Genomic DNA, 144,179 nt, shown 5'->3' on the forward strand with positions numbered 1-144,179 from the left:
AGTTCACCCAAAAATGAAAATTATCCCATGATTTACTCACCCTCAAGCCATCCTAGGTGTATATGACTATCTTTCAGACTAACACAATTGGAGATATATTTTATAATATCCTGGCTCTTCCATGTTTTATAATGCTTGTGAATGTGGGGTGTGATTTTTAAGCCCCAAAAAATGCATCCGTCCGTCATAAAAATAATCCATACGGCTCCAGGGGGTTAATAAAGGCCTTCTGAAGTGAAGCAATGGGTTTTTGTAAGAAAAATATCCATATTTAAAACTTTATAAACTAAAATAACTAGCAGATGACCGTACTTTTGTTGACTTGAGCCACAAGAGTAACCCCTGACCCGATGTATGACGTAGGATGTAGGAGTATCGTAAGCTTAGACGCCTCTCTCGGTTCAAACAAATATGGCTGTGCAACAAACTCAAGCTCCTCTTCTCTTATATCGAAATCCTCCGACATTTCTCTCTCGTTTTAAACTTCTAATTCATGGCCGGTGTTTTGTTTTGCTCTATCCTCTGCTCTTCAGCGTTCATCATTGTATCATGCGTCAGGTCAGAGGTTACTCTTCCGTCGCAAATCGATGCGTACGGCTGTTTTAAATATGGATATTTTTCTTACAAAAATTCACCGCTTCACTTCAGAAGGCCTTTATTAACCCACTGGAGCCGTATGGATACTTTTATGATGGATGCATGCCCTCCATTCACTCCCATTATAAAGCTTGGAGGAGCAAGGGTATTTTGAAATATATCTCCGATTGTGTTTGTCTGAAAGAAGATAGTCATATACACCTAGGATGGCTTGAGGGTGAGTAAACAATGGCATAATTTTCATTTTTGGGTGAACTATCCCTTTAATGTCCAAGATGGATAAATTCTTAAATCTTGAATTGGGCCTGTTCGGTATGAAATGAGGTCTTGATGAACCTGTGGATTCACAAAGTTTGACCTTTGCATGATTTACACCCTACAGCTTTAGGCCCTTCATTACAAAACACTGTAGCAGTTGTGCACAGACAATTGAGTGAACACTGAACTTTAATTTGGCACATTTGCATTTTAAACAGTCATTTGTTTAAGTCCACTAGCAAAACACCACAATAAATTAAGGCAGTATCAATCTTTCAATGACAGTTAAAGGCATGACTTGTTTCCTTGGATCCCTTTATGTCAAGTCAAGGTTGGTTTATGGAGTAATTCAGGTTTTTGCTGGTATTTAAATAGAGACCATGACTTTACAAAGAATGATACATTGCCCATGAATGATAATGACTTCCAGGACTTGAAGTCAATGATACACAAGACGTATTATTAATTTGTTTTAATAAAAAACTTATTAAATAGATTGTTGCTTATAGCAAATAATGCGTATGACTTTTGGCTTTCATTTTCAGCCACTGGCTGAGATGATCTAAAGCTACAACAACTATTTAGGAGTCAAAAAAGCAGGCAACAAAAGCAGAAAATATAGGTGAGAGTGTCGCCTGGAGCGTGTGACTCATTCGAGTCATTCAATGGAACTAAGTTGGTCATTAACGTTCACACTTCAATAGAGAAATACCCCCTCAGCCACCTGGCACAGGTGATTATATCACTATGATCACAGAAGGGTGAAGAGAAACTTTACTTTGCCACCTCGACTAAGCGGGCAATGCTTCTGTGAAATGTTTGAATGAGGGAAAAGTTCAGAAAGTCAGGCATTTTTTCCAGTTTAGAGTTTAGAGTCCTTTCAGTGCTTATTGGTAACATTTTATATGCTGGGAGGTTTTCATAAAAGCATGTTCTGTTCAGTCCTGATGGCGGATTTTCACGCATGAAAAGAAATGAATTTCAAAATAATTTGTGAAGTAAAACATCCAGGCATGGCCATAGAGACTAAATAGAATGACAGGCATTTTGTCGTATAAAATGGATTTGAAATGTACGACTGTTGCCGTTTACACAAATACACTCATAAGTTCATATCGCAGCAGTAAAGTCTGTGTGGAAAAAACTTGTTTCTTGGATCAGTGATCTTGAATGGCAGCCTAAGGCAACATTTTGTGGTTTGGTATTATTGAAAAGTTTATTATGGATTTTCCATTGAAAGCTTTGCTGAGGTAAATTTGGTCTTCGCCATGTCAAAGCACACAAAGGTATTGAACTGAATGAAGATTATAGCCGAATGACTGACAGGAGAACCAAGGTACCGCATATCTACTTGACCTGAAAGGTCAAAATCAGTTTCTTACTATTCAGAATAGTGATTTAAACAACAGCTGTGAACATCCAATGAAGAATCTTTTAGACTAAATAATATTTTGTCATTTGATCACAGCCGGAAGTGAAAATACTTGTAACAAGACAGAATACTGACGCAAAACAACCCAAACTGTGGTAATACTTGAGAAACGTTTATCTGTGTTTATGCTCAAGGCTCTTTGAATTCTAAATCACCATTGCTTTAAATTGATTCAGTTAACCAGACAACACAAGGCCAATTTGAAATCTAATCATGAAAGAAAACTGCGCTGTTATGACAAATGGATACTCACATTATACATGATAATCAAATCCTTTTTGCATTGCTTTGAATATCTTTCTTTGCTAGTTTTATGTTTAAAGAGTTAGTTCACCCAAAAAAAAGGAAAATTCACTCATCATTTACTTACCCTCATGTCATTACAAACCTGTATGACATTTCTTTTGTGGTAGAGGATATTTTGAGAAATATCGAAAACATTTTTTTTTTTTTTTTTTTTTTAAATCTTTCTTTTTGTTTTCCACAGAAGAAAGAAGGTGTTTTTTTGAGTGAAGTATCCTTAACATCACATTTTGAACTGTTAATCACAGTTATTAACTGCAGTGTGTGAGTTAACTGTGAGTATGATATTTCTGTAATATAACAGTTAATTTCTTAGAAATGTACATGGTTACACTTTATTTTAAGGTGCTTTGTTACACTGTAATTATACATTTAAGTACTGAGTAATATCAAAAACTGGCGGAATTAGTCCCGCCTTCTAAATAAGAGCCAATCACTGATTGGTAAAGTCATCTGCAGCGGCCGTTAGAAGCTCCAGTTCCATTCAGATATGCGCTTAGATCTGCGCATGCGCATTAGCTTGATCCAGCCTAAAAAAATGCAGTTTTAGTCATGATTCAAGCATTTAGAAACAAAATTTATGAGACAGATGTTGTCAGATTTCATTGGTGATTTCAAATATGAAATTTAATCGAAAGCTTGGCGAACAGCTTTGGAGAATTTGATGTTTCCCCATTCAAAGAGATGAGAGGCGTTTCTAAGATGGCCGCCGAGTGAAATTACTTGTTTCAAAGGGACTTTAGTAATATTAAGTAACTACATGTACTTACTATAGGGTTAGGATTGGGGTTCACTTTGGTTTTGGGTTAGTTGCATGTAATTATACATAATTTATAGTTATTATATGTAACATATATATAACAAAAATGACTGTAAAATAAAGTGTGACCACATACATTTTAGAAAAAAAAAATAGCAAGTTATTTTGTCTATTTAGTTATGAACGATAGAGGAACAACTTATGCATGTCTCTCAGTTAGAATCAGATTTGATGACTGGAACTAACTTTTGTATAATATAATGTGTAACACAGAAACTTTTAATAAAGTCTTAATTCTATGATTTGATTGTTAAAACAACAAGTGAGGATTTCAACATCAGTCCCTCATTTCAATGACAAAGGACCGTATCAATGTCAGCAGACTTGTAGAATCAGTCTCTGTGGAAAGGGAAAAGCTTTGAGTTCTCAGGTTGAAACCACTGTCATTTTTAACTCACTGTCCAAAGAACAAAAGATCAGAGAATGAAAGATGAGAGATTCCTTCGGAAAAGCTCGTCTCAAACGCCAGTCAGTCTGTGAACTTCCACAGTCCTGGATCTCATCATCTTCTGTATCATATCACTGATATGTCTTTTCACATTTCTGATTTGATTTGCTTTGCTAGAAGAAAGATGATTCTGAATATCTGAGAGACCTGATTGAACTCGAATGAAATGATTCGTATTTGTTCTAGACTTTGAATCAGATCAGAATTATGTACAATACAAACGTGAAGTGAAGTGTGTTTCTAGCACACATATAAATATGCATGTTCGGATAGACACTGAAATCCACATTACAAACAATGTTTCTACATCATTTATTAACAAATGAGAGTCTCACTACTGGTCTGCGGCAATGGTTTCGTAAATTTCACACACCGAATAGAGCCACGAAATCAAATCCTCTTTAGTTGCAGCAAAGCGTGACCTGTGACCTTTGTGATTTGCAGCTTGCTAGTGACCTGAAACATTCACAGAACCCTGATTTATCACTGCATCATTTAATATAACATGACCATCGCTGCTGACGAATATTTATGGTAAAGCAAAAAGTAATGTGATTTTGTCGGGGTACCAGCGTGTCCTGATCAAGCATGCAGGAGTTTGTGCGTGTGTTGATACGTACTTCCGTCTGGAGTATGCGAAAGTAAAGGCACTCTGCATGCTCCTCTTGTGTAAAACATTTGTGTGTATGTATTTGTCGATTTGTGTACACATAAACACGGGATGAGTGTGAGTAGGAGGGAAGCCTACAAAAGGGAAGAGTCGGGCATGAGTTGTCACAGACACCTGGAAGGAAGGAAAGAGAGAGAAGGAGAGAGTAGCAGAGTGTGAAACAGTTGAGGAGGGACACAACTCATTAATGAGTAACACACACATGTTCATTTCCAATTTCCTGCTTTAGCTCACATTTAAAAGACGGGAAAGAGCAGACAACAAGCAAGTGAACCGGTGAGCGACTGAAGAAGCTTGTGATTCGCACCTCGTCAGACTTCTCTAGCAGGTAAGCTGAACATCTTTCCTACGTGTGTCTGGTCTGCAATGTAAATCTCTGCTCATCTGATGTGCAGTCTGGTTCGCTCATCAGCACCGATATTCCTCATGGTATTTTGGGAACATTAAATTCATAAATCTGCACAGCAGATGATTGGTGGTGGATGGGAACTGCGGGTTCCTCTGGCTGGGCTGAACAGTTGCTATTCTGTGCTGTAATTGAGCTTCGGAACAGAGTTGATGTGTATTCTAATAGACTCTGCATTAAACATTAAGCACACTCCAGAGATGGAACAAATGGATCTCGAGCAGCACTCAGTCGCTCATAAACGACAGATAAGCGGAGATTACCCGCAGCTAACTGCCTTGAACACGCTGCCATGCGATGCCTGCATTTATCAACGCTTTTATTTACTGTTGTAATTAAGTACAAAGAAACATTCAGAATGTGTCAAGTGAAGTAAAATGATCGTGAATCAAAGCCTGCAGCGGAAACTGAGGCCCGGCGAAAACAGTCAGGTGTAAGACAGTATTCGCTTAAGACTTACTGATTCAACTAATTTAAAATTAAATTAAAATTAAATCTTTTTTTTTTTTTTTTTTTCTTTTAAATTGCAGTCATATTTTAAGATGATCTTATCGAACACCGACTTAAATACGTTTGCAAGTGTGTCTTATCATTTGCCTTTTGGAAAAACTTAGGTTTCACTGCAGTTTCCAGCTGAAATGAACACTTAAATCAATTTACACTCTAAAAAATGTTGGGTTAAAAACAACCCAAGTTGGGTTGAAAATAGACAAACCCAGTAGTTGGGTTGTTTTGACCCAGCTGTTGGCTTAAATGTTTGCCCAACCTGCTGGGTACTTTTATATAACTCAACTATTGTTTAAAAATGACTCTATTGCTTCCTTAAAATGAACCCAAAATATGTTGGAAATTAACATTTATTAATATGTTTAATAAATGAACATTTATTAATAAGTTTAATTAATAATAATTAAAAATAAATATTTATTAAATTGGTTATTAATAAATGTTCATCTTTTGATTATTACTGTCGCCTCTAGAAATTATGTCTGATTTTTAATTTCCAACCTATTTTGGGTTCATTTTAAGCCAGACATTTAGTCATTTTTAAACAATAGTTGAGTTAAATAAAACTGCCCGGTGCATTGGGCAAACATTTAACCCAACCACTGGGTTTGTCGATATTTAACCCAACTTGTGTTTTTTTTTTTTAACCCAGCATTTCTTTTAGAGCGTATGATTGCAGTGTCAGATAATTGATTTAATAAATATTTACTTTGGTACAGTTCCTAGCTAATTACTATGTTATGAACTCAAAAAACTTTATGTTATATCAGCAGTGCTGATGTCATTTTGCATAGAATTCAGAGATTGGCTTTTGGCTAATTAATATTTACACACTCGCTCATGCATGGCTTCTTGCACTAAGCACAGCCTGGGAAATTATAGCTAGTTTCAAACGAACTCTCATAAAGTCCCAAAATGGGAAAAGAGCATCAGCAGCTAATAACATTGCAACTGAAATGTGTCATTGGGAATGTTATTTGAAATAACCCAAATTCAAAAGAATTGTTTACTGTTTGTAAAATGTGAAATCACCTCAGGTGTTCACATGCACGTACAGTATGTGGACAGATTTGGCTATCTTATCTCATGCATAACAATAGCCGGTGTTTATCCCTAAATACTCCAGTCTGTTGGACAACACGTTCTGTGTCCTCATTTGAAACGCTGTAGCAACCGAATGACTGGAGCCACAGTTTTGCTGTTTTGCATTAGGTCCTGGTTTGATTCTAGTAACAAATATTGCTTTATTCTCTTCCCAGACAGACCCTAAAAATGACTCGCTCTGTGAGAGAGGTGTTGAAAGAGTACATGTCAGAGAGGAGGGTCCGCAAATATCGCCTGGTGACCAAAGATGGCCGCTGCAACATCGAGTTTGGCAATGTGATGCACAGAAACCGCTTCGCATATGTCCTCGACATATGGACCACCTTCGTAGAGACCCGATGGCGTTTCGTCATCTTGCACTTCGTGGCGTCCTTTACCCTCAGCTGGTTCATCTTCGGCCTCATCTGGTACTGGATCGCCAGAGACAACGGTGATCTAGATTGGCAGAATCCACCCAATAATCACACGCCATGCGTCTACAGTGTCACCGACCTGACTTACGCCTTCCTCTTCTCACTGGAGACCCAGACCACCATTGGCTATGGCAATCTGTACGTGACCAACGCCTGCACGGGAGCTGTGGCTCTGATTATAATTCAGAGTCTTATGGGTGCCATAATCAACTGCTTCTGGTGTGGCGTGGTTATGACAAAAATCGCCCTGCCCAAGAAGAGAGCCAAGACCATAACGTTCAGCGAATCCGCAGTTATCTGCCCTAAAAAAGGCACTCTTTGCCTTCAGATCCGTGTGGCCAACCTGCGCAAGACCCTGATGATTGGCAGTCAGATTTACGGCAAGCTGTTGAGGACCACAATCACCCCTGAAGGTGAGACCATCATCATGGACCAGGTCAGCATTGACTTCATGGTAGACGCCGGCAAGGACAACCTGTTTTTCGTGTGCCCTTTAACTCTCTACCACGTCATCGATAAAACCAGCCCGTTCTTCGACATGGCCGTAGACACTCTGCATCAGCAGGAGTTCGAGCTTGTGGTGTTTCTCGATGGCACGGCCGAGTCCACCAGCTCCTCCTGCCAGGTCAGGACTTCCTACATCCCTCAGGAGATCATGTGGGGATACGACTTCCTCCCTATCATCTCCCGCAGCAAAGAGGGAAAATATCGCGTGGACTTTTCCAACTTCACCAAAGTGGTGCCCGTACCGACCGCTCATTGCGCCTACTGCTACCACAATGAGGCAGGACACCATCACCACTCCATAACTGGCATTGATAACCAGGCCTTTGAGGTGATTGACATTGAGCCACCCAACAGCACCAAAATGTAAAGCTGACATGTACTGTATCTATTGCTTGAAGCAACATTACGAGGTCAACATCTTGCACTATACCAGATGCACTGGACACAAATGCTTTCACAGTGAGCACAAGAAGCAAGACGAGTGTTATTATGTCTTGAAATACCCCTTATTTTAGAAAAACTGCAAAATGGTGTCTTGAGAGAGTAAAAGTGGAGCGCCCATATTGCAGTTCATTTCTTTTATGAAATGTTATTATTATTTTATAGCGACTAGCATTCAAAACTGTGTCAACTGTCTCTTTGTTCTGGCAATATCAGAAATATAAAAGTGTGAATGGTCCTAGAACTGTCTTCTGTTACAGGGTCATTGTGTTAGGAGTTGTGAGTATTAACTGGAAGTTCATTAACACGAGATTGACTTTTATTGCTCCTCTCTGTATATAAAAGTCTAAGATGAACTGATTTCAAATACCAATGAACCAGCAGATGCTTTTATGCTCTGAATCACTCTGGGATGGTATGTTCCTTTGTAAATTAATAGATATTGTTAATATTGTGTTATTGAATTTGTAAATGTTACTTGTACTTTGTAAATATCAGTTTTTTATAATTAAAAAATATTTAATTGGAATTGGTGTGTTAATTCATTAAAGTGTCTTTATTAAAATCAACCTACATTTTCCAGCATTCACAGCTAAGAATGACCACATGGGGGCGTAAAAGACAAAGCTATAAATGACAAACTGTCAGCTTGACAAACTTGGTTTTATATCTGGGTTAAAAACAACCCAAGTTGGGTTGAAAATGGACAAACCCAGTGACTGGGTTGTTTTAACCCAGTGGTTGGGGTAAATGTTTGATCAATGTGCTGGACAGTTTTATTTAACTCAACTATTGTTTAAAAATTACTGTATGGCTAGTTTAAAATGAACCCAAAATAGGTTGGAAATTAAAAATCAGACACATAATTAGTAGAGGCAACAATAATCAAAAGGTGATCATTTATTACTAAGCAATTTAATAAATGTTTATTGTTTAAAAATTATTCATTAAACTTAATAAATGTTCATTTATTAATATTAAACAATGTTAATTTCCAACATATTTTGGGTTAATTTTAAGCAAGCAATATAGTCATACAGTCATTTTTAAACAATAGTTGAGTTAAATAAAACTACCCAGCAGGTTGGGCAAACATTTAACCCAACCGCTGGGTTAAAACAACCCAATTGCTGGGTTTGTCCATTTTCAATCCAACCCGTTTTTTTTTTTTTTTTTTTTTTAACCCAGCATTCATTGATTGATTGATTGGTCGGTTGATTGGTCGATCAATCGATAATTAAAAAAAAAAAAAAATCCATTCCCAGTCCCAGGCTCCAAGACAGCAGGGCCCTAATGTGGATCCTGCTTAAAAGTCTCATCGTAGACATAAACAAAGCAGTCAGTGTCACGGCTTTCCCCTTAGCAGCGATGATTACTTGGAAATTTGTATAGCTCATAAAACATAAACAATAGTCTTGTGTGTAAGAAAGGGTGGTGCGTGATAGAGTACCGTTGTCTCAGGCTGTGGCCCGCTGACTCACTACATGACACATCAAATAATAAAAAGCCTTTAAAATATATTAGACGTGGGATGAAGATAATACCCTGTAGAGCATACACTGCCAAACACTTAGAATTAAAACATCTTACCTTAGACTATCCATATGTTTACAATCATTTAGCACTGATATTACATCATTGAGTATCAGATAGAGTAAAAGATATGCGCATTTGGTGTGTTGTCTGAGGGGAGGGCTCCAAGCTCGGAATTTGGTCTGATCCCAGAGTACTCTCCCCGTATCCCTGGCTGGGATAGGAACCAGCCGAGAATGAGGAGTCAGGGTGGAGGAGGGATGCTGAAAACCATATATATATATATATGTATATAGGCCTCCTCTCGTTCTGATTGGGCAGATCATTTGAATGTGTTCCTCCCGTTAATAAAACATTAATACTCAACAGATTTAATGTCATCATGGTCCTCAGATGTGCTCATGATGGTTTATGATCACTCAGTACTGGAATAAATGAAATATCATGTAGTCTAGACCATAAGATTGATTCATGAACAGCAGTTATGTTAATGTCAGATACAGATTTTCATATTGGTCTGTTTGCAAGGGTGATTTCATATTTGATTAAATACAGTTGAGATAAAGATGACTGTTTTTATGTGATCATATAAATTCAGTGTAAGCCAATACGTTTAGTATAGACCACACTTTTAATAAATTCAATCAAAATATCACTATATCACTATATTGGCCAAAGGACACACACACACACACACAAAAAAAATTATATGGAGAGATTTTTAATGTAAAAACATTTATTTTTGTCACATTTTACTTATTCAACAGACCCTTTTACAAAAGGTAATACTTAATTTGCAGAAACAACAAAATTAACAAAAAAGATTAATTGCAATATTTCATATATATATATATATATTTATATAGCAATAAATTTAATATCCGAATACTTGCATATATAAAATAGCACAATTCCTTCATATCTGAGAGTGATCCAGAGATGAACAGTTAGGAATTTTTGATCATCTTTTGTCTTAATGCTACAAAATACACAAAGGGAAATGCTTGTGTAAAACTAACACTGTTTTTTAGGCACATACGATTGCCAGTAATACGTTTTGGCATTGAGGGTTTATTATGGCACTTTAGAAAACCGATTGTCTCCAAGCATGTTTGGTAAGGCATTTGCTTTTAGTGAATAAAAAATATCAACTACATATCAAAATAACTTTCTTATTGTCATGGCAACTCGCCAAGAACTTTAGAAAATGCATTTTCTGAAAAATACAAGAAAACATTCATAAACTTATTGCCCATATGTACAGATACAAAACACCTAGTACAAACTACTACCTTTAGGAACTGATAAAAAAGTTTGCATTTTGACCGAGGTCAACTCGTATTAACGTATGATTCTTAACACTGTCACATATGAAAATAGCTCTGCATAATTTATACAGTAAGATGCTTTTAATGCCTAGTTGACCTTTGATCAAAAAAAAAAAAAAAAAATACTAGCAAATAGGTCTGACAAACGCACAGCGTTCGCGAATCTCTGGTTTCAATGTCTCGTGCTGCTGTTTTAACTGTTATATCGTTTCGAAGAGGTATTTTGCATGATGCCCACATTCAGCGATCCAAGAATCTAGGATTTTTAAGACATGTAGGAATGCAAATACATCTAATGTGAATTTAACACTTTGGCTGTTTTGAGATGAAATCGAGTGGATTTACACTGGCCAATGAGGGGACAGTGAGATTCACACGGGACATCGTGCATCAGGAAATGTAAAGCAGGTTTCGATCCATTCGACAAAGCTTTCACATCAACACTGTCTTGGTCATCAGCATAGAGGAGTGCTAAAGATGAGTAAGAGAGTTTAGCTTGAGCCAGCTAGCCTGAGAAGCTCCTAATAAACAACCAGACGCCACGTCCCCTAGCAAGGAGGATTCAAGGCGGCTGAATGCCAACATTTTTTTCCAGTTGCCAGATTTGCTTTAGAAAAGAGAGTTTCAGTCACAACTTAAAAAGATAAATTCAGGTAACCAAGGTGGGTTTAGATAAAATCCAAAAGGGAAGCAGGGACTACGTCCAAAAATATAAACACTCGGTTCACAATTGCATTAACACACAGGGTGAGTTTACAGTGATTCATTTTTTCGGTCATCCGGCCGACTTATACATAATAGATGTGGTCTTTATTTGGTAGAAAGGGACTCTGGCCCATCGGTGCAGCTTTCGGGTGTGGAAAGGCACGAGAAACATGCTCAAACTCTCCAAAACAAACACCAACCCAAGTCCTTTGAATAAGTAGTACTCCATTTTGAAGAGGATCAGCCATTTTTGGTCCATTTTGTCTTTACTTTCTCTTTCTTTTCCAACTTCTGCTTCTTTAAACAAACATTTCGGCCAAAATCCCTCCCTTTCCAGCTTCCTGGTTTGTCTTCGCTCCGAGTACAGTTCAAGTTTTGGCATACGGGGAGCTGGTGAGAGGTGAGGGGCTTTAGTAGTAACTGCCTAGGTGAGAAGGCACATGCGAATTGGTATGACGTGGCACACTGGGATTGGGATAAATCCCACCTGCCGGAGAGCTCCAGTATGGGGGGGTGGGCCCGAAGAAATTGGAGGAGGTGACGGGCATGGATGGAGGATGGGCCGAAACGAAGTTGACCTTCTGCTGGTGGGCGTGGTAACTCGGTACATACGGCAGGTCGGTCGGGTACTTGTACATGGTGGACTCGGTCGGATGGGGCTGCAAGGCCTGAGCGATGCCGTGGAAGTCAAACTTATAGGCGTAGCGTTTGCCGTGCACTTTGGTCATGATGTTTTTGTCGTAGTAGTAGCGCAGGGCACGGCTTAGTTTGTCGTAGTTCATGTTGGGCTTGCTCTTGCGCTCACCCCAGCGACGCGCTACTTCGTCGGGGTCCGTCATCTTGAACTCGCCGTTGGTTCCCTCCCAGGTGATGCAGCCGGCGTTGGCACTGTCAGAGAGAAGCTCTAGCAAGAACTGCCACAGCTGGATCTGTCCGGAACCTGGACAAAGACACACAGAGAGATTTTTACCACAGATGCACATGATACATTATTATGATTTTGGGTGTTTATATATATATATATATACACATACAGTCAAACCAAAATGTATTCAGACACCTTGAACATTTCATTCATTAATAGAGTTTATTCACTATAGCTTAAAAAACAAATGGTAATAAAATATGACAAGATCTCAGAGTTAAACTGTGAAAGAAAAAATGTATCTTAATTATAGATAACACTTAAGCAAAACATGGCCAGGTCAAAGTGTCTGAATAATTTTTGGTCCCAAATTTTTACTGTATGAAGAATTTTTTGGTATAATATGTCACAGTTTACTTTATTTTGCTATCCTCACTATAATGAATAAATGAACTATAGTGTCCTGCACCGACTAGTGAAAATATATCAAAAATAATATCTAGTGTCTGAATAATTTTTGGTTTTACTGTATATAAATATAGTACACTGTAAAAAAAAAAATCCAAGTTGTCAATAAAATGAAGATTATTCGAGTATGTTTTAGTAGAAAATACTATTTCAATCTTTCTACTTCAAGATTTCACATTTAATTAATTATTAATATAATGTAATTATGTGTGAAATTTACTAGCAATTTTTGAAGAATGTAGTTTTAGTATCACTGATAGCTTTTAATATTATGAAATATTTTTTATATATTTTTAGTAAATTTGTTGTATGTTTTTATCATTTTTTATTACTTATATATACTAAAACTAAAATAAAAATTAATAAGAACTACATGTGTGTATATATATATATATATATATATATATATATACACACACACATGTAGTTCTTATTAATTTTTACTTTTAGTTATTTTAGTACTTCAAGTTAAACTAAAAAAAATGGGAAATTATGCCTTGGCAATTAGCTGAAATAATATACGTTTATTTTTTATATTTCCTTTTTATTTCAGTTAATGTATATTATATAAGTAATGAAAATGATGGTAATTTTTTAACATTAGTTAATGCATTGTGAACTAGCATGAACTTGAACATTTTTATTATTATATTAATATTATATTATATTATATTATAATATTATTATATCATATTATATTATATTATATATTGCTCACTGTTAGATCATGTTAGTAAATGCATTTATTAATGAAGCTTTTTGTAAAGTGTTACCAAATGATTTTATGATTTTAGCTTTAGTTTTTTTATTATTTTTTTTTAATTTTTTTTTTAGACCAACTAGTATTTAGAATGGCAGAGAAATAATATAGAATCAACCGCTTCTTAACTACCGGCAATAACAAGAAAATAATTTTGATAAAATATTAATATTTTAATACAATAAGTTTATTAATTGAACTGGTTTTCTTAAAATACAACATAAAAACAGTCAGTTTTCCTGTTGTTACCTGGGTTGGCAAGTCGACTGCTAGTGGGTCCTAATATCTGGTAAGGGTCTGAAAGGAAAGAGAAATGAACCTGGATGAAACTTTGAACTGGATAGTTGACAAATGCCACAATTTAATTGGCGATCCAGTTTCTGAACTGAAGAACAGTACTAGCAACAAAAGCGACATGAGTTCAATTCCCAGAAAAATAATTTATTCTCTAAGTGCACATTTAGGCTGCCACCTGCCAAATGCATAAATATAAATATGAAAATAAATATTAAAATTTATTTGAACGTGCTGCATTCCTGCTTACCTGGCTGAGGCCGAGCCTGCTCAGTGTTCTTGGACACGTTCGGAGAGACCACTGTAGGAGAGCCTGAGAAATGGAAAGAAAGAAAGCGCAACAGCAAGAGAGAGAGAGAGAAAGAGAAAAGTTCAGCACATTCGTCTGGACGAGCAGACGCACGAGTCTTGGTCCAAAGAAAACAAGGGCAATAGCTGGCCGAACTGCTAAGCACTTAATGGGCCTCTTCAGCTCCCTGTGTCCCTAAACTAAAGCCTGGACATCTGCTGACTCTCCAGCATTACTGTCCAGGTTAAAGCACAGATCAAGAACATCGCCCACCATGGATGATGCTTATAAGAGTCTGACCCCTCAAAAAAGCACAAGTCAGTGAATCAAGGTCGACTTTTGACTCACCTTTGCCGCTGTGCATGTTGTTTGACCAGCCTGCCCTCCGTACAGCATCATAAGACGCATCTGGAGAAAAGAGAAAAGAATTTGAAGGGATTTTTAACCTGCTATTGCTATTCCAAAAGCTGAATGCAGCTTTGGAAAATGTTTTAATGTTCCTGCTAAATTTTATTTGGATTAATTGTAGCAGTTTATATCCCACTCGATATCCTTGCCTGAGAAGACTTTTTGTTCATATTTGCTTTTGTCTTTTAAGAAACTTAGGATTGTGCTAGAGCTCTTTGCTTTTATCTGACAATCTCACTACACACATGCTCATGCAAGCTCACTGAGAAGCCAATAATTACGCTGTCAGGATTGCAGTTAGAATCTGTTTGGATGTAAGAACATCATGATCATCAGCTTGTCTCTGTTTTTCAGAGATCTCACAGAACCACAGATTGCACACAAATTTTGAGCACTTAGGGTTTTGAGCCAACAAGTTAAGTTATATCAGTCTCCCAGGCTTCAGTGGTATGCGTTATGTTCCAACAATGAAATATTTCCTGCCATCAAATGTTTTATTAGCACAACATAAAAACATGAAATAGTTCCTTTTCCAATAACTTTCCAAGTAAATTGTGAACATTTGAAATGTGAAAGTCTGTAAATGCATGTAGGTGGTTAAGAAAATGCATCTTTTTAATAAATTGATTCATTTAAACACTTGGAACTCCTAAAAACTCAGTGAATCATGTACATTTATCCATCAATATCTATCAATTCATCTCACACTTTTGAATCATTGCACTCTTTTCCCTGGCCTTTCCTTACAGAGTGCATTTATTCTGAATGCATGAATTATAAATCATATTTGTGCCGATAGTGATGGACTGGCTATAGAGAGCATTGAGACTTCAAATAGACAGAAAGTTCCCAGACTGACACATTCAAGCCGCAGTGGAAGATCCTTGATCTCCATAGGCCCCACACACTTCTGCATTACCATCTACAGTGTCTATAATGTGCTTATTTCTTTTTAAGCAATTCCATTGCAGTGCAGAGCAGGGTTATTATCATTTGCTAAAACTAAATCTAAAACCATTAAAAAAAAAAAAAAAAAAAAATCGAAATTTTATGTAGACCTATCTAAGGATTAGTTGATTTATTAAGATGTATGTATATATGTATATATGTAATGATAGAATAATGGATGGATGGATGGATGGATGGATGGAATGATCGAATTATGGATGGATGGATGGATGGATGGATGGATGGATGGATGGATGGATGGATGATGGATGGAACGATAGAACAATGGATGGATGGATGGATGGATGGATGGATGGATGAATGGATGGATGGATGGATGGAATGATCGAATTATGGATGGATGGATGGATGGATGGATGGATGGATGGATGATGGAATGATCGAATTATGGATGGATGGATGTAACGATAGAATTTTGGATGGATGGATGTAACGATAGAATGATGGATGGATGGATAAATGGATGGATGGATGGATGGATGGATGGATGGATGGATGGATAAAATGATGGATGGATGGATGGATGGATGGAACGATAGAATGATGGATGGATGGAACGATAGAATGATGGATGGATGGATAAATGGATGGATGGATGGATGGATGGATAAAATGATGGATGGATGGATGGATGGATGGATGGATGGATGGATGGATAAAATGATGGATGGATGGATGGATGGATGGATGGATGGATGGAACGATAGAATGATGGATGGATGGATAAATGGATGGATAAATGGATAGATGGATGGATGGATGGATGGATAAAATGATGGATGTATGAATGGATCCTATTGAACACATTTACAAAAATGTTTAATAACTCAGTCTGAGAAGCATGTGTTTTCACTGTAATTGTGACCCCAGGAAACACAGGTTTTTATTCTCTTATGGCAACACCGCATCAATCTCTTAGGAAAATGGCCAGATTCTCCTTCATTCTCAAACATACTCTTAAAACATTCCCATCATGCCTTGTAGCACTGTAGTGATACCTCTTTCCTGAACGGAAATGAACCAATGACTGGCACTAATCAAGTTTCTATATGCCCTACAGGGACTTTTTGGCCTTGGTTACAGATCGAGTGCTTCCTCTAGGGCTCAGAGCGGCTCTGTGTATGACCATATGGATGAAACTGCCAGAGACAGCCAAAAAATGTTGGCCCAATGTTAGTACACTAGAATTATGTCTTTGAACGTAACCGTTGTGGTATGACCGTCCCGATGTCTAAAGTTTTAGTACACAGCTCCACCTGAAAAGGGCTCAAACATTTGCAGTTGTGATAAAACACTGCCCTCTTCTGGTCACTGTGTTCGAAATCTCTTCCAAACTTTGGGTGGAACTACGAGACATTAACCTCTGAAGACAAAGAAAAATGTTTAGTTTGGAAAGTGCTGATAAAAGTACATGGCCTACGTTTCAAAAGCAAAACAGTATCTCCAGCCAGCGTTTCTCAGCAAAAGCAGAATCTAAGAAAAAAGAAGATGCTAATCTCTAAAAGCATCTGCTTCAGTGAGAAAGAGCAAGACTTTCATTGCTCCTGGTTATCGTGAAATCCACAGAACTTGACTGGGAGGACATAAGCATTACATTGCAATACAAAGCAATTGTATTACATAAGCAATACATTAAGCAAGACATTACTAATATAGTTTCACCTGTGATCTGTTCTGAGCCTTTTTAACTTGATCTAGATTAAACACTCTAAAAATGCTGGGTTAAAAACAACCCAAGTTGGGTTGAAAATAGACAAACCCAGCGATTGGATTAAATGTTTGATCAATGTGCTGGGCAGTTTTATTTAACTCAAATATTGTTTAAAAATGACTATATGTCTGGCGTAAAATGAACCCAAAAAAGGTTGGAAATTAAAAGTCAGACACATAATTACAAGAGGCAACAATAATCAAAAGGTGAACATTTATTAATAAGCAATTTAATAAATGTTTATTGTTTAACTATTATTCATTAAAATTTAGGTTCATTTTAAGCAAGCAATACAGTAATTTTTAAACAATAGTTGAGTTAAATAAAACTACCCAGCAGGCTGGTCGAACATTTAACCCAACCGCTGGGTTTGTCCATTTTCAGCCCAACTTGGGTTGTTTTTTAACCCAGCATTTTTTACAGTGAAGGATAAATCACCCCAAAATTGATATTTCTCTTTAAACTTTTAAGAAAATTCCAAACAGAAGTTTCCACAAACTGACAGTTTTATAATGACATTATCTGAAGTAAAAATAAATGGAAACACTTTACAATAATATTTCATTTGTTAACATTAGTTAATTACATTTATTAACATGAACAATCCTTCTACAGCGTACATAAATCTTAGTTATTAACGTCAACATTTAGTAATACACTATTAAAATCAAAGGTAACATTAGTGATGAGATGTTTTACTAACATTAGCAAAGATTAATAAATACTTAAAATATATTCCTCATTCCCAGTTCATGTTAGCTAATTCATTAATTAATTAATGTTAATAAATGAGAGCTTGTTGTAAAGTGTTACCAAATAAATAAACAAACAAACATCTTAAAAACCATCATAAAAGTGGTTTAAAAAACTCTTGCACTATATTTTATGTCTTTAGAAGTCATGCAATTAAAAATGCTGGGTTAAAAACAACCTAAGTTGGGTTGAAAACGGACAAACCCAGGAATTGGGTTGTTTTAACCCAGCGGTTGGGTTAAATGTTACCTGGGTTAAATGCCTAACCTGCTGGGTAGTTTTATTTAACTCAACTATTGTTTAAAAATTACTGTATTGCTTGCTTTAAATTAACCCAAAATATGTTGGAAATTATGTATTAAAATGTTTAATGAATAAAAATTAAACAATAAACATTTATTAAATTGCTTATTAATAAATGTTCTCCTTTCAATTATTGTTGCCTCTATTAATAATGTGTCTGATTTTTAATTTCCAACCTATTTTGGGTTAATTTTAAGCCAGCCATATAGTCATTTTTAAACAATAGTTTTGTTAAATAAAACTGTCCAGCAGGTTGGGCAAACATTTAACCCAACCGCTGGGTTTGTCCGTTTTCAACCCAACTTGGGTTGTTTTTAACCTAGCATTTTTTAACCCATCCTTCAAGGCATGCATAATTCTCACTATAAATATTGAAACTGCATGAACCGCGCTGCACATCTAGGCACTGAATCCGGGTAATATCTGGGAAAAGTTGCTTTTCATTTAACGTTCCTCTATTTTAGGCCTTCTATCATTCTTTGTCCTCAAACACTCATTCTTTCCTTCTAACGATCTTCCATCCTTCACTCTCTCAGTGTCTGTCAGATCTGATCTGGAGCAGGGCCGGAGAGAAGAGAAAAAGAGAAAGAGAGAAAAAGAGAGAGAGAGTCCTGAGAGAGTTACGTTTCCTGCCTGCCGAGTCTGCTCACACAACCTCTCTTTGTTTTACTGGGCTTTTTTTCCCTCGTTTTTTCATCCCCCTCCACCATGAAAAAACACACAGCAGCCAGGAGGAGAAGAGGGGTCACAAACCGATGGGGAGAACAGAGAAAGACAGAGAGAGAGATGGAGAGCAGACGGTACACATCATCGGAATTTGCAAAGAAAACAGCGGTGGTGGCCGTCGCTACTGTCTGATAGAGCCGAGGAACTCAAGCACTGATGGATACGACCACCAGATCTTCTCAAATACGGAAGAGCAGCGAGGCCCGTATTCCTAATTCAATCACAACAGAACTCGACTGCGAAACAAGAGACAGACGTGCATCTGGGATATGGATAGAACGGATCGGATGCTTTTTAAAATGTCTCCTGTCCTGATTCTGGGGCCATAAATTTTGATTTGCTTCACTGTCACTAATGTGTGCGTTAGGATGGTCTGCTATTCTCCCCTTTAAATAAAAGGGAATGCATTATATATCACGAGGCCTACTAGCCAGTCTCAAGCAAGTTGTGTTGTTAGTGTGCTGTGCTGTGTTTGGGTGTGGCGTCTCCTCAAGAGACCAGGCTGCTGCTCTCCTAGTCAAAACAAGATTCTCGCCCAGCCAGCCGTCTAGACTGGCTCAGTTTATATTGAAATAAAAAAAAAAATAATAAAAAAAGTTCAAGGTATATGGGCATTTTTAACCAAAACCAATGTCTATAGTGAGATTGTACTTTTTGTCCAAGAGGCTGTTTATACAGGACGCACTCGTGCATTCAAAACAGTGCAAAAGAATGTGGTGTGACTTATAGGCTCTGTTCTGAAATCTGGTGAGTTGCCCTGCTGAAGTGGAACCTCATAAGTGAGCGATTAAAGCAGCTATTTAGGGAGCAACTCTGAGTCGTGGAGCTAACACTGCAATAAGAAAAATGAATATAAAACAAACAATAGCACAAAACACGAAATAACACAAAAAATAAAACAAAATATAGGGCAAAATAATCCATCCATCCATCCATCCATCCAAACACCCATCCATCCATCCATCCATCCATCCATCCATCCATCCATCCATCCATCCATCCAAACACCCATTCATCCATCCATCCATCCATCCATCCATCCATCCATCCAAACACCCATCCATCCATTTATCCATCCATCCAAACACCCATCCACCCATCCATCCATCCATACACCCATCCATCCATCCATCCATCCATCCATCCAAACACCCATCCATCCATTTATCCATCCATCCAAACACCCATCCACCCATCCATCCATCCATACACCCATCCATCCATCCATCCATCCATCCATCTAAACACCCATCCATCCATCCATCCATCCATACACCCATCCATACACCCACCCATTCACCCACCCATTCACCCATCCATCCATCCATCCAAACACCCACCCACCCAAACATCCATCCATCCATCCATCCATCCATCCAAACACCCACCCATCCATCCATCCATCCATCCAAACACCCATCCATCCATTTATCCATCCATCCAAACACCCATCCATCCATCCATCCGTCCATCCATCCAAACACCCACCCATCCATCCATCCATCCAAACACCCATCCACCCATCCATCCATCCAAACACCCATCCATCCATCCATCCATCCATCCAAACACCCACCCACCCAAACATCCATCCATCCATCCATCCATCCATCCATCCATCCATCCATCCAAACACCCATCCACCCATCCATCCATCCAAACACCCATCCATCCATCCATCCAAACACCCACCCATCCATCCATCCAAACACCCATCCATCCATTTATCCATCCATCCAAACACCCATCCATCCATCCATCCATCCATACACCCACCCATTCACCCACCCATTCACCCATCCATCCATCCATCCATCCATCCATCCATCCATCCAAACACCCACCCACCCAAACACCCATCCATCCATCCATCCAAACACCCACCCACCCATCCGTCTATCCATCCGTCCATCCATCCACCCACCCATCCATCCATCCACCCATCCATCCACCCATCCATCCACCCACCCACCCATCCATCCATCCATCCATCCATCCATCCATCCATCCATCCAAAAGGTGAACATTTATAAAAATTAAAATTATTAAAATTATTAATAAATGTTCCTTTATTAGACATATTAATAAATGTTAATTTCCAACATATGTTGGGTTCATTTTAAGCAAGCAATAGAGTAATTTCTAATCAATAGTTGAGTTAAAATAAAACTACCCAGCAGGTTAGGTCAAACATTTAACCCATATTATATATAGAGCCATTTAGGATACTAAACAGAAGATCAGTTGTTACGATCAGTATAATATGGTATTTATTGTTCTAAATGGAGTATTAATCTGTATTAATCTTTAACTACCCATGAGAAACTGACCTGGAATAAATGGCCTAAGATGAAAGGGAATGTGAAAATAAATCCAGCTCATAAGTCTTGTTATCAAAAGTTCAATCTCCTGCTGATAAACGGCCACCTGTTAAATGACCACTTTTTTTGTTATTTTTTTTTTTTTTTTTATGAGTTTTAGCATTTTTATGCCATTGATTAGATCACTAACTAAAGTAAATTTCAGTATTTAAGCATTATACCAAGGATGCTCAAGAAGTTTTCTCATGAAACAGTCTGTCCATCACACCATATGCACTTAGTGCTCTAATATGATTGACAGCTGTGAGAAGAGGGTCAAAGGTCTTACAGCCTTCTCAGCATTATCTTATCTTCAAGCTCACTGTACTAATGACCCTAATATGTGTCTGTTGGCTTGTAGTACAGAACAGGTGGTCTGACTTCTGGCTTTTATCAGGACAGCCGGTCCTCTGGTCTTGCCCAGATAGCACTATACTCTCAGGAGCTCATGACTATCATTGTTATTGCAGCCTTGTGCTTTCTCAAGTGGGAATGGCCAAAGTGGTCCGTTCTCCAGAGAGACTGTCAAACATTTACTTAAATGGTTTATGGAAACCGATTTCCTTGATGAGTTTGAGAGGCTGATTTAATTTGGATGTGTATCTTGTGTTATCATCGGAAAGTACACAAGTAAATTACGTAAATGAGTCACAGCAATCGTTGTCTATCATCTCTGTGGTCATGTGAGTCTGACAATCAACCGCACATGAACCATCTAAAATCCAACAACGTGGATTTATATATATATATATATATACATACACAGGTGCTGGTCATATAATTAGAATATCATCAAAAAGTTGATTTATTTCACTAATTCCATTCAAAAAGTGAAACTTGTATATTATATTCATTCATTACACACAGACTGATATATTTCAAATGTTTATTTCTTTTAATTTTGATGATTATAACTGACAACTAAGGAAAATCCCAAATTCAGTATCTCAGAAAATTAGAATATTACTTAAGACCAATACAAAGAAAGGATTTTTAGAAATCTTGGCCAACTGAAAAGTATGAACATGAAAAGTATGAGCATGTACAGCACTCAATACTTAGTTGGGGCTCCTTTTGCCTGAATTACTGCAGCAATGCGGCGTGGCATGGATTCGATCAGTCTGTGGCACTGCTCAGGTGTTATAAGAGCCCAGGTTGCTCTGATAGTGGCCTTCAGCTCTTCTGCATTGTTGGGTCTGGCATATCGCATCTTCCTCTTCACAATACCCCATAGATTTTCTATGGGGTTAAGGTCAGGTGAGTTTGCTGGCCAATTAAGAACTGGGATACCATGGTCCTTAAACCAGGTACTGGTAGCTTTGGCACTGTGTGCAGGTGCCAAGTCCTGTTGGAAAATGAAATCTGCATCTCCATAAAGTTGGTCAGCAGCAGGAAGCATGAAGTGCTCTAAAACTTCCTGGTATACGACTGCGTTGACCTTGGACCTCAGAAAACACAGTGGACCAACACCAGCAGATGACATGGCACCCCAAACCATCACTGACTGTGGAAACTTTACACTGGACCTCAAGCAACGTGGATTGTGTGCCTCTTCTCTCTTCCTCCAGACTCTGGGACCCTGATTTCCAAAGGAAATGCAAAATTTACTTTCATCAGAGAACATAACTTTGGACCACTCAGCAGCAGTCCAGTTCTTTTTGTCTTTAGCCCAGGCGAGACGCTTCTGACGCTCTCTGTTGTTCAAGAGTGGCTTGACACAAGGAATGCGACAGCTGAAACCCATGTCTTGCATACGTCTGTGCGTAGTGGTTCTTGAAGCACTGACTCCAGCTGCAGTCCACTCTTTGTGAATCTCCCCCACATTCTTGAATGGGTTTTGTTTCACAATCCTCTCCAGGGTGCGGTTATCCCTATTGCTTGTACACTTTTTTCTACCACATCTTTTCCTTCCCTTCGCCTCTCTATTAATGTTCTTGGACACAGAGCTCTGTGAACAGCCAGCCTCTTTTGCAATGACCTTTTGTGTCTTGCCCTCCTTGTGCAAGGTGTCAATGGTCGTCTTTTGGACAACTGTCAAGTCAGCAGTCTTCCCCATGATTGTGTAGCCTACAGAACTAGACTGAGAGACCATTTAAAGGCCTTTGCAGGTGTTTTGAGTTAATTAGCTGATTAGAGTGTGGCACCAGGTGTCTTCAATATTGAACCTTTTCACAATATTCTAATTTTCTGAGATACTGAATTTGGGATTTTCCTTAGTTGTCAGTTATAATCATCAAAATTAAAAGAAATAAACATTTGAAATATATCAGTCTGTGTGTAATGAATGAATATAATATACAAGTTTCTGTATATTGGAATGGAATTAGTGAAATAAATCAACTTTTTGATGATATTGTAATTATATGACCAGCACCTGTGTATATATATATATATATATATATATATATATATATATATATATTATATATACACATTATATATTATATATTACAATTTTCAAAAACATCTGACTGTCTGATTTTAAATCAATGCAACTTCAATTACCACAGGCAACAAGTCATTTTGAAGCTGATTTTGATAATATAGTAGACTAAAAAATGTCATTGCACTGTATTTATGATGTAAAACACCTTTTCAATGCTATAAATCAGTTTAGCTCACGTCCTCATGTACAATACGCCCCTAAATCACTGTTATTGTGGCACACGTGTCTTCCATTAACACAATTTGTAGACGTTTCCGTCCAGTTCTGCTGTATTGTTCACAGGGACACCTGTCTCTACCCTTTCTCTGTCTCTCTCTCTTTCCTGCAGGTTTAGTCCAGCGTGGCACGTGGCTTTTGTCTTGCTAATTGTCTCTCTGCTCTGAGAGCCCTCTGCTGTCCATGTTCAGGTGGAAATTGAATGCTTGATGCTTTTTATTTGCACCACACAAAGACAGCACCTGCCGGGCGCCTCGCCTCGGCCTGGAGCCCTGCTCTGATCCACATGGAGAGAGGGGACAGGGGCCAACTAAACACTCTGTAATGCCATTGTTTTGATGAAATGATAAGACTCACTTCCTCATGTCATATCCATATGCATTGTTCACCTAATGTGCCTTTTGTGCCTCAGAATTAGTAACCCGTGGATGGTACCATAAGGATTTCAAGTGAAAATAGTATTATTGCAAATGTATACGCAGAACACATGAAAATTATTGTTGGAGCAGGACAAAGAGTTATTTTAAGGATAATCAGTGAGACATACCATCTTTGGCAGCCAAGCGAGGAGACTGGTCAGTATGAGATGGTGTGTTGTATGATATTGATGAGCTGCCTAAAACACACAAAACAAAAATAGATGTTAGAATGATAAAGATTTTGTAGTAATAAATTCAGTGAGGTTAAAAATCAATATAGATTCTCTGACAAGACCTAAAAAAAAATTGCTTTATGTAATTACATCTGTAATATGTTTAACATAAATTATGTAATAGTATAATATTAGTGCTGTCAAACTTATTACAAAATAATCGTGATTAATTGCAAACTAATTGCAAAAGTTCGTAAATACATGTGTGTAATCGTGATTAATTGCATCTAAAATAAAAGTGTGTGTGTGTGTATATATATATATATATTAGACGCAAGTAATCGTGATTACTGATTACTGATTTTTGACCTCACTGAATTTAATAATAATTCAATATTTAAGAATATAATAGGCCTATATGTTTATTTGTATTATTATATTATGTTATTATATGATAATATTATATAATATATGTTATATATAGTGCTGTGAAATCAATTAATCACGTTTCATGAAAGTTTGTAAATACATAATATGTGTGTAATATGTGTGTAATTGTGATTAATTGCATCTAAAATAAAAGTTTATACACACACACACACACACAAACTTTTATTTAAGACAATTAATTGCGATTTCACACATATTACACACATTATGTTGATTTGACAGCACTAAATATAATATATATTATATAATATTATCATATAATAACATAATATAATAATATAAAAAAAAACTTCTATGCCTATTATATTCTTAAATATTGAATTATTATTAAATTTAGTGAGGTTAAAAATCAGGCAATAGAACAAAATCAAATACACTTACATTCAATATAAATTCTTTGAAAAGATTTTAAATGTAGCTTTATATAATTTATCTTATTTTAATGTTTAATATAAAATTAAATATATAGGATATGTTACATCATGAAAATATATTATAAACAATTTAATAAGATAAATTATTATATAATAATAAATTATTAATCAATTCAGTCAGGTTAAAAATCAGCCAACAGAACAAAATCAAATGTACTTCAACATACATTCTCTGAAAAGACTTATATAATATTACAAAATGATAATACAATTTTATAAAATTTTATTTATGTTATGCTTTTGCATACATTTTTGGCCATGAATATTGTACCTATTGGGCTTATATCTTAGTTTTTATATAAAATTAATGTTATTTTCAATTGAGGTGTATAAACATGTAATAACTATGTAATTACATTGTAACAAGCAATCTAAGTGCATATTATATAACAAAGCACTTAATCAAGCATCAAGCATTCATTTCTCTTCACACAAGCTCCTCGGTTTTGTCATTACAATCCAAACACAATCTACACTTTGCACAGAGAGAGGCATTCATGTGCCGTCTGAGAGTGTTTCCAGTGAGCCGTCCCTGAAGCGCTCTCTTAATTTTAGCTGCTTTAACTCATAAATCAGCGCAAAGGAAAACAGAAGGAAAATTGCACTGGCAAAACATGACTCTTCCTATGGATGGAGGGCTGATGGTTATAGCGGTGGGATTTCAGCAGATGCAAAAGGAGGGATTCTTTGTTTTTCTGAATGAAGAACAGGAAGGGGTGATATTTGTCATTTTTCTTTGTTCTTTGATCAGCTCAGAGAAGATAGCAGGGTCTTTTAATATACGTGTGAGTCTGTGTAAGTATGTTTTATGGGGGAGGAGAGCACATTGAACACATATTTTAACCTCCAGGCCCCTGGACCCCCCTAAGCAGTGCTGTTGGGGCCACAGAACAGGGCAGTCTTTGTGTGGGGTGCGATCCCCACATGGCAATCAAACACTGCTGTTCCTATACAAAAATAACCCCCCGAAACCATGAAAGAATCAGACAGAAACTTTTATAAGAAAACGAGCATGAAAAATAAAAACAAACGTTCTGTACTACAACATCTCTGTTCAGCAGCAGCTGAGTTTTACGAGTGCTAATTTTTTTGTGATTCACGTTGTTCCCCTGATGAAAGTCTTTGAGTTCCATCTGTTGCAGTATCCATCCATCCATCCATCCATCCATCTATCCGTCTATCTATCTATCTATCTATCTATATGTGACAGCAGCAGTGCTCAGATCACTGATGTTTGCGTAATCCCGGACTTTTGAGCTGCTTTATAAGTTATGACTCAATGTTCCAGAAACTGCACAGTAGAAATGTAGATCAAGTTCCAGAGATACACAAAATCCCACAACAGTATTTAGGAAGGTGCTGAAACATCCAACATAAGCGATAATCCACCACAAATGGAGGACAGATCAATAAAAGCTTGCGGGAAAGGGAGGAGAGAGAGAGCTAGAGAGAAGTAGAGAGAGAGAATAGGCTGTTCATATGTTTATGGTCTGTGTAAACCATCAACGGTCTCTGAATGTCCCACTCTGAATTATCACTGTGACCACTCTGTCTCGTAACTACAGCCAGACCTGCAGCACTGAATGAAACGACTGCTGCGACACATACATGTGTGTGTGTGTGTGTGTGTGTGTGTGTGTGTGTGTGTGTGTGTGTGTGTGTGTGTGTGTGTGTGTGTGTGAGAGAGAGAGAACCACATATAAGTTCTCTCAAAATAAAAAAAAAAAAAAAAAATGTGTAGTGTGTTCCAAGTACCCAAGTATCTATAAAAAAGACAAATGAAAAAAGTGCCATAAGTGTTAAACAATGATTGAACATTACAATGATGTACAAATTAACCATGTCATATCCTGTCCTCTTTTCAAGTGTCTTTCTCAAACGTATTGCTCATCGTTAGTTCATGTTAGTTAATAACTAATGTTAATTAACTAATGTTAACAAATGAACCTTATTATAAAGTGTTACTACAAATTCAACACATATAAGATGTAAGATCCAGACAGGTGAAACAATACTTTTGTAAGTTGGATTCATAAAGACTTCACTTGTTTCTGAAAGAATGATTCAGTGATAGAGACATTTTTAACTGTAATTTGTGGCATAAGAATGCAATCGATACAGTCGTTATTTAAAGCAACCAGTTACTTTCAAAAGGTGATTTATTTTATTTTGATTTTAATATACATGGGTGAATTGTTGTCATTCAGGAATTAGATCATGTGGGTGATGAAATCAAGAACGCAATCTTTTAAAGATTAATCGTGCAGCTTTGTGCATCTCTCTCTCTCTCTCTCTCTCTCTCTCTGCATTGATATCTGATGTATATGCGTAGCGCGAGGGCTTTTCATTGCTGTAATATTCATAAGATGAGATGTCTCTATTAAAGGATACGCTCCTCGAACTTCACCCACCCATCTATCTATCTATCTATCTATCTATCTATCTATCTATCTATCTATCTATCTATCTATCTATCTATCTGTCTGTCTGTCTGTCTGTCTATCTATCTATCTATCTATCTATCTGTCTATCTATCTATCTATCTGTATGTCTGTCTGTCTGTCAAATTTTGCTTCGGTGTATGAATTTCTTTGAATTCCAATTAATTTTAGATCTACTTCTTTACAATCAAATTCAAATTGCAATTCTGCATCCTGTTTTCTAAATTCAAAGTTTTAAGTAAAATTTAGGAATTGAATTAGAGTTTGAATTAAGAATTCTCAATTCAGTTCTAAATGACACACAAGTCTGCGAGAATATCATGAAATTTTTGAGATATTAAAAAGCAAAACTGATTGCTTCTTTTTAAAAGAAATAATAAAAGATTGTGCTAAACTACTACAATTTCAGCCTTATAATGAGATGATAAGCCTTCTTTTTTAATACAACTACCGGAAGGTTACACTTTTTTACTTTAAGCCCCTAAAATTAAACTAAATAAACTGAATTCAGGAACTGAAAACACATTCATCACAGAAGAGCAGCAATTGATTCAACAAGAGTGTCACTTCAGCCTCGTTCAGACTGTCAGTCCAAATCCGATTATTTGTGTATCCGATTGGAATCTGATCTAAAAATTTTAATGTCCACAATGTGTATCGCAAGTGTTCAGATCCAATTTGTGTGTCCATGGTGCTTTTTCGTTTTCCAGAATATCTGCATTGGTTTCTATGGCAATGACGTTGCGTTCGTAGGTATACGCCAAAAACAACAACAACAACAACCGCAACATGGAGGGGTTTGCAATACAGATGTTGTCTCATTTACATCATGACAATGTGTAGCCGCCGGCGCTGGACTACTGCGTTATGATGAGGCAACGGCAGAAACATATGAGGCTTGTATAAGCGACTTTATTCCATGCTGTCGTCTTCCCCAGTTTCAAAACATGTCTTGGTTATAGCCTATTGCTAATTTCTGCACGTCCAGCACTTTGCAACAACACAGCCTTGTTTCTGCAGTGACTTTCAGCATGTTTCCTATAACAACGTCTGACGTGTACGTTTTACGTTGCGTGAGAAAGTCACATAAACCACGTGAAATCCGATCAGAGCGGTCAGACTGAAACGGATTTCCAGAAATGCGATTTGAATAGGATTCCAAACCACATATGAATGTAGCTCGAAACGGATTTGTAAAAATCGCATTTCATGTGGTTTTTGGCCGTTCAGACTTGCTAACTCTGATCGGATTTCAATCGGATATGCACAAAAATCGGATTTGGACTGACAGTCTGAACGAGGCTTTCTTTTCACATTTTTGTGAGCATAAGTGTTTATTTCTATGCATATATAATCTTACTTCTGGAACCTTTCTAACACACACACACACACACACACACACACACACACACACACACACACACACGCACTCACGCACACACCTTTCCAGTCTGTACGGTGTGTAAGTTGAGATAAAGGCAGCAGTTCAGCACCGCTCCCCTCCTGCAATGAAATTCCAACAAATTCTCAAATTGCAGCCAAATTGAAAGCACATTGGTGAGTGGGCGGCAATCGCTAATAAAATCTGAATAACTGACCAACTGCAAAGCCAAAACAAAACCTCCTACAGACATCAGCACCATTGAGCTTCAGCATCACCAAACATATTCACCAGCTCTGCATCTTCATCTAGTTATGATGCATGTGCGTGTGTGTGTTTGTGTACTGTATGAGTCAGCGTTTGCTTGCAGTTTGGCCAGAGGCGGTGCCCGTCCCTGCCCTGCTCCGCTGTGTATAGGCTTAATGACACGGAGGAATGTTAATCAGACTCTATGTAAACACCACAACATGTACACATATGTGTATGAAATGACTACACTACAGACTGTCGCATACGCGGACAGTGGAGACCGGAAAGGATGGGAGGTGTGCGTGTGTTTGCGGATCCAGGCCGAGTGTGTGAGCAGAACCAGAGGGCTTTATTGTGGAGGGCTGTGATTGTGTTTATTTGTGTTACAAGAGGAAAAAGATCATCTTTGGTTTCAAAGGCCCCGGGGCTCAAAAGAAAGCTAAACATATGGTCCTACATACATGTACACACATTCCCACATGTAAACTACATAACACATGCTCCTCTTAAAGGGATAGTTCACCCAAAAATGAACATTCTGTCATCATTTACTCTGTGATGACATGTTGTTATAAATCTGTATATATTTTGAAGAATGTTTCAGCCTTTTATTTATAAAGATGTTTGTAATTTTAATAGTAAAAGACTGTAGAAATGATGTGGTAACAACTTGTTTATTTGTGAACGGTAAGTTCCCTTACTCTACTCATTGACATCTGTAATATATCCAATGAGACATACTGTTAAATGCTTTCGGAAGTGAAAAAGAACAAGCCATCATATAAATTACAGTGAAAAAAAATAAATAAATTGACATTACTTTTTGTGTATTTTTAAAGTAAACTTCTGACAACCACAGCTTACCACGACTATCAGATATTGTTTGAGTTTTTGTTATTTTTCTCTGGAACACAAAATGGGATATTTTTGATATGATTATGTAATAATAATAATAATAATAATTATATATATATATATATATATATATAAATGTATATATATATATATATATATATATATATTCTTTTGTGTGAATATAAATATAAATATCTCCTTTTGTTTATTTATTTATTTTTTTAAAAACAGTTAAAGTCAGTGGGGTCCAATGGGTTGTGTTTTGGACCACTGACTTTGTAAAAATATCACATTTTTTGATCCAGATAGAAGAAAAAAAAAAAAAGTCAAACACGTTTGGAATTAAATGAGGGTTAGTAAATGATGACATAATTTTCATTTTTGGGGTGAACCAACCCTTTAAAGTCACAAACAGGTAAAATGAACCCAAATGTCTTTTGGCGTAGAGTGAGTAGCCTCTGGAAGATGGGACAAGACCATCTCTCTTATTATTATTATTTGATTTTCACTCGGGATGCCTTCCAAGGCAATACAAATGGTGGAGCGGAGGATTACAAACTTTTTCTTCTGTTTCCAAAACACACAGGCTAAATCAAAGAAAGAGCAGAAGGCAGATCCACAATGCCCGGCGCGTAAGCTCTGGCTCAGTCCCGGGGCAATCGTCCCTAATGAAAACTCCAAAACCGAGTTCTCTTAAAAAAACCACCTGACAGCTCGCAGACAGGCCGGGCTCTGCCCTACAACTCACAATGGCTCTCTGTTATACTCCGAGTCTGTATGCAGGCCCACAGCCTGGCCACCAGCACAAAACCGTTGACACCCACGGAATAAAGTTCCCATTACCTCACAGCAGAATCCATTACTATTTTTTAAGGAGGACCGTTTTTAACCACTCAGCCCTGTTGGGACTCCACCCACCTCAGAAGCGAGCTGCTGTCATAATGTTTGGATGGGCCAGCTGCTCTCACCATCCCAACAAATTGCATCTAAATGCAACCCTTCAGAGAAAGCAAAGCTTCTGTTTACCGACACAGTTCTCGTGCAAACAAAGCGACGATCCACGCACAGATGCGGCGTGTCCTCCCGACATTTCGCTTATAGATGGCACTGAAGTATTCAAGTGGATGAGTGGGCTTAGTTTTCGCCAAAGCCACGGGATTCTTGCCAAAACATGCAGGGAAATAACATAAGAAATCCCTTGGAAGAGAAATGGGGCAAGATGCCTCTGTTGTAAATTAGGGATAAACTTTCCCGTGCAACAGTGTGCATGCAAGGGCCTCGCTGGCCAGTCTCCTGAGGCCATGCACCTGGGCTTCATCTCTCTAAGTCTGAGGCCGAAAGCTCTCAGGGGGAGATGCTCTGGATGGGATGGTTGCTGAAATTCATAATCATTGCGCCTCTGCCAAACCAAATGCGTCCAGTAAAAGTCAAGCAGGTGGAGCGAGACAGGAGCTCTCCCTACTAAACCGTTCATGTGGAATAAAAGCAAGCGTAATGTGCAAACTATTAAAACGTAACTTATAAAATATTGTTGTAAACTTGATCTCAGTGTGGTTCGAGGGACGGTGCCACGGCGTGGCAAAAACAATGACAGCAACCATGTGGAATAAACTAGACCACTTTGGCTCCGTCTCTCGCATGGATAGTCATGCATTAAACAGTTACAATTACTTCCAAACATTTTACTGTTGCGGTACAATTAATACAAGCTTTTCGAACTAGTTTGGGAACAATTTATTGGTCAGTTGCTTGGCACCTCATAAATAATCATAAACAAAATATAAACACTGCTCTAAAAAGTCTTTCTCAATGAAATTGCAATTAAGCTGGTTTTGTTTTGAAGTCATTAATGCAATCTGTCATCAAAGATAATCAGACCTAGTGTGAGATTAGTTATTTATCTATGTCTTATGAAACACTCTCAGAAAAAAAAGGTATATATGCTGTCACTGGGGCAGTATTCTTTCAAAAGTACCTTATTTACCCCTAAAGGGTGCATATTAGTACCTTAAAGGTATGTTAGGGACTTTCGCACTGGAGGAACATTTTCATAGTTCCTATAACTATTGGCAGACGTACCTGCTTTCTGGCGTGTTCGCAAGTAGGAACTTGATTGGCCGAAAGCATGCAAAACAACGACACCCGCCATTTTTAAAAAGCTGTGTAAACACACAGTTTATAGTCTACAGTATACATTTACTCCACAAACATGGAAAACAGCAATAGATGGGCCAACGCCGAAGTCTAGGCACTTCTCAACCTTTACACTAAGGAGGAAATCCAACCCGACTTTGAAGGGACCAAGCAAAACATGATTACGTATTTCTGCTCAGCTAGCGTCATTAGGCATCAACCACATGGCAAATGTTATAATACATTTTTCATTTACCATTTACTTCCTTTGATATATTAGATAGGACTATTAAACAGATCGTAAACTAATTAAGACATTCTCAGTGCCATCAAAATAAAAATCAGTGACGGCTTATGTCACTTCAGAGTTCCTACTGCCGGTGCGAATGCAACCAGGAAAATGACCCTGGGGGAATGTTCTTAAGGGAACGCCCCTGGTGGCTAGTTCCTATAACTAAGTTCCTACATCTACCTAGTGAGAAAGCCCCTTTTATTACCTAAAGTGTACATATTAGTACCTTTTGAAACGGTACAACCCTAGTGTACAACATTAAAATTTTATGGTTGAGATATGTTCATCATAAAGCAAGCCATAGAAAACACATTTGTGGGCACAAACCCACTAAGAGAATGGCAGCAAAAGTGAAAGACCCAAACTAGCCAGTCTAAATCGAATACAATAAAGGGGGTGGACTTACTTTCCCTGAGGTAATTGAGATGTGAGAGCAGGACCTCCGTGTTATAACCGCTGGTAAGTCTCAGGAAGTCCTCTTTGCTCATCTTGCAAAGCTCTTTTCCATCTGTGTTGTGGAACATGGCTGTGTCGATCTCCTGAAGACCATACTCTTTAATGGCCCAGTCTAACCATTGCCGCACATGATCTGGAGACCAGAGAGAAGGGTCTGAAATGGCAAACACAAAATAAAGACACAAATTAGCTGGAGACTCAGGGTTTAGATAGCTTACAAGCAGCTTTAATTGGTTTAAGTGTGAAAAAAACAGTCTGATATCACCTCAAACATTTTAAAGTGAATACTAAAGCAGAGAAGAGATCTTTTGTTGTTGAGATCTTTTGTCATTTTCAGAGAATTTAAGTAATAATTTATGCAACATTAGTGGCACCAAACAGAAATGCAAAAATGATGACTGTTCCAAACCTCCAAAGGTCATGCATTATTATTATTTTTTTCTTATTTTCTTCAGATACAGCAATCATTGAGATCATGAGGAAAATCAATCTGAAGAAAACAAGATGATAATAATGGCCACTGCTTGCTTCCTATTACCTAATACTGTTAGAAATGCTAGAACTGAACATTTAATATTCAACTATTTTATTTTAATATCTTATTGGTATTAATGTTGTGCCCCTAATGTAGCATTTTATATGTTGTGTAAACGCTAAAAAATGCTGGGTTAAAAACAACCCAAGTTGGGTTGAAAATGGACAAATCCAGCGATTGGGTTGTTTTGACCCTGCAGTTGGGTTAAATGTTTGCCCAACGTGCTGGGTAGTTTTATTTAACTCAACTATTGTTTAAAAATTACTATATGGCTGGCTTAAAATGAACCCAAAGTATGTTGGAAATTAAAATGTATTAATATGTTTAATGAATAATAATTAAACAATAAACATTCATTAAATTGTTTATTAATAAATGTTCACCTTTTGATTATTATTGTTGCCTTTAGTGATTGTGTGTCTGATTTTTAATTTCCAACCTATTTTGGGTTCATTTTAAGCCAGACATATAGTATTTATAAACAATAGTTGAGTTAAATAAAACTGTCTAGCAGGTTGGTCAAACATTTAACCCAACCGCTGGGTTAAAACAACCCAATCACTGGGTTTGTCCATTTTCAACCCAACTTTGAATTTTTAGAGAGTATGTATGTTGTCATCATGAGACGAACTATGAATACCTGCTGGGACGATGACTCTCCTCTCATTGGTTGTCATGTTTGGGGGCGGAGCACACTTCTCATCCATGTAGCCAGTATAGTTCATCTGAGATGTGTCGGTCCCACCCACCATTTTATTGCATTTACCCACACTACAGTCCACCGGGGACTCTCTGCCAGGGGGAAAGAGAAAGATAAAGGCTACTGCTTACTAATGTTCATCTCAGACAGAACAACTCTCACTAACACAGAATAATGAGGTTTTTGTGCCGCACCTGGATCCATTGATGTGATCATATTCTCGTTTGACATTGACTCGCACAGGCTGGTTGATCCACTCCTGCTGAGGAGGAATAGGGTTGATCTTGTGGGTCTGACCGTAATCCTGTGCGCCGGACGCAGTCATGTCCGTCTTGGGTAAGGGAGCAGCAGCAGCGTATGGAGGCTCAAACAGAGATTGGTCTTCACTCACCACTGACAGCGCCTCCTGGAGGATTGTAGGGCGGAAACTATATCACTGTTTCTCATTAAAGCACACAGCAAATGACAAATGACTTTCAGTTCATCATGTGTAATCAGAATTAAGCAACACAAATTTTTAAATTGTTTCTTGCTGAAGGGCATTGGAACCGCAGATGCTGAGTGCAAATGAAGCAGTGCAATTGATTGCTTACATGTAACCAAATGGCTTGAAGACAGCATTAAACACAGTTTGTAACTATTTTACTTTATTTGACATAAATGTGAAACAGGATGCAGACAAGGACCACTGGGCATTGATGGGATTGTGAAAAGTAGGAATTACATACCAGAATGAAGTCAGGTGTTTGAAGGGGAGGGGTTAAAAAAGAGGGATTTGTGATGTCATGTTTTAGAGGCGGAGCAATCTATTGTGTTTTGATAAGAGATTTTTCTTTCAATAATGTGAACCAATGAATTGTGGACACTAAGATCAGGAATGAGCATTATGAACGTAAACAAGGTAGAAAATTTTGATTTCATGTTGACTTCACAGTTTTATGTATCAGGCGGCATAGAAAAAAAAATTAATAACAACAACAATAATAATAATAATAAAATTCAGCCATTTACTTCAGTTATCACTGTCAAAACTAGTGCTGTTAGATTAATCACATCTAACATAAATTTTGTGTTTACTCTTTACATAATATGTGTATATATTTTATTATATTTATACATAAATATATATATATATATATATATATATATATATAATTAATCATGATATTTTGTACATATTATATTCTGAAAGAGATGCAAATAAAAACTTTATTCACTCCATGTCATCAACTTGTTTCAGAGTAACTGATATCAGTTATAAACAAACACATTACTCAGATTAATATTAACACACATTAACTAAATTCTGAATGTTACTATTAATGCTGAACATCAAACTGGTTTCTTAGCATTTTCTTTACACAAAGCACAAATTCAGTGCATTTTCCTGCCCTCTTTTGATTGACAGGATACATCATCCCTGACTATCGACTGTTTTTAAATTTTATCAGCAATTTTGAAAATTTGCTTTTACTGGCCAATACCAATTATTGGCCAATATATCGGTGCATCCCTAATATACTGTATATATTATATTATTTAAACACAAACTTTTATGTTAGATGCGATTAATCGTGATTAATCGATTTGACAGCACTAGTCAAAACACAATCGTTAAAATGTCATTAAACTTAACATCAACTTTTAAACCTTTTGTTCGAGAAGAATTTCAAAATGTGGCTTTCAATAAGTAAAAGATTTCTTGTTCATGACTCATACGTGAGACAGAACAGAGGCAAGGTCACTTCTACATTTGCTCTCATTGCCGGCGCTCAGCTGGGGTGATGTAGTTTTATTAAAGAAAACAAACGCAGCAGACAGGCTCCTCTGGAGAGAGCCGCGTCTACACGTGCATGTGATCGTCTCCATTCACATTTCAGTCAAACCTTTCTTTCAGTTTTATGAAAACTATCTTGAATCAGTCGCCTAGGTTTCTGGCTGTTACATCAACTACAATCACCTATAAAACTCTTAACATTCACTGAACCTTATACTCAATAAATGTGAAAATTCACCATTAAAAAATCCATTTATACAGACACAAGGCCAAAGACTCTGAAAGATGGGAATCATTGTAGACTTTGAGGGTGATTTTGGAGATTAATGCTTCGATACTGTTTGATAACAAAAGAATGCTTCCTCTTTGGCATGTTTTAATTGAAACAAACATGATCCAAATGTGTGTGTTTCACAATTAATACTCTAATACTTTCATTTACTAGTTAAAAATGAAACATTCACTCTATGGCTAAGGGGATATTGGGACATTCTATCAGCATCTAGTTATTATTTTTTTCCCTCTTTAGTTTTTTGAACTTTGGTGACAGTCGTCATCAATTTGATCAGTGTCCCGCGGACAGTATCGGGGCGACCCACAGCAGCAGGCCAGTGGCATGATAAGTATGACAGAGTTAAGGAATGCCCTCTTGGTGCCAGATAAGGCCAGAGCTGCTATTATGACTGTTACACGTTACTTACACGCAGACATATCAGCCTCCACCATATAATTCATGATTGGCAGTCAGTCTTTCCCAAGATTACAGAGGGTTGTAAAAATAGGAAAATCTAATTCCACACTCACGCTCGTATATACGTACAGACAGGCCTGTCAAAAGGCGAAATTCCTTCATCTCTATGAAATAGAGTGCTAAGCAATGGTCAAGTGCAAGCTTCTTGTGACAGTGAGGTTAAAATACTCACAAAGGTGCCAATTTCCTTGAGCTATAAATTGGCCGTGCCTTCATGGCTCACTTAAACCATCCAGAACCACAGGGTTACACTGGTTCGGTGTTGTAGATTTATGGTGAGGTACACCAACAGCCAATCTCTGAGCATGCATACCGTATATTAGAAATTCTCGCTAAAATTTTCATATGAGAAATTTAACAGCCACAGTCATCATTGCTCGTCCCACAGAAGATGCGTCATTAAGTCGGATGTACAGAGCCCATTAAAAGCGCAGTGCTATTTTATACAGAGGCCATTCCTGTCTTTTGTTTAAGAAGGAAAAGGAAACCTGAGAGGAAACCAGATTGTGTGGAACAGGAAATACCCGTGGATTGAGACCCCCTCCTCATTGTCCACTAAAGTGTACAGTTAAAAATCAATCAAGAGAGATATCAGAGTCAATTTCCAAAGGAATAATACAGTATATATATTCAGGCTACAGTATATGCAATTTTAAAATACTATTAATTGATGATTGTATGTCATGATAATTATGGGTAAAACTTTATATTAGTTGTATTTTATACACTATGTACTTAATTTAAAATCGAAAGGTTATGGTTAGTGTTATGGTTTATCATTGTGGGACTCAAATAAACATGTATGGATATCATATGTGAATCTCTCAAAACAGAAGAGAAGGGTTAACAGAAGTATATATATATAGATAGATAGATAGATAGATAGATAGATAGATAGATACAGTCAAACCAAAATGTATTCAGACACCTTGAACATTATTCATTAATAGAGTTTATTCACTATAGTTTAAAAAAAATGGTAATAAAATATGACAAGATCTCAGAGTTAAACTGTGTCAGAAAACATTAATCTTAATTATGTCAGATAACACTTAAGCAAAACATGGTCAGGTCAAAGTGTCGGAATAATTTTTGGTTCCAAACTAATTTTTATCAATTTTTTGCTATCCTCACTTACATAAATGAACTATAGTGTCCTGCACCCACTAGTAAAAATATATAAAAAATATCAAAAATGTCTGAATAATTGTTGGTTTGACTGTATATATATATATATATATATATATATATATATATATATATATATATATATATGCATGATGTTAAGTACATATAAATTATATGTTTGCAATGTTATAATAATAATAAGCTATTTTAACAGGTAGGGACAACACTGATCATACAATAACAGACACTTTTTTCTTAATGCTATACATTCAAGAATTTTATTCTCTTTGTGAACGAGTGAACGAAGGCTGCATTAAAATCATCCTTCTTCTGTCCTCAGTCACCCCACTGCAATCGAAACAGTCTATTTAACATGATAAAATCTAACACAAGCATGATGTGTACGGCCCCAAACATATACCACACCCAAAACCACTTATATGACCGCAAAAAAAGGAGTGTTTGAATCTGCAGCCCTCCCCTCCAGACAAGAGTCAACAATCAATCAGTGATCATTAGCTTATTTGATGCTCAGAAATATTTAATTCTAATATTGGTAGCTGTTTTAATCAGAGATTGAATATGGGGATTATCCTTTTTTTTTCTCTCTCTCTCTCTCTCTCTCTCTCTCTAAAATATCGAAAATGCAGAGTGGCGGCGTGGACCACACATAACTAATTCTTCTAAGTAGAGTTTTTTTTAAGTACTTTGTGTAAACACAACCCATTCAAGAGTACAGTATAGCAATCATTATTAGTTATCAGAAGAAGGGAAAGAGCGTGGAGTAATATTTTATTGTGGGTGGGCTCGGCTTTTGAACTATATGAATGGTTGGAAAACCTCGGCACGGTGCCACTCCAATTGCGCAGCCACATCTCCAGCCTAAAGCTTTATGATTTATATAAACCACTGCACTGCATTCACACACACACGCGCGCGCCACGATATACTAAAAACCCAAAGCAGCCTCGTCGAGCACCGGACATTCGCTATTCTAATCTTTAAAACGAAACGTAGGCTATGATTTTTTTTCTTCTTCTTCTTGACGAAACATCTTTACTCCATCACAAACAGCCCGTGCGTTTTTACGAGCGTCCAAGTGTGCGTCTGAACGCCCGTATCCTCCGCTATAGTTTTCAACTTTCAACAAAGTTTCGACGAAAAGGAAAAGGAAACTTGGAGAGAGAGAGAGAGAGAAGAGGAAAAGCGCAACTCGGAGCGGCTGAAAAGTCCCAGACAGGCAGAACTACAGGCGTCTAAGCTCTCAAACTCTGTCCATCTCAGAAAGATCCCTCTCCTCCACTCTTACCTTAATAGTTCCGTCCATTTTGCGCAATTTTCAGTGGAGCCCGACAATATTCCAAACATGACACGCGTCTGAATTAATTCCAGCCCCCGATATGTGGCGGAGAGACAGAGACAGTTTCGCCGGATGGTTTTTTTCCTCTAAATTTGGGAAGTGAAGTCACTGCGCTTGAGAAGGAAGCCGTGTATGTGTGTGTGTGTGTGTGTGTGCGTGCGTGCGTGTGTGTGTGTGTGTGTGTGAGTGTCACTGGCCCTGCCTTCATTACGGCACCCAAAAGCAGGATATTTGTCCCGAGAAGATAAGACACCAAAACAATAGTCTTTCTTTCCTTTGTAGATGTTTTTGCCTGGAAATATTTACAGAATGCCTGCCAGCTCTTTACATTTGTTGCGCTTTTTTCAACATTAAAATAGACGATTTGGTAGTTAAACATAATTATTAATAATAAAACTCTCAAATAACAAATTAGACTAAGTTCATAAAATTATTATAATAAAAATAATAACTTCATAAATCTTTTTTTGCATTAATGCAGATGGTTAAAATCGAATGCATAATAACGTCATAATATTACGATCGGTATTCCGTTATGAAGGAAAACGCGAACAGAATCTACCTATGGTGAAGCGAAGAATGCGACAAGTCTGTCCGAACTTCTTTCGCTGCTAAAATAGGTTTCCATTAATAAAACCGAAGCCCGCAGCGTCGAGTCTGTCTGCTCCACACGTGTGCGCACCTCTGAATGCACATGAATAGCATTTCTCCGTATGGACCATATAGAGAGGCTGATACCTCTTGTGTGCTTGCTGTTCAACATTTCTCAAAATCAATAGCATATGGTCTCACATTTTTTCAAATCTTCATGTTCAATGAGGGGAACATTCTCTATTCTAGACAATATAAATATTTACTTTCGTTCAGGACAAAATACTACATTATTTATCAAGATATAAACACTGATTTTGCAGCGTCAAAAAAAATCTATTTTGCATAATGTTATTTAGTAATACTATTGACCATTATATTCCTTGTGATTCCCTCTCTAAATGCCAGAGTGAATCTCCACCCCCTTTCTTTTTTTTTTTTTTTTTACGGTGAGTTCTATTACCGATCACGCTCTAGACGCACAGCCAGCCCAGAACGTGACCAGACCCCCGGATCCTGAGACCCCCTGACCGAGAGGGCCATGCCTAGGGGAGCGAGACTGAGTCTGCGCCGGCTGGCTTGCACTGTTTGCGACATGGGGGTCTAGAGGGGGGAGAGGCCCCCTCGAGAGCGCCACATCTGGATCCTGCTAGGGGTCAAGGCTTCTCCTGCCTGAGGCCTGCTCAGTAATTAACGGAGACACCTTGTTTAACCATTTCGAGTCTGGGCCTCTCTCTCGAGCACAAAACAACGCTGACTTTTCTTTTATTCAAATAAACGGGGTTGGCATATATTTATCAATTTCTGTGTTCTGCATTCTTGATTGAGTGGGGAATATAAGACAAGTAGAGGAATCTGACAAAGCAGAAGGAGGGGAATTGGGTTTTAGTCGGAACTAACAACGACAACATTTACCATTACTTATGGTTGAGTAATGCAGATTTGGATCATCCAACCCCGGCAATTCGTACGTATTTTAAGAATTCGTACGTTTTTCGCTAAATCGTACGTATTTTACGAGTTGCCAAATTCGTATGAATTCGTACGAATGACCTACCCCTAACCCCGCCCCTAAACCTACCCGTCACTGGGGTTTAGACAAATCGTACGAATTCGTACGAATTAGCCACCTCGTAAAATACGTACGAATTGGTCGTGAGATAGCGTTGGATCATCATATCTGGTTATGGGACATGTGTGGAAGGGTGGACATCGTTTTCACAGAGCGTGGGACTTGATCGCTGAAACATATGTTTCCCTAGAGGGGCTGCTTAGACTCCACAATTCTTTTAATTAAAACACCATTATCTCTGAGCGCATGACGAGACTGAGATCTGGCGGAGAGGGGTCACTAATGACAGTATAATTATGTTTTATGGTCTCCATTTCGATTATTATAAATGAGACGTCTCTTTAGTCGAAGCAGAACTATTTATCAGATAAATGGTGAACGCAATCGTTTCATTCAAAATTACCAACTGCGTTTGTGGTGGGCAGACATTTTATATAGGCTAGTAGATCGTTTGATGACTATAGTCTTATCTTGCTCTGTCAACTGAAATCCACCATTTAGACATAATCTGCTTATCTAAATCATGGTTGTTTCCAGATACAGTGTGTTTTCAACTTTCAAGATGTAATGATAGAGTCCAAAATAAATTATTTTTTTATTTATAGACCTAACGCATCCATGAGGTGCATCATTAAACCAAGAAAATCAGTCTCTTTTCCCGCGTGGCACTTGCCCAGGTCATTAGGAGTCCAGCGGTAACAAACATTTTGGAAGGCCAATAAACAAATGCATGTTGGTTTATGTAGTGAGCCACAGAACATCTGGCTCAACGCTGGAGCTTGACAGCCAGGCATTTCTCCAACCACGACCTGTGGGAAGCCAGTGGCCCAACGCTACTGGAAAAACCCTGAAGTGCCGGAGCAAGACTAACCCAGAGTGAGACCAGAGGCTTCCTCATCTTAAAAGGAAGAAAGAAGAAAAAAAAAAACGGTGTGGGAACAACGTGGTAAACGGACTTTCGACCATACAATTACATAACTAAAGATTGATCTATAGCCAATATACCTAATTCATAGATTCTATCTATCTATCTATCTATCGGAAATATTAATCGCGAGGCATGGTGCTTCTCAGGTTGCTCGAGACCGTCACGAGCCCCTTTTCCCTCTCACGCGCAGAGAATGACACGCACGTCGAAAAAATAGAGACTGCAGCACACAACACCAAACTGTCTGGCCTCCTGCTCCGGGCCATAATTAATTTGAGATTTATTTTTATTGGAAAGCTCCAGTCTCGCCCGGCCTTAACCAAACAAAAACCTTAACCCGTGGCTTCGCCTGAATGAAGCTGAATATTTCTCTGAAACTTTTCTTTCTTGAGGCGTGCTGAGGTAAATCCCTTTCCCGCTCAAATTCTGCCCGGCAGCAACAACATTCAAATATGACCGTTTATCTGCAGCGCGCGAATTAAAAAGGGGGAGGGGAAATATTCATTGAATAGGCTGTATTTGTTAAATATTTGTAAAATTTGTCCAAAACAAGAACTTGGTTTTGGTTGTAGAAGAAGAATGTCTAAACAGGCACTTATTTACTTGTTGAAAAATAAGAATAAGTGCAAAATTAAATAATAATAATAATAATAATAATAATAATCTTCTCAAAGACTCTTTCTATTGCTCCATTTTATTGTTGTGTGTACGTAGCCCAACTCCACTGCACGCAGTGCACTATTTATTATTCAGTCTGTGGAGAGAAAGCTGGATTTCAAAGAGAAGGTTTTCCCTCAACATTCCTGCGCTGCTAATGTCTCGAAACAAATCGAGGACTGTTCGTGGGACTGTGAAACGCAGCCCCTCTGTGGAGGAACACAAACTATAGCGTCTGCATGAAAAGCTCCCTTATGCAGGGGGGCAATAAGTCTCCATAACATAACAACTCGGCTCTGGAAAGTATGCTGATTGTAAAGATATAATGAATGACTTTAGCAGGCACAATACTTCATTTTCATGGCTCTGTCTGTACGCTGTGCACTAAGCCTTCTGATACATTAAAGTTATTGCTGTGGCACTTTGCCATAAATAACCATCCAAATATGCCAATGTACCTTTCAGCCTGTAAAACAATGAACAGTGATAATACAACATACCTTTCATAGAGAAGTATATAACCATGTTTGCACCAAGAAAGTGAGCAATTCAGTAGTAGAAGTGGCATAATCAATGTGGGCTGGACTTGAATGTGTTCAATGGCTTACACAGTGGACCCAAACCCATCTGCAGCTCGAGTTTGAATTCTAAATGGAAACTTCCTTGGTTGGTCGAACCTAGTTCATGCAAAAACAGATGTCTGCCATTTGCAATGTTTACATTCTTTAAGAGCATGTCGGGAAAAAGGGCACCACGTCAAATACAATAATGTACAATTTGTGAAGGTCAAAAATGGACTGTCTTTTCGCTCAATGGCCAGATCAAATTTAAGACTAAGCTGGAGAGACAGTGCACACTCTCCCAGATGTGTTGTATACAAATTAACCCAGTCGTCCTTCCTATTATATCATTCATTTTACGTCAAATATGACTAGAGGTGAATCCGGAACCGCGTTTTTACAAGCCATTTACATCAGTCATCAATGTATCTTGGAAGAGGAAAAAGGCAATTTAGAAGTTCCAGTCTGTTTCCTCCAACATTACCTGCTCGTAGTGACGATGTTGTCTTACCTTGACGTAAGACGAAGTGTCTGGGACGGTCTGAAACATTTTCATTGGACAGAGAGTCCGGAAATGTGAGATGTTCACTTCACGGCCCCTTCAAAAAACAAGTCCACAGGTCATCTTAGAGGAAACTAGAGTTTGTCCAGTGCAAAACCAACAAATTAGCAAATACAAAAAGTCTAGAATACTAATAATAATTAGCTAGATAAAGAGCAAATTGTTCCTTAATTCTGATCCCCACCCCAAGAAAATTGTCTTACGCTCTAAAATTTATCTTGATTTCAGTCTAATGAATTCCAAACATTTTAAAGAGCAAATGATTTCTTTTCATTATACCCATTCATTAATTCCAATCTCTCACAAATCTGCACAAAAATATTTTATTTATTTCTTTGAATTAAACGAATTCTCCTCCATGAACATATTTCCCATAGCTATGCCATTTCCTCTCAAAATTGATTTGCGTCTCAGATTCCGAGGAATACATTTCTGCATGCCTTACAGTGATATCTTTATAAAGCTCGTTTATCTGCATTTTCTGAATACCTGCATCGTGAATAAATGGTAAAATCATTTTCAGTTATTGTGAATAGTATGAACACCTTGCTTTCCACCCCGTTAAACCACATCCAGCCATCTAAACACAGAGGTCAGATCTGGTTCATGAGCTTATATGAGGGACATGAGTGGAGCACAGTTAGACAGAGCTGCATTTATTCGTTTCAGAATTGTAGCCTATACCTTTCATCCCTCCAGAGGTTCATTTTTTTTTTTTTTTTTTTAATTAACCGCACAAGCCTCTATTTCATGAAATATTTTGGCTAAGGTGGCAGTAAAGGCAACATTAATAATAACAATAATGAATTATTCTTTGCATCGTTGTTATTTTATAAACAATATATCCGTTTAATATGATTCTTTTCTCTTTCCCTTTCTTCTTGAATGTGTTTATATATAGGCTATATAAGATAAGTCAATTTGTGAAGTAGCGATATAGGCCCAGCCCCTTCACTTTCAGAGCAGCCACATATTGAAACACTTTTCGTTTTAATAAGTGTAGCTTACAAAGTCTCGGGTGAAAGGGCACCTCGGGGACGGTGTCTTTTGCCTTTCCCTCGGCGTGCAATTACAGAGCAGACTGGCACGAGCATTATTTAACATTCCACAGCAGTTCAGCAACACAATGAAACTGATGGTCATATCAAAACACAGCGAGAGAAATAACGTAAACACATCAGAACTTTATTTCTCACAAATTGTCCTGACAACTGACACACTGACTGTCTTAAAGTTTATTTATCCTTCTTTAGAAGATATAATCGTTAAATGAGGATTTTTTTTCGAGAATAGCAGGGTGATGAGCTGACTATTGCATCGGTAGCCAATAATAAATACAATTTTTGTTTGTTTGTTTGTTTCAGTGGTAAGTGTTGAGGTTTTACAAGGCCTTTCTTGGCAACCAGGTTAGCCCAGATTCCCGAACCATCAGTGTAAAAAAAAAAAAAAAAACAGTCATTATTTTATATTCATTCACTGTGTAGCCAATAATATCATCTTTGTTTTGTTTCAATCCACTTAATTTATTACAGTAATTTCTGTTTTTCTGTTCGAGTTTTCAGAGTGTCAACACGACTTTCTTCAAATGAATTTAAAGTGACTGAAAGGGTGCACTCTAAAAAAAAAAATGCTAGGTTAAAAACAACCCAAGTTGGGTTGAAAATGGACAAACCCAGCGGTTGGGTTAAATGTTTGATCAACGTGCTGGGCAGTTTTATTTCACTCAACTATTGTTTAAAAATTACTATATGGCTGGCTTGAAATGGACCCAAAATAGGTTGGAAATTAAAAATCAGACACATAATTACTAGGAGCAACAATAATAATCAAAAGGTGAACATTTATTAATAAGCAATTTAATAAATGTTTATTATTTAATTATTATTCATTAAACATTTTAATAAATGTTAATTTCCAACATACTTTGGGTTCATTTTAAGCAAGCAATGCAGTAGTTTTTAAACAATAGTTGGGTTAAATAAAACCGCCCAGCAGGTTGGGTCAAACATTTAACCCAACAGCTGGGTTAAAACAACCCAATCCCTTGGTTTGTCCATTTTCAACCCAAATTGGGTTGGTTTTAATCCACCATTTTTTTAGATTGTGTGGTAAATTTATGATTGCAGGTTGTCACTTTGATTTTACTAAAAAATTGCAGGCGAAAATTCAACTTTCATTTTTAGGTTGTAATTTCTTACATTGCACATGACTAGCCTAGTGAAACAACATTTCTTATAAATAAATTTGTGCATAAAGCATCAAGGCTATACATGCCACATTACGGATTTACACACTTTACATTAAAACAAATAATGCAACAATAAACGAAAAACGATGGACGTAAGCGCAACACGCCAATGACGTAAATTAAAATGCATTCGTCAGTCGTCTGCCATCGCGATAAGGAATGAGATGTTGACATTTCGATACCTGAACATACTGACCGTGATGAATAAATCAGGAGTCTTATAATTCGCTCGATTTATATTCGCAGCGTCAGACCTCGGGCTCGTGCGGGCGAGAGCTGGGCTCGCCTCATAAACTTTCCCAAATGCATCCAATTTCTAAACGGTAAAAGAGCATAGAATTCCGCATCTGTGGCCAATTAAGTGACTGGAGGCTCAACAGGACTGTTAAGTAACTGCATCGTCTCTCCTCCGAAGAGCGTCTAGTGTTACATCTGAAGCGCCTTACCTAGCGTGCTCGTGTTATCCATCAAATAGCATCTCTCTCGACTGTCAACACATTGGAATAGAGCAAAGAAGCGACATACCAAAATGCACAAGGAGCTCAAATTATTCGCCAATGAAAAGTAGTTCCACGTGCATGTGTTTTTATCCCGGGAAAAAAAAAAAAAAAAAAAAACGAAACAGACCATTGAACAGACAAAAACTTACTGCGGGTCAAACTAAATACAAAAAGCATTTGCTCAACTTCTGCGGTGCTTAACCTCAAACACCGTGTACACAAACTCACCTGTCTTGTATCTGTCACTCGGTAATTTTGAATTCTTTTCCAGTCTTTAATAATTAGTCCCGTCTATGAGAAAGTGATTGTCATGGATAAGTGTGAGTAATGTTGAGGAGGCGTGTGAGGAGGAGAGGAGGGATGTATGAATGGGGAAAGCGAGATGGGAGAGAGGCGGCTCGCGGACCAATGAGGAAGCGCGAGCTCACCCCTGCACATCAACTGAACCGTGAAATAAGGGAAATCTGACTGAAATGAGCACAAGACCATAAAAGAGAAGGAGAGAGGGGGGAAACCCGTGAAACTTACCGGAGGACATCCATCCGAATATTTTCTGTAGACACTACCCTATATAAACATTTAAAGACATTCTGAAAGTTTTCATTGCATTCATTCTTACATTTGCTGAGTTTGCCTATTTCGTTCATGCCATTTCAAAAACTATACGGCCACAAAAAAACCCTGATATTTCGATATGTTTTATTTTATTTTATTTTATTTTAGTGATGTCTCCCAGAATTCCCGGCCGTCTCGTGAGGATCATCGCATCCATGCGTCACCCGTGAGCGTCTCTTTCCTGTTAGGTTGACCCTGTCCACTTCACTAACTCCATTTCCTCCACCCGAAAACTCCTTCAAAGAACCAGCGGCAGGTTTACAGTGGGGAAATCTGCTGATGCGTGACGTTCAGTAGGGAACCAAACACTTGATAAAGACTTTTCATTGATTATCTTCTCAAATCAGGCCTGACGATCTATAAGCTGTTGTTCTGAAAGCTTGATGAACATCGTTAGGGTTAGATTTCAGTACATACACTCTAAAAAAAAAAAAAAAAAAAAAAAAAAAAAAATATATATATATATATATATATATATATATATATATATATATGCTGGTTTAAAAACAACCCAATTTGGGTTAAAAATGGACAAACCCAGTGATAGGGTTGTTTTAACCCAGCGGTTGGGTTAAATGTTTGACCCAACATAATGGGTAGTTTTATTTAACTGTATTGCTTGCTTAAAATGAACCCAAAGTATGTTGGAAATTAACATTTATTAATATATTTAATAAATGAACATTTATTACTAAGTTTAATAAATAATAATTAAATAATAAACATTTATTAAATTGCTTATTAATAAATGTTCACCTTTTGATTATTATTGTTGCCTCTAGTAATTATGTGTCTGATTTTTAATTGACAGCCTGTTTTGGGTTCATTTTAAATGAGCAATACAGTAATTTTTAAACAATAGTTGAGTTAAATGAAACTGCAGCAGGTTGGTCAAACATTTAACCTAAACGCTGGGTTAAAACAACCCAATTGCTGGGTTTGTCCATTTTTAACCCAGCATTTTTACAGTGTAGTTCACACCAAATGAACAACACCTAATATGTAGCCTAATCATATTGTGGAGTTGCTTGTGATTACAAACTTCTTGCTTTTGTAAACAGTTATTAAACAATGTAAAATGTGCAACATGTTCAGTAATAAACAGTGTTACAATAAGTTGCATAAGGATAATATGTGTCGTTGCTAATGGATTTTTATGTAATAATTTAGTTTGAGCTCATGGTCCCAAAAGTAGATTGATATGTGACACAACATACAAAAAAATATTTTTCCCATGAGTCTAAATTTACCTGACTGATTTAGGTAAACCCAAGTAAACTCTGAGATAAACAGTATTTGGAATAACACGCCACGTTCCCGTAAGATCACATAAATTCTTTTGAACAATAGCAGGAAATTGCCACCTTAGCCAGACGGGAAACATATCTGAAGGCAATGTCACTGCACTTGCAAAGTTCTGACTATCATTTACAACACGTAAAATGCAAAAGTCTTGCAATCTTAAACCAACATAGAAAAGTTTGTTTTCTACACCTTTATATATTTATTATTATTATTGCATTTTTTTTTTTTCTCTCAATGTATCCTGTCTGAGTTACTCCTGGAATTTTACAGATGTCGTGATTGAGAACATATCAATGGCTGGATGACGCACTTCCATCCAAATGCCTTTTGACAACAGCGAAGAACAATAAACAGTGCTAGTGTTAGTTCTCAAAAAATGGTTGTTTTTTCTCTCCTCTGTCTTGTTGCTTTAAAGCTGTTACTGTAATCATATATTCTGTAATAAGGAACAGGAATACAAATGTAAAAGGAATGAAAATACAAAGATATTCAGGCATGATTTCTGTCTTAGGGGCCATTTATACAATATCGTTTTCAACTAAAAACTAAACTTTTTATGTGTTTTGGCTGTTCATTTACACAACAACAGCATTTAGGGGGCCTGAAAACGCAAACTTTTGCAAACGGGTTACAACGTGCAAGTTTTTGAAAACGGTTTTATTTATTGTCTTCATGTAAACTACAAAAACGTGAATTTGTGAAAACGGTGATGTCATGTGCATGCATATTACGTGTCCAGCCTATAGTAGTCAATCATGAACGATTTGTTAATTTTTTGAACGAATCTATATGATTCGGGAACAACGAGCTGTCTCAGAGAGTGATTCGTTCATCACCGCCTCATTTGTTCTTTTGTCACATGATGTGACAGCCATATTGGATACAGAAATTAGTTAATAATTCCCAACCTTCCTTAATTAGTTAGTTACTCACAGTTATGTGATGCGTTTCTGGTCTCAGATTTCTTACACTGTAAAAAAAAGAATTGTTGGTTTAATCATTGGTTTAAGTAAGTTACTAGGTTGCCTTAAAATTTTGAGTTCATTGAAATTAAAAATTTGAGTTAATATAATGAAGGCAATTGGTTTAATCAACAGAAACTCAAAATATTATGTTTTCTGAACTACATTAATTATCTAAGTTGATTTAACAAAATAAAAAAAAAATGTTATAACAAATCATGAAAATATTTTTTTACAGTGTACAAATTACAAATTTCTGTCATTATAGTTCTTTTCCAATGTAATGAACGAACGACTCAGACCCGAAGACTCAGGAGGTGAACTGATCATTTCAGACTGCATAGCTTAGCTTCAGCCTATGGGGATGTGACGTGATAAAAGAATGAACGACTCAGATCAGGAGGAGAGGTGTACTAACAGACTGCATAGCCTGAAGTCCTAGCTAAGCAATGAATTAACAATTTATGTTTCTCATATATTATTCTAAATGTGATCAACGTTTGCGCAAGTTGTTGTGTTTGGGAATTTGGCTATTATGTAACATTTCCATTATATTCTGCTGAAATGAATGTAATGAATGAAATTACTTGAAAAAAGATTCATTCATTTTGCTGAATGAGACTCAAAGAGTCACTAAAATGATCCGAACTTCCCATAGCCTATAGTCGTGTAGTGTTTCTTTACAAAGTGACCTTGCCAGCTACTGGCCTTTCAGCAGAATACAGCGTTTTGAGACATTTCGCAGATCCGTGTGAACAGGGATCGTTTTGACAACACTGTCGTCTATATATGTGTATACATGAAACTTTTCAAAATGCAAAGGAATTTTTTATTTTTTTTTTGTCTTTTATCCGTTTTAAGTACATAATTGTCGTGTAAACATGACCCAAACCTAGTGTTACATTTTAAACATCTTATAAACATGACTGTTTATATTTTATGCATCACTCGGTGTTACTATTAGTATTACTATTCAGGACCGAATGATGTTTTAGCAATCAAAGGTTAAAGGGGATCACAATTACACTCAACAAAAGGGAATATTTGAACCAGATCAGTCTCCAAAAAATGGTTAAAAATGTAACTGTCTCTCACGAGACGAATTCCTGCATCCCATCTACGATCAGCCCCCATGGCTGGTGTTAGCAGTAGAGACTTATCTCAAAGGTCCAACTCCACCTCCTGGGACCTCTCTAATATCTGTCTATTTAGGAATATGCAGAAACATACAGACGTGTCTGATTACATCGAGTATGTAGTAATGAAGGCCTGGGTCCTCCAGCATAATGTCTTATTTATTTAACTGGAGGAGCAAGAGAGCAGCAGAGATGAAGATAGCTCATTTTCCACATCTCTCTATGTTCTCAGGGGGGACGGGTAAATGAGATGCCGGCACCAGTGAAGGCAGGGCAACTCTTTTCACGCTAACCCCGTCAAGGCCCACACGCAACAGGATAAACCCAAGGGCTTTACTAAACCCCACCAAACTCAAGCACAATCAGACTCTTTCGTACTTAAATGTCAGTAATTTCAGCACTGTAGATTGGAAGAAGTTCTGCGAAATAGTGTGACTTAATCTTATTTTCTACTCCCTCAGCCCTCATAAAACTACAAATAGTTAAAACTACACCTGGAGAAGGCTGTCCGTTTTTTCCTGTCCTTATTCACAAAGCCTCGCATGGATTTCATGTGTTGAGTGTGAACTCTTTAGATTCATGGTTTGCAATATGAATTTCACAGACAGGTGAAACCGGATCTGGAAATGTATCTTTATGCAAACAGCAGACCACTCATGCGTGTCATTAGAATTTGCAAAGGGAAATTAAACCGCTGTGGTTGGTTTATAAGAGAGCATTTATAAAGGTAAGGTCTTACCAGTGGCAGTGAAAGTGCTGAATGTCCTAATAAGACTCCAATCATCACGGCTGTTAACTCCATCCAAACGAAGAAATAGATGACCTTGCACTAATGTCACACATCTGGTTTAATCAGACATCTTAGGTTGTCTTTCATACAGAAGGTTAGTTAAGACCTTCAGAATAGCAAACTATAAAGTGAGACAACTAACTTAGTAGATCACATCTTTAACATGCCATCTAAGGACTTTCTGGTATATTTCAGAAATTCTCTCATTAAAGCTGTAAATTATACGGCATATTGCATTATAGAGATTCAAACAGGTAAGACGGATTTTTGAACTACTCATTTAAAGAGCAATGAACTCATAAGTTCATTCTTTTCGGTAGGGCTGCTCCGATTGATTGGCTACTGATCGCTTTTGGCCATTAATCGCTTCTAAAGATTGGATCGTTGATCTCAGGTTGAATACGCAAAAAGACGCGTGGCTGCCGTGAGGCATGACAAATAGTGGCGCCGTCTAAATCTACGGAGCCCCACACATGGCATGCAGGGAAAAAATAGTGGGCTAAATCATGCGCACAATTTACTAATTCGTTCCCTCGATTTGCTAAATTGTGCGCACGATTTATAAATCGAGGAAACATATTAGTAAATCGTGCCCACGATCTAGCAAATCGAGGGAACGAAATAGTTAATCGTGCGCGCGATCTAGCAAATCGAGGAAACGAAATAGTAAAACGTCTGCGCGATCTAGCAAATCGAGGGAACGAAAGAGGGAACGAAATAGTAAAACGTCCACGCGATCTAGCAAATCGAGGGAACATAAGAAGGAACGAAATAGTAAAACGTCCGCGCGGTCTAGCAAATCGAGGGAACGAAATAGTAAAACGTCCATGCGATCTAGCAAATTGAGGGAACGAAAGAGGGAACGAAATAGTAAAACGTCCGCACGATCTAGCAAATCGAGGGAACGAAATAGTAAATCGTCCACGCGATCTAGCAAATTGAGGGAACAAAATTATAAAACGTCCGCACGATCTAGCAAATCGAGGGAACGAAATAGTAAAACGTCCGCACGATCTAGCAAATCGAGGGAACGAAATAGTAAAACGTCCGCACGATCTAGCAAATCGAGGGAACGACATAGTTAAACGTCCGCACAATTTAGCAAATCGAGGGAATGAATGTGCACAATTTACTTTTTCTTGCATGTCATGTGCGGGGCTCCGTATAAATCCATGTCCAGCGTGGGTAAAACAATTATAACGCTGAAGGTGAGGTACAATTCATATTATTTATTAACTTTATTAACTTACAAAGTAATTTGAAAACTTTCTGTGAGACGTAATTTCACAAATAGCGTGAGTGGATCTGCGCACACTCTTTCTCTCTTTTTCCCTCTCAAAATGTGCAAATGACTTCATATTATCACAGTGCATATGCAGTATGCACTACACGTGAGCAGCACGCGGCACAGTTGAATTGTCACTTGCACTATCGAGGCAGTGTTGCATCGTCACTAAAGCTTATAACTTGCATTTCTTTTTAAGTCTTGCCAATGTTTAAACCACTCAGTGCTCACACGATCTCTGCACACTCAAAGAGGGCACATAAAGCCACCTCACAAACAACTCACAAGTACCAACTGTGCTTAAATAGTCAAATAGACACAAATGTATGTACAAAATTACCGTCTTGACAAGTATACACGTAAACACAGTCGTTTTGTCTTCAGTGAACGTAAACAGTTAAGAAAGAAAACATGTGTATCAGTATATTGGATCCGTGCATTCACTCTTAAAGTGATAGGAGCCTAATGAACCTTCTGCTGTCTCTGATTTTCTCTTTGTCTTTTGATGTTTGATTAATAATAATGACACTCACTGCTCTTGAATGAATAACTTTAATTATAAGGATTAATCTGTATTTGATTAATTCAGAGAAGATTATCCAGAATTATTTTACATTTAATTCCTTATTCAGTTTCTTTAGTATTTTTACCTCAATACTGTTAGACCTACCTGAAAAAAAACATAAAGCACTGTTTATTTCATTTGTATCTATAATTGATTATTTGTTCTTATTTTATTACTGACTGTTTACTTGTCTTTTTTGTGAATTCAGTTCAAAGTTTGAAATCAGGCTTGTGCTGTAAGCTATTGTACAACAAAATTGCTAAATTGTAAAAACAAAAATGCACTGCATTCTACATGATAAAAAGGCAGCTTCAGATAGATATCGGTAATCTGTATCGGCAGATACTATTTTCTGTGATCGGCCCCCAAAATCCTGATCGGATCAACCCTACTTTTTGGGAATCTGCTGATTGAATAAAAAAAAAAAAAAAAAAAAAGAGCCATCTGTACTCAAATAGTACACTGATCGTGCTGTGTGTTGCGTGAAGCTTGCGAAACAACTCAAAAGAAATAGGCCTACGTTTCTTTGACTTATTTCACTGTACACAATCTTTTTATTGGATCGGCCTGTCGTAACATAGATCGATGCAACACATGGGTGAGTTAAGCCCACTGTATAGGCTACATGCACTAATGATTAGCATGCATACAGCCAAATGCATCAAGAAAGGCACGTGTGAGCTAAGTACAGCCGGAAGTATACAGGTACACTTCATTTTCAGAGTTCCGCTCCATCTAACGCAAAGTTGAGCGCACAAGCCTTTTAAATAGGCTCTTTTGACCGTGAGTGTGTATAAATCTAGGGCACAGTTATTTTCAAGCAATCAAATCAATCGCACATACGCTGTTGTCCGCGCAGACATAAAAAAACTGGATTGCGTGAGTGGAAAGTGGACAAGTGAAGTAGTAGGCCTATACTTCAGTTTACTTCCCTTGTTTTTGCATCCTTTCGCAGGGGCCATGCTAACTGGCGCGAAGCGAGCATTTCAATTAATTCCTATGGAAGTTGAGCTTCATGCTTGTGCGGTGCATTGTGGGATTGACGGCGGCCCAGAGAAAGCATTGAGAGAGGCCGAGAGCGTCAAAAGGTTGGGCAGCTCTTGACTTTACGTAAATATCAAGCGAAAAACACGGTCAGCAGCCAATTGCTGTGAGGTTCAGGTAGTGACATAGCCTATGTCTTGAGCGTTTGTTAAAGGGATAGTTCACCCAAAAATGAAAATTATCCCATGATTTACTCACCCTCAAGCCATCCTAGGTGTATATGACTATCTTATCTCAGACGAACACAATCAGAGATACATTTAGGCCTTTATTAAACCCCTGTAGCCGTATGGATTATTTTTATGATGGATGAATGCATTTTTTTCGGGCTTCAAAATTGCGCCCCCATTCATTACCATTATAAAGCTTGGAAGAGCTAGGATATTTTTAAATATATATCTGATTGTGTTCGTCTGAAAGAAGATAGTCATATACACCTAGGATGGCTTGAGTGTGAGTAAATCATGGGATCATTTTCATTTTTGGGTGAACTATCCCTTTAAATATTTGGATGCGTTTATTGTGATTATACTGTCTGGGTTTTCAAAAGTTTAGAAATGTAACAGTATAGCTTTACTTAGGTCATTCGGAAACAAAGCTTGCTTGTAATCACGCGTATCTGTGATGATTATATTGCCAAAAGAAAAAAAGAAAAAAAAGAAAAAAAGGCATTTTAGCATTGTCAGCGGCACTGAGCGCTGTAGTGGGCGTTCACCGTTAATATACTTCCCATTGATGTCCGTGCAGTTCAATTTTTGTGTCCGTACGGACTTCAGCGCGAGTGATTTTGACCGCTCGAAAAACAAAAGTCGCCATACGATCAAATATCGGGCTGCATGAGGATAGTGTGCGTGCGTACTTATGCTTATGACAAAAATCACGCCACGCTCATTGTATAGCCTACGAAAACATTAGCGTAGCCTACGCATAATAAACCGAAGTATACTTTGGGATTCATTGTTCAGCAGGACGAGATGCGATGCAAACGTTTTTCACTCAGAACGTAGCGTAAGGTTCGTTCAAATGACGATTGCGTTAATCTGAAATCGAATTTATTTATTTATTTATTACCCACACCTAGCACCAAGTCACAACTATTAATAATATCTGCTCTCATTTAATTAATCGACCTTCAATGGAACTCTAGGGCATTAATCTTAGCATTTAATACTAGCCAGGTGAAATAGAGCCATGTGGGTGAAAAAAATCCTTGGTGGAAAACAGCAAGTCAAAGCATATGACTGCACACCTCGTCTAAGAAAATTTAAAGTCATCTCTCCTCAATAAATCCTCTGACCACTCATCATTCAACAGGCTTTTAGCGGGCCCTTAAAGAAAGCAGCAACTGAAATGAATACGCTGTCACCTCTCATTTCTGTCCACAGCCCGGCCCTGTGAGAGAGCGTGTTGTTCCCGGGGAAGTGGGACAGGACTCTCAGGTTTACCGTGCCATGCTCTTTTTCTCAGGCATTTGCTTGAGGGCCCCCCTCCGCTCCCCAAAACCCCCTCCAGACGTGTCTGACAGCCTGAACTCGACGTGAGCCGCTCACCAGACTACAAAACTCATTCATCTGTGGCTCCGACGGTCAAATCTGGATCCAATAAAGCAGGATACTATTGATCCCTTGTCTCACTGAAACATGCTGTGGTGGTGCTTCACCACTAGGGGGTTCTTTGAGCTAGTTTTGGTGCAAGAAAATGAGAACGAAGAGACAATTGTGCAAAGAAATGTGACATAAAATTAGTAAAAAATATTTAAAATTATGCACTATTTAATCACTTATCAGAGGTCACACCAAATACAAAGACATTAAATTCAACTTTATATATATATATATATATATATATATATATATATATATATATATATATATATATATAATGACCCTGGACCACAAAAACAAAGTCATAAGGGTCAATTTTCTTGCTGGATAAATAACCTTTCCATTGATGTATTTTATATCAAAAATATTGAGAAAATCGCCTTTAAAGTTGTCCAAATTAAGTCCTTAGTATAATGATTTTTGGCATAAAAGAAAAATTCATAATTTTGACCCATACAATGTATAGTTGGCTATTGCTACAAATATAACTGTGCTACTTATGACTGGTTTTGTGGTCCAGGGTCATATATATATATATATATATATGACCCCACTGCATGTCAGTAAATGTATTTAATCAGCAATGTCAGGGATGCAGGAAATGACACATCCAGACACTGCAACTGCTAAACAATTGTCCATATCTTACTAGCTGCTAGACTTTCAGCTTTCATTTCAATCATCTACTTTCATTCTCCAAGCCACTTTATAAGCCTAATGTGTTTGTGTGCACAGATAGGCCTTCTTGGGAGGCACAAAGCGAACCCCTCCTTCTCTCATGTTCCCTGGGGCAACAAACAAACGTATGAAACGGGAAACAGACCTAGCCACACACAAATGTTCCTTTTGCCTGATAAGTGAGGGGGTTTGCTGATTGTTTAGTTAGAGAAATAGCCTATCTAAAAAAATAAATGATGACATGGGTTGCCTGTCTTAAAAGATGAAGTTGGAAAGAAAACTTCCAAAGGAGAGACAGGGAGTTATAGCCTAAAAATGTGTGACTGACTGCAGGGGCACTGCTCTGAACGCCCTGGCAAAAACCACAACATTCTTCCTCCTTAAAGGGACAGAACATTTTCTGTGGTAATGTGCCAAACACACACACGCACACACACACACACACACACACACACACACACACACACACACACACACACACACACACACACACACATTAGACTCAACATGGATGATGCTGCATGTCTGTTAAACATATGTACATATACTTAACCCTTACTGGGCTTGAATTATTTCTCAGTATTAAGCATTAGCTATTCTTTGTCTTCCATGTGTATCTCAAAGTTAGAGTCTTCAGAAGACATTAAGTAATGTAATAATTTCCATTGACTGATAGAGGGCAGAGTTGAGCTATGGAAGAGACCAAAGAATGTATACATAAGCATCAGTGTCTTTTAAGGTATTTGTTGCAATTCAGAAGAAAAACGACATTTATAGCAATAAATGTATTAATTTTATACACATAGCACTCAAAGATTTCCTTTTCTAAAACAGAATAAAAAAATAATTATAATGTGAGATGTTGTTGACTATATATTGTCCCAAAATTGTTTTGTGAAATTGTTATTAAACCTAATTATGCTTCATCTTACGCTTTTCTCTATTTTTATTTTCATTTTATTCATTTTCTAATCATTTCTAATCATGATATTTTTAAATTAAACACTTTATAGTAACAACCATAATAATAATAAAATAGGTGATGCTGACCTTTTAAAAATGCTCATATAGATGCCATGTACTAGGTCACATTTCTGACACCATTACATTCAGTTCCTTGCTGTGTTTTTCACAAGCTGTGACTCACACACTTGACGACGTCTGTAATTGAGGGAGTGGAGCTCATAAGCACAAACACACAGACATGTACAACCAGCCAAAGTCACAAAAATACATCTAGAGGTAAAGGCAAACACATGCACTCTGCACCCACACAGTCACATGTAAACGTGTAGCCGCACTGACACACATTCCCTCACACACACACACACCTGTACCTTCATTTATCTTTTACCTACATCTTAAGTAGCTTCTGTTACGATATAGATCGAGAGAACTATAAAATTAATCTGCTAGCATCAATCTCGTTCAAACTCATTGTTTCTGCATATTAAACTGAGAGTATTTTAACACAATGACAACAAAAATAACATTCTTTAAACTGAAAATTCTAATACCCACCCTCATATTTTTTTCTCATGGAACACAAAGAAAATTATTAATAAAAATACAGAGTCAGATTTAGTTACAGTTGACAAAAAAATCTATGCATGATGTCCCTTCTACAATTATCATGCAATTTCATCTTATAAGTTTAAAATAAATGAGCATACGCTGGCAGATAATGTGGGCAGAGTTGAGGGAGTCTTTGGGACGAGAGGCATATTTTGACTGTGGGGGCGCTGATTTGAGCTCAGATTAAATATAGGACAGGAACAAACCACATTCACAAGACTGCTGATAAGAGCAAAGACGAGTTTTAATCACCACCAAAGAAAAAATAGAGGGAGAGAAAAAGACGTAGAGCTCATTCCATTTCCTCATTGAATATCAGACTACAGGATAGACGCTACATCCTTAAACCACGTCTAAAAATACGCCTATTGTTTTGTGGTTGGGTTTGTCTAGTGTGTGTGTGTGAGTGTGGACATACTGTTGTCTGGTTGGCTGTTCATAATAAGCACACTAGCATTAGTGTGTGTGTTGTGAGAATCTGGGAGTTCTTCCATTTTAGAGTGAAGTTTGATGGGAACGTGGGCTGATTATTTATGTGGCTGTAATCTAACCCCCTTCAGCTGCACCCAGATCTTCTCCATCTCTCTACAGTCAGCCATCAATTTCGGTCAGGAAACAGCAAATACAGCCTCAAGATGGTCTGCAGGTTATGACACTCTGCTTACATCCTTACATAAGCTGGAACACCTGAAGGCATTGTGGGAACTGTCTTGATGGATGTACTAAATGGACATTGAACATCATAGATAAGGGACCAGGTTTAGGCCTAAGATTATTATTCAAAAAGGTTATATAACTCAATGCTGATATATGGTCATAACGCACTCTTGCGAGTGGATATTGCTGTACAACAGGTAAACGGACTGTATGTAAACAATGACAATGTTGCGTTTGAAACTACTTTCTTACAAGATCTGCAATTGCTAGTTCAATCTCCATCATTAATTCGACAACTTCACCAACTACATCAACGATGACTTAGGCTGTATCTCAAAAGTTATTGGAGTACACTGTGAAAGATGTTTTTTTTTTTTTTTTTTTTTTTTTCTGTTGAAATTGTAAATAAAACAAAGTTTATTGGAGTACGTTTTAAAAGAAATTACTATTTAATTTTTTATACATCGGAATTTCATGTTTAATTCAATGTTACTTGCCATAAATGAGCAATTTCTGAGTGAAAATTCTACACCATTTTTTTTTTTTTTTTCAGTGGGAAGCAGAACGATTATTGTGTGATATTTCTAAAAAAAAAAAAAATGCTGGGTTAAAAAACAACCCAAGTTGGGTTGAAAATGGACAAACCCAGTGATTGGGTTGTTTTAACCCAGTGGATGGGTTAACTGTTTGCCCAACCTGCTCGGTAGTTTTATTTAACTCAACTATTGTTTAAAAATTACTGTATTGCTTGCTTAAAATGAACCCAAATTATGTTGAAAATTAACATTTTTTAATATGTTTAATAAATAAAGTTTAATGAATAATAATTAAACAATAAACATTTATTAAATTACTTATTAATAAATGTTCACCTTTTGATTAGTATTGTTGCCTCTAGTTTAATGTGTCTGGTTTCATTTTAATCCAGCCATATAGTAATTTTTAAACAATAATTGGGTTAAAAAAAAAAAACAAAAAAAAAAAAAACAACTGGGGCAAACATTTAACCCAACTGCTGGGTTTGTCCATTTTCAACCCAACCTGGGTTGTTTTTAACCCAGCATTTTTTAGCGTGTACAATTCAATAAATAAAACATTACTATTACATTGAGCAACTTACATTTTAAACACAGTATTGTCAGTTACTTTGTCTGTTCTTGCATCGCCAATGAAAATAGTTCCAAACAAACTCGCAGCTGCGTCATACAGTGGTGGTGTTTCGTTTGTGAATGATCCTGTTTCTTTGAACAAATTGGTTGAATGATTCAATGACTCACTCTTATAAGTCACTTCTTTCATTCCTGAATGAATCAGTGTTTTGAATGAATCGTTTGAACGAGTGAGTCAACGATTTATTTATGAAGTCAGTAAATTGTCGCCACCTACTGGCATAACAATAACCTGCAGAAAGAGCCCACCCCTAATACACAGACTAGGGGCCTCATTTATAAAGCGTGCGTACACACAGATTTGATCTTAAGAGTGTGCGTACGCTTAAATCCACGCCAACGCTCATATTTATAAAAACAGTAAAAACGTGGAAAAGTGCTTAGAGCCATGTGAGGGTCTAAGCAGACGTACACACTTTTCCTGGTCAGATTACTGCAGGTTTTTGGAAATCTAAGCTATTCTTGCTGCTCGCCGAGGATTTGGACGATGACTGTTGATCTTTTATATGTAAATGACATTAATTAGGTGTCGTTTAAAACACGGAGAACTGAAAGCATTCAGCTGCGCGCAAGTTGAAGATTATTTGCGATTTATAGATTTCACATCTGAAAGAGAGGCGTACGCTTGTTTTCTGTGTGTACGTTCATTCTATGAATCACATGTACTCACATCTGAGAAATGATCGTAAGATCAAATTTAGGACGGTTTCTGCGCAACATTTTATAAATGAGGCCCCATGTGTGTATTCCATCCATAGTCATAATCCCTATAGCCTATTTCCTTAAGAAAACTGTACCTTTTACTGTAAGTGTTTTGGAGGGCTTAAAGGTGTAAGCCAGGGTTCAAAATAACTGTCATTGGGAACTGAATTTTAAAGTAATTTTTATTGTATTGTATTGTATATCTTTATTGTCCACCGAGGTGGAAAATTGTCTTTGGCTCACCAGCACATAAAATAGCTATACAAGTAGTGTTAAAAACAACAAAAACAGAACAAAAAACAGAGAAATTCACATTTCATAAAAATGACTCAGAGTTATCGACAAAGGAGCGTTCGGAGCGTTATGAATCAGCGTGTCGAATCATGATTCGGTTCGCGTGTCAAACCGCCAAACTGCTGAAATCACGTGACTTTGGCGCTCTGAACCGCTGATTCGACACAAAAGATTCATAATGCTCCGAAGCTTAATGAAGCAGTGTTTTGAAATCGGCCATCACTATATAAGTCATTACTTTGTTTTGTTTTTTGGCGCACCAAAAATATTCTCGTAGATTTATAATATTAATATTGAACCACTGTACTCACATGAACTGATTTAAATATGTTTTTAGTACATTAATGGATCTTGAGAGAGGAAATGTCATTGCTGACTATGGAGGCCTCACTGAGCCATCGGATTTCGGCATGAGGGTGAGTAATAAATGACATTATTTTCATTTTTGGGTGAACTAACCCTTTAAAGTGAGCACGTCTGACATACCTCTGACACAGACCCTCTGTGGACGGCAGGAAAGAAAGTTTCTAATCCATAAAACTAACCCTGTATTAACATCAAGATCAACAAGCCTTTTTTAAGAGAATGTATGTCTTCATTGAATCAAAAGTCGATGTGAAATCCACAAATAAAATCCTGACATTGAATTCTTCTTGAAATGATCATACAGCGTGGCTATTATTACTGTTTTCATATTCAAGAACAACATAACATTATGTCTGGAACAAACCCAGACAAGCTGAGTGATACAAACCGTGAAAAGTCCCATTGCTGTTGGACGTTTGGAACGCTGCGGCTCGACCAATCAGATTTGAATGGCGCGTTCACATCATGGCGGAATTACCATAATTACGAGATGAGAGTTGGAGCTCTCAGAAAGTTGTAATTTCGAGTTCTACGAGGACGTGAACGCTTTTTACAAGTCAGAATCTCGTAATTATGGTAAGTTTTCAAAAACAAAACAAAACAAGAATCTATAGCTTTGTTATATTCAGAATGGGATTATTTAGTAAACTGCAACTGATGTGAAGCCAAGTTATTGGTTAAAACCCAGTGTAAATCAGTTTTGAAACAGTTTGTCTCTTATCCGTTTGGTGACTTTCTAATTTGCCGTGAAAGCTGCGCTATAAACAGAGACCATGACAGCTGGAGTCACTCAACTCTTACCATAGCCCATCAGTACACACACGAAACAGGCCATTTTAAGGACATGTCTCCCAAAAGCCACACAAACACACACAGAGGTGCACTAATAATCTGTGTTTGGCACCTCGTCTTGTGAAAAGAGGAGTAAGAGAGGAAAAAATGTGATCCACACAACTTTTCACTTGTAATTACATTGTGTGTGTGTGTGTTTTAAATGTCAGATTTTGGACCACTAATGAAGAGAAGTTCTGTGCCGCTGGATGTTGAGGCTTGTTTGTTTTGGACTGATCCCAGTATCTTATCAAGACTGAGAATTAATTTTTGCTCCGTTGTTGAATTGCCCTCATTTTTAATCTTCTTTTCTTCCTTTCCAGCAGACTATCTGCTCCACTGGCACACATTAAACTCTGCTGTGATCCATCTCCATAAAGAGACACTCTGAGGTGAAACACCTGTGTACTGAAAAGCAATAGTAGACCTGAGAGAAGAATTATTTGGTTTGATATACTCAGTTTGATTCATTTGTTTTCTAAAACGCATCTCTGTAAATGTAAGACTATGCACTTAATCTTTAAGGGAAATCAGTTGTTTTATATAATACAGAAACACATGTCTTCTTAACACTGAACACAGTCCATGCAGGGTTCTTGAGTCACTATGAGCTTTTCTCACTGTTGGCCAAGATTCACACCTCCATGGAGAAAAACTGCATCCGATTGTGGTCAACAGCGGCCGAACGACACTCCCTGCTCCCAGGTCGCCTCGGACAAACAAAGCTCCTTAGAAAGAGTTCCGGAACAAGTGTCCTGACCAGGGAGCGTGGCGGAGGTTAGTTAGGCCCATTGCGAAGCCCAGTGGAAGGGCAGAAGTCCTAGCCTGGCCTTTGTGTTGCTAGAACCTTCTAGAAACTTGAAACATCTGGAGAAAGCTACATTTTCCAAGGCATCAAATACTGGGGATGTTTGTATGATTTAGCAGGCCTATTTTTACAACTCGTAAAAAGGATTGGGGACTTGATTAAAGATAATATCAAGAGCTAATGCTACTCCTTCTCAAAATGCAAGAGTTATTCTCAACTTTGAGAAATCTCCCTGCATCAGCATTAGTAAAAGATCCACATTTGGTCCAAACATGCATTGTCTTTATGGTACCGGCATTTCTTTTCATTCTCACGAGTGCCAGTTGTAGAGCTTTTTTTGTTTAGCGCCCTAAACTTGGGTTTGGGTGATCAAGAGTCGATACTGTCATGAAGCATTATGCGCTCTCTTTTGTCATCATATCCATGGCTTTTATCTAAAAATACCTCGGCAAGAAATAAAAACAAGGCTTCAGCAGAAAAGATATCGGCCCTGTACCTCTCGGAAACACGGTGGCCTAAAATAGACTCAGTCTTCATAAAGACCTCCTTCTTTGTAGTCGCTGGAGCAACATCTGTGGGACAGTTTCTTTAGGGAAAGAGCCGGGCAGTGAATCAAAGAGAGGAGAGATCTCCTACGAGAGATGAGTGGGAGGACTTTCTCTCACACTCGATCTTTCGCTCTTTCCCCCCTCAAATCGTTAGAAGAAACCTGCAGTAATCAGGACAATTGTAATAAAAGCTTATGAATATCACCTGTCTAAACTAAAACTGTGTGGTGTGCAAGCAAAATGTTTATGAATTCCTAGTCAGGATGGATAGATTTGCATGTTTTGTCATTTTAAAAGGTCTAACAGCATCTAGACACTTATATTACACCATATTCCTTTGCCTTAACACTTTGAAATCCAATTATCCAACAGTTTAGTGTGAGGGATAATTCAGTGTGATGAGGCGGTGGGTTACAGATCTGTGAGATTTGGTTTTTCACAGAGCTTTGCACTTGCACGCTCCGTGACGACAGCAGAACGGACACGAGCAGTAAAGCAGTCAGACGCAGTGAGTGATGAACGTTTAGAGCTGGTGGCGAGGGAAAAGTGCTCTGTTTAATGTATAGCGTGACCCGACCTGGAGAGAGAAAGAGAATGAGAGCGAGAGACGTACAGAGAGAGCGTGAGAATGGCAACAATGGAGTGGGGAAAAAGTGATAAAGGGATGAGAGAAAAAAATCTGCCTCAACAATTTCCTGAAATGATTTCCATGGTACTCACAAAAAAAAAATCTATCTATCTATCTATCTATCTATCTTGGAAGCTTTTTTCCGCCACTAAATAAAAAAAAAGGTAATTGCAACTTTTATCTCACAGATTTGCGAAACATAAACTCGCAATTGCAAGTTATAATGTCAGAATTGCAAGTTATATACTAACAATTGCGCATTATAAAGTCACAATTGTGATATAAACTCGCAATTCTGACTTTTTTCTTGCAATTATTACTTTTTTCTTGCAACTGCGAGATATAAACTTGCAATTATGACTTTTTTCTTGCAATTCTGATTTTTTTCTCAGAATTCTGACTTTTTTCTTGCAATTCTAACTTTTCTTCTCAGAATTGTGATATTAACTCGCAATTCTGACTATTTTCTCACAATTATGTATACTTATATATATATAATATACTTATATATATATACTTTTTCTGCGCAAAACTTTTTCTTGCGCAACTGCGATCTAAATTCGAAAATCTGACTTTTTTCTTGCAATTCTGACTTTTTCTCGCCATTTTGACTTTTTTTCTCGCAACTGCGATATAAACTCGCAATTCAGACTTTTTTTCTCGCAAATCAGACTTTTTTCTCGCAATTCTGACTTCTTTTCTCAGAATTGTGAGATATAAACATGCAATGCCGAGTTATAAAGTCCAATTCTAAGGAAAAAAAGACTGACTTTTTTTGTCAGAATTGCGAGTTTATATCTCAGAATTCTGAGTTTATAACTCACAGTTGCATGTTATAAAGTCAGAATTGTGAAATATAAACATAATTCTGAGGAAAAAAAGCCAAAATTGTGTTTATATCACCCAATTCTGACTATCTATATAAATAAAAATAATAATAAAAAAAATAATAAATCAGTAATATATATATATATATATATATATATATATATATATTATTATTATTATTATTATTATTATTATTATTATTATTATTATCATTATTAGCATTAGCATTTAAAACATGATTTAATGTTTAAAATCAATTTATTGTCCCCCTGATTTTAAAACTTTCTATAAATTCACCATAGAGAAGAAGTTAAAAAGTCTGCGAGTTCTTAAATTTTTTTTAACACTAATTAAAAATCAATCAATCATTCAATCAGTCAATCAATAAAATTGATAATAATTATATTAATTATACAATAATTATAAACTATTATACATTTCCCATATAACAGAAGTATCACCCAAACAGATGAGTGTGGAATGTGAAAGAGAGCGAGGGTGGATGAAAGGTGTTGGAGTGATAAGGAAGGCGTGAGGCATGCAGGAGGTGATGAGAGTTCGATCATGTGGAGCTCCTTTGAACCAGTCATCATGTTAATTGAAACAGTATTGTGGGCACATGGGAAGATCTGGATCACATTCACTGCCTTTTATTCAATTTAGCTCATCAGAAGGGGTGCGTCTTACCCCACCTATTCTCCCTGTATCTCCCATTTCTCTCACCACATGGCCATAAGTCACGCAGCTACCCTTTTGCCCCTGATGTGTTGCCCCTTCCTAAGCCCTCTGGGATTGCTTTGCCCCGCCGCTTCAGAGACTGCAGGTTGACAATGCACTTCTTCACGCTTCTCACCTTGGACTTGAAAGCACCTCCAGATTTACTTTCAAGGAAGATCTTTGACCACGCACTTTCTAATTCAAACAAATGAGAGCATGGGGCAGCCGTGGAGGTCTTATCACTCATCCACAAGGTGTTTTAGACGAGATGCGAATGGCCTACTGATAAAAACTCTCTGCAGGGCTGAGTTTGCTGGGGGAAAACATGGACAATATATATATATATATATATATATATATGTTAACTGAAATAAAATAAAGTATTTCCTTTCCATTTTACGCGTAAAGACGACACATTGTTAAAACAATCCCCGTTCACACTGATCCGCAAAAACAACTAAAAACGCTGTATCTGCTGCCAAGGCAGTAGGTAGCGGTATCACTTTGTAAAGAAACACTACGCGCCTATAGACTGAACACATAATACACATGTGCGTGACATCACCATTTTCACAAATTTGCATTTTTGTAGTTCACACGGATACAATAACGATATCATTTTTAATAACTTGCACTTTGAAACTTGTTTTCAAAAGTTTGCAGTTTCAGTCCCCCAAAAACGCGTTGTCGAGTAAAAAAAAAAAAATAAATAAAAAAATAAAAAAATAAATAAAAATAAAATGTTTTACGTTTTAGTTGAAAATGGTGTCATGTAAATGGCCCCTAAATTTAGTCAAATTTAGTAGCTTTAAAGCTACAACTACCAAACTCGGGTCAGACCGTCAGACTTTTCTAACTGATCGGATCTAAAAAGATGCTCAAAACTATAAAAAATCTCATTGACTTTTATTGAGGGGCTGAAAACTTTTATACATTAACCCTAATAGAGTATGTAAACTTCATTTCACGTATTGGACATGCTAACAATGTGCTAAAACATTCTAGCAACATGCTAAAGCATGCTAACAATGTGCTAAAACAGGCTATAGCAGCATGCTAAATCAAGCTACAATGTGTTAATTCATGTTAGTAACACAACATGCTAATTCATGCTAGCAATGTGCTAAAACATACTAGCAATGTATTAATTTATGCTAGTGATGTGCTAAAACATGTTAGCAACATGCTTAATCATGCTAGTAATGTGTGCTAAACATGCTAGAAACATACATAATCATGTTAACAATGTGTTAAAACAGGCTATAGCAGCATGCTAAATCAAGCTAACAATATGTTAATTCATGTTAGTAACACAACATGCTAATTCATGCTAGCAATGTGCTAAAACATACTAGCAATGTGTTAAAACATGGTAATGCACGCTAGTGGCATGCTAAAACATGCAAGCAACATGCTTAATCATGCTAGCAATGTGTTAAACATGCTAGCAGCATTCTAAATCAAGCTAGCAATGTGTTAATTCATGTTGGCAACATAACATGCTAAAACATACTAGTAATGTGTTAAAACATGCTAGCAACATACTTAAGCATGCTAGCAATGTGCTAAAGAATGCTAGCAAAATGCAAAATAATGCTAGACACATGCTAATACATGTTAATAACATGATAAAACTTATTATCAAACATGATAAAATATGCTAGGAAGCTTATACAACTTTCAAACTTTCAGACTTTGTCAAGCCAACATGAAAGTTTGTCCCGATTAACTAGTTTAACTACTGAAATAAAAACAATTATAAAAACGACAAAAAAGACCAAATCACACAACAAAATTACTAAAAATGAAATGGAAAATGACAAACAAATTCAAACTATTAATAACACTATAATAGTACCTCGATGATGCTAAAATAACTCTGGTATTTATGCACATAACAAACAGACAGATGTGATTATACACAAGTGTCACTTCTGAGTAAATATGTTGTTGTTTCAAACAAGGCCAGATCAGATCATAAAGAGGACAATCCAAGCTTTCTCTGGACTGTATTCTGTCACACACAGGTGGAGTCTCTCTGCAATACACACATGAATATACAAACACACACGTGCACACAGGTCACGGCCACCCAGGCCTCATCATTTTTTGTTCATCTGGTCAAAGCAACGCAGCTGTATTTAGGAACCAGGCACGATAAATAGCCTCTTTTCCTCCATCCAAAACTCATCCTAACTCAGCAGCACATCATCGCTCCGGCCCAAAACTGGCTTCCTCCCACCAGCAGCATAAAGAGGGACCTTGGACAGTACGTCCAAACAAAACCGCTCCCTAAACCTCTCCCTGACTCTCCGGCAGTGCCGCTCTCCTCCTCTCCACGGTCCAGCAACCTGCTGGACAGACATGAGCAGAGGAAATCCACTCATTGTGACCCCCGGCCGTCTCTCTCTTCCTTTTCCTCTCTATATGGACATTTTCCTCCAGCCTGTTACCGAATCAGCGCAGGCTGCTGGACACCGTCAGCCACTAACGCAGTAACTGGGAAAAGTCATTCGCTCCACTTCCTCTTGAACCTTTGTTACGCCGTCAAGCCCAGGAAGAGCTTGTGTGTTAAACAAAAAACACTGTAAAATGTGACAAACGTTGATTCTACACTTTGTCAAAATCTCTCGTAGATAAATATGAGGACTTTTTTATGACATGAAATTAGGAAATATCGTGATATTTGTTCATAAAAATAAATAAATAAATAAATTGTTAAATAAAAATATGTATTTTTCACTGCTACTACTACTACTACTACTAATAATAATAATAATGATTATTATTATTATTAATATTGTTAATGAAGCTATACTTGGCAATTTTAGTGTCATTACATCTGAAAGTTTGTTTTAAAAAAATGGTATAAAAGTCTCAAAAACGTATGAATCCAACTCAAATATAAAAATTATATTTAGGAATTTGACATATATTTATATTTTAAAAAGTTTCAAACTAGACAAAAACACCTTCTTGAAGTCTTTTTGTAAATGACAAAAACATCAATCCACATATTCATTAATGTCATTTATTGTGCTGAATCTGAATTAAGTCTGACATATTTTAAAACAAAAGGTGATTTAAAGGAATGAGGAAATGAAAACAACAACAACAACAACAATAATAATAATAATAATAATAATAACAAAAGGGAGAAGAAAAAAAACAAACAAAAAGTCGATAATCCCATTCTTCCCATCTGAAGTCGTTCATATCAATCGCTGGACACTTTGATGTGGTAAAGTCCTGAATGGTTTTGGAGAGGAGCGCATACAGTAATTGGAGAGGGTGGGACTCCAGCAAGTGCGCTTTATCCTTCCTCTCCAAAGACGAGCCAGGTACACACTGAGCTGACAGCCCACCGCAGACAGCCTTCAGCGAACCAACCACACAACGGTAAGACAAAAGTTTGCTTTCATTCCTCTGTTGATGTTTTGTAGCAGAAAATGGTTCTATAGTACAGGATCTGAGCGCGTAAAACCATCAGACACTCGGAGCGCGTCGCTCTCAACTTACTGTTTGGATCAGGATGAATCGCGCGTTATTCACAGACCTCAAAACTGACACACCGCGAGGAATCGTTCTGATAATCTGATAATAGTCTCAGTTTCATCTGAGAAAAAGTTCATTTTTGAATGTTTTACAACTTTATCACTTCAAATGTCACTTTTGAAATCCAGCTTTTTAATGTTTTTCTTTGTAAACTGTCTGAAGCACAAGGAAAGATTTATTCGATTTTACATTCTGCATGGTTACATTTTTATTATAATTACCTGAAATTGATATACAAAATAACAATTTACATAGTTTGTACAACACATGCAACATTTAAAATTACAGTTAAATTCTGTTCTTACATACTTGCTATTTGGAATAGTGACATGTCCATTAAATGAGAGAATGTTGTGGTAACCTCTGGAAGATCAGTCAACTCAACCTTTGACTGAGAGTAACATCAGTTGCCACACTCTCTAAGCACTTCAAGATGTTCTCTCTCTCTCTCTCTCTCTCTCTCTCTCTCTCTCTCTCTCTCTCTCTCTCTCTCTCTCTCTCTCTCTCTCTCACACACACACACACATTGCTGTTTTAGGTGAATCCTCAGTTGTTGGCCAGCTTGTCCATGTGCGCATCATGAACTCCTTCCAGAAACAGAATCCTCACAGCTGGGCTCCAGCTCTCTCTCTCTCTCTCTCTCTCTACTAATGCCCGCTCTAGTAAACAATGATAAAGGGGTGGCAGTAAGAGGACACTGACAGAATGAGAGGGGAGGGTAGAAAAGGAGGGGTAAGAAGAGACACACACCAGGCACTGGACTGTCTCTGATGAAGTCAATCTTTAGCATTGCTCTGTATTGACTTTGTCACTAGATTAGCGAATTTTCACACCCCTTTTTCAAAAAAGCGACTTTTTGGACTGCTGGGTAACATGTAGTCAGATCACTATATCATACTTGTTCCATTGTCTGACAAATGAGAACAGCTTTATTGGACATATGGCTATAGGCCTATATTATATTAAAATACAGTATATGAGCACGGATTAGAGAGAGAAAACAAATGCAAAGTGCAGAGAGTTGGCGCATTACATCATCTAGTGACATTTAACAACTTTTTGAGCAAGCTTTAGAAACTTTCCATTGAAAATAGTTGGCAAAACTAATTTATTATTATTTTTTGTATTATACTGAAACCAATTAATCATTCCATATCTTGCTGTTTTTCATATTTAATATATATATTAATATAAATATATTTTCAAAATATTTAGTGCTGTCAATCGATGAAAACATTAAGTAATTAAGTAATTAATCACACATTTTTTTTTTCTGTAATTGCTATTAAAAACATTGGAACTTTTAATATTTTTATATTGTAATAATTTCACAGTTACTCTCTAAATTAATGTAGAAACAACTTAAAGACAGTATATTTTAAATATTTGTTTAATGGCATCCTTTTATGTCTCTATGAAATAGATTTATTTTAATCATTAATTATAGAAATTCAACATTACAGTATGTTACAGAATGTTTTCTGTTAGGTTTAGGATGTATTATTTATAACCTAATAAAAGGATATGCAATGTCCCAATTTAGATATCTAAGCAAAGGTGTGTTGGTATCAGCCACAAACCACCCGTGTCAGCTGACCACTATTTTTAATAATTTATTTTTATAAAAAAATAGACACAGCCACTAAACAATTATACAAAGTATTTTCTTTCGTAGTCATGTAAATATAAAACGTATGATGACTCTGCTTTGATTTATCTGATCACCGCCCAGTCAGGTCGATTAAGCAACATGACATTGCAATAGATTAACGCTCTATTGCTTCACAATCAGTTCCCACCCTTCTGCTGCGTTTGGGTCACCTCATGTCATTTCTGTGTTTGAGTGGCAGGTTATTACTAATCCAGATTAACCATACGCCTGGTGGAGGCTTGTCTGTTGGATAAACAGTGTCTGATGGATTGAGGTCCGTGCCCTCGCCGCTCTCACCTCTCGTGTGGTCATGTGTGTGTCTTGTCCGCAGGCCTCCATCGCTGCAGCTCCATCTTGTAGAATGAGTTACTACTTGGATCCAGTTTCCTCCTGTCAGGCTCTTCAACCGCCTGACTGTCTGGGTGTAATGGTAAGACCCCTCAACCTTGCACTATAAATCACCCCTGTTTGGCCTGAGCTGCCCACCACACCAGCCATGTGTAAGAAGCAAGTGAACACACACCCTGCAGGATCGGTTGACTCTGTGTTACAGCAAACACAAACCCACAATCTGTTTGCATGACATTCAAAACCAGTTAAATTAATTTTCCAGGCTTTATGCTAAAGCTACAGCATTTGTGGCATAATGTTGATTAATACAAACATGTATTTCCACTTAAAAAAAGCAAAAATCTGTGTTACAGTGATGCACTTGCAATGGAATCGAATGTGGCAAATCCATAAGCATTAAGACAGTAAAGCCAGATGAAATTAACAAACATTAACTTGATAACATTTTAGGTAAAATGACATCCGATTTTACACATTTATTAGCATGATATTGTAAGGCAGTAAACGCCAGTGTTGGGGGTAACGCATTACAAGTAACTTGAGTTACGTAATCAGACATTAATTTTTCAAGTAACTAGTAAAGTAACACATTACTTTTAAATTTACAACAAAATATCTCAGTCACTTTTTCAAATAAGTAATGCAAGTTACTTTGTTTTCCAATGTATTGACTGACAGCGCTCCTGTCGCTATGTTGAGAGAAACTGAGAGTAAGTGCAGAGGCGTTGTGTGTAAACATGACGGTTATTGTCGTTCTAGACTAAATGTGACATTTACTCATCTCACTTGCACAAAAATAGAGTCAGTACTCCTCAAAATGAATAAAAACAGTGAAATGCAATCTCAGAATATTGCACAAACCCGCAAAAATTAAATATATTAAATTAAACAAATATGCTTTATATATTTGATCTCACTCTATTAATAAGCACTTTGCTAAAAAGCAAAATTGACTTTAGATAAATATCACATTTGTGATCAGTCTGACGCTTATTCATTTCACTTTTGGTGTGAAAGGGCCTTTACATTTGCCAAAAATAGAACTTATTTTGTTGTTATTAAAAACAAAACTGAGCAAGCCCAGCCCAGGTGAGAAAAACTAATGCATAAGTAATGTAATGCATTACTTTCCATAAAAAGTAATGCAATTAGTTACTTTTTAGGGAGTAATGCAATATTGTAATGCATTACTTTTAAAAGTAACTTTTTTGGTTACACTTTACACTGTAAAAATTATTTTCATGATTTGTTATAACATTTTTTTCTTTTGTCAAATCAACTTAGATAATTAATGTAGTTCAGATAACATAATATTTTGAGTTTCTGTTGATTAAATCAATCACCTTCATTGTATTAACTCAAATTTTTAATTTAAATGAACTCAAAATTTTAAAGCAACCAGATAACTTATTTTTAAGTTAAACCAACAATTCTTTTTTTCACAGTGTAACACTTTTTTGGTAACACTTTATTTTACAGTGTCATTGTTACATATGTTACATGCTGTTACTATAGTAATAACTATAATTTATGCATAATTACATGCAACTAACACTGAATCAAACCTAACCCTAACCCTATAGTAAGTACATGCAGTTACTTAATATTACTCAGTACTTAAATGTATAATTACAGCGTAACAAAGACACCTTAAAATAAAGTGTAACCTTTTTTTTTTTTTTTTTTTTTTACAGTGTCCTTATTACACGTTACATGTAGTTACTGGAAACTATAAATTATGCATAATTATGTGCAACTAACTAAACCAAACCCTTATCCTAACTATAACCTTATAGTAAGTACACATAGTTAATTTTTATTACTCAGTACTTAAATATATAATTACACTGTAACAGGAACACCTTAAAATAAAGTGTAACCCTTTATTTTATGGTAACATTGCACTTACTCAAATAAGTACTGAGTAATATTAATTACCTACATGTACTTACTATAGAGTTATGGTTAGGCTTTGGTTTAGGGTTAGTTACTTGTAATTATGCATAATTTACTGTTATTACATAGTAAGTACATGTAGTAACTACACCACCTTAAAATAAAGTGTTAACCATTTATTTTTGTAGTAATCAGAATTATGCCACAAATGCTGTTGATTGAGCTCAACGTGTATTTAATGTTCAGTTTTCAATTCAGTCAAAACGCTCATTTAAACCATATTTGTTTCATGCATTTTTATACATTTGTTTATGTCACAATATTCTGTCACCTCACGTTTCTTGCATCCATGGGTTTCATATGCATTTGCTATTGCCTAAGCAGATGCAAAAGCAGCAGAAAGGTGAATATCAATGGTATTAAATGGATGTGAACCCGGGGGTGACACCAAATCTGCTCCTGAACGCAGAACATTGTTTGGACGCAGAACGCTGCGTGTGACTCGAGAGCTACAGGCTTTTCTCAATGAGGAAATTTAAATAAATGCACAATACACAAGGTGCAAGAAGAATTAGTATGGGAATGCTTTGAGGGAAAAACATTTACCTCCTTTTAACCCCCATCCACCCCGTCTAGGGGTTAGTGGGGTCAAGGTAGTTTGTTGGGCGCTTGTAAAAAGGGAACATTTTAACAGTCCTGGCGAGGAGTCGGTCGGGGCATATTGGGATTCCGTGCAGGTGATGCAGAATCAAAGGTGTCTAATAAAGATTCAGGAAGGACATTCAGCTATCAGTATGCACAGACAGGGCTGTTAGTCTTTGAGCCGGAAAGGGTCGCATGCTAATCCACACCCGACTCAGCGTTCAGCTAATCTGCTCAGGTGGCCTCGTGGCTTTTGAAATTGAGACGCTTGTCTCTCTCTATGGTCAAAGGCTGTGCGGAGGGGGCTTCCCTCCCGGTTCATTAATTTACATGCGCTGAGGAAGAAAAGACATTCTCTGATCTCATCTCCAGCCCTCTCTGGCTCATGAAGATGAGGGAACCTGAGGAAGACAGACAGATATTGTTTGTCATTAGCACTACAGACTAAAAGAACAAGATTGTCTGGTGTTATTGTTTCTGCTTAAGTATCTGTTGACACGATACACTTAATTTTTCTTGAGGGTTGTACAAAAGCATTCTATGAAAATCCACTTCATCACGAAATCCACTCACATTCACATTCGCATTCGCATTCAGGTTCTTTGGGTTGCAAAGCACATTCTAAAAAAAAAAAAAAAGAGTTACCTCTGGGATTGTGAACTGCATCCACAAAGAATGCAAAAATAAATAAATAAATACATATTAGTGGTGTAATGGTACACAAACATGACGGTTCAGTACGTACCTCGGTACTGAAGTCACGGTTCAGTACGGGTTATGGGGGGGGGGCAACTAAACATAAAATTGTTATATTACTAAGAACATTACAATAATATTAAAGGTTATAATTAACGATAGAAATATTAAATTCAGTTGCTATTTATTTTTAGATATAATAATCAACACTAAAAAACAAAAAAACAACATGTAAATTGCACATAAGGCATGTTTTGCATTAACTTCTAAATCTAATTATAAAATCATTACTCCAGTTCATTTTTGATATATATTCATTTACACAGTTACTGTCATAACTTGTTTTCATGACAAATTTATTTAAACATATAATAAATAATTAAGATATTACTAACATGTAAAGTAAATGTAATGAATATATAAGCTAATATAGTGCATATATTTAGTGAAATGCTTAACTTCTCTAGTGAACTAACATGCTGTGGACACTGAATGACTTACTTGAGGTAAATGTAATGCTACGCTAAATATTATTCTTTTATTGATGTCTTTCCGCGGTTGAAACTGGTTGAGAGATTACACGCATATCTAGATCGTCTGTTCTTCTTCTGCGCTTCTTCCTGTTGTGGCGTGCCTCCTTCTGGATTGGAGTGTGAATCGCCTGTGACTGACTGTATTCGTCATCTGACTGTATGCACCAAACCGTGACGGCTGTACCATACAGTTCAGGACGAAAACATGTACTGTTACGCACTTAATAAATCAATTTCAATCAATCCTAATCGTAACTACTATGTACTTGCATCAAAAAATAAGTACACTGTACTAATTGTGTTGTACATATTGTATTGTAAAACATGGTAACACTTTATTTTGATGGTCCCTTTTGAACATTCTGTTGACTATAAGTAACTTTGCAACCACATGTCAACTAACTCTCATTATAGTATTATTATCATTATAGTACTTCTTCCGAAAGAGTACAGAATCTCCAGATCAAAACACTGGTGAAGAAGAAGCAGAAAAAAGCGATAGAAGCATTGCTTACTCTCATGTAAAATAACACAATAATCAAACATTAAAAAGCATATAAATTGAAACTGCCTAACATTACTGAATGAAATGTCGAAGCTTTGAGCATTTTGATGGACTCAATCTACTCCATATATGTTTTGATCATCATTCTGAATCCGATCCGGGCGTAGGCTTTGACAAAAATGCAATTCTCTCAGCTTTTTGTTGAAAAATGAATGTGTGAAGCTAGAATAAAATGTTTATATAAACATTTATTCTAGCTTCATGCATTCAAAACACTGCTTCATGAAGCTTCGGAGTGTTATGAATCTTTTGTTTCGGAGCGCCAAAGTCACGTGATTTCAGCAGTTTGGCGGTTTGACACGCGATCCGAATCATGATTCGACACAAAAGATTCATAACGCTCTGAATCTTAATGAAGCAGTGTTTTGAAATCGGCCATTACTATATAAGTCGTTATTTTGTTTTTTTGCCGCACCAAAAGTATTCTCGTCGCTTTCTAATATTAATATTGAACCACTGTACTCACATTAACTGATTTAAATATGTTTTTAGTACATTAATGGATCTTGAGAGAGGAAATGTCATTGCTGGCTATGCAGGCCTCACTGAGCCATCGGATTTCAACAAAAAAATCTTAATTTGTGTTCCGAAGATGAACGAAGGTCTTACGGGTGTGGAGGGTGAGTAATAAATGACATTATTTTCATTTTTGGGTGAACTAACCCTTTAAAAAGTTTGAGTACCAAGCTATTTATGCCTTAGAAAGTTCTAAATGAACAGTTAATAGAATTTGAATCATTATGAGGAATCAGAACCAGAATCATCAAATACTTTCCGATGCCCATCCCTAGTTTTCTCTTTGTACAACCTGATGTTGTACTTCACATTTTCTGCATTATCGTGGCTCCCTGATTTAGCCATGTCAGTGGGGGCAGGGATGGCATTGCCCTTTGTATCTGACGGGACCTTCTGTTCCCCATAAATCCTACTGCTGTCCTCCCTACTTCCTCCGTCTCTCCCTCAACCATCATCTATATGTCTCTCTGCTCTCGACTTCTCGTCTCCACTCCCCATGACTCCAGCGATGGACTTTTAGACTGCCTAACCATGATACCCTCCAGCCCCCCACCAATTCTCCAACGACCACAGCTCTATAAAGCTGCTGCCAGGTCTTTGCTGATAACCACAGTCTTGCCTCAACAGCAGGCTTTATCAGATGGGCAGTCGGTCAGGCTGTGGACGCTAAGATCAGCACTGGAGACGGGCAGTAGCTCAGAGACCTGCGGCTTCTGTCACCACAGACACTCCAGCTGACATGCTATCTGTTGTCACTTGAAGAGGAAAATAATAGTGGACATACTTTCTCTTTCTTTTTGACTTTACCTTTTTCAACATGCAGGGGTACTCTTATGCTTGCAGATTTAGAAATAGTTCATGTGAAAATTAAAAATATGTGGACGTATTTTAAGTAAACGTGGACTGGGGCTGTCAAGCTCCAAAATGACCAGAAAAACAGCATTGAAGGGATAGTTCACCCTAAAATAAAATTCTGTTATCATTTACTCACCCTCAAGTTGTTCCAAACCTGTATGAATTTCTTTCTTCTGTGGGACACAAAATAAAGTATTTTGTAGAATATGAGTAACAAAACAGTCATTTCCCCCATTGAGTTCCATAGTATGGAAAAAAAAAATTGTACCAACCAACCAACCATCCATCCATCCATCCAACCAACCAACCAACCAACCAACCAACCATCCATCCATCCATCCATCCATCCATTATTCATTTAAGCAAATTTTGGATTTAATAAGTTTTATGTGTCATTTATAATGTCTGTTATATGGAAGCTTGTTTCCGCCACTGAATAAAAAAAATAAATAAGTAAAAAAAGGTAATTGCGACCTTTTATTTCACAATTCAGACTTTTTTTCTTGCAATTGCAAGTTTACATCTCACAATTCTGACCTTTTTTCTCAGAATTGCATGATATAAAGTCACAATTGTGAGGGAAAAAAAAGTCGATCTTCTTTTCCTCAGAATTGGACTTTGTATCTTGCAATTCTGACTTTATTTCTCACAGTTGTGAGTTTATATCTCTCAATTCTAAAAAAAAAAAAAAAAAAAAAGTCTGATTTTTATTTTTATTTAGTGGTGGAAACAAGCTGTTACAGTACAGAAGGGTCGCAGACAGGAATTAGTAAACAGGTAGTTTATTGACACCAGTAGAGTGGAACAGCAGTGAAAGTGGATATAACTTGAATAGTGATGATGAATGGAGTGCAGAATGGTGATACTGTCCTTTTGGGTGGTTGCAGTTGTGGAGAGCTGGAGTGACGCTGGAGAACCTTGACACGGAGAACGGAGAACACTCACACACTGACGGAGAATCACACGAGGAGAACAGGAGACGCTGGAGACAGGTAAGTAGATCGCTTGGAGTCCTTAAGGTAAGCATACAGGTAAGTGTAGATGCAAACGAGACCAGACATGGAGTGAAGAGTGTGAGTGTTCTTTATACTGTGGGTGATGAGGTGCTCATGAGGTGCAGGTGCCGGTGATCAGTATTCTGGTGACAGTGTGCGTTGTGATTGGCTGACGGTGGAGCCTGGCGTGTCTGTGACACAAGCTTCCATAGTTATGAAATACTTTATGTTAGTCAAATATGGGCTTTAAAAATGACTGGACTCATGTTGTCCCTTTAATTTTACAGTTACGTACAGATGATCTAAATGAACTACAGGACACACGTCAAATTATTATTTGCACCGCAACCATGCAGTCATGCTGAACACTTTGGTCTTGATAAATCTTATCAAAGAGAGCTTGCAGCTTCTTTGGAATGGAAACCTCTCTTTTCTACAGACAGATAACACTTCAGACAGATAAATCTAGAGCAGACGTATGCTCTTGCCCTGCATTAATGCTGATTTATTCACCGCAAAGATGCTTTAGATATGCTGATACCAGTTAACCTATTCCTGTACCCAGCAGTTCACAACATGAATCAAAACCCCACTGAAAATGGGACATCGTTTTTGAGTCATGCGTGTGGCTGTAGATTGCATATCAGGTTTCTAAAGCAGAGCCAACAAGAATGCACAATAGTCTGAAGGTCCGTTATGCTTTGGTCGCAAAAACCGCATTGTTTCATCAATCTTAAACATTCTTTTCAAGAAGTTAACCGAGACTGTCAACAACCCAAGGACAATGACTGTTTACTGTACACTCACAATCTTCCACACAATTACATGTGATGGCATGTGCTTCTGGCCAAAGGAAGTTGATTTGCCTATTTCAATAGACCTTTATGTATTAACAAATTGTTTTGTATGAGGTATTTTCCCTTCGAATGGGACTCAGAGGCTGTGCTTAGAAAACATCCCGCAGACGAAGACTGTTTGTGGTCAGCTGGCCTCTTAGACGCAGATCGCAGTGAATGGTTTTGGAGATTTTTGAGTGGTTGATTCAATTAGAGCATGAATCAACAATTTGCTTCTGCATGTTTACTGGCTTTTTTATCAGGCCAGAGTTGATCCTTGATCGTCTTTCTTTCGGTAAAACAGAAAACATTGATTGATATTTTAATTTGGACTCATAAATAATCAGCCATTTGTTTTGTTTTGAGTATATTATGTTATTAAAGGGGTCACATCATGAGAAATCAAACTTTTCTCTGAGATAAAAGAGCTATGAAAACATACAAGATGATAGAAACATGGCTGATTTGTTTTTAGGAAACAATTCAGCACAGATTGTTTCATAACTCTTTTACAAAGAGCCTGTTATTGAAAAATAGAGCATTTGAACACTATATTGGACCTGAGAGAAAACCCTACAGCCTACATTTACATATGTAAATGTTTCTTAGAAAATAAAAACTTCACTAACATTATAAGAGGACTTCAGGAAAATCCAAAAACTAAAAAAAAAAATGTCCTATGACCCCAATAAGGAACGGGTTGACTCAGCAAAGTTCTCTACTAGTGTGTCTCTTTCTTTTCGTCTCTTTTTTGACTGTCTGACTTCCCCTTCTCCTGGCCTGACGTCAGAGTCCCACCGAGATCAAAAGAACGAAAATGCTTCTCAAGCGCTTTTCTTCAACAGAAACTCAATCTGCCTCAGGCCACACAGGGAATTTCATATGTAAAAATCTTCGCTGATCACCGGTGGTAAGCGGTCATGAATTAAACCCCTTAAAAGACAAGAGAGCTTTGACACAAAAAAGTAGTTAAATATATATATTTCCATCACAATTCTGTGCTTAAAGTGCTGCAAAACTGCAAAATTAACCTACCATCTGTGTGGCTTTCCCAATAAAAATCAGCATCGCAGCTTTGTTGTTTGCTCAGGAGTTAGTCAGAGAGTTTTCAGTAGTTTGTGCTTCTGTTTTTTTTTTTTTTCTGTAGAGGGCGAGTGGTGGGATGGCCGTTACTATGGTAACACATATGCAGCCTCCTGCAGTGTTCCACCCACAAAACCCAGCTCCACCCAGACCCCTGTACGCCCACCACATCACCCTGCAGGAGGTGCCCAACGGACCCGAATACAGCCCTAACGGTAAGAGATCAGGAGCTGTGTGTGTTGGGATGAGTGTTTGCAGGACATAAAGGGAATCAAGGGAAAGTCTTACGGTATATTTTCTGAATTATTAATAAATGATGTTTGGACAATCATCATTGGATGATCTTTACATTATTTTATATATTTTATACTTTGTGTACAATTTACCTTTCTTGGATTATGAACATTTTTAAAGTAAACAATATATTTATATATATATATATATATATATATATATATAAATGTACGTAATGTGTGTGTGTGTGTATACATTTTATATATTATTATTATATAGCAAATAATAAATGATATATATATATATATATATATATATACACACACACACATATATATATATACAATTATATAAAATATATATTTATTTTAACTATATATATATATATATATATATATACACACATATAATTTACTATATGTATATAATTTACTATATATATATAATATTTAAATGCATATTAAAGAATAGTGTCAATGCAGGCAGATCAAAGCACTGTTGAATATCAAATGTCAAGTCAAATGTCAAGTGTCCCCAACTAAGCAAGCCAGAGGCGACAGCGGCAAGGAACCCAAACTCCATCAGGTGACATCAGGTGGCAGACAAGTGGCAAATAGGTGTTTAAATGGAGAAAAAAACCTTGGGAGAAACCAGGCTTAGTCGGGGGGCCAGTTCTCCTCTGGCCAACAGTGCTTTGTTACGATTCAGGTAGCTATCATAAGTCCGACAGGATCGCAACATTCAAAGTATTTATTCCAGTTCCATCCAATTGAGGATCGTATTCATCACGGCGGTATGGACGGTTGTTGAGGAACTGTGTCGTGGCTGTCGTGTCAATGAGGCCCTCACAGTGGATGATCTAGTTGACTCAATCTCTGCTGATACTTCAGGGCTGCGTTGTGGTCGTGTCATTCCATCCAACACTTCATCTCATTTAAAATTCTGTTTCACTTTAAAAATATCACATTTGAGAAGTACATTGTGTTGCAAGCAGTTTCACATTGATTCTGAAGTGCAGGAATACAGCGTGTCTCAGAATGAGGTCAATACACTCTCGACACAATGTAAAGTTGAGGACTGTTTGGCGTAACACAGATTTTTGTATGTGCAACTATGCAACGTGCATTTGCGCGCAAACACACACTTCAGTTTTTGAGGAGGAGGAAACTGTGAGGCATCTGGTAAAAGCATCTCTTTGGGGGTCAATGTCCCTGTCATCCCCCAGAGAACAATGTTTTCTCTGCCACACTCAGTGTATGTGTGAGTATGTGTGTGCTTTATTTGTGTGTGTGACGGTAGATGGGGGAGGTGACTGCATGCTCTGGATTTTTTTGTCCAGGACATTTTTTTAATGTTTATTCAAAATGAGTACATTCCTCCCAGTGTTTGACATCAGCCTCCCTGCTTTTCAAAATGCTGGAAAAAGTGGCGACATGCGCCATCTGTATGTATAAATGTGTGTGTGTTGGGGTGGATACAGCAGTGGCACCAACTATCAGTTGACACCTCCCCAAACGGGACACAAGGCCACAAGGGTACAAGGGCGCAAGGGCTCAGCAGCGGCCGTCCTTTTCCCAAGCCTCAGGGCCCCTTGGGGAGCACAAGGAGGATTGGACCGGGTCGGGTTTGATGGGATTTGCTGATGTTTGTTGCTGGAGACACTCACTAAAAGCCTCCAGCTTTGCCTGAGTATGTTGCACCATCATAAACAATGTCAACTGGAAAGAAACGACCTCTTGAACTTTTCCTCGGAGGTGATGCATGTGAGGGCCGAGCGCTGTGAACGTTCTGATGTTTGGTGTTTTATTTAATCCGATGGGCCGTGTGTTTAGAGAGTTTTTTAGGAGGCTGAAACATGCCAGCAGAATCCAGAGATGGTGTTTCTCGGTTGTTTCTTTAGTCATGGGTGAGGCACAGTTTAGTCAAGTCTAAACCAGCGAACGAGCTCGCCTGTGTGAGACGGTAACCTCAAAACACACTCTTGAACTGTCATCCAAGCCACCACATACAAAAACCGTTGGACTGCTACAGCTGTTAGTCAGACTGAAACGGGCCGCCCTCCTGTCACCCTGAAGCGCTTGTCTGGAGCAGTTACTCTGACTTATACTTACCTTATACTTTGATCTAAAGTCATCAGACATATGCATGAGAACAGTTGGAATAATGCAAACTTGAAAAAAACTTTGTGTGACCATTAAACATATATCTTTAAATACATGACATAAAAAAAATAAATAATCAGAAATGGCATTAAAGTATGTTTTGGTTCACCATGAATGGTTGTCAGTACATTTGGCAGTATATTTGAACCATATTTCAAAGACAGTTATTAAATTTCATATAAAGATGTACTAAAGTCCTACTTAAAGGGATAGTTCACCCAAAAATGAAAATTATCCCATGATTTACTCACCCTCAAGCCATCCTAGGTGTATATAACTTTCTTCTTTCAGATGAACACAATCAGAGATATATTTAAAAATGTCCTGGCTCTTCCAAGCTTTATAATGGTAGTGAATGGGGGTTGAGGTTTTGAAGCCCAATATAGTGCATCCATCCATCATACAAATAATCCATATGGCTCCAGTGGGTTAATAAAGGCCTTCTGAAGTGAAGCGATGGGTTTTTGTAAGAAAAATGTACATATTGAGAACAATAATAAGTGACTTACAACAGTTGTACGCGAGAGAGAGTGCCGTTCCAGCGTGTGATGTAGGACGTCGACGTTGCGTAAGCTCAAGTGAGAAGCGACGAACACGGAAGCGCAGAGGAGAGAGAAAAACAAAATGCCGGTCACGAATTAGAAGTTCAAAACTAGGATTTTTTTTTTAAAGAAAAAAGTATTTCGCTATAAGACAAGAGGACATTGAGTTTTTTGCCCAGCCTTATTTATTTGATAAATCTGCATCTCCTATTGATGACGGCGCACGTAATCTTATGACTTTACGTAAGTTGAAGCATCCCGGATAGACGCATGAATGCACCATTTTAAGGCATTTACAAATCTACAGTATAGCTAAAACAACTCATTTCTTTTCACGGTTTTCCATAGCTGTAAACAAACACATGGTTCTCGCAAGAGTCGCCTACTCTCACCGAAATTTATGCTACACCGACGTCCTACGTCATAACCCGGAACGCCACTCTCTCGAGAACGAGCGTGCGGCTATTACTGGAAGTTCATTATATGTTCATTTTTTCTTACAAAGTCCATCGCTTCACTTCAGAAGGCCATTATTAACCCCCTGGAGCCATATGGATTACTTTTATGATGAATGAATGCACTTTTTTGGGCTTCAAAATATTGGGTCCCATTCACTTCCATTATAAAGATTGGAAGAGCCAGAATATCTCAGATATACATATATATCTCAGATTGTGTTTGTCTGAAAGAAGATAGTCATATACACCTAGGATGGCTTGAGGGTAAATTATGGGATAATTTTCATTTTGGGGGTGAACTATCCCTTTAAGTGCATTTAAAATAAAGTTGAGCTATAATACGTTTTTATTCAGTTGTAAATAACATGCAATTAAGTGTCTGAAAATTTTTTGTTCAGTTCACACTTAAAGGGATAGTTCACCCAAAAATGAAAATTCTGTCATCATTTACTCACCCTCATGTCGTTCTAAACCCGTCAGATTTTGGTTCATCTTCGAAACACAAATAAAGATATTTTTGAATGAAATCTGAAATATTTCTGTCCTTGCATTGAAAGTCTATTCCCCCAAAACTCTAATGGTTCAAAACGTTAGAAATCCATATGAATCAAACAGTTTAATCCAAGTCTTCTCAAGAGAGACGATTGTGGGTTTGTAACAACATGAGGTTGAGTAAATGATGACATAATTTTCATTGTTAGGGGTGAATTATCCCTTAAAATATATAATTTTAAAGTATATTATTTCCATTATAAGTACTCTGTTTAAAAGCGTATTTTACAAGGAAAATTAGCCATCAGTTTGTCATTTTAATACACCTTTTATTGGCCAGCCACTGCCTCGCCACGCATTTGAAAATTAAATTCAAGCAGCATCTGTGATTTGGCTTCCCATTGCTTTTCACCCGTCATTTGCTTGAAGTTTAGCATTTCGCAACTTTTTGATGCTCTCACGGCTCTCCGCTCCCACATAGGCCTTCTGATTAGCTCACATTGAGAACAAATGGCTCCACTTACTCTACGCTGTGGTCATACATGGTTAAAACTAATTCGGTGCATGACGTTATAGATGTTAAGCGTTACCTCAAAGCTGACAGACTGTGTTTTTTTTCATCAGGGATTATGTCGGTTTTTCCGTCATTTTCACGACAGCAAATATCTTTCGGGAAGATGTGACCAAATGTTGTTCCTGATGTAATTTCCAAGGAGAACGCTGACTAAAATTCTTTTGACTGCACGATTTGGCTTTCCAAATGTCATTTTTTCCTCTGTACTTTTTTTATACGATGCAATCACGTGCAAAACCTTAGCTCTGACTTATGATGTTTAATGAATCAGTGCCATATTGTTGCATATGAAGGTGGAATTTATTGCATGATTATTGGAACAGCAGGCCGGCCTTTGGTTTCCAGGTGTGCCGTGAAACGTGCCGCGCAACACACCATAACACTCACAGACACGCGCAGACGCCCACGTGTTTTCAGACAGCTTCAGCGTAGCTGTACTTGTCCTGCATCTGTAGGCTGTAGGCGCAGGTGCTGGCAGTTAAACCAGAGACAAGCTGTAAACGGCTTTTGTGTACTGCACATATGGGACCTGTATGTGGAGTGAGAAAGCTTGTGTCAGTTTTCTGTTGCACCTCAAGTCCATCAAGAAGTCATTATTTGTCGGTACTATGTAGTGCATTAGTAGACTACACTCTTCTGTTTAGTATGCAAGCAACCATGTAACAAATAGAGTTGACTCTTGCTCCAGATGTGAATGCTGCTTGTTACAGATAAGCCATGCAACCATTATGCAATAATTTTCGGTAACACTTTATTCCGATAGTCCACTTTAGACATCCTACTAACTATAAGTAACTTTGCCACTACATGTCAACTACCAGTCATACAGTATTAGTAGACTGTCTGCTACTGTCTTGGGTCCCCATGAGGAAAACAGCTTATAAATCATACTAAATGATGTTTTAAAATGTAAAAATGCAGAAGGTTTTCTATGATGGGTCGGTTTAGGGGTAGGGGTAGGGTTAGAGCGTAGAATATACAGTTTTTACAGAATAAAAATTAATATGTCTATGAAAAGTCCCCATAAAACATGAAAACCCAATATGTGTTTGTGTGTGTGTGTGTGTGTGTGCTCTTTAAACACACACACATTTGGCCATACTGACAGCTGTGTTATGCAGCTCTGGCACCTCTGGCTTACATTGTACGTGATTTGACAACTGGACATTTGAATATAGGAGAAACTGCAGAACTGATGTTGAGAAGTGTGTGTGTCTACACACATTCATGATGTGTGGAAGCACCTTCCAGTGTGTGTGTGTGTGCTAAGCCTGTATCTCTGTATATAGATGTGTGTGTTTGGAGGAGAGTGCTGTCTCTGATGAGGGGCACGTCCTCGTGGGCCAAGGCCCATTTTTTCTGGGTTAAAATAAACAGACGACTGGCGGGGGTCTGGGGGTTATGGGAAAGGAGGAAACAGTGATGCTAATCAGTTCTGCACACACTTCCCCCAACTGTAAAACAAAACAAGAGAGAGAGAGAGAGAGAATTTCAGCTATAAGTGCGCATGAGCGAAAGTTTAGGACTACAGTTCCATTTAGTAAGGTCAAGTGTCGAAACTACCATTAGTTCCTCTCCAAATCACTTTATTTCTTCATTATGATTTTCGCAAAGCTGATCCATGTAACATGATGTTACAAAATCAAATGTATAGGCAACAGTTACACAAGCAGAACATTCAGAATTTGCATAATTAAAGGGATAGTTCACACAAAAATGAACATTTTGTCACAGACTCACCTTCGAGGTGTTATCTGTGGAACATAAAGGATCTTAATGCAAAACATAATGTTTTAGCTTATGTTTTCTATACAAAGAAAGTGGATGGGTATTTATTTATGTCTTAAAAATGCAAAAAGCACCATAAAAATTACTTGGATGGGGAACAGACGTAAAATGTCATTTGTGGTTGTATTTGTCACACTTCTTGCAAGAACATAAAATTGTTGGGCGAGTGTCAGAGAGTGTCAATGATGTCTTAAAGGAGTATTCCACTTCAGAATTAAAATTTCCTGATAATTTACTCACCCCCATGTCATCCAAGATGTTTATGTCTTTCTTTAGTCGAAAATGAAGTAAAGTTTTTGAGGAAAACATTCCAGGATTTTTCTCCATATAATGGACTTCACTGGGGTTCAACGGGTTGAAGGTCCAAATGTCAGTTTCAGCGCAGCTTCAAAGAACTCTACACGATCCCACTATATGGAGAAAAATCCTGGAATATTTTCCTCAAAAACCTTAATTTCTTTTCGACTGAAGAATGAAAGCCATAAACATATTGGATGACATGGGGGTGAGTAAATTATCAGGAAATTTTAATTCTGAAGTGAACTAATTCTTTAAAGGTTTAAATCTGCTTTCATTGTATTGAATAAAACAGTCCAAGATCTCCTTTTATGTTTCACAAAATGAGAGAAAGTCATACAGATGTGAAATAACATGAGGGTGATTTAATGAATACAGTGTTTTAAAAGCACACGGCCTGCGTATCATAGCATTCCTGCAGTATATGATGGATTTAATAAGACCGCAGGCCCCTGACCTCTCAGATCAATGGACTGAGGAGCGGCAGCACCGCGGCCTGCTGTCAGACGAGGACTATTGCGTGTGTGTGTGAATGAGAGAAAGACTGGGGGGCAAAGACGCCTAGAGAGGGGAGGAGGAGACAGGGCGAGATGGAGGGATGTAATTTAATTTGCCACACAATGGGGTGAATAGCAGACACGTGGTGGAGCTAATGGAGGAGAGAGATGTCCTTTTTAGCAGTGCTAATTGATAAGAAAGAGCTTAGCCTTTGTTCAACCAGTCCCCCATCGGTAAACACCCATCTGCTTTCCAGGGTCCTCATTAACTATTCTACAAACACACACACACGCTCACACGCACGCACACACACACCAGCAATAATACACAAAGACAAGTGTGTCTGCTACATTTTTATGTGTGTGTGTAGAAGTGTAAATGCTTCATTGTTTAATGATCATTATCACTGTGAGAAAGTCAATAATAATTTCCTCATGTTGCTTTATTTTATATTGCAGCATTACAGTACTGTGGGGTGAAATGTGTGGGCGGATACTTTGCTTTTCTGTTTTTAAGGTATAGTCATATATATATATATATATATATATAAACTCACTTTGCACTTATGCCAGACATATCATTTGCTTGTTATGCATATACATTTTTTGGTTTGTGTCCAACAAGCTCCAAATATAACGAGAAAATAATCCATTAATCAATGCCGTACCACCCATTTTTAAGGTATTTAATGTGTTAAAATTAAAAAAAATAAAATAAAATAAAATAAAATAAATTATATATATATATATTTTTTTTTTTACATTTTGCATTATCAGGAAAAAAAACAAAAAAAAACAAAACTATACCATAATGCTATGACCGATACAAATTATCTCTAGCATAAATGCTATTTCATGTCATGCATAAACTCCTCCTGTTAGCATCCATGGCTTGTTTGTTGATCGTAGCCATTATCCTGATGTTGTGCTGCTCAACTCTTGCCCAGGCTGATCTGATACCTCATAACTGTCGAAACCATGACAACAGCACTGTGGAGATCAGAGAAGCTGTGTCTGCACTGAGGTCTTCCACCAGTGTCTGACTGAGAGGGTGGCTGCATGATTGAAGCTTAATGAAGTCCTTAACACAGCCTGACTCTCTCCTCAGGGTAAATTCCCATAGAACTATGAAGAGTTCTGAGGCAAAGCACATGCTTCCAGTAAGTGTGACGGGCCAGAAAGAAAGAGCGAGACGTGTTTTTCCTTTGCTGTATCCTGGAGACTGCTTGTTTTGGGGAGTCAACAACTTAAGATGTTGCTTGCGATCCAAGTTGGAGAATGAATGAATTTTAATTTTATGAATCAAAACCAAGACTCCCTCGTGTTCATGCAGAATGTCTTATAATTCCAGAAGCTTTGGCTACCTACATTGTAAAGAGTGGGAAGCTACAATCGCTTTGTTGAAGAGCAATTTTTACCTGATTTAAACCATAAAATTATCTTTTTTTGAAGGTAGATTAATGTATTTAGGTTGAATCCATGATACTACATTTTTTTATTTGACTAAAACCATGTTACCATATTTTTTCAGTGTACAGAAGAGGTTTCTGAGAAATCCTGTTACCCTACGGTTCAGAACCAGTACTTATCCTGGTCAGGACCAGTTAGTAAACATTCATTTTTGACTTATTTTTTTTCCATCTTATAATACAGTGGCCACAAGACAGAAGAAACATGGGAAAATTAATCCATGACAGTGAACATTAGGATATATCTGACCACTGTATGAAGCAAAAGGCCAATGGCCAGTCGGTCATACAACAGTTGAAACCTTCATGGTTTAAATACACTACTGGTTAAAAGTTTGGAACAATTATAATTTATGCTTACCAAATCTTCTTTCAAAAACAATTTCTATTCCAAACTTAAGAATAAAAGAATAGTTCACCAAAAAATGAAAATTATCCCATAATTTACCCTCAATCAATCCTAGGTGTATATGACTTTCTTCTTTCAGCCGAAAACAATTGGAGTTATATTAAATAATATCCTGGCTCTTCCCAGCTTTGTATTGGCATTTAAAGGTTTTTAAAGGTCCAATCCTTCATAAAAGTAATCCATATGACTTTAGTGGGTTAATAAATACCTTCTGAAGTGAAGCGATGGGTTTTTGAAAGAAAAATATCCATATTTAAAACTTTAATAACTATAATCACTGGTTTCCGGCAATGGCCGTACACGCGTTTACGATAGAGTCAACATAGGACGTAGGCATAGCTCCTTTTCTCTTATATCGAAATCCTCTGACATTTTTCTTTAAAACTTCTTGTTTAAAGGCCTGTTCACACCAAGAACAATAACTATAAAGATAACGATAAAGATATAGTTCTAAAAACCATTCTAAATATAAAAGAATAGCACTGTCCACACCACAGCTATAACGATAATGATATAGAGAAAGGATATCGATGGGATCACTTTCACAACGATTTTTCCAGCTGTTGAACGATAAAACACTGACAGCAAATCAGAATCCATTCGAATTTAAGGGCTTGCGCATTTAAAATGGCAGACGACATTGCGGAGAGGTAATCGCCGAGGTCCAGAAAAATCCACCACTGTTTGACAAGTCAAACCCCCTTTTCAAGCATACTTTAAAGAAAATGAGTATATGGAAAACAATCGTCATATCCTCGGAATAAATGGTGAAAAGTATTAATGATGAGATCATACCAGGCTAGCAAACAGTTTAACACAAAATAAAATTTTCGACAACATTGTCTTGCTTCCTTTGAAGTTGCAGTGAAAAAGACTAGGCGTTGTTTTTATTCCACTATATTGACTTTGTCAGCTAAATTCCCTGTTAGATTAGATCGATTACACTAGCTATTCACTCCAAACATAGCATGCTAAGGACATCTGCTGGTTAAAGCTGTGTAAATGCAACAAGAACAGCAAAAACATGTTGTACACACTTTGAAACCACAGCGCGTGAGCTAAGAATAAACAGACCGTTATTGTTTGTTGGTGTTGACGCAAATATAGTTATCGTTATAGTTATCGTTCTTGGTGTGAACAGGCCTTTAGACTTCTAATTCGTGACTGGCGTTTGGTTTTGCTTAATCCTCTGCGCTTCCATGTTTGTCAGTTCTCACCTAAGTTTACGCTACGCCTACAACTCGACTCTCTCGTGAACATTTCGTACGGCCGTTGCCAGAAGCCAGTGATTATAGTTTACAAAGTTTTAAATATGGATATTTTTCTTACAAAAATCCATCACTTCACTTCAGAAGGCATTTATTAACCCGCTGAAGTTGTATGGATTACTTTTATGATGGATGGATGCGCTTACTGGAGCTTCAAAAACTCTATTTAATGCCATTACAAAGCTGGAAAGAGCCAGGATATTATTTAATATAACTCCAATTGTGTTCGGCTGAAAGAAGAAAGTCATATACAATTTTCATTTTGGGGTGAACTATTCCTTTAATAGATTCAACAACAGAGCCATGGCATCCAATCCTACGTGATACAAGTCAGAATGAGATTATTAAACTAGTATCAAAATAGCAGTGACAGACTGCAGGCTGGGAGTATAAGAAGAAAAAGGGCCACTCAGCAAACCTCTGGCTCTGATATTAGTCAGCAACCCCATTAGTCTTAATGGCCGCCTCTGGGCGCAAGGGAGCCTGGTCTATCCTTTTAAAACTACATACAAGGAGCTCATTAAGACTTAAAACAAAGCGGAGTAGTGAGAGGGGGTCGAGCGGACGAGTGAATGAGTGAGTGACAGAAGGGGGGGACGAGATCTCCTCCTTCCATTAAGATCCCCTCCCCCTCCCAGCTCTCATTGACGGGTTCTTGCGACCACAGAAGCCCCATAAAGGCTCAGCCATTTCCATAATCGCTCATATCTGTCGGATGAAACACTATCCAGACAGCTTAATGGACACTCTGTAGAATCCCTGTTTCAAAATCCATACCTAATCAATAACGCTGGCTCCCCGGCCTCTCAGCAGCACTTGCAGATGTGCACCACCGTACTTGCAGCCTAGTATTGACCCGGCTAATAGGGTTATTCTGAATACAGAGACCTGAGCTGGTCACATTTCTTACATCAGGTTTCCATCGCTGAGGCTCTTTGTGGAAAATCCGGTAGGTCAGAATTAGTTTTACCGAAACGCAACAATCGGCGATGACGTGGCTAAGTGTTCAAGGCAGCCGTTCCCACAGTTGTCAAAACCGTTGGGCTCCACTTAGGAAACGAGCGGATCAGCACATGAAAATTGCAAAGGCAATCTGTTACCATGGCAGCTAATTAAGTTAGAGCAGTCACAGGCCCTCATCCCTCCGCCTCCATTCACCTCCTTTTAGACGCGAGTCAATCTTTCCTCAAATCCATAAGTAGGGTGATTTGATTTATTAAATTGAATTTCAACTGTTCACAACATGAGTCAAAACCAACCAGATATACATTCATTGAGGTTTGAGCACTGTTTTAAAGTGCACCAGTTGTGCTTTTTTGTGTAATACAGGTGTTTGTGCATGTAAATGATCTGCAAAACACAAAAGGAGTTCATTTCTCCAACAGAAAACATTTGCCTGAAACACCTCGTTTGTAGTCCTGCAATTATTTCCATGACTTAGCTACGTCACCATTTTGCACATTTGCATAATTCCCGCCTACTGGCTGCTTTGACCCACCCACAAAGAACAGTTGGGTAAATGATTTCGCTATTTTGAGAAAACACTTTCACTGAGAGGGCAAAAAAAAAAATGGAATGGACTTCTAATACCAATTATATCAGATATACACCATAGATATAATAGTGTTTAGAGCTGCTCATGAAGCATTGGGAGCTGAAACACACAGGTTATGGTAAGGGCCATTACATTTCTTACCAATCACAACAGACTGGGCCATCTAACCAATCAGAGAAGACTGGGATTTTCAAAAAGGCAGGCTTTAAAGAGACAGGAACTAAAACAGGCAGAGGGTGAAAACAGGTGCTTGCACAAATCACAGTATGGAAAAAAAAGGTGTTTTTTGAACTTAAAAGGGGACCTATAATGCCCCTTTTACAAGATGTAATATAAGTCTCTGGTGTCCCCAGAATGTGTCTGTGAAGTTTCAGCTCAAAATACCCCACAGATCATTTATTATTGTTTGGCAAATTTGCCCCTATTTGGGTGTGAGCAAAAACACAACATTTTTGTGTGTGTCCCTTTAAATGCAAATGAGCTGCTGCTCCCGGCCCCCTTTCCAGAAGAGGGCGGAGCTTTAACAGCTCACGCTTCGGTTGCTCAACAACAACAAAGCTGGAGAATCTCACGCAGCCAAAATGAGGATTGTCAGTAACGGTGTTCAGCCTTACATTGTTCAAACCGGAGTCGACACTGATGGAGAGACTCAGGAAGAAGTTACAACTTTTAGAATGAAACTGGACGTTTCTGAATGGTTAGTGGATAAATTTATGTAGTTGCTGTGGAGTTGATTCAACTCATCGACTAGCATGTGCCGTCATGTTAATCTTTCGTGCAAATCCAGCGTTGAATTGACCCTCGTTTGTGAAGCAGTCGGGCGTAAAATGACGGCATGACAACAACACTCTACTACAACAACTCTTCCTCTTCTCTAAAGCAGCCCAACATGGCCTCGCCCCCTTTGTTGCGTGTTCTCGGGGTGGGGTTTATCTACATTTTGGGGTTTGTGATGTCACTAACCCAGGGAGAAGCTTGTTGTAGTCCCTACCAGCTGTTTGTTGTAGTCCTTAAAAAGTGATTTCTGTAAAAGAAAATATCTCCCTTTGCATTGAATTTTGAGCGTCGTAACTTTGCAGATGTTGTTTATGTTCAAACAGCAACATTACTAACTAAAGTTAAAAAAGTGAAATCATAATCAAGGAACCCTTTAAATCATGTAAATGTATTCTAGCAGACCTCAAAAACAAAATTATGAACTTGTAAATGAGCATTATGGGCATTTTAATGCAAATAAAGTGGATTTTTCCAAAAAGGTCCAAAAGTTGGCAAAAATTCAAATCCAGCGCTGTGGGTGTGGCGAGAAGATCCTCTGTAAAATCCTGGGTTGGATTTTTACTGATCTAGTCAAGGTGGGCAGGAAATACGCTGAGGTGTTTATGAGGGCTGGGTCGAAGTTATGAGAGCGCTTGTTACTTTCAGATCATTTGCAGACTATTAGCCAGACGGGAGACATATCTTTTTATTCTCTTTTGTTCCTTGAATGATTCCGGAGCTCTGGTGAGAGTTCAACTGAGCATAGCATCAGCCATTCACAATGACAAATTAGATACTAAAACACGAACCAGTGCAGATTACACTGTTTATCTGTGTTTTTAAATAGACCAAATAGTTTTCTTGTCCTTGGCAGCTTTTCCTTGAGAGAGTTAGGTGTGTCACATTCATCATTTGGAGGTCAGCATGTCTTGGCTTTTAAAATCTTCTAAAGAACAGCACATGCAAGTATATGGATGTTTGTGAACTATTATGGTGATATGACACTTTCAGCAGTAGATTGCATCAGTCAAGTTAGGCAACTGTTTTCATTAAGATGAAGAAATTGCTCAAGACTATTCACACAGATAATGGACAAGATGTGATCTGCGTTTCTTTGTGAAACTGCTCTCTTTGTCAATATCAGCTTCTCTGTGTGTAACAGTAAGTGAAATTAACAAACGGGAAGTTCCCATTACTATTTAAGTGGCATTTGTGCCCAATAAATGACCAAATTTGTTTCCAGGGCAGATATAATCACAGCTTTGTGATCCCTGATTACTGTACGCTAAAATGCAACACACCGTCTGATTGGATGAGCTTCACTTTAGTGCAAAAAGAAGGGGTGGGGATGCAAAAGCCATATTTGAAAAAAAGAAAAAAAAGAAAAAAAAAGAAAAAAAAGAAAAGAAAAAGTGTTTACACATTTTTTTTTTTTTTAATGCCATGTGTCAGAAGCTGTGTGCTGAGTCTTCTGCACAGCCAATAGAAAACAAGATGAAAACAATATATATATATTATATAAGTTCATTTTAATGGATTTCCACCACAAATGGATACATATAGGCTAGTTATTAGTCCATTTTATTGTTGCTGAACTGTGAGCACTGAGCTCACAGCTGATTAGTCGGTTTAGTCAACGTTTTGAGATGACGAGCTGCTTCGACGCTTCCAGTGCCGTGGCGTCGCGTGCGTCGCGTCATAGGTCGCGTCTAGTGATAGATAGCTGAGTGGAGTGTAATTGAATTGGATTGAATCAGCGAGTAACGCCGCCCCCTTTACGCGGAGTTCAGCCTCTTCCGTACCGCACACAGAACCGCCCTGGCCGGGGTAACTAACAGAGGGAGGGAATGAAAGTCTGATTGAGATAGAACGGAGAAAGAGAGAGGGAGGAAGAGAGACACTTCAATACTTCAGAGATCGGATCTTGTTAAGGGAAAACCTGTGTAATTTCTAAGAAACTCCCGGCACATAGACGGACTTTGGAGGGCACGTTTGGGACTAAAAACATACAAACAGACTTTGTACACTGAATGCGTGACCATGACGGCAGCTGTCGATATTAAGCCGTTAACTATAATAAAATCTGAAAAAGTAGACGGTAAGCAGCCTTTGTTTTTTTCATCGTTATCGATTTTATATTATTGCCAAACGCGTCTTTGTCACTTGTCCAGTCAGTTATGAGTAACTTTTGTGTATACTGATGTCTTGCCTTTGTGAAATGCATTGGAATCGAGATACATTCATGATTTGATGTCAAACAGAACATTTCCTAAACTCGTTGCAACGTAAAATGCTTTTGATCTGTGAGTGATAGACAGGTATAACAACCTGCATGTGGCGCTCCAGATGTGCCAGTCATTGATTTATTGGTATACAAATAATCTTTATTATGTAATATAGTAACATTATCCAGTTTATCCCAGATTTTAACCCAGATAAGTGAGCACATGCAGTTTACTCCTTGAATAGCCTAATTTCAACCAAGTCAGTGAAATATGTTTTATATTTGGTCACAATAAGATCCAATAAAAAAGTTCCATAGAATAGACTAAGGTAATGTTGCACTGCCAGGCAAGGTATTGATGATGCAATAATGCATTTCTTTTTAATGTTGCATTTAATGTAACAATAATTTTAAACTTTATCAATTTTATTATGTGAATCAATTAGTTATTTATTCAGAATGGTGTTTCCCTCCCCCACTAGGTACAAATGTGACCACCGATCATGATGAGGCAGCAATTATAGATTATTCACACACTTTTTAAATGTTATAGTGATCAAATATGTTATGTGTATTATGACTTGCATACATGATGCCTCCTTTTATGGATATTTCAGATTGAAATTAACAGCTCTGGTCATGTGACAACTTGCACCAGTCATGTAAACACGCTCTTATGAAATTTAGTCAATCTTCACTTTTATAGTTGACTTCTTTGCAGATGTCGCAAATGTTATCGGCAGGGTTAAATGGGTTAAATACTGTGATGTTGCATTAGTATATTCAGAACATATTTTTGTTGTTTTATTGTCATTTGAGCAGCTATATTGATTCAAAACTTTTACTGCTACGTTGCAAGAATGAGCGCTATATACTCATTTAGCAAATACTGTGTCTGTCATCAGACTGATGTTGACTGCCACACATGGCCTCTCATGACATGACACACTTTGCCGCCTCACATAGTCGTGTTTCATTTCATGCATGTCCAGCAGGCTTCAAGAGTGATTATTTGTATATCAAACTGACTTTCAGAACATTGCGTCATCTAATGTGCTTGTGCATTTAGTGTAAGTTAATTATTTGTTCATTGGCTGAGCCTTGGGCTTTCTTTTCTTTTTATGCAGATATTATGGGCATCCTTGTTACTAAGTGATTTAAAGATTCCTTCTTTTCTTTCTTTCTTTCTTTCTTTCGACTTTTGTGTTTTGATGTGAGTGTGCTTGTGCAATCTCACGCATGCTTGTCATGGCAGGGAAATTCCCTTTTGACTAAAGAGTGGTCAGTGTCAACTGAATGAAGTTTGTCATGATGCTGCTTCACTGTCCATTCATACCACATCCATTAACCCCCACCGCTGCTGACCCAGCCTGGCTCAGGAGGGGCCGCATGCCTGACCAGGGTGAAGGAAGGGAGGGAGAGAGGGAGGGAAGATGCCATGCTGGTTAAGTAGTCAGCAGTCTCACACTCCCCCTCTGTACTCCTGAGGACTGGAATAAAGCGACGAGTATGCAAGTGGGATGTTAGTGTTAGCACATGCCTTGGCCCAATGTACTTGTACTCTTTAAGAACATGACCCTCTTCTTTGGCCCGGAAGGGCAGGGTGAGTTCAGTGGCCGCTAGTTTCCCTACGATAAAATGCTGACTGGCTTCGACCACAGCTGGTGGCTATACACACAGAATTCCGACTTACTACCTCTCTCACACACCACCAGCTGTTAATACATCATGGAAAGAGGCATTCGACTTTTCAAGCATGTCAGAACGAAAGCTAAAACATAATGACGATGTGCAAGATGTGATATGAATCATTACCACCCTTGCATATTCTCGCATGCACACGGGCCGGCTCTCTTTTCACACATAGTCACAGAGTTTACATTTACAAATGCACTGGCACATGAGCATGTGCAAACATTCACCAACACACAAGCACAAGCTTTCTCCTCGCATGGAAAAACAGTTGTGTGCTGTTAAAAAAAGTGCTGATACTTGCAGCGGGGGTTGCCAAAATATCGTGCTATCTTGCAAAACAATTTCTCAAGACGAGCTCCCTCGAGTTCAGTCAACCGTGAGTGTTCAGGCCAGGGTGAACGAAGCTCACTGGCAAAGACTGCAAAATCCACGTAAGACATGTCTACTGCTAGTCTGCTTCTTTAGTCTTCTGGAAGAATGGATATGTGCACCTTGTGGGTCCTATGTTCAGCACAAAGCGCCTGTAGGAGTGTAAAGCTCTGGCAGACTGGCACAAATGATAGTTTCTAGCGCGCACGCGTCATTAATGCGGAGAGGCCATAGACATTAAACACCTGATCCCGGTTTGTATTGGGTCTTAAATCAAGACAAGCGAGCTGTGTCTTGAGAAGACAACGGCTAGTGCAAAAACAAGCCCGCTTTCCCCTGCCCCCATTCGTTTTTTGACTCTGTTTATACAAAAGTGATGAATGGTTGAATTCAATCAAGAGTCACACAAAAGTTGTTTAGAGTTCAGTCAAGATTATCTGATTTACCCCGGAGACATGTAGTGCATGAAGAGACAATGGGACCTACACAAGAGCAGGACAGCCTCGACAAACACACTTACATTCATTAATTAAATTGCTAAAATAAGACTGCATGGAGTTAGCACAAAACAATCTCCAAGAACCCACAGCGAGTCTGGAAGCCAAAGTGTTTACGTGAAAAATTGACCGTGCAAGCCCACAAGTCATTCACAAGTATGAATCATGTGTTGTGGCGCAGCACAGATGTTAGAACGGCCTTATGGTCAAAGATAAACCCATGTAACATCTGCTACTAAAATGGCTAACGCTGTTCCAACCCAGCCAGTTTTGCTGTGCCAGAAGTCTTCTGCATCTTCTAAGAGCTCTGCTTTGAAAGGGGCGTAGTCAGAATGCTTGATAATGGGGTCACTCCTTTCATCTTTGCCCAAAGACTACTTAGCACAGTGAAATGAGTCAGCAACAACATGAGAGACAGCCAGGGGTCACCTCCCACTCATTTCGTCCTAGAGAAATAACCCTTGATGAGGATATTTGGTCTTCCTTTCTCCTTCTTTCTCACTCTTGCCCTGTGTCCGTCTCAAGGTTCAGTGAGTGACAGGAATGTCTGAGGATTGGGTGGGCTGGCTATTGCCCGCTTTTATCTGATTAAGACACTGCACTCTCTCATCCCAAACCCCTGCTAGGCCCCGCTCGTACACCCCTGCTTTAGATATCAACACACTGGGCACTAGTTCAAAAGCATTACCCGAGTATTATTAGGTGTGTGAAGAGATGATAATTTAAGCAGATAGTCATGAATATGGCCTGGATTCCCAAGTTACATAACAGCTAGGTTTCTGTAATGTCAGCCTCTTCACACTTTCGCCAGGTCTAAGCATGCCTTGCTTACCTGACAGCTGTGCAAATACAGACCTGGGAAATCAAGGTTAGTCTGATGTGTGTCTTTGATGGAGCCAAACAAATGACTCAGCCTGAACACAATTTTTATAGTTTGTTGAACAGTGCGCGAGTCACATCTACTTGCGTGAAGTGTAGGGAATTCAGAAGGTTTTTGAGGTGACTGGATTAATATTTGACACTCTGAATTGATTCACCAGACTCAGGCCTTGAGGCTAATATGAAACACTGTTGGATCAGAATGTGTTGCCTACTGTTTGTGAATGACTTCCTATTCACAGAATGTGCACTGGTTAAATGACTCCCCTGTCAGAAATTCTTTCTGGTGAACATACGTTTTTATTGTTCCCTTTTAAAGTTTAGTCATCAAAGGGTGAAGGGAGGTCCTAGCCTTTATTCGTTCAAGTTATTGGTACAAGGTGACAGCACAAACAAGCTCTTTCTGAACCGTTACGTGCGTCACAGTGACTGAACGATACGTCAGAGCCATAGCATACTTGCAAAAAACGTCCTGACCCACTTCACTGTGTTCAGTTTGAAGTCTTCCCAACAGTTATCTCTGGCCCTGCTTCTCTGAACTTCAAAAGACCAAAACAAAAGCAAAAGACACAGCATGTCCCAGAGCAGGGAAGAAATAACAACCACAGTGTATTTTTTCCAACATTTTACAGCACCCATTTTCTCCCCTGTGTTCCATGTCTCTTTTTTTTCCTCACATTTGTCTCTCTACCGTCTGTGGGCCACATGGGCTCTCGCCTCGTCTCCCTGGCCCCTGATGTGGCGTCTGCCTAGTGCTGTCTTCTCATCCCCGCCGCGTGCTACAGGCTAATTACTGAGTCACAGCCCCTGCCGAGCTGACTCCAGCACCCACCCCTCCTCCCATAAGACATTAGCCCTTCCCAGTCACTCTGAGGCTCTCTGGTGGGCTCCAGACCGCCTCCTGGGTGGTGGGAGGCCCTTGAGGTGAGTAAGCCAGCCGGACCGGTGCCTGCCTTTCCATGCCACTCTTGTTTTTGTGCTGTGGCTGTTTTGCAGATGTCTACCGAGTACAACGGAGAGACACGGAGGGTGGCGTTGGGTCTGGTTTTGAGATCAGAGCGGCATCCTGACTGGTTCTGGCTACGTGTCTCACAGTTTAGGGAGTCAGAGGAAGACCTGTTCCCAGATTCCACTCTCCCATAGGTGTATGCTCTTTCACCAAGTCACCTGTTTTAGGGCTCAGTAGTCAGAGCTGGTTTTGTAATTATCCTACTTTTGTCTCACCTCTTGAATGCATTTCCTACCTTAGAGGCATATTGACGGAACGCTTCTGGCTACCAGTCCAGTTACATATGGGATCTTAAGCTGTTCTCTGAGGTCCAGGTGTTTGGCTGCAGCTAGGTTTACAGTCTCTCTCAGTTTGTGAGTGCTACTTGATGTACAGCTGAATAGAAGGCACATGATCCTTGGCAGTCACAAGAGCCGTCACAGCTGGGACTCTTTCTCGTTCAACCTTCTCCCCGCTATCTACATATTTCTGACAGAGAGGCTCTGCTCGGGCGATTTAGGGATGAGAGCAGTTAAAGGCGTTCTGTGTAGGTGTCTGGACCGGATCCAAGAGGCAGTCATAATAAGGGCTAGTCTTTGACTTTGTTCACTTACACCAGTTGAACATGGTGGGATCCAACAACTCGCCCCTTTCTCATAAAACTACAGAGCAGGGTTAGTCTGACTTTTTTAACTTGTGAAAGTGTGCAAATAGAACCTGTTTAAGGCATTTCAAACTATTTCTTACACAGTTAAGAACTGCAGAGACTTAATTTGGCATGTCACTCTGCGTTTCTCCGCTTCTGCTTTCTGACACATTTGATGTTGACATTTGTTACCATAGAGCATTTTACTGAAATGATGCATCACTTTAGTCACTTTGATGATGCGTTAGCACACCGTTGTGTTCTGCTGTTTTCTGTGTATTTCAGAACATTGCATCTTCTTTTCCAGCCTTCCATTCATCTATTTTGGGCTCGTGAGCTCTTTTCATTGCTACAGCTGTGGTATTTTACTCTACATACAGTTAATTGTGTAATTGGTCCATTTAGAGCTGAACTCAAAGGCACATTGGTTTTTAGGTCACAGAACAAACTCACACAAAAATCCAATCCACATTAGCGATTGTAAAACAAGGCAGGAATGTGTGGCGCGATACATAAAAACAATGCGGTCTTTGGGGAATTCATTTACTGAGAATGCATCTGTTGGTCATTGGCTGGATCCACAATAGCAGAAACCATTAGCCATTAGCTTGCTAATTGCATGCAGAGCTCTCCTTTCTTCATTTCCCTGATACTGAAAGCCACTTGCTCATAAACTTAGCTCAGGCATGACTGACTACTCGTATGTGAATTCACTTTGATCAGAAATGCTTTTGGACATATTTATATCCAGTCCTGGAAACATGTCCTTTTTTTTTTCCCCTCCTCATGAAGTGCTGCAATTTCAGGTACACTTAGAGAAGGTTTCTAGGAAGAATGTCGCTGAAAGTAAACTGTTTGTCAAGATCATCATTTGTTTGTTCAGAAGTCTAAACAGTATGATTCACTGATCCAAGTGCACTCCTACAATGCAGTTATGCTCTCTCAATTTGCATGCTGCAAACCGCCTCCGCTTTACTCTGCAATATGCATAGTAGCATCGCTATACGTATCTCTGTAATGCATAGCATGCCAGTTGCGGACAGTTCAAAAGCATGATTGCAGACAAAAGAAGCTGATAAGCTTGTGGTAGTGCAAACTGTTATGGTTTGTCAGCAGCAGATCCTAGGTACAGTAGTGGTACCGTTTCATCCCTACCAGACTGAACAATTAACTGGTAACAAATAAAGTGGTTCCTGTCAGTCATTGTGACTTGAATGCTCACTGTGTGACCCACTGATGGTGGTGTGTGCATATGTGCGAGACCATCTAGTGAACCCGGGGCACCCACTGGCTGGATCTCCAAGAATAGCCACAGTGTTCCAGGGCGGGAAAGCCCCAGACGCGTGACCCCGGCAGGGTGGATGGGCTCTGCGCTGCCTTTGGGAGCTCGATCGTGGGCCGCTGCTATTCCTGTCTCGGCCCGGCCCGGTCTGCATGCTTTCAGATGGAAATCTAAACAGTGGGTAGAACAAGCACTTCTCTCACTGGATCCCCCACCCTTGACCGTGCCTTGTTCAGCATGGACCTGCTGTGTGAATAGCCCTCCTTCATGCGGGCCAGGTTTAACAGTCTTGCTGTCACAAGATCTGTGAAAGATAATGTGAGAGATAAAGAACTGAAGGTGTTTTATGGGCTACCCTGACACCCTGCTGAGACGCAATTGTCAAAGGGCAGAACCTGACTTTTTGTGGGTTGAAGTATTTATTTATTTTTTTTTTTTTCTACATCCTCTCACAACCTTATTTTTTTTAGACTGGACTTTGATGGCATATGCAACTCTGAATTGAAACAGAAAGACAGAAACATGTGGTAAGATATGCTAATGTGGCATACAGACACAAAAAAAAAAATAAATAAAAAAAAATAACATTCAGAAGCTCGAATACCGTCCAGACCATTGAGGGACTCAAATGAGCTATTTTGCTTTTATTACACACCCACTCGCTGTCTCTCACGCACTTAAGACAGACCCTGCACACACACACACAAATGCAGACACATTCTTTGAAGTGTGTCTAATATTAGAATGGACCATTAACACTATCATCAATGTGTGATCTGTTAGGCTGTAGATCGGCCCTGGCTAGAAGTCATTAAATCGCTGAATATACTAAGGAAAACACTGAATGGACTGGATGGGCGGGACCCTGTGGTCATGCCAGCGGTGATGTCATCCCTTCAGGGACTCAATTCATGTTGTCTTGGATGCTCTCACATTACAGATAAGTGAATCATCCGACCCCACCCCACCCCACCCCACCCGACTCCATGAGACCACCAGGGCCTCATGACCATAATCACAATTTCACAGCCTGGACGGTCATACACACCCACACCAACCAGTACACACCTGCACTGTTACTGTAAGTTATGAAGGTTTTCCATGTGGGGCTGCATGGCTCAGGCCCAAGATCTGTTCAGTAGACAGAATTACCATGGATTCATATTCATACAGCTATTAGCAATGTTTAGTTACTCTCTATGGAATTTCATTGAACTTCACCTGCTGAGGTGCTTCGTGGAAGGATACAGTGTTGGTTTCTCCAATTAAAGTGCCATGTGATGCAGTGTGGAAAGCTGATTTGAAGCTAATCACCATTTAAAGCAGTCGAGCTACACTTGTTGCAAAAAAAAAAAATAAAATAAAAAAATAAGGTTACTACATTTTAATTGTTTAAGGGGATGATATCTTTATATGAATCTAAGAATGTAAGTCTATGTATGTGATGAACATTTAACTAAATGAAGACACTGGGGCTTAAAGGAATCTGTGAATTGTTTATTTGATCAGTGAATTGTGTGTTTAATCAGTGAATCATTTATTGACATGAACAGGATGATTCGCTAAAATGAGTTAGACTTCCAATGGTGTATAAAAGTGGACAGAGCATGTTTGATTGTTGCCTCAGCTCGCTTTAGAGTAAAGCTTGCTAGTGTGTTTGTTATACTGTGTGATTGTTCAATGATAATTTGAGTTCACAGAATACATTTTCCAGCTATCTCAGTGGTAACTGCATGCAGATGATATCTGTTGATGTAAAGCATGGAGATTAAAGTTTTTCTTTGAAAACAGCTCACAATCCTTTTGTTTCATGTGCCCTTGCAGATACATGGTTTTGGCCAAGTGAGCACTCTAGTGAGCAATGGTTCATTATACTTTTGATGTTTTTCTTGATTTGATTTTGATAGCATGCTCAAACCCTCTATATTTTAGTACACAACTTGTGAGAGCTGTCATTTGTTTAAACATATAACCATTTCAAATCACCAGGCTACTTTTTTAATGTTCACAAGAACACTAATGTAAAAACCTGTGATTCGTTAAACTGCTGCGTCATATTTTGTCCAAGTAAAACATGTTTCCTTTACAAAGAAACATTTGCACTTTACTAGGGTCTTTTTTGGCAGTTCTGGCCTTGTATCACCTAATGTGAAAATGAGCCTCTTCTCTAGTGAATGAAGCCTCTGACGTCCAGCTGGCTCTAATGCGCAATTAAACACTGTAAATGGAGACTGCAGCATCTCGCTCTAATTGAATCACACAAGAGCGCTACATTGTTCTTCTCCATTTAGACACTCTGCATAATGTATCACTCCAAATCCTTCCCTGTTCGAGTCAACCGGGGTAGCAGATCGGGAGAAGGAGAGGGAATGAGGTTAGGAGGGACAGCTGTTGTGCATTCCTGGCTGGGTTATGTCGTGATGTGGATCGACAACAGCGAGTGCAAACCCATACGGCGCCCAGGGCTGGCAGTTTAAAAACCGCGCGGAGATGCCAGAACATCTGGGTGTCAGTAGAAAAGCAGTCGCAGACTGCAAAAAAAAAAAAAAAAGACACAAAGTGTTCGCTTTCCACAGTCTGGACTGTGCATTTAGCTCCCAGACAAATTTATTGTGCCTGAGTCACAGTCGGACATTTTTTGACGGCCACCAGTAATAGAATAATCACCCCTCACCGTACATCCAGCACGTCTTTGATCGCATTACGGCGGATTCTTCGCTTGGCTCTGTGGCATTCTTTAGTCCCTCAGGGGGTTTTCTAGACCCTTTCTTTCTCTCAAACTGCCACCCCGGCAGTCCTAATTGGATCAGTGGAAGTCATCGGGTACTGTTTAACTCATCAAAGACTTCTCTGTGTCCTGCTGGGTGCCCACGAGCAGAGAGGGCGAGCTTTCCAACACTGCAGTGTCTGTTCGACACCCTGCAGCCTGCTGTGACATCATCACCCCTCTGCCATGACCTCTCACCCCTAACTATTGACCCCTGCCAACACAGGCCCCTCTGTCTATGGCTGGAGATTGAGATGGAACAGCTTGCTGGGCAAAAGGGATTGTGGGAAGGTGATCATCGATGTAGAATCTGACCTGTGGCTCACTCTGTGTGTTGGCAGACCATCCTTGGCTCTGAGAAGCAGTCTAGGAGGTCAGGTTAGAGGTGGATGGTGTGCATATGGCCAGCAGACATGTAGGGCAACTACACTTAATTGTGTGATGCTGAGGCTGCTGGTGTTTTTTTTTTTTTTTTGGCTGTATGTGATTATGTAGCTCTTGCAGTACACTGATTGACTTCTATTACCTCTGGAGATTGATTTTGTGGAATTGAAACTCAGGCTGCAGATGTCTACATCTGAGATGATGGGATTTCATTTTATTTCATTTTATTTTTATATTTTATATTTTTATATTTTATATTTTTATTTTTATTTGATTTATTTAATTTTATTACATTTGATAGTTTTTTTTTATTATTTTCTTTTCTTTTATTTCATTTTATTTTATTTTACTTTACTTTTATTTTTATTTTATTAGCTTTTTTTTTAAGATTTATGTAAATTATTTTACCTCTTATTTTCTTTTTTTCTTTTTTTTTTTTTTTGTGAAATGTAGTATATCAGTACAGTTAATCTGTTTTGAGAACGTGTGTGATGGGTGATGACATATTTTGTCTGTGTTTGGTCCAACAGATCTGGAGTGTGCGGATGTTCCTTTACTGACTCCAGGAAGTAAAGAAATGATGTCACAGGCTCTTTTGGCCACTTTCAGCGGCTTCACCAGGGAACAACAGCGACTCTCCATACCTAAAGGTCTAACTCTAAAGCACTTATATCTTAAAAAAAAAAAAAAGCTCTCTAACTGTCTAGAGTAAATCGTATATCCATGTTTCTTAGCTTATTTCTGTTGCTCTCTCTCTTAAAGGGAAAGTTCACTTAAAAAATGAAAGTACTGTCATTATTTACTTACCCTCATGCTGTTCCCAACGTGTATGACTTTCTTTCTTCCATGGAACACAAAAGGAGATTATACGGGTTTGGAAAAACATCAGGGTGAGTAAATAATGACAGAAGTTTAATTTTTAAGTGAACTTTCCCTTTAAAACACACTTTTGAGAACTCACTGTCTATGTTAATGACATTACACATATTTTCCTACTTGTTCTTATTTATCAGATTAATTGGAGGAGGAAAGGAGTGATAGAGAGAGAAGAAGAAAGGGGATAAAAATGGAAAAGCAGTGTATTTTTCTCGTTTCTGCCTCAGTATTCTGTAGCACTAGGCTGCTTTTTAGATGCCACACTCAGATTGCCTAAAAAAAAATCTTGCTAGATAGGCATATTGTACTCTGAAGCAGCAGAGGTTATGAATTATGCTTCCCAAACTATCCCAAACTATGGCAGACCACAAGATGGCTTTGCTTGCTGTGTCTAGGGTGGCTGAAGTCTGTGTCAGGTCTGCGTCTGTCTGGAAATAGCTGTTTGCAGTGAGCATGTGTGCAGTCGAGAGACAGAGAGACAGAGATAGAGTTGGTGTGTAAGCTAAAATTACAGCTGTTTCAGTTCCTCCCATCATGACATCAAATTTATAGCAAACTCAACTGATAATTTCCCATGAGCCACCGGACCTGCGACTAAAATATTGTATGCATCAGCATCACAAGTACACAATATTAGACTGTTTATAGAGGCATAGCATACTTACTTAACAGACATTTTCTGAAGTCGATTACAAAAAATAAGCATGTAATATATGAAGCAATCTGCATATGCATGTGACACTGAGATGTCTTTTCACTTTCACTACTCTAGACCCCCGCGAGTGGACGGAGGCGCACGTGAGAGAATGGTTGACCTGGACGGTAAATGAGTTTAGTCTGAAGAATGTAGACTTCCATAAGTTCAGCATGGACGGGGCCAATCTCTGTGCACTGGGCAAAGAGCGCTTCCTGGACCTGGCACCCGACTTTGTGGGCGACATCCTCTGGGAACATTTAGAGATGCTGCAAAAAGGTAGACATCCTCACCGCCACAACATCTGCACTACCATGAAACACACCAGCCTTCAATCAGTTATTTTAGTATTAATTAAATACTATTATAGTTTTTGTTAATATTTTAGTTAGATTTTATTTTCATGTTTTTCATATTAATATTAAAGTTTTAGTTTTTTTTTAAATATATTTTTGTCTTTTTTTATGATTTTTTTAAAAAATATGTCTAGATAGTTTTTATTAAGTTTTAGTTTTTTAGTACTTCAAGTTTAAATGGGGAAAAAAAAAATATATATATATATATATATATATATGAAATATATAATTTCATTTCATATATATATATATATATATATATATATATATATATATGCTTCAAGTGATGTTTTTTTTTTTTTATGTTTTTAGTTCATGATAATAACTATGGAAGCTTGTTTCCACCACTGAATAAAAAAAAGAGATATAAACTCGTAATTCTGGCTGTTTTTCTAACCTATGAAATATGATTTTTGAAGGACAAGTTGCTGTCTAATATAACACCCAGGTCTTTAACTGTAGAGGATGAAGTAACAGTACATCCTTCTAAATGCAAATTGCACATTAAGAGATTCTGTGTACAGGTTTTTGGTCCAATAAGTAATACCTCGGTCTTATCTGAATTTAACAGAAGAAAATTACAGGTCATCCAATATTTGATATCTTTAACACACTCTGTCAGCTTGGATAATTTGGAGATCTCATCTGGTCTTGTTGAAATATATAACTGAGTATCATCGGAATAACAGTGGAAACTAATTCCATGTTTTCCTATAATATTACCAAGTGGCAGCATATATATTGAAAATAGCAGAGGGCCTAACACCGATCCTTGCAGCACTCCATAATTTACTGACATTATCTCAGCCCTAAGATCAAGTAAAACTAGTATTGAGATACAGCCTTGGTCAAAAGCTAAAAGTATTAGAGTGCAGTTTCTGTGTTATGATTAGGTCTGAATCCTGACTGAAATTTTTCAGAATTGCGAGGAAAAAAGTCAGAATTGCGAGGGGAAAAAAGTCAGAATTGCGAGGGGAAAAAAGTCAGAATTGCGAGTTTATTTGCATCTGAAACTTAGAACTGCTCCACAAAAGAACCTGTGACATAGAATGCAGTTCATCCTATCTGAATTTACATTTTAATATCACCTATAAAGTAACTTTTGCAAAATAGTAAGATAAGCAGTACAGTCAGTCATCTTCAGCGCAAAACCTAGATTCCAGATTTTATAATCTTTACTGAGATTTGTCAAATCACATGCTGGAATCACATAAGAGGTGTCACATTTTGAAAAACCTGTAAAGTAAACGCCACTGTGACATGCAGATCAAAGTAGTTTCTGTTGCATTGCCTCGCACAATCTAATCTGTTATATAACGGATTTGGCTTCGAAAGTGTGCATAGATTCAGTGATGTGTGTTGTTTTCTTCACACAGAAGACCCGAAGCATTTCCCTGTCAACGGTCTGACCTCCAGTTTCCAGGAATCCCGCTACCCCTCAGACTACTTTTTCAGTGAGTATCTGCTGTTTCTTTCAGTTTGTGTCATCACAGTACCTGAGTACACGTTCGCCGCCTCTGTCATTACTATAATATAAAATTATCTGTCTGTGAAGGCAGTTAAACCTTCCTTAATGCCTTCCTTAAAGGAATAGTTCATACATAAATGAAATTTCTGTCATTATTAATTCACCCTTATGCCATTCAAATGACATTCACATAGACTTGTCCATACAGAAAGACTTATTGCAGTCAAGCAAGAAAGCACCATGAAAGTGGTTCAATTGACTTCTGTTCTTTATTCATATGAAGTATTTGTGTGAAGAACAGATTGAAATTTAGTTAGGGATGCAGCAATATTAAAACCAAAAATTTCTTCTTTTTGGACAATAATAATAAATTATTTTGTCTAAATAAATTAAAAATAAAACATTAAACTAAAATAAGTTGTTTTCAATGCTACAAGTGAATTTAGGCATCACAACATTATAATGTACAGTATGAAATAGATATTTATTTTCATATTTGCTAATATTAGTATCAGTATTTGCCAATATTTGCCCATATTTTTATATTTGCATATTAACAGTTATTAAATTAAATTAAAAATGAACTTTAAGTGAGATTACATGTAAAACATTATGAAATGAGTGCAGACAATGAAATATCTAATATTGACTGATAAAAAAAAAAAAAAAAAAAAAATTGTTTGATAACAAATATGCCAAACGTTACATTAAAGTTTTTATATTTTTTATATATATGTGCATATATATAAAAATATATATACATATACATACATACATACATACATTTTTATAATTATTCAAAATATAATATATAATATTGTATGTATGCATATATAACCTCCCCCCTTTTTTTTTTTTTTTATAAATACCATAATGACCCTGGTGCAAACAGCTTTTGGTCACTATGAACTGTCATTTTATGGAAAAGGTCTATGTAAATACTCTTTTCTTGTGTTCTCTTCATCTTCCTGTCCTCCAGACTATGGCATTGAGCATCCTCAGTGTGTCCCTCCTTCCGAATACTCAGAGCCTAGCTTCATAACAGAGTCTTACCAGACCCTTCACCCCATCAGCTCGGAAGACCTGCTGTCACTCAAATACGAGAGCGAGTATCCAAACGTTATACTGCGAGACACACCTCTCAATCCACTGCAGGGAGACTATTTTTCAGTCAAACAGGAAGTTGTGTCACCTGACAACATGTGTGTGGGTCGCATTAGTAGAGGTGAGTATGGGCCAAAGGTCATGTGTTTCGATGCTTTTGAAACTGTGAGATGATACAAGATAATGTTTGAGGCATCGATTAATACGGCATTATAAACAAAAGCTAATTCCTCTCGTCTTAGATGCATGTTTACAGTCTCCCATCGGGGCTTAAACGCATCCCCATCGCCCTCGCAGCGATCAGCAGTGTGTGGTCTTCAAAACGAAGTCTGTCACGACATTCTCGTCTCGCATTACTGCAGTTACGCACACATCGCCAGGGATTGAAGCAGACCGTTAGGCTTATTTGTGGTTCTATCATACACCATCTCAAGATGCTCTCGACTGCGGTGGGGGAAAAGGAGAGAAAAACAAAGATGTTTGCTTCAAAGTGAGAGATGTTTGAAGCCACAGAGTGCTGGTAGCCGTCTTTTGTGTCAGCGCGTCCTTGTGAGGTTACGGTACTGGGGTACGAGGTGTTTTTGTGAGCCTTAGGTTCTCGTAAGGAGCGAGAGGTGTAAAGCGCGAAAAGAGCGTTCCGGTTTCTCACGAAGTAACTTTACCTCACGTACGTTTGGTTTCACTCCCACTCATCGAATCAACAGCCTGTCTCGCTCTTCATGCAGCTGAACAAATGATCAAGATTTGGATTGGACATTGAGATTTGTCAAAGTCGCTTGTATATTATTGAACAACGCAGAGATTTGGGCTTTCGCCCTCTAGGTACACGTAGGCTTTATGTGCAGTAAATCCCAGCTTTGGCAACGGCGCTGTGTTTTTCCTGCGTGGGAAAGTATTTGTGGTGCCACCAAACTCACATGTGGCTTCAATTTTTCAATTGAAGATTTCAGGATCAGGCCCAGCTCTGTATTATCTTTCATTTTGTAATTGACATTCAATCGAGACCGGCCTTTTATCTCCAGTTTGGCCAAAAATAGAGAAGCAATTTGTTTTGATTTTCTTCCAATTAGAGAAAACACAAATATTTCCACATGGATATTGTGTAAGAGAAACACAGTGTGGTGTGGAGCAGTTCTAGATTTTTCCACGTGGTTGGGTCTAGACCGCTTGTGAACTTCGCTGGCTGGTGTAGTCGCTGAAAACTTTGCACCCTCTATAACAAAAGACATTGGTCTTTGGTTAGAAATATAAGATCAGGGTCCTATATTCCATGGATTTCATCAAATGAGCAACTTCTTTGTGATTTGACGTCACTTAAATTAATTCATTAAGTTATAATATATACATTTAGGATAATTCTGCATACATCTGTTCACAACTGTTCTGTGAAGATATTTTGAAGAATTTACATGCTCCTCTTTTCCATACAGCAAACCCTGTCTGTTTGAATATGTGGAATGGAAAATGCCTGTGAATAATGTTTAATAACACTGAAATCTCCATCTCAGGTAAGCTGGGAGGTCAAGATTCATTTGAGAGCATCGACAGTTTCGAGAGCTGCGACAGGCTGACGCAGTCCTGGAGTAGTCAGTCGTCGTTCAACAGCCTACAGAGAGTTCCCTCCTACGACAGCTTTGACTCGGAGGACTATCCCACTGCACTGCACGGACACAAACCAAAGGGCACCTTCAAAGACTACGTGCGGGAGCGCTCGGACCTCAGCAAGGACAAACCGGTCATCCCGGCAGCTGCGCTCGCTGGGTACACAGGTCAGCATTAACCCACGTTCAGTCACTCACTACCTGCTCATTTGAATTCTGACTCATTTGGGTTTAATGCATAAGAGAGAAAGCCAGTACCTTGAGATATATCAAAGTTTTAGATTCATACTGAAAGCCATCAAGGACTGAGATGACAACTTTATAGAAGCATATAAAAGGAAAACAGTACTGGACCAAAAACTGAACCCTGGGGAACACCAGCACTTAAGTGTATTTCAGAGGAGGAATGGTTTCGAAATAAAGTCAGAATTGTGAGCAATTCTGAGAAAAAAAATGGACTTTAACTCGCAATTGCAAGTTTATATCTCACAATTCTGAGAAAAGAAGTCAGAATTGCGTAATATAAATTGCAATTGCGAGAAAAAAAGTCCGAATTGCGAGAAAAAACGTCATAATTGTGATGGGAAAAAGTCCTAATTATCTAATAAATCTTCTTTTAAGTTTTATTCTGTGGCAAAAACAAGCTTCCAGACATATCACATATCATATATCAAAAACCATATAATATGATATATGGAATATCACGTACCATGCCATATAGTGTATACCATGTCATATCAAAAACCATATATGTTATTCCATATATCATATTATATATCATATCACAAACCATATACTGTATACCATATCATATCAAAAACCACATGTGTTATTCCATATAGCATACCTTAAATATATATCTCATACCATATCAAATCAAAATCGTATGATGCTATTTGATATATACAATATCATATTTTATACCATATTTGTTATTCCATATATTTTATCACAACCCATTTAATATACATACACATGTCAAATTAAATGAAATATCTGTAATGAAAAACTGAATTCTGCAACTAGGAAGCATTTGGAATTACAAGTACGTGCGTGTTTCCTGCTAAATGTCTTACTGGGACATAGTTGCTACTGGATCAGTGAAAAAGTGTCGTGCACCAGTTTTGAATGCATTGGTGCACATCGTAACCACAGAGCCACATTTGTTACATGCTGTAAGAATGTCATCTCAATCTTTTTCTTAGCACAACTGCTGCAGCGGCTTCTTCGTGCAGCTCGTGTACCCAGCAAACATGCCACACCCCGGCTTTCTTCAAGTCAAAATAGAGGCAGGCGTTCTCTCTGTCTCTCTCTTGTCGCTTTTGTCACTGCCACCAGCACTCCGTTTCTTTCTCCGCTGTTTTCATCTTGTACTCCTTATCTGCGGCCCACATCTCAACCCATTTCCCAGGTCGTCTTGGCAACAGCACAAAGTGATAGCAGCCCTGTGCACTTAAGATGAGAGCTCCTTTATCGGCCCATCTTCGAGGGGCTTTTTTAACCTTGTGCCATACGTCTCAAACCTACCTGCTCATGTCATATATCTGAAAATGCAACAGAAAAGAATACACTCCCCTACCGTAAAAGAAAGAACACAGAGCCCACTCAATGTGTGGCACATTTCATTTCTATTTTAGGTTCCTTTGAACTTATAAAGGACCGTTTTGCATGTACCTGAGTTGGTTTTCATGTGGAATTCTCTATGCTAGATCCGAGCTAAAAAAAGAGACATATTGTGGATGTTTTCTGCAGCAGAGTGTAAATTGCGCATTTGTTTGTATCTGTTTTGTTGTGTTTGTTTCTGTGTATATGTGCGTATGCATACTGCAAAGAAATACATTTATATAGGCTGAACTACCTGTTTTTACTAGTGTTAGCCGCAGTGTCAACACAACAGAGTTCAGAGATGAGGTAGATAAAGTCAGCAAGTGACAAAAAAGATCCATTTGCTCGCAGAGCTCTGAGGTTTTCGTGTTTGTCATCATTAATCACATATGCAAGTACAAATCCATCAGATCTGTGAGGAGAGCAACACAACCACAGTACCGCAACACACTTTCTTCAGCGACGGCTGATTTTTAACTTTATAGGGCGGCTTCCTGATAGACGCACGCACACATTAAAGGGACAGTTCACTCAAAAAAAAAAAAAAAAAAATTAATTAAAAACTTTGTCATCATTTAGACTGTAGACCACTGAAGGATGTTTAGCAGAATGTTCTCCCTGTTTTTTGAAAGTGGATGGAGAAAAGCACCACAGAAGTGCCATAAAAGTAGTTTATATGACTACAGACACTAGTTCAGTTCTTCTAAAACAATATGATAGCTTTATGTGAAAATAGACCAAAATTATAGTTTTAAGACACTAAAGAACCAATGACATAACTACTTTGGTAACACTTTACAATAATGTTCCATTAGTTAACCTAATGTGTTAACTTACCATGAGTAATACATTTATTATAGTACTTATTAATCATTGTTAATGTTAGTTAATAAAATACAACTGTTAGTTGTTAGTCCATGTTAGCTCAGTTCCATTAAATAATATAACAGATACAACCTTTGATTTTAATAATGCATTAGTTAAACGGATAGTTCACCCTAAAATGACAATTCTGTCATCATTTACTCACCCTCAAGTTGTTCCAAACCTGTATAAATTTCTTTGTTTTGCTGAGGAAGATATTTGGAAAAATGTTTGTAACCAAGAAGATCTCGCCCCCCACTGACTACCATAGTAGGAAAAAAAAAAATACTATGGTAGTCAATGGGGGAGCGAGATCTGCTTGGTAAACATTCTTCTAAATATCTTCCTTTGTATACAGGTTTGGAACAACTTGAGGGTGAGTAAATGATGGCAAAATTTTCATTTTTGGGTGAACTATCCCTTTAATGTTGAAATTTACATTAACTAAGATGAATAAATACTTGTTAGTTCTTGTAATGTTAACAAATGGAAGCTTACTGAAAAGTGTTTTCGTTACTTTTTCTACTTTTATGGTGCTTTTGTTGTGTTTTGCTCTCCATTCACTTTTATTGTATGGAAAAAGTGCAGCGTGAACATTCTGCTAAACATCTTCTTTTGTGTACAACGAACGTGATGTTTAATGTGAACTATAACTTCAAGCCCAATGCTTTAGCTCCAAGTTGCTTTTCACAGATCTACCTCAAATCCTTGCCTTTGCTTGTAATCATGCTCTTACTTCAAGCAAAGTGGCCTTAATGTACTTTTAAATCTCTGCTGAAAGTCAGCGCTGGATTTCTGTCAGTCTGAGGGTTTGGTTTAGGCATGTAGAGAACAGACCGATTGCTTTCCATTCCCGGCTCCTTTGGGGTCTAATGAGGGTGTGTTACAGTAGCCGTGCGTGTGGAATGTGTTTTAATGCATTTACCTACATAAACAGATTACTACATTGATCCAGATGAGTGATTTTGGTGATTCATATGTTTAGATGGAGACAAGGAGAGGCAGGCAGACAGAGAGGGAGAGGGTTAGAATGAACTGTTGAATTGTTGATGAGATAATCTGTTTCAGAATTGCATTAGTGTTTTATTGCATTATCGGCAGGGATATTTTTAGCCGGATGTAACGCACAGTGGGGAATTCACTAAGAATGAGTTGTGACTGCTGTTATCACCATTTATTTTGCATGTGCATTGCTTTGCTTTACCACCCAATTCACCAAAAGAATTATGATGGTAAGATAACTGAATAAATGTAGCACACAATCTTTGCCGAAAGTAATGTGACATTGATTGTGTGTAATACTTGGCAAAATAAGCCTAATTTAGAAAGAAAGGATGCATAGAAATGAGGGGTTGCACTATTTTTATTTTATTTTGTTATTGCTGAAAATGATAAATGAGAATAAAATCCTATACTATTTTGTTTAAATGCATAAAAAATAAAATGATTTTAAATGCTACTAGTGAATTTAGGCATCACAACATTGTAACATAAAATATGAAAAACAAATATTAATTTCGAGGTTTGCTTTGAGATGACGACATCAGAGGCAATCTGAATGTAAAAATAGGGAAAATGAGCATGCACAATTAAATATCCAATACTGATGCTCTACTGATAAATGTAAAAATCTGGTACTAGTGCATCCCTAGACTCGCAGGACTTGATGTTTGCAGGGAATTAGAATATTTTTTTTGTTTCGCTCTTGTTTTGCAGCAGGTGTGATATGAAGTGACGTTCATTTTAATGCTCTCAAACCACAAGATGAAGAAAAACCAAAACTTATCTAGACGGGTACACGAGCTGCTTTGCTGCTGCCTACATGCTGTGAAGCCCTTGCAGGATCTCTATAGGTCAACGCGACCACAGAAACCCTTCACGCTAGTCCATAAATCGCTTCTCACAATCAAATGCATTAAGATGCACGATTGCAATATTTCAGATGTCTCCTTAAATATGTCACCGTGCAGAAAGGCTAAAGTCTTTAAAGTTGACCCCATCATGGTTAAGGCGAATGCAGTGCTAAAGCTTGTGAGAAAAACCTCTTGTTTTGCAGATGGCCACCAAGGACTTCTCTCTCTCACACCCACACAGCCGTTCACACACATGTAGACATCACACATATGTGTGCTTTCAAATGCACCCGAGCGACGTGCAGACATATACATCATGGCTTGCGTGATCAAACGCATTTATCCGCCAGATATTTAGCCTTGGGGCAAAATCCGAATGATGTCAGTGGTTTGGAATTCACATAAAGAGTCCAAAGCTCAAGTAGGACATGCAGTCTGGTGCAGTAGCCAGTCAATACTCCATTGTGTCACGCCGGTCTCTGTTTTCATGCAGCGTGACATAAAGCTAATGGCATGTGAAACCGTTTGGACCGTGATATGAAATCTAACATTTCTTTAATACTTAATACAGTAGTATAGAAGGGAATCTAGAATGGTACTTTGACATATGATGCATACTGTCAATGAGATCAATGGGCATTTTGTTGTGAACATTCTCCATAGGATTATATTAAGTCGTGTTTTTTTTTTCTTGATTCAGGCAGCGGACCCATCCAACTCTGGCAGTTTCTGTTGGAGCTCTTGACAGACAAATCCTGCCAGTCCTTCATCAGCTGGACTGGAGACGGCTGGGAGTTCAAGCTTTCCGACCCTGATGAGGTGACGTGTTACACACTCAACCACACGCTCTCTGTAGAGTTGGGGAAGGATTGACTCAGAGAGAGAGAGAGAGAGAGAGAAAAAAAAAAAGAAATTCAAAATTAGAAACAAAATTGATTTTAAAAAAAATTATCTTTGCTCAATTTAAATAACTTTTTATTTGTTTACGTTTTGTTTTATTTTGGACATGGGACTATACAGGGTTATCGTAGCTAACTGAATCTAAAACTAAAACCATAACTAAAATTAATATTTAGCATGTTATTAATAATAACTAAATTGACATTTAAAAAATAAAACTTATAAAAATAACAAAAACACAACAAAATTACCAAAACTTTAACTATATATATATATATATATATATACAGTAACACTGGTACTGTTGTAGTAATTAAAGATGTCTTTGAAATACATTAAATAATTAAATACCATAGTACAATGTGGAAATCATTTTAGAGGTTGACCAATATGTTTTATTTATTTTTTTTTTTTTTTTTACAAAAAAAGTGATGGTCCCACAACAGACATTATACTATCTATAAGTAACTTTGCAAGTACATCTAATTTTATTCTACTAACCCTAACCTAATGTCTGCTGATACTGAGAGTAATGAGTTAGTTGACATAGTTCAGTCATAAAACTCTAGATGGCGCAGGCTGATGGTAGCAATCACTTCATTACTGCATGGCACAAGCTGATTGGTTCCTGCTGATCCTGCAGCCAATGAAATTAACCCAGACTATTTAAATGTTGAGAAAGCAGTGTTTGCTGTAAATTAGTCCTGCAGCGTGTAATCACAGTTCCTCTGAACTCCTCCACCTCCCCCAGCTCCACCTGCCTAGATCTGCTACAAAATGTATATGTCTATTTATGCAGCTGCAGCATATCTTACATGCTCACAGCAGTGTGTCTGTGTATCTATTAGCAGTTGCAAGTCCATACTTGCTCTGCAGAAGCAGTGTAGCAGGTCTAGTCCACCAAGACCAAATACATTAACATTGCCATATTCAATAACATGCTAAAACTATTCTGAGAGGTGTCATGATTGAAATGTAGTTTTTCTTATGCTTATATTACCAAAATACAGAACCAATTTTATTGATTAAAAAGTAGTAGCTAGTTTGGGCTGTTGTTCTTCAGACACCAACCACACGGTGCCATTTATCAGTTGAAAACCAACTATTGGTCTATCTCTAGTGTACCTGATACAATCACTATGCAACCACTGTAAGTGAGAGAGCAGCATGGCACGTATTTTGCCAATGATTCTTTCTGTGGGTTCCTGATCCTGACCCGTGTCTCCCTGACCTCTAGGTTGCACGTAGATGGGGCAAGAGGAAAAACAAGCCCAAGATGAACTATGAGAAGTTGAGTCGTGGTCTACGCTACTACTATGACAAAAACATCATCCACAAGACGTCCGGCAAGCGCTATGTCTACCGCTTCGTGTGTGACTTGAAAAGCCTGCTGGGATACACTCCCGAAGAGCTCCACACCATGTTAGATGTCAAGCCGGACACGGATGAGTAAAGTTTGGACGGGTAGTAAAAGGCTGAAAAAGTCCCTCACAGACCCTGGAAAGAAAAGAAAAAACGGGTCGTCCATTTCTGGGTCCAATCACATTCCATCTTATCACTTAGTCGTGGTCCAGTCTTGTTTTGAGCTCATACGGGACACAAAAGGAAGCGTCAAAACATTTACCAAAGTTTAGAATCTGTAGACTTTGTGCATCTATATTGTTTATAGTTCTGCGGGGAAGGGAAAACTCTAAGTTCAGGTAGAACTGCCGTTTTTGTCCCAGTAGCACAAACACCGGGAAGGAACAGAGGACAAAGAGATGGACATTTCTTGGACTGAATGCTCCTGTTATTAAACGCGTTGCCAAAATTAGAGACAAGAGGAATATCGCAGAAATATTTACAATTAAGTTACTTACTGTTTCTGTCTCCTTGCATACCCACCAGGAGGAAGTGAGTTCTCAGCCGGACCAAAAGTTTTTATTTTGTATTTTTTTTTTTTTTTTTTTTTTTTTATTGTTTCTTAAAGATCTGTATGTGTCAGTATTAATTTGTGGAGAGACCAATCGTATTGAGATGCTGTCCGGACAGAGATTGCGCCGTTTTGTACATTTTCATATGCAGAAGATGAAGGTTTATTGAAGTCGAACTGTGCTTAGATATTCTCTCCGCTTCTTTTAAGGTCACGTTCGGTTGCTCTTACCACAATGTCCATAGCTGAAAATGCTGTTTTTGATCACCAGATCAAAATAGATACCAGAGTCTCACCCTTTTCAGTTGAAAGAGACGTACCTCAGTCAAACTGAGAGACACAAATGAAAGCGGCCGTTGGCTTCTCAACGGTGACAGTCGCAGCACACGCACGCGTTTGTGGTGAAAAAGAGTTTTTGACACCGCTGGTGTCGTTTCATCACTTGTTTTAAGACAAAAGACATCAAACAGTTCTTGCCTTGGTTTGTTTGTATGTGAATAATTTTTTTCATAAAGTCTTGCCTTAATATAGCACATTTATGAACTTACTGTGTCTTCTCAAGGTAAACTGAAACATGTGTAGGAAGGTGACATCTGAAATGTCATTCAACTGGGCCTCTTCGCAATCAAACGGTTTGCTGGCAGTGCTAGACTGAACCGAAAGCCATAAACCCGCGCCATGCGAGGTGTTGTAACCTTGTGAACGATCTTGTGCGCTTTAGCCATGTGGAGAAGCGCACGCTTCAGCATGCATCTGGATAGTCAAAGTACGTGAGATGGATTTTGCAGCGGCAAAGAAAGATCTTTTGAGGAGGTGTTTAATTTTCGAGATGGTTTGTGAAAGTGACTGTTAATGGTAGCGGCTGATATAATGTTAAGATAGGAGGACCACCAGATCATGCTGATACTTTCGGCAGCTTTAAAGATGATGGCATGTGCTACTACTGGCTAACAAATGTCACAAGATCGAAAATGGGAGTGCGTTTTGTAATGGTTCATTTAAATGCAGTATTATGGCCATTGAACTGATTTAGTCATCGCTGGGTGTGACTTAAGCCACAGTTATAGTGCAGTTTCCATGAAATGAATAACATACCTTAAATGTAGTCGTTTAGAGAAACTGCACATACAAATGTGCAACATTGACACTGAAATGTAAAGTTTTACCAGTATTTTCAGTACGTTTTGTGCCGTCTTCAGCACAGCATTTCGACTGTTTCACTGTGTGGGAAGGGTCTCGAACACAAGACCTTGTGGGAAAAGCCAAAGTAAAGAACGTTCTTCTAAGAAAACAAATCGTATTGTTTACACAGGCGGATGCTACCCATCCTAATTGGTGGAGCTTTGGAATTGTCTATTTTTACAGATAACATTTCATAAAATAAACCATATTCACAAGAGCTCAGAATAAAGTCTTTAAGCTCGTTTTAGTCATGAACAACAAAAAAGTGCTACATCACCTGAACAAGCTAAAAATTCTCACTGAAATAGCAAGAGAGAGCATGCTCTGACAGAAGCGTGATTTTTGTTAAAGCCCACAGTGATGTTACCTGACATATTCTTAAACCACACCGAAAGCCAGCGACATGTAACATGGAAACATGACTTATTTTAAGAAGTTCCAGATCATAATGCAGTCTTTGTCTTGATTGTAAAAAGTGATGCATTTGTGTGAAAAGATGCTTGTTCATACTGAGGAGTGTTTTTATTTCCCCACAATTTTGCCTTATTTTGTATATTTTATATTTCTGTATTTTTTTTTTTTTTTGTTAAAATGAGAATTTTAATGTATTTAGTTCACAAACATTTTGATATTTTTCAATAATTTATATTTTATAAACTTTGAAATATGAGATGCAGACAGCTGGTGCTTTCGTGGGAAAAAAAAAAAAAAAAGGTAGCGCAGGACAAAATGTAGCGATTTTTTTTTCTTTTATATGAAAATGAAAAGGAAAAATAAAAAAAATAAAAAAAGTTGAATTTAAGGAATTTAAAGACCTGTCTGCTTATACAGTTCTGTATAGATAAGGCTGATGCTGGCCCATCATTACGTTCCGCTGGAGAGTTTTATAAACAGTAGCTTCTATTTCTTATTGTACTTTAAATTGTTATGTTATTAAAATATATGTGGACAAAATGATCCATGTGTTGCTTCGTTATTCATTTCAAACTGAATCTTTTGGCAATAATGCTGAATCAAAAGTAGCACGAAGGAAGACACACCCATATCAACCCAGAGTAACTCACATAAACACAGGTATGAAGTTGCTAACGCATGCAAATTATCACCTCTCTGTGCAGCGCTCTGCAGGCTTTGCGGCAGATTTGTGGTTTTGTTTATTATGAATCTTGGTTAAATGAGCAGCTCCTTTCTTTCATTGCTAATCATCATACATACCGCAGCTGCAGTTTTTCATCAAGCAAGAGCCGTCGTATCACGGAAAGACAGGCTGTTACTTCTGATTCTCATGCTTAAGATTTGTGTGCAGCATCATACGGGGCTTTTTTATGAGTTACAGGCTCTTCCGAGGAAGGGGCTAGGGAATATGCTCATTTGTGGTTGATCGTGTGTGCACTGAAGACCCTAAATAAAGCCCACTGACGTAAGAACCAGAGCAGGCACAACGAGTCCATTCACAATTATGTAACTTACAAATGGCAAGGGTTGTCTCTTCTTCTTATCATTGTTTGTCCTCTCCATCAAGATCCAAAGAAGCTTTCTTGGCTGTATAAATATGGGTTTATATTGCCAAAGCATAAAAAAGTCACACATACAGTAGTGTCCAAATGTCTGAGGCAACAAAATCTGATTTAAACTAATTTTAGGGGGTTTTAACATTTCAAACAATGCAAAGCAAAGAAACGTTGACATAAAATGAAGTATTTTGGATTTCTGGGCCATTAATCAAGTTTGTGACTGCTTTGTACAGTTCGGTTTTTCTTGTTTCTGAAAGAGACGAACCAATTACTAGACAATTTGCTAATGTCTCACCGTTATCAATCAAATTGATATGCTAAATTGTATTTTTCACATAAGTGTTGGTAGGTTATGTATGTTGCGTACATAAAAACTATTGATGTGCCATTTCAGTCTGGGGTTTATAACCCACTGGTTGCCCTTTTCATTTCTACATTCATTCTCCATTTTCTGGGAAATGTTTTTACCTTGCAAAGATTCATACCTTAAGCTGTCCATGCCCGTTTTTTGTTTTTTGTTCCTACGCTGCTGCTGCTGTTGCGTTTGAACTTGCAGGGGATTCACCTCCAAGGTACGGATGATAGACTTCACAATTTAGCTGAAAATCATTGTACGGGTCTCGCTTCTGTGGAAAGAAAGAGTCAGTGGTTTGTGCATAATTGGAGCACAGGTCAAGAAGTGATTTTTTTTTACCATTGTTATTTGGTAACTAGGTCTGGGAATGTCCATGTTCTGAGATGAGAAATAGTCAGGACTTTTCTTAGTCGGTCATTGTGGTCAGATATTCTGCTAATCAGCATTTTCTATTTAGAGACGTATCATATTCTGGTATACTAGATGTAGTTTCTGTTTTTGACATAAAAAAAAACAAAACAAAACAAAAAAAAAACATTGCCGGATTCAATTTTTATTCCAGGGCTCTTTTCGACAACACAAAAAAAACACTTTTTTTTCCAGCTGAATAAACAAGACAATTGCTTTGTATTACAAGTTTTCTGAAATGTTATGATTAAATATGCAAATTAAGTATTGTCTAATTAAACATGCATACATTTCCAGAACAGAAATCTGGATAAAACAGTGAACAGTGGATAAAGCCTGCAGGTTCAAAGAGATTTTTCTTATTTTTAGGAATAAAATGTTATATAAATCAGGTGAAATATTGACAAATCCCACTGTTGAAGCCTTCAGAATATAGATAGGAATATAATTGTAAAGTTTGGTGTATGTGAGTGGAAATTTCTGACTCATTTTAGGGGTAACACTTTATTTCGATGGTCGACTTTAGACGTTCTACTAACTATAAGTGACTGCAACTACATGTCAACTAGCAGTCATTAGAGTATTAGTAGACTGTCTGCTTAATATCTGCTAACACTTTATTTTCATGCTCCCTAACAGAAATTCTACTGACTATACGTGACTTATTTTACTAACCCTAACCTATCAGTCTACTAATACCCTAATGAGAGTTACTTGACATGTAGTTGCAAATTAATGAGAGTTAGCCGACATGTAGTTGCAAAGTTACTTATAGTTAGTGGAATATCTAAAGTGGACAATTGAAATAAAGTGTAACCACATAAATTTAAGTTGTCAATTTTGCTTTGCTGTAGCTCGCAAAAACATGGCTCGACCAGTGGTGTGAATTTGGGGTGGAACTAACTGTTTGTCCAAACAATGGAAAACGGGGAAGGGCTGATGGGAGTGTTTGAGGAATTTAAAAAATAGTCATTATTTTTGCAATTCTCTTTGGTGCTGCTGATGCTGTATAAGGTGTTTTTGTTTTTTTGTTTTTTTTTTAACTCTATTTTGACTTTTTGGGGCATTTCGGGTGATTTTTTCACTTGTTTGTCTGCTTCTGCTCTGACAGGAGACAGCTGAGGCCAGCCATAGACTTTCACATAAATATTTGTGCTCAAACTCCACACACTACTCCATCTCCTGTGCACAACGGTTGAAACCGTGTGTGTGTGCGCGCGTGTGTGTGTATGTGTGCATGCGCTAGAAAGAGACAGAGAAATTCTTCAACAGCGTGCAGGCATAGGACATCACCTAACTTCACCACTTATAACACTTTTGCACTTGCAAAGATGTTTTTTTTTTTTCTTTCTCTGCCTTTCTTTCGTTTTTTTCACTCAACCGTAATGGAAAATTACCTCAGTCAGATATGAAAATTACCCTTTTGAAATCCCCAACTGTAGGTGCCTTCAAACCCACAGATACACCGTGTTTGTGTAACCTGACAACCATTTTCATAATTTTTCTACTGCATAGTGCTAAAAGAGAGAGAGACACGCTTCCCAAACACACTCATGAAGATCTTCCTCATCAACTTCATGCCATATCTATAATTAAATGCATATTTAGGGTAGCTATTGAAGGTGTTATTTTTAGCAAGATCAGATTCTTTATGAACAAGTGGTGAGGTAAAGTGTTAGTGTGTGTTTGGTGACGTGTGTGATCACAGTTGTGTGCGGATCTGAAACAGACAAAGGTGAAGGTAAGAGAGGAACCACCTGCAAACGTGAACCCATTAGTGCTGAATGATGTCGAGAACACACAGACCTTGAACATTGTGTGCTTGTGTGCGGTCAGTTGTGGACATGACAAGATATTCAAAGAATGAAACATTTAAAGCAAGACTCTACAGCCGAAACCACTGCTTTTTATTTTACTTACATTGGTTAATTTTGCGATGTTGGGCTATTTTGCTTTCATAAATTGTCTTCTTTCATGATTGGTGGAAAGAAAACACACAAAGTACACATTTAAGGTTTTATTTGATTACACTTTATTTCAATAGTCGACTTTAGACATTCTAATAGAAACTTTGCAACTACATGTCAACTACCAGTCATTCGAGTATTAGTGGACTGTTAGGTTAGGGTTTGGGTTAGTAGAATAAGTTGACATGTAGTTGTAAAGATACTTATAGCTGTGTCTGCTGAATGTCTGTTGGGGAGCATCAAAATAAAATGTTTACAGATATTAAACAGTACTACAGTACTGCTAGTGTTAGTTGACATCTAGATGCAAAGTTACTTATAGTTAGTAGAATGTCTAAATGGACTATCAAAATAAAGTGTTACCATGTTTGTTTATTATACAAAAATATCAAATGACAACATTTGAAATATGGAATAAGCTATGTATAGTCTATGCATGAGACAATAACTTTGTTTACATGCATACATCCCAAATCTGTTTATAATTGGAAAGATGGCTCAACAAGATTTAAAAGCCTTCATGTAAACACCTCAACCCATCTGATTTAGCTTGATCTGAGTGAAATTTTGATCAGTTTGAAAGGGTGGTGTAGACCTGATCCAATCAATGGAAAAAAAAAAAAAAAAAAATTAAGCATCTACTGTAAATGCTTGGATATGACTATCTTCTCAATCAGATTCAAAAATACCTTGCGCACATGTGCAGTGCCATGATGTTTACCAGACATCTTTTATAAGATATCTGTTTACATACGTTTTTCTTTCTTATTTTTATTTACGTCTTACGGAGTGGTCAGTGGAGGGGACTGACTAAAAAAGCTCTTCTGACAGAAATTAGACAGAAAACGACAATTATACTCGCAGTGGCTCCAGTGACATTATCTCAATAGCTTCTTCAGTTCAGAATGCGGCGACTGATGCTGAAGTTTTGTTCGGAATACATACACCAGGCATAACATAATGACCGCTGACAGATGAAGTGAATAAAACTCTTCATCTCTTCATCACGGCACCTGTTAGTGGGTGGGATATATTAAGTGTATATCAAGTGAACATTTTGTCCTCAAAATTGAAGTGTTAGAAGCAGGAAAAATGGGCAAGCGTAAGGATTTGAGCGAGTTTGACAAGGACCAAATTGTGATGGCTAGATGACTGGGTCAGAGCAACTCCAAAACTGCAGCTCTTGTGGGGTGTTCCCGGTCTGCAGTGGTCAGTATCTATCAAAAGTGCTCCAAGGAAGGAACAGCGGTGAACCGGCGGCAGGGTCATGGGCGGCCAAGATTCATTGATGCACGTGGGGAGCGAAGGCTGGCCTGTGTGGTCCGATCCAACAGACAAGCTACTGTAGCTCAAATTGCTCAAGAAGTTAATGCTGGCTCTGATAGAAAGGTGTCAGAATACACAGTGCATCACAGTTTGATGCATATGGGGCTGCATAGCCGCTGACCCCTGTCCACCACCGAAAGCTCCAACAGTGGGCACATGAGCATCAGAACTGGACCACAGAGCAATGGAAGAAGGTGGCCTGGTCTGATGAATCACGTCTTCTTTTACATCACGTGGATGGCCGGGTGCGTGTGTGTCGCTTCCCTGGGGAACACATGGCACCAGGATGCACTATGGGAAGAAGGCAAGCCGGCGGAGGCAGTGTGATGCTTTGGGAAATGTTCTGCTGGGAAACCTTGGGTCCTGCCATCCATGTGGATGTTACTTTGACACGTACCACCTACCTAAGCATTGTTGCAGACCATGTACACCCTTTCATGGAAACGGTATTCCCTGGTGGCTGTGGCTTCTTTCAGCAGGATAATGCTCCTGCCACAAAGCAAAAATGGTTCAGGAATGGTTTGAGGAGCACAACAACGAGTTTGAGGTGTTGACTTGGCCTCCAAATTCCCCAGATCTCAATCCAATCGAGCATCTGTGGGATGTGCTGAACAAACAAGTCCGATCCATGGAGGCTCCACCTCGCAACTTACAGGACTTAAAGGACCTTCTGCTAACATCTTGGTGCCAGATACCACAGCACACCTTCAGGGGTCTAGAGGAGTCCATGCCTCGACGGATCAGGGCTGTGAATCTTATTGTAATGTTTAGGGTTAATATAAACAGAACTTTCAGAATGTGAAATTGGACTGACAAAAATGAATCCACCTTTTTTGTCAATTACTTTAACATCAAAAAACTTTATCATATTCAATAACATCTGACTGAACTGCTGAGTGATTTTCTTGTCACTAACACCTGGTCCTGTCAGTGGTGATGTGAGGCTATCTGTGCTCTAAAAGCTGATCTTTCTGTGATAAATTAGCTCGCAAAATGCGCCATGTATCCCCGTGAGGAGCTGGAGAGAGAGATGGCCCTCATGACGCATGTTAAGCTCTTCTCAGTGGTTCCATTACGCCAGAGCTTGTGAAATACGAGCCCATTTCTGGGTCCCCAATGTCCTCTTCATAACAGTGTATTCTATTCTGGGCTCATTGTCCTGAACGGTCAAATCTGGATCGGGTCAATATTACCAGGGATCAGTAACACTGTCTTGGGACTTCATTACAGCCCAATAACCGACCCTATTGGACTATCAGTGTCTGATCTATCTCTATTCTCATGGTTTCTGCGATGACTCATGATCTGCTGGCAAATTATAATATTTATTTTAATCCATTTACTGTAAGCCGATGTATAAAGGTGCTTGTGTTTTTTTTTTTTTTTTTTTTAACCTGGAAACACTCAGAAATACACCTGGTAACAGTTAGCTTATTTATTTTGATTGGTTTAACATCAAATATTTAAACAGCTAACTATTTATTTTATTTATTTTTTTCTAATTAAACATCTCTGGGAAGAATCTATGCATGAAAGAGTCGATTTTCACAGTAAATATATTAGTTATTCTGTTGTGAGTCCAATTTGTACTTAATGTAAATATGTTTAAATATGAAACAATAAAGGCCTAATAAATGCAATGTAATGTCATTTATTCGGGGTGTTAAATTACTATTTAAAGTTGCACCAACCATTTTAGTGGCCGATGCACAAAACACCTTCAGTCTTTGCATAACTTATTACAACAAATGAACAAAGTACAAATTATTCTGATTAAGATATCTCTGGTAAATACATACATATTTATTCATTAATTTATTTATTAGAAAATTAACAAAAATACAAATATTTCTAATTAAGACATTACAAATAAACAAATAATAAAAAATAAATAATTTGTTAATCTGCTCATTTATATACATAATAATTATATTAATTATAGTTGTACTGACATTTAAATAAAATGATAATATTTATTTATTTATTGCAAATATACAAATGATTTTAATTAAGACATCTCTGGCTGAAATTAAATAAATAAAATTTAAAACAAAATAAATTAAAAATAAACAAAAAATAAAAATATTTATTTATTTATCCATCTTTATTATATTTATTTATTTAAATATGCAAATTAATCTAATTAAGACATCTTTGTTATAAATGAAATGAATAAAAATAAATATAAAATAAATAAAAAATAAAACTTAAATCTGGGCATTAATGGGTTAATCTACTCATTTATGTTCATAATAAATACATTAATTTTTACTATTGTGATGCCAATTTTGTACTGACAAAATTATTTATTTATTTATTTGTTTTATTTATTTTTCAATATGCCACTGAATCTGGGCATTAATGGGTTAATCTACTCATTTATGCTCATAACAAATACATTGGTTATGCTATTGTGAGCCCAATTTGTATTCACTTTTAAATATGATTAAATAAGAAACAACAAAGACCTTATAAATGTCATTTCATTCATTCAGCATCATACAGGCACTTTGATGTTTCTCTCTCTTGCTTCTGAGTGAAGACGTCCTGACCCAGATTTAGCCACAGGTGGGGAGTGTATTATGTGGGTGTAGGGGGGGGGGTTGGGGCTTGGGCCGCACCAGCTTTGTCTGCAATTTGCATTTTTATTACACTTGTCCTAGTCCAGGTCTCCCATAATTTGCTATTGACTCACAAAGACACCTCCACAACCTCATCGTGTCTCTACCCAGATGAAAGCACCCTCACCGGGGCTGTGGCGTATTCATGAGGGGCCAAAAGCTGCAGACCTGCCATTCGAGACGGGAAATGGAGATGTCTTCAGATGGTAATGTGGACTTTCCATCAGGAATGCTGATTGATTTTTGTTTCAGAAGGCATGACAGCTTATAAACCAGTAGACAGGTACAATGAAAAGTGAGTGTGTTTGTTGGGGCAAAGCCGACAGGGGCAGAAAAGGTAGACGGAGGGTCAACGGACGATCTCCACCGCATTCAATACCTGACACTCCGGTGCTAAAAGCTTGGCGCATGTCAGCGCTCACGATGAAGTGCACTGAATGCATTTATTATGCTTGTATTGTTATAAAAAGGCAAGTGGCTGTGCCTGCAAAACCCACATCAATAATGTAATATTCGGTATTTGCGAGAAAAATGTGCTCATGTTGTCATCAACATCTTCTCAACCTCCTTCCCCTCTGAGCCAGATTTATACGTCCGAGTCCATTTCTGCTGGCCGCAGAATGTGATTCCAGGCACATGTTTGCACAAGTGTACGGCGTGCATGTGTGTATGTAAGCGCAGCTGGCTGAGCACAGAATCTGCTCCATGTCCAGTTGCAGGTTTGAATGTTTTCACTTCTCTTTTACTGCTCTTCGTTTGGGAGTTTGCACGCCTTTCCCAGGACATCTGCTCCCTGCGCCCACGGTTGGCCTCTCGACCAATCGGGGCGCTCCTAACACCCTTCAAATGGGCCGCTGATGTCCTCTGATTGGTCGATGGAGGCAGGGCCCAGAAAGTGAAGACTCAGGCCTGAGAATTTTCCGAAACCTCCCCACCTCCTCAGTGGCTTTCTTGGGCCAACATCTGCTTCCAATCACAGTTTCTCCAGAGAGAGCCCCCTCCCTCCACTTTTCAAGGGCCCCCACTGGAGAACTGTTCTTGGGATTCTCCTAATGGACTCCGGGCCTGTACTGACTCGAATGCCGATTCTCACCCCTATATGAGGTTTAAGAGGTTTTATAGAAAACGCATCTGGATAAACGTAACACTTGGCCTAGAATGATTCAAATACAGACTCTGCTCCATCCAATATGGAGGGAATATGGTGAACACTGTGGGAAAAAAGACTTCTTGGAGGGAAATCGGCAAATTCATATGTAAGTGCTTACATGGCCTTCTGAATGATTCAACGGTATGAGCATTACAATGAATAAATGACAGAGCCACATTAAGAAGATATCCAATTGAAAATTATTATCGGACCAAGAACCAAGAAAACAGGACCAATCAATTGTTTGTCTTGTTTTCCCATAAAAACATCTGAAAAAATAAAACAAGATAAAAAGTATTAATTTATTAAATTATATAAATTTATTTATTTATTAAAATGATTTAAATAAATTAAGCTTATTCTCACCCTATTAACAAATATAGATATAAACTCAGAATTGTGAGATTTAAAGTCAGAATTGTGAGTTAAAAAGTCAGAATTGCGAGATATAAAGTCAGAATTGAGAAATATAAAGTCAGAATTAAGAAATATAAAGTCAGAATTGGGAGTTATAAACTCGTAATTGCATGTTATAATGTGCAATTGTGATGGAAAAAAGACTGACGTTTTTCACAATTCTGACTTCATAACTCGCAATTGTGAGTTTAAATCTTGCAATTCTGAGAAAAAAGTCAGAATTGTGAGATGCAAACTCACAATTGTTAGAAAAAAAGTCAGAATTTTGAGCCAAAAAGCCACAATTACCTTTTTTATTTTTATATTTAGTGGCAGTAACAAGCTTCCAAAGATATTTTACTGGAAAAACACAGAAATTTACAGCAAAATACAGAGAGACAGACAGATAGATAGATTTATGACATATTCTCCAAAAACAACTATTATTATCTTACACTTAAATTTATATTGTTTTTCTTGTGTATTTTTACTGGGAAAAGAGGGAAAAATACATTAAAAATCTATTTTTTTAAGTCAGAACAATGCATTTTTACACCCAGCCGGAAAAAAAGGGGCCCCACTTTGTTTCATATGACTCACTTTTGTGCAGACAAAAAACACAAAAACTGCAAGGCAAGACGGGCCTTCATACGGTAGTTGGATGAAGATGAGTCTTGCTGCCTCATATATACATGTTTGAAGTGGTTTTGAAAGGGTTTGGGGAGGGCTGCTAGACCACCAAACTGCTGCAGTAAGCGTGCTCTCCCACGACATCTAGAGCCACTAAGGCCAAGGTCAGCACTCTCTCTCTCTCTCTCTCGATTGTCTCACTGCCCTTCAATACCCATCAAACACAGTTTTCATGTGTGGTCGCTTTTGCAGTTTTTCTCTGCACAACTTTCAACTGTACTGAGAAAATAAACAGCTGCAAAGGCTAATAATAACAGGTACTTACCGTAAATATTCACAACTTAGATTCGTGGATCACTATGGGCTAAAACAAACACACAAGAGATGGAGCAGCAGCATGGATTCCCATTACCAGCGGCTCCATGTTTTCCTCAGCCTTCAAGAGCTTCTGTGATATTTGGATGCTGGCATCTGGAAAAGCAGCTCTGTTTTTTTGTGGTGGAAAAAAAGGGGGACATAAACATCCCTCAGAAAGATTAACAACCCAGTTTACTTTCTGTTTACTAGGGTAATGGGAAAGAATCCAAACCCTCCAAAACAAAGAACACTGCAAAAAAACAGTAAACCCACAGGTGAATTTTACGCTAGATAACAAACTCTTTTATAATGTTCCTTTGGAGTCATATGGAAAGAAGGTCTTAGAAAGAAAAACCTGATGTTAAAAACCTCAACAGTCATTTTCCACTTTTTCAACAGAATACTTCCTACCCATTTTCTTCATAAACAGTTAAAAAAAAAAAAAAAAAAATCAATAAAGAGTTGTTAACCAAGCTTCTCAGAGAATAATAATAACATTACAACATGATTCCAGGCAAAATATATATCTGAAAATCTAAAAAAGGGGGAGAAAAGTAACTCTTTTTCACAATAATGAACTACACATTGAAGCATTACAAATGATGTATACTAATCAGTAATGATAATGCGATATAAAACTATTGGCTATAAATCATTGATTATATATACATATACAAATATAAAATGTTGTATATCATTTATAATGCTTCATGGGAGTTGGTGGCCCACTTCCATGGTAGAAGTGATTCTACTATCAAAATAAAGTTTAACCAACTCATTTTTATGTAGAAAATCAATAGTGTTTTTACTTCCAGAACCAACTATTGCACTATATGTCAAAAGTAAACTGTGTATAGAAAAGAAAAAAAGAAGAAGCTATTTAGGCATATGGCAGCTTATATGATCTTCCTTCCTGTTAAACTCTGAGTGCTTATGCCATAACAATTGATCTTGATCTGATTTATTGACCAGTGTGTTGACTGTGCTTCCTTTATACATTAACTTGACATGCAAGGAAGATATTCTATTTAACTCCATAGGGTTTACTTCACTTTTTTTTTTTTGGCTTTAAATCAGCAAAGAACTCATCTTATTAAATCTATGGTATGGTTATGTTACTATTACTCAGTATGCACAGCAGCAGTCTGACCTGCCAGTTTCTGTTGCAGTGGGCAGTGAATAGTGGTGAAAGATGACATTTATGTTCTCATCTCAAATTCACAGCTCAAATCATGTTCTCCTCCTAAGCTGCCCACATCTGGCTATTTATAGAAAAGAAATGCATGCAAAAATAGTGACTAGTACCAAAAAAAAAATCAGCCCCATCAGGCTCTTGAATAAGTATAACATGAGCAAAGCAAGATAAAGATATGAGGGAGGAAAAATAGTACTAGCCACTTTGACATTTTCCATAATGAATCATCTTAACTTATTTCTCATGCACTAATCAGATTCTCTTTTAGGCTAAAACCGCCACCATCTTATTGCAAATCAGATATCGCAAAAGCCATCTCACTAGGTAGCACACTCATTTGACGTAGTGTGATAATTAATTCAGTTTCCTGTAAAGCTCATGTATTTATTTTAAAAGAAAACAAAGATATTGATAGGGCGTTATAAACAGTCATAAATGGTGTAATGACGTGTGTCTGAGATCTTGCATCATTCGGTGGTGATGGTGGTATTACGTCTATCCCGAGATGGTGAGTTAACAGAAAAACTGATAGAAGTGTTAAAAGATAAAAGTGATAAATAGAGATACTATGCAGTTCTGTGCTTCAGGCTTTAACCCTTGTAGTATGTATAGTACAACTGGGGTACAATCGTTATGTTCCAGGTCAAATTGCCCTTTTTGAATTGAATAAAATACAAATCAAACTATCTATCTATCTATCTATCTATCTATCTATCTATCTATCTATATATATATATATATATATATATATATATATACACAACAGTTCTTTCTGGTTCTCAAATCTGATTGGCTGAGAGCCATGCGATATTCTAGTGATAACAGCACTCCTACCTTTTTACCGTTTGTATCAGTCAGCTTGAAGCGACTGTCATGGCGGCCGAGCAAATCCACCATAATTTTTTACAAATACTACATTTGTTGTACCAAGAACTGTAGTTTTAAGAGTTTTTTAGGCGAGAATGTAGTTGTTTAGACCTGAAGTATGTGGCTCATTTAATCATAGTGCCTATTTTACAATTTGTTTAGACGTTTTTCAGAGATGCGAGCTCCAGGCCGTCAGCCGCCGTTCAGTGCTCGTGTACCCGCCGAGAACAGCTTCACTTCGGCCAGTGCTTCAGGGATTTGCCGCTGGCCCTTATAATGGTTAAACATTAGACAAAATTCATTTTGGGTACATAAAACTGGGTACACATGCACTGAAGATGGACTGAAACATTTGCTTTTTTTTTTTTTTTTTAGGGTTTTTTTTTTTTTTTTTTTTTTACTTTGTGCACAGTCACATTTTTTGTTAATGCACTTTTGATATTTTGTTCCATATGAATCATCAGTAAAACCTTTTTTTTGCTCATAGGACCTTGAACTCTGCATTTGTTCCGTGCGTGGATTCCCATTTTCTATTTATCTTGCTCACTGACTGAATCGACGCACCCAAGTAGACTTTTTTGTATTTATATATCGGCGCAGAGAGATATCTTTTTGCTCATGGGTACATACATGGGCAATCTTTGGTCTTATTAATCTATTACTTGTTCCAGAGCAAATCAAATTGGGCTATGTTAAATTTAATAATTTAATATTAAGGCTATATTTAACTTAAATCCTGTATAGCACTGCTTTTGTACGTTTGACTGAATTGTACAACTGTGTTTATTTCCTATTGTCATTTATTATGGCTATTGTGGTTAATTTAAATATTGATGTTCAATAAAAAATATTTTATTTAAATAATATTTTGTATTTGAAAGGGTCCATTAGTGCTTAATATGGACTGAGTGAAAGTTACATTACTACTTCATTAGATGGTGGCAAACTTTACTTGTGAATGAGTCAGTGGCAAGAGACTTTTAAATTGAATGGGACTTTTGTAAACAAAGGACGTTGTTTTAGTGCTGTTATGGAAAATTCCCTTAACTGTGCTATATGCAATTTTTTTGACTGTACTAAAGCATAAAAATGCCATAATACGTTAGCAGATATTTAGAAAGCATGCCAAGTTCACATTCTCACATTTCTCTGAAAAACAATGCTACAGCCAGTTATTTTACTTTGAAATGTGCATTTCATGTCGGAATGTCTGATTTTGTTTTGGTCTGTGTGTAAACCAATAGTATTTTGACACCCTGGGTTGCCAGTTGGAGAAAAACACAGAGTATTGTAGCCATGGAAGCCAGCAAACAAACTGGGTCTGAGATCCGGATTCTACCCAACCTAAAAAGCCTCGGCATCCATATAAAAAGCTATATGTCCAGAGGCATATTAAAACGTGGATAAATCAACTCATAAACTTGTCACCTTCCATAGAGTACCTCAGAGATGATGTGTTTTTGTAGGCCAACCCGGAAGTTAGCGGCGCACGGGTTCCCTCGATTGAAAGCCTATACATTTTTCCCATAGACATTTGGAAAATCGCAAAAAATAAGCTCTGTGTTTAACAAAGGGTTATGACACTTACACGTTTTGTCTATCAAGATAATATTTACAAGTTAACGCAACATTTATACATTTTGAAGCCTAAATAAAGTCGTCAGCTATCAGTAGGCTATAAACGGACTACAGCACACCATGGTCACGGATCAACGTCACCACCAAGCTTCCTCAAACTTTATTTAAAAAAACAACTTTATTTAAAAACATGCTTGCTGATTATGATCTGTGCTGTGTATGAATACTTAACCACTTTTTCATGAGAAATGCTGTCCAAATGTCCTGTTTGTCATGATGATGTCTAAAAGTAGTCCCTTTTAGCCACTTGTTAGCAATCACCATTTTTAAGACACATTAAAGGTTTAAAAAAATCACAAGCAGGTTATAACTGGTGTGTTTTATGTCATAGATCAAAACGTGAAAATATTTAGAGGCTTTGTTAACCACAGACCTTATTTCAGGTGATTTAGCAAAAACCCATTCAAAAAACCCATAGACTTTAGGGCGATGGAACCGGAAGTCCTAAAATGCTAACTCGCTTCCGGGTTTTGCATACAAGAACACGTCATCTCTGAGGTACTTTATTGTCAATTGCACTCCTGTTGCGTGTCCTCAATCTGGCAACCCTTGTGAACTTTGAGTCTGAGGAGGAAAGGGGTGGGAGAAACAACCCCCTCCGTTATTTTGAATTTGGACTGCAGTACCCATTTCAACCTCTAGCTGTGAATATTACATACTGCACCTTTAAGAAACTGACATAATTTCTTTGGGGCCTGTACTCCTGCCTTTAACTATGAAATTTAAGGTGTACCTGTGGCAACATTTCTGCATGATATTACATTACGTGCACGTAACGACAGTTTCAAAGTGAAATGTCTAGTGAGTGGCGCTAAAAGCGTTTTCGGATTTATCCAAAACTGATGATTGTGAATCTGGCAACTTTTTATGATGTCGGTTGTTGTACGTATCACTGCAGTTTTGAATTGAAATGTCCGGTGAGTTGTGCTAAAAGGTTAATGTTCTATTGCATTATAAAATAACGTACAACCTACACTAAATCCTAAAACTACCCAATAGTGTTAACAAAAGCAAATGTGACATAAAAACACAATTGTTGTAGCAATCATGCCATTTTAGCTTGTTTCTACAAGTTTTTAAGCTCTTTTATAGTGACTTGTGTTTCACAGGACTTGTACGGTGCGCTTCTGTACCAGCTGAGCTACCGAGCAAGTTTACTATGTCAGAAAAGCCAAACGTATGGAGCTGCAAACATCAAAATGTATTCGTTTACAAAACATGTACTATGGTAAAAAGTGTTTTGAGGTCATAATATAATATTGTGCAAGGAGCCGCATGAAAATAATTTTTTATTAATCCATAATCTTCCTCTGTAATGATAATTTAGTATGAAAAGGGCTTGCTGTTTTATTGCCTCTGTTTGAAACTGCAGGGATTTGTATGTATTGGTACATTTTTTCCATTTTGCAAAAATGTTGCCTCAGGTATGTTTTTCCAGTGAGCTTGTGTTGCAATATAAGGCTTACTGTGGTTTAATCACATGATAGATCCCTCATTCTTTTCTTCCAGGAGAGCGTATGTGAACTGACTCATACTACATTGGAATTGGCATCTGGCACAGCAGATCACAGCTTTGGAGGAGTCAGTCGGGAACCTCCATAAAATCATTCCACTCCAGTGACGTGAACAAGCCGATTAACTGTGAGAAAGAGTGAAGTCACAAGATGAGCCACCACATGTGTAAATAAACGCATACACATTTACATCTTAACACATCCCTCTTGTCCTCACAAGGACATGAGTAAAACAAAAAAGAATGGGAATATGAATGAAAATGGGAGTGATTCTCAAACACTGAGCATAAACAAGAGCTCAAGAGTGATATGAATCAGAGAACATGGGCGCCGTGCCACAGACACCACCCTACTGGGTCAACCGTGTCATTTCCAGTAGCGTCACCAAACAGAATTTCAAAAATAGCGACAACAATGTTTCCTAAACACTCATTGTTTATACATAGGTATGTAACATTTAAAAGGTACAAAAACATGAAACATACAATATGGACATCTTAAATTACGTATTTATAGCTATCCATCTTATTTTTCACTTAAGTTTTGAAAATTGAATGTGTCTGTCTTCCGGTGTCATCCACTTCAAGTTATTTTAGCTGTACAAATTCAGCTTGTTATGCTGCTTTTCTTACCATATTATTTCAGTCTATTATCGTAATCATAAACACACTGGTTTATAGCGCAAATAATTTTACCGCATTTCTAGTTATGTACCTAATGAACCGGAAGTCTCACACATTCACAGAAAATAGCTTACTTCCACTTTGCAAAATAAGGTGGACGGAGACTTAAAATGTTTAAATTTTTACCATGTTATAAATGTATTTTAGAACTCTTAGCCTTGCAGCCAAACCTGAACATAACCACTTTAATAGAGTATAAAAACAATATATAAATGTAACATGTAGAAAAATGTAAAATGCCAATTTTGGTTTTAATATACCATTAAACAGATATTTTTGAACCACTAGTGGTTTGAACCTCTAAACCTAACCCTAAATATTCCAGTAAAATATTTACAGTATAAAGAAATTTGAATAGATACGTGTATTTACCATAATTTATTTATTGCTAAAATGTCAAAGAGCATGAGTGTGCATGATGTGCTGCATTCACAGTCCTCTCTGGCAGTATACAGTAGTTTTGTGTGAGGTACAGTAGAATTTAGGTTGTTAATTACTCAAAACTTTTATCATGATCCGCTCCGTTCCTCTCATTCAAAACTTTTGTTGTAACACTTCTTGAGGCATCAAATTTTGAATTTGTTACGTGTGCAGAATTTGATGATTACAGTCAGTACTGAGGATGGAGACAAAGATTGTTAAATAAGATTTGAATTTGGTTCTGTTCCTTGCGTAACACAATTGATTCTGAAGATTTGGATTACACAACATAAATAAAATGGATTACTTTTAGGATGATTTTATTATATGTTCTTGGTGTATTTTATAGACATTTTTTGAGTCACAGCATATTGAGAAAACTTATTTGGTGTCCCACGGCAAACAAAAGATATATTATATTATAAGTAATGGTAAAACGATTACAGAAATGTTATTAATTTTAAGATTTTAAAATAGTTTATGGGAAAAAATGATGAAATATGGAGATACAAGGTTTCTGCCTGATATTTAAAATTTTGTTAATTTATATAATAATTGTCTTACATTGTTTTACCATTAGAGTGAAATAATAACAATAAAAATAATTTATATATATATTATTTCTCCTTATTGTATATGGGCCTCTCTTTGCAAGCAAGAATAGGCACGTGCCTAGAATCCCTATGCATAAATCCGGCCCTGGCTACGACCTCAATCTCTGGACTCTAATAACGTCTAGACTGATATTTTGCTCCTATCATGCCCTGACTCGTTCTGTGTGTAGTTTTGTCATGGGTGGCCCGGCCCAGTGCCAGGCAGAGAGATTGTTGGAGGTTTGATTCCCGTTGTCGGAGACTAAACAGACTGCTGTGCATTTTATCTATTAAATGTGGCTCCCGCAGACTGCATTATCACATCCGTGCCAAAAACTGGAACACGTTTGGTGTTTATTAATAGATAATTACAAACAATTACGAGCACTGAGGCTACAAGTGGAAAAAAAGGTCATTCCTTCACCTAAATAAAATGGGTGACTTATAAAAGAGATAACGGGTATACTAAATACATGCGGCAAAGTCTTCATATTCAGACAGATTCAGAGATCAGAAAAGTGGGTTTATCTCCTCTGTCCCCTCCTGGGCTATTCCCACATTAGGAGTGTCCACGCTGCTCTCCAGGGCCGGCAGGCTGGGAAAGGCAGCAGCCTGGTGTTCTCACATTCGGTCCAGGCCGCTTGTACATCGGCCAGATGTGTGGATGAAGAATAGACCACTAAACCAGCTGAGATGAGTTCAGATCAGCACAGCCAATCACTGAACATCCACACAAACCTGCTGGGAGACTGCATAGGGATAAGAAACTGATCTAGATTGATTTCATGGAAAAGATGCTGATACAACAAGTTTTGATTGGTTTGTTTGAACTATTTTAAAGTCAGCATGGAATAATAATAATAATAATAAAAAAAAATAATAACCCTATTTATTTTCTGAATACATATTATAGATCTTATTGTGAAAAAAAATCACCCGCGCATGTCCCAGACAGCTACATGTGGATTCCACGCGGGCCAGATATGGGCCGGATCTAGGCCGACACTATGTTGCTGTCTGGGGTTTTATTATTATTATTATTATTATTTTTTTTTTTTAAATGTATTGACCTCTAAATGTTTAATCAAAATATCTTAACTGGATCTTCTATTGAAAACATCAGACTGACATATGCAGGATTCTCTAATCATTTCACTTAAACCCGTCCCTGCAAACTTATGTTCATCTGCCGCCGCTTTTGAGTGACACACCCACATCTCAACATCCAGTCAACAACCAATGAGTATAACCAAGTCCCTCCCTACACTTTTCTTTTTGTCAGTCCATTATCCACTCAGATGTACATAACAATACAGAAGAAAATTTTTCTCTCGCTACTTCCATTTCATCGCAACTAACAATTTGAACTCTCTTGGTTTGATGAACGCGCCGGCACGTTCTGCTGGATTTTTTTTTTTCACATAGCAGCAAAATCAACATAAAATACTCCATTTATGGTTATACAGATAAAAGCAATACATCATTCAAAACTGTAAAGTGTCTTCTTTTATATGTGTCCACAACCAATGAAAACAAAACATTGCGCTTTTGTAAAATAAAGAAAACAAACAGGGTATGATTTCCTTCTTTCTGGAGTGCGTCACAAAAATAAAACAAAGTGAATATACAAAGGCATATGCAAATGTACTTAAAATGAATGAACGTGGACCTAATCATGGAATGGTTAGTGTTTAGTAGCAGCTGAACTTGATTATGGAGTTAAACATTTAATGCATTATTTTTTCCTTTCTTAAACACCTTAATCAAAGTACAAGGTTTGGTTTTAACTTTTAAAGGGATAATTTAAAATCTAACTACTCACGTGCCACACTTTCATTCATACAGTAAAACTGTCTGTTGCCTGTTAAAATTAATACACGAATAAGCATGTGTTCCCTACAATAATCTGAGTTAAAATGTCTAAACAATACAATTGGAATTTGAGGATTTTATAGTTCTTTTACAGCTCTTGTTCATTCACATCCCACATGTAAAGGTACACTTATTGAGGCTCTAAAATGTAAAATGTAAAAACCTTGAGTGTTATAACAAACTATATAAACTTAAAAATAAAGATTCTTTATAGGCGTCTACTGTATGGTTCCATTAAGAACCTTTAACATCCATGGAACCTTTTCATTCCACAAATGGTCCTTTATAGTGAAAAAAAAAAATGTTCTTTAGATTCTTTAGATTATTAAAACACATTTCTTATCTTCACACTAAGAAAAAAAAAAAAAAAACCTTTTAAGAACTTTTCAATGAAAGGTTCTTCAGAGAACCCAAAATTGTTCCTCTATGGCATCACTCCCTTTTGGTGTACAGCACGATTCACCAAATACAGCATTTATTTATGATTAAAAACAGAAACATTCAATGTTGCATGCAAATTCAACACATTCAGTCACAAGCTTGATCACTACAAATTTATACCCATGACTACAGATTTCAACCACTGTTCTTTCGATTTTGACACATATTATGAATATGTATACCCCCCCCCAAAAGTAAAAAAAAAAAAAAATAGCAGAAACCGTTAGCTGCGACGTTCTTTTAAAGTGTGATTGCATTAAAGTTGTTTCACGTGGTTCAGTTGTCCTTGTTTATTAAGCACATAAGGGTCAAAGGACAATGGCAACATGGCAGGTATACTGTAGTATGTCTGAGAATAAAGTATAATTATACTACATAAATACTTATGGTGCAGTATTACTTCTAGCACCTGGTTAAACTGCCTTGTGGGTGTTTAATGAATATGATGTTTTGCAATGAAAAAGCGGGTTTAGTGAATTCGCTCCTGAATCAACATAATACTTTCTAAAATGTATAACTTCTACACCTTATTAGTCATGCAGCATTTTCCTTTATCTATAAAGAGGACAAACATGGAATAAAAAGAAGACAGACAGATAAAGATGGGGTGGTGAAGCTTAACAAACTGCAGACTTGCAAACCGCAGCTTGTACTGTGATAGAACACCTTTTCTTCCCCCACACTGTGAACGAGTGCAAGATGAGTAGGCGGCAGCACACCAGATAAGAAAGAGGGAGAGAGATTGAGAGAGAGTGTTTCAGGTCACTGACACTGAAGCCGCAACATACTCCAAGACTGCAACCAAAGGCCAGTTGTGTTCCGTCTTCTCTAGACTGACCGGAGGAACCCGACCTCATGAACCGGTACTGTGTCGACACCTTCCCTTTCAGCTGTCATTGCACTTTCACAATCTCCACGAGCAAAGTGGAGCATCGACAGGAAACCACTTTATCGGGAGCTCAGACTTTCTCAGAAAGCCATCCAGCACAAATCAGACACAGTTTCAATGGACTAAAAAATAATTCAAACACAAGGTTCCCTGGGAACACAATTACATATACATTCAATGCACTTGAAGTCACTTTCGTATAGACTAAATGTAGGATTTGGCCAAAAAATCTGAAGTCAATGAGTCGTGATTCGTCTCAAATGGTGGTTTTGATGTTTTTGATTGTTGTATTGGAACATGCTGATATCAGCGTGAGAGACGTGCTGGTATCTTGTATTATAAAAAAAAAAAAGACTGTTGCCAATAAACGCCCACATATTTCTCTGATCTGGCATATGAATAAAAAAAGAGGAAGAAACGAAGCAGGGGACAGTTCTGTGGTCGTCTTAACTGGTGCCCTTTATAACAAAAACAGAAAAACACCAAAGCAAGCAACTGTGAACAAAGCAGACATGACTTGGTATTTGATGTAAACTGCGCTCCTGGACTTTTGAATCTATACTAAATACTCAACTTGAAAGTATGGTTCATTTTGTTTCTATTTGCCGATATGTCTAGCACACAGTATGCGTGATGCCAATTTCATCATCAGCAGGGTCCACGTGCAGCATATACATACATGCGCCTATCCACTTTTCAAGTTATGATGTAAGGAATACTGTTTCCGAGTCCAAACTTCATTTGAGAATACTGTCTCAATAGCTGTTTATGAGCACTATTTATGCATATTACACATTTAAGCTAAGCTTTTAAAAACATACACTATACAGTCTCTGGGCTCACGGTACATCAGACACCAATATTTTAATGATTCGTAAAAGATGAATCACTGTTTGGCCATCTGGGATTTCAGTATTGAGATAAAGGCTAGATCATGGTTTTCCAGTCGAAGAAAAAATGGCAATAATAATAAAAGAAAACTTTTATTTACTTTTGTGTTTATTGTCATTATTCATTGATTTTCCTACATGCTGAATACAACTGAGCTCAGAACAACTTCTCTCTGTAAAATGAAACAAGAATTTTTTTTGGGTGAATTTTTTATTTCAGGTCGAGTTTAACAGCTTACTCAACCACTGAATTCATTTCTCATATCCGACAATTTGACTGAACTTATTTTCAGTCACTTTGTGAATGAAAATAAGTTGAGAATTATTTTCAGTCACAGTGTCGGATACGTCAGAGAAACAGATTGAGTAAGCTGTTAAAGTCGGCATGAAATGAATTCACCCAATCTGTTTTCTAAATGCATGTTAGAATTGGTCCAGGCTGCGTTTCTCGAAAGCATCGTGAGCTAAGTTTGTCACAGCGAACACTGGTACCAGTGGTTGAGTGCAGGGCTTGACATGAACTTTTTTGCTCACCAGCCGCTGTGGTTTTCCAAAGTTACTAACCACTCAGCATTTTCACTGGCCACAATTTTGATATCGATACCATGGGGAAAAACTGCCATATAGATATTTTTAATATTATCTCATAATTTGGCAGCAGGTATATAAGGCTGCTGTCACTTTAAGAGCTGACGCACGATCCATTATACTGTTACACGTTTTCTTTCTCAACTGTTTACGTTCACTTAAAACATAACTTACTTACTAAACTGTGTTTACGTGAATACTCACCAAAACCAGCATTTTGGCATTATTTTGTGTATATTTGACTGTTTATGTGCAATAAGCAGTGAAAAATAACTCAATTTAGCACTCGGAGGTGGCTTTATGTGGGTGCGCGCACTTTGGGTGTGAGCACAAAATCTGCGGGAATGAGTAAAATTATGTGCAATACGCGCAATCCCACGCAGAAAATCAAACCCTGTAATAGCAACAATGTTCAGGCGGGTTTGTGTGTTGACAGAGTCAGAGAGATGAGAGAGAAAGAGCAGCTGGTATCGTGTCTATTCTGCGGAAAATGAGTATTGGAAGCGTTTCAGATATTTCAGTATCGATATGTATCGAAAAATCGATATTTTTGACAACACTACATTGCGCTTAGTTTATTATTTCATATACATTTTTAAAAGACTACAATTAAAAAAAAAAAAAAATGTATATAAAATTTAACCCGCAAAAGTGGTTAGTAGGACTGTGTTACACGTCACTGCTGAAATTACACCTGCATTTGGCGGGTTGGTGGGTGTTAATGTCAAATCCTGGTTGTATGGCCTGCTTAGGTGTGCGATGCTTTTGAGAAACGTAGCCCTGACCAAGTCAGTCCAATTTGGGCAAACCAGTTCAAAAGAATGATTTGTTTACAAACTGGACTGGATTGCAGAAGCTTACACATAACATCCCAGCGTTCCAATAACAACACCAATGTCCAATGATTAAAAAAAAATAAAAAATAAACAAACTGATTTAGTTTCTGTAAACACTTAGATAACCTGATTTTACTGAGCTTCCAGACTATATATAGACACAATGGATATGACCCCTGCAAATGAGGAGGACACAGAGGAAGAAGTTGAGTGAAGACACTTTTTAAAAGAAAGAAGCAGTCTGTGCTCAGGAAGACATTAATGTGAAGCATCTGTGTGCAGGGGGGCTGGAGAGAATCCTTGTATTTTTAGCTGAGGATGTGCCTCTCATTTACCTGCAGACACATAAAGCAATGATTTATTGATCCTGCCGTTTGGCCGGCCACTCCAAAGCTGAATTAATCAGGTGCTAGACACATGAAGCCTTCAGACAGACAGAAAAAAAGAGGGAGGGACAACGAGGAGAAAAGAGAGATTGCGGACAAGGGAGAGGCAGAATGAGTCAAATTGGAAACATGTCCTTTCAACATGTCCAATCTGGCTGTGCGTATCTTATCTTTAGGTAAGAGATGATGAACCGGGGTGGCTCGCCGAACCTCTGGGAGGAGCTTCTAGGCCCTGCCCGATCCTCGCTATTATCCTTCCCCCTCTCTCTCTCTCTCTCTCTCTCTCTCTCTCTCTCTGTCTCTCTCTCAGTGGCTTTGATGTACAACTGGTGCATTTTAGGCACGCTCTGTCACCGAAGCACTATTTTTATCTGCTCTCAGGTGGGATTGGGTCCAGATGGACTTACTCTCATATGGGTGTGGATTTCAACATGGGTGTTTAACCCTTTCAGAAAAAGTGGCATAGTAAAATTCTGTCATCGTTTCCTCACCGTTCAAATCCTGCATGACTGTGGGAACAAATAAAAGATGACAAATAAAACAAATAAAAGTCTGTACAATGGAGGTCAACAGTGTCCAAACCTTTTCTGGACCTCATTGATTTTTGACAGTTTTGTTTTGTTCCAAATTAGAAAGAATGAAAGCTCGACTATGTTCGGGACAACATATTAGCATACTACTCTTATTATTTCTTCAGTATATGGTGACCAAATTTTCTGTACACATGGAACACCCTAAAGGTCTACTAGTTTTTTCCAAAATGTGCAGTGTTTACAACGTAGAAGTAAGCTATTTTCTGTGAATTTTGTGAACTTGCTGTATCACGCAACATAATGGGCTGTTTTTGTACAGCTAAAATAACTGGAAACGGATGACACTGGAATTTTGACATCGAAACCATGGGGAAAAACTGCCATATAGATATTTTTAATATTATCTCATAATTTGGCAGCAGGTATATTAGGCTGCTGTCACTTTAAGAGCTGACGCACGATCCATTATACTGTTACACGTTTTCTTTCTCAACTGTTTATGTTCACTTAAAACATAACTGACTTATTAAACTGTGTTTACGTGAATACTCACCAAAACCAGCATTTTTGCATTATTTTGTCACACAATACCATATCCCGCAATGCATCACACTTGACTTCATCTTCTTTCTTTGATCGGATTTTTTTTTTTTTTTTAAGAACTTTGGATTTAAAAAGGCAAAATAATGTTTTTTTATGTGCCCTTCAAGTGAAGTTCTAAATATCGTAATAACGAGTTCCAAAAACATGAGTGCCGAAGCAAAGTCGTATTTACAAGTAGGAAACTGTGAATTCTATCTAGATGATACACGAGTTGCCGAGTTGTGACTTTAACGTATCAATATAGATATATAATCAATACAGAGATCAGTGAGCGGAAAGAATGATGTTAATCATCCAACTTTCACATTGAAAATGAATATTTCTTCATCATTTTAAACTCAGATTATTTGGATTTTTGTTCAAAATTGCTTAGTATACTTCCATGTTATGTTTCTGACTTGAATGGATGATGTCATTATAACAAATGCACAACTTAGAGGTACGAGCTTCCCAGTTGCACTTGAAGGCAGCATTATTTCCAAAATAAAGTCATGTGACAAATGCACCAAGGTCAAATGACAGCAATGTAGCATACTACATTTAAAACATTTTCTATTTCAAAATACATTCTGATTTACAGACCATTGTGATGTATAATATACATTATTCAGTAAGTAATTCCATTTAGAATGCTAGCCACTATAGCCATTGTTTTGTTCACTGTGTGGAATGAAACAGTTGTAATGGGTCACAAACTCTCTATCATTCATTCAAAGAACTTTTAACATAGGATGTGATATTCATCATGCTGAATTCATTCAAAAAAGCACACAAAAACACAATAACAAACCTAAACAAAGTTATGGCGTCAATCTCTGATCCCAGTTTTTAACAGGTCCAATATGGGGGTCAAATGCAGCTCTCTGCTGGCAGCTCAGGGTGTAGTA

The 144,179-nt window shown here is 37.8% G+C and overlaps 3 protein-coding genes and 1 long non-coding RNA gene across 18 annotated transcripts; 3 read left to right on the forward strand and 1 right to left on the reverse strand.

The window, feature by feature from the left end:
* The first annotated feature begins 4,468 nt into the window (after nt 1-4,468).
* Nucleotides 4,469-8,435, forward strand: LOC127499701 (ATP-sensitive inward rectifier potassium channel 1-like). Of its 2 annotated transcripts, none has more exons than XM_051870195.1 (2): nt 4,469-4,856; nt 6,705-8,435. In XM_051870195.1, the coding sequence occupies exon 2, from the start codon at nt 6,714-6,716 to the stop codon at nt 7,830-7,832; it is 1,119 nt and encodes a 372-aa protein (XP_051726155.1). In that variant the 5' UTR covers nt 4,469-4,856; nt 6,705-6,713; the 3' UTR covers nt 7,833-8,435. The 2 variants fall into 2 exon arrangements, with proteins under 2 accessions (XP_051726155.1, XP_051726154.1); XM_051870194.1 differs by having other exon boundaries at nt 4,473-4,856; nt 6,701-8,435.
* Nucleotides 8,436-10,144: 1,709 nt separating this feature from the next.
* Nucleotides 10,145-47,149, reverse strand: fli1 (Fli-1 proto-oncogene, ETS transcription factor). 5 transcript variants are annotated; one of them, XM_051870187.1, is made up of 10 exons: nt 46,921-47,148; nt 43,894-43,981; nt 34,753-34,964; nt 34,499-34,650; nt 33,274-33,477; nt 24,588-24,656; nt 14,497-14,556; nt 14,110-14,172; nt 13,815-13,862; nt 10,145-12,412 (listed from the first exon to the last, which is right to left on the reverse strand). In XM_051870187.1, exons 2-10 carry the CDS (start codon nt 43,936-43,938, stop codon nt 11,883-11,885), a joined length of 1,383 nt encoding a protein of 460 aa, XP_051726147.1. In that variant the 5' UTR covers nt 43,939-43,981; nt 46,921-47,148; the 3' UTR covers nt 10,145-11,882. The 5 variants fall into 5 exon arrangements, with proteins under 5 accessions (XP_051726147.1, XP_051726146.1, XP_051726148.1 ...); XM_051870186.1 differs by having other exon boundaries at nt 43,867-43,981; XM_051870188.1 differs by lacking the exon at nt 46,921-47,148 and adding an exon at nt 46,639-46,657.
* Nucleotides 47,150-68,880: 21,731 nt separating this feature from the next.
* Nucleotides 68,881-119,577, forward strand: ets1 (v-ets avian erythroblastosis virus E26 oncogene homolog 1). Of its 10 annotated transcripts, none has more exons than XM_051870177.1 (11): nt 68,923-69,198; nt 71,337-71,435; nt 80,038-80,188; nt 104,736-104,855; nt 105,066-105,095; nt 105,854-106,054; nt 107,511-107,585; nt 108,579-108,824; nt 110,212-110,472; nt 115,327-115,445; nt 116,764-119,577. In XM_051870177.1, the coding sequence occupies exons 2-11, from the start codon at nt 71,367-71,369 to the stop codon at nt 116,977-116,979; spliced, it is 1,488 nt and encodes a 495-aa protein (XP_051726137.1). In that variant the 5' UTR covers nt 68,923-69,198; nt 71,337-71,366; the 3' UTR covers nt 116,980-119,577. The 10 variants fall into 10 exon arrangements, with proteins under 10 accessions (XP_051726143.1, XP_051726142.1, XP_051726137.1 ...); XM_051870175.1 differs by having other exon boundaries at nt 68,955-69,198; nt 107,508-107,585; XM_051870183.1 differs by lacking the exon at nt 108,579-108,824 and having other exon boundaries at nt 68,881-69,198.
* LOC127499711 (uncharacterized) lies at nt 99,073-102,852 on the forward strand. The gene is made up of 2 exons (XR_007926171.1): nt 99,073-101,581; nt 101,838-102,852. It is a non-coding gene; the product is annotated as an uncharacterized LOC127499711 (long non-coding RNA).
* Nucleotides 119,578-144,179: the final 24,602 nt, after the last annotated feature.

Source organism: Ctenopharyngodon idella, chromosome 18 (genome assembly GCF_019924925.1).
Source record: "Ctenopharyngodon idella isolate HZGC_01 chromosome 18, HZGC01, whole genome shotgun sequence".
Taxonomy (NCBI): Eukaryota; Metazoa; Chordata; class Actinopteri; order Cypriniformes; family Xenocyprididae; genus Ctenopharyngodon; species Ctenopharyngodon idella.

Excerpts from the sequence above, each read along its gene's own strand:
- ets1 (XM_051870175.1), top strand. The coding sequence starts at position 71,367 with ATGAGTTACTACTTGGATCCAGTTTCCTCCTGTCAGGCTCTTCAACCG. Across the intron at positions 106,055-107,507 it reads TTTAGAGATGCTGCAAAAAG|AAGACCCGAAGCATTTCCCT; the intron begins GTAGACATCCTC and ends TTCTTCACACAG. Across the intron at positions 110,473-115,326 it reads TGCGCTCGCTGGGTACACAG|GCAGCGGACCCATCCAACTC; the intron begins GTCAGCATTAAC and ends TTCTTGATTCAG.
- LOC127499701 (XM_051870195.1), top strand. The coding sequence starts at position 6,714 with ATGACTCGCTCTGTGAGAGAGGTGTTGAAAGAGTACATGTCAGAGAGG.
- fli1 (XM_051870186.1), bottom strand. The coding sequence starts at position 43,938 with ATGAAAATGTTTCAGACCGTCCCAGACACTTCGTCTTACGTCAAGGTA. Across the intron at positions 33,478-34,498 it reads GAGAGTCATCGTCCCAGCAG|ACCCTTCTCTCTGGTCTCCA; the intron begins GTATTCATAGTT and ends TTGCCATTTCAG. Across the intron at positions 14,557-24,587 it reads TCGCTTGGCTGCCAAAGATG|ATGCGTCTTATGATGCTGTA; the intron begins GTATGTCTCACT and ends TCTTTTCTCCAG.